The 144179-nt window shown below is 32.3% G+C and overlaps 13 protein-coding genes and 2 pseudogenes across 24 annotated transcripts; 10 read left to right on the forward strand and 5 right to left on the reverse strand.

Moving 5' to 3' along the window:
• Positions 1–1611: 1611 nt before the first annotated feature.
• Positions 1612–3990, reverse strand: LOC107622095 (basic endochitinase C-like). Its single transcript, XM_088491469.1, has 3 exons — positions 3469–3990; positions 2970–3121; positions 1612–2299 (listed from the first exon to the last, which is right to left on the reverse strand). The coding sequence occupies exons 1-3, from the start codon at positions 3775–3777 to the stop codon at positions 1906–1908; spliced, it is 855 nt and encodes a 284-aa protein (XP_088347595.1). The 5' UTR covers positions 3778–3990; the 3' UTR covers positions 1612–1905.
• Positions 3991–5494: 1504 nt separating this feature from the next.
• Positions 5495–13637, forward strand: LOC107619881 (uncharacterized). 3 transcript variants are annotated; one of them, XR_015886011.1, is made up of 9 exons: positions 5495–5861; positions 7472–8470; positions 8593–8706; positions 9449–9631; positions 9760–9977; positions 10190–10537; positions 10961–11265; positions 12358–12490; positions 13186–13637. XR_015886011.1 is itself a non-coding variant. In XM_088491468.1 (6 exons), exons 2-6 carry the CDS (start codon positions 7565–7567, stop codon positions 10539–10541), a joined length of 1773 nt encoding a protein of 590 aa, XP_088347594.1. In that variant the 5' UTR covers positions 5496–5861; positions 7472–7564. The 3 variants fall into 3 exon arrangements, 1 of the variants encoding a protein (XP_088347594.1); XR_015886012.1 differs by having other exon boundaries at positions 7524–8470; XM_088491468.1 differs by lacking the exons at positions 10961–11265; positions 12358–12490; positions 13186–13637 and having other exon boundaries at positions 5496–5861; positions 10190–10541.
• A 3800-nt stretch (positions 13638–17437) lies between these two features.
• LOC148561247 (protein STRICTOSIDINE SYNTHASE-LIKE 5-like) lies at positions 17438–23451 on the forward strand. Its single transcript, XM_088490144.1, has 4 exons — positions 17438–17946; positions 20054–20361; positions 21817–21946; positions 23062–23451. The coding sequence occupies exons 1-4, from the start codon at positions 17503–17505 to the stop codon at positions 23344–23346; spliced, it is 1167 nt and encodes a 388-aa protein (XP_088346270.1). The 5' UTR covers positions 17438–17502; the 3' UTR covers positions 23347–23451.
• Positions 23452–24214: 763 nt separating this feature from the next.
• LOC148561248 (LRR receptor-like serine/threonine-protein kinase EFR) lies at positions 24215–31605 on the forward strand. Its single transcript, XM_088490140.1, has 3 exons — positions 24215–26120; positions 27171–29395; positions 29480–31605. Exons 1-3 carry the CDS (start codon positions 25651–25653, stop codon positions 29809–29811), a joined length of 3027 nt encoding a protein of 1008 aa, XP_088346266.1. The 5' UTR covers positions 24215–25650; the 3' UTR covers positions 29812–31605.
• On the reverse strand, positions 29811–34207 carry LOC148561249 (isovalerate--CoA ligase AAE2-like). 3 transcript variants are annotated; one of them, XM_088490142.1, is made up of 2 exons: positions 33664–34207; positions 29811–31398 (listed from the first exon to the last, which is right to left on the reverse strand). In XM_088490142.1, exons 1-2 carry the CDS (start codon positions 34144–34146, stop codon positions 29947–29949), a joined length of 1935 nt encoding a protein of 644 aa, XP_088346268.1. In that variant the 5' UTR covers positions 34147–34207; the 3' UTR covers positions 29811–29946. The 3 variants fall into 3 exon arrangements, with proteins under 3 accessions (XP_088346268.1, XP_088346267.1, XP_088346269.1); XM_088490141.1 differs by lacking the exon at positions 33664–34207 and adding an exon at positions 31962–32600; XM_088490143.1 differs by lacking the exon at positions 33664–34207 and adding an exon at positions 32033–32307.
• Positions 34208–37845: 3638 nt separating this feature from the next.
• On the reverse strand, positions 37846–40901 carry LOC107622140 (isocitrate dehydrogenase [NAD] regulatory subunit 1, mitochondrial-like). Of its 2 annotated transcripts, none has more exons than XM_088490145.1 (4): positions 40398–40901; positions 39952–40179; positions 39650–39728; positions 37846–38120 (listed from the first exon to the last, which is right to left on the reverse strand). In XM_088490145.1, exons 1-4 carry the CDS (start codon positions 40899–40901, stop codon positions 37846–37848), a joined length of 1086 nt encoding a protein of 361 aa, XP_088346271.1. The 2 variants fall into 2 exon arrangements, with proteins under 2 accessions (XP_088346271.1, XP_016179528.1); XM_016324042.3 differs by having other exon boundaries at positions 39952–40191.
• A 4547-nt stretch (positions 40902–45448) lies between these two features.
• LOC110265385 (G-type lectin S-receptor-like serine/threonine-protein kinase At4g27290) lies at positions 45449–48658 on the forward strand. The gene is made up of 8 exons (XM_088490706.1): positions 45449–45666; positions 45717–46870; positions 46972–47085; positions 47185–47318; positions 47421–47631; positions 47764–48001; positions 48086–48236; positions 48316–48658. Exons 1-8 carry the CDS (start codon positions 45449–45451, stop codon positions 48616–48618), a joined length of 2523 nt encoding a protein of 840 aa, XP_088346832.1. The 3' UTR covers positions 48619–48658.
• A 997-nt stretch (positions 48659–49655) lies between these two features.
• Positions 49656–52800, reverse strand: LOC148561250 (isoflavone 7-O-methyltransferase-like). Its single transcript, XM_088491413.1, has 3 exons — positions 52281–52800; positions 50195–50508; positions 49656–50106 (listed from the first exon to the last, which is right to left on the reverse strand). Exons 1-3 carry the CDS (start codon positions 52756–52758, stop codon positions 49795–49797), a joined length of 1104 nt encoding a protein of 367 aa, XP_088347539.1. The 5' UTR covers positions 52759–52800; the 3' UTR covers positions 49656–49794.
• Positions 52801–53916: 1116 nt separating this feature from the next.
• On the forward strand, positions 53917–55010 carry LOC148561251 (uncharacterized; annotated as a pseudogene).
• A 2997-nt stretch (positions 55011–58007) lies between these two features.
• On the forward strand, positions 58008–61749 carry LOC107612299 (isoleucine N-monooxygenase 1-like). The gene is made up of 3 exons (XM_016314075.3): positions 58008–58609; positions 59565–59919; positions 61093–61749. Exons 1-3 carry the CDS (start codon positions 58008–58010, stop codon positions 61747–61749), a joined length of 1614 nt encoding a protein of 537 aa, XP_016169561.1.
• Positions 61750–71377: 9628 nt separating this feature from the next.
• Positions 71378–109133, forward strand: LOC107613098 (G-type lectin S-receptor-like serine/threonine-protein kinase At4g27290). Of its 6 annotated transcripts, none has more exons than XM_016314951.3 (8): positions 71378–71752; positions 105166–106389; positions 106491–106604; positions 106961–107103; positions 107197–107407; positions 107506–107743; positions 107843–107993; positions 108076–108540. In XM_016314951.3, the coding sequence occupies exons 2-8, from the start codon at positions 105207–105209 to the stop codon at positions 108382–108384; spliced, it is 2349 nt and encodes a 782-aa protein (XP_016170437.1). In that variant the 5' UTR covers positions 71378–71752; positions 105166–105206; the 3' UTR covers positions 108385–108540. The 6 variants fall into 6 exon arrangements, with proteins under 6 accessions (XP_016170437.1, XP_088346190.1, XP_088346191.1 ...); XM_088490064.1 differs by lacking the exon at positions 71378–71752 and adding an exon at positions 85124–85632; XM_088490065.1 differs by lacking the exon at positions 71378–71752 and adding an exon at positions 85268–85611.
• Positions 71921–75497, forward strand: LOC107613100 (G-type lectin S-receptor-like serine/threonine-protein kinase At4g27290). Its single transcript, XM_016314952.3, has 7 exons — positions 71921–73263; positions 73405–73515; positions 73872–74014; positions 74108–74318; positions 74417–74654; positions 74765–74915; positions 74998–75497. Exons 1-7 carry the CDS (start codon positions 71988–71990, stop codon positions 75304–75306), a joined length of 2439 nt encoding a protein of 812 aa, XP_016170438.1. The 5' UTR covers positions 71921–71987; the 3' UTR covers positions 75307–75497.
• On the reverse strand, positions 78363–85740 carry LOC148561252 (G-type lectin S-receptor-like serine/threonine-protein kinase At4g27290). Of its 2 annotated transcripts, XM_088490067.1 has the most exons (9): positions 85433–85740; positions 85205–85367; positions 80519–81719; positions 80304–80417; positions 79969–80114; positions 79656–79866; positions 79290–79527; positions 79057–79207; positions 78363–78980 (listed from the first exon to the last, which is right to left on the reverse strand). In XM_088490067.1, the coding sequence occupies exons 3-9, from the start codon at positions 81702–81704 to the stop codon at positions 78675–78677; spliced, it is 2352 nt and encodes a 783-aa protein (XP_088346193.1). In that variant the 5' UTR covers positions 81705–81719; positions 85205–85367; positions 85433–85740; the 3' UTR covers positions 78363–78674. The 2 variants fall into 2 exon arrangements, with proteins under 2 accessions (XP_088346193.1, XP_088346192.1); XM_088490066.1 differs by lacking the exons at positions 85205–85367; positions 85433–85740 and having other exon boundaries at positions 80519–81931.
• An 11450-nt stretch (positions 109134–120583) lies between the features above and the next one.
• Positions 120584–121024, forward strand: LOC107611705 (pathogenesis-related protein PRB1-3-like). Its single transcript, XM_016313605.1, has one exon. The coding sequence runs from the start codon at positions 120584–120586 to the stop codon at positions 121022–121024; it is 441 nt and encodes a 146-aa protein (XP_016169091.1).
• A 2616-nt stretch (positions 121025–123640) lies between these two features.
• Positions 123641–131712, forward strand: LOC107612390 (uncharacterized; annotated as a pseudogene).
• The last annotated feature ends 12467 nt before the right edge of the window (positions 131713–144179 follow it).

Below are 144179 nucleotides of genomic sequence, written 5' to 3' on the forward strand. Positions count from 1 at the left end.
TTCAATGGTTGTTTTATATTAAAAATAATTTTTATTGACCTTTAGGTATTATAGTCTAGAAATGTTCATCGACAAGATCAGATCAGGTTTAAGTAGATTTAGACACGACTCTAAAAGATTGTCGAATTTATTTTGACCCCAATTCAAAAGTGATACAAAATAAATTGGATTAGATTTGATGTAAAATTAATTTATACAAATTTATAAATTTTATATATTAAAATAATATAATTTTATTTTTAAAAATTATATTTAACAAATATTATATTATATTTATAAAAAATATTAATTAAAATATAAAAACTATAATATGATATTACTAGTTGTATTTTAAAATATATTTTTTTATTATAAAAAAATAATTTCGGACCGAATCGAATAATCTAATCCAAAAATAATACCAAATAAAAATAACAAATTTAAACCCGACAAAATTATACTTCGCATACAGATCAAATTTTAGATGTCGAATCTTAAACATTCCTATTCTATATGTATTAGTTATGTACCATTAAAAAGAATTTTCGACAAAAAGTATTTTTATGTGGCCTGATGGGTGATGAGCAATAATGAGAATGGCATAGAAAGTTAATTGACAGTATGCGTTTCAAGGTGTTAATCACTGTTGTTTATTGAATTCTAGTAAAATTTTTTAAAGAGGTGTTTATAAGTACAAGTTTTTTATTTTGTGTTTGATAAATAAAAAAGATAATGTACTTATATTTGTAATTTTTAAAAGATCGTAATACTTTTGAAAATAATTAAAGTAAAACTTTTTAAAATTGGCTTATACTTTTCAAATTTTAAAAAACTAATATAACCTCGTATATTAACTAATTTTTAAATTTAATACTATATTTTTTATAATATTTTTAAATTTTAAAAGTTATTTTACTAAACGTAATTGTTATTATTTGTATTTATTAAAAGTCATTTTTAATTTAATTTACTAAATATAAATACTACCCTTTTTAAAAAGTAAAAAGTTTACTAAACTAAATCTAATTATGGTTGAAATAAAAGGCCAAAATTAGGGTCAATTTTCATCAATTAAGAAAAACTAAGGGATCGTCGATCTAAGCCATTAGATCTTATTAACTAAATAACTAAGATTAAAAATAAATAAATCTTTCTATTATAATTTATTTTGCCATTGGCCATCACAGTTTAAACTTATAAATGATCTAAACGGAGGTCGCAATTCATAATTAAAATTAGACTGTTGTTCATCATTAAAAGTCTTGATTAAATGATTGTATTGTTTAATTTCTGTTTCATCTTGAATCATACGATTGTCACATTTTGATTTACATCTCTGCACTTCTTTAGGGTGTCAAACAAATTTTAAAATTTTCTAAAAAAAAGTAGTATTAACTAATAAAGCACCATATTATTAAAATTTAGTAGAAATATCGATAAATCAAAAGCTTTAATTTTCTCTTTATTAGTAATTTTTTTAATATTACAAATCACTTAAAAGTTTTTTTAAAAAAAAAAGGTGATTTTACGGTAATCATAACACTTGTTTACATCATGATTTCTTATAAAATAGGAGCAATTTTTTTTTAAACAATTAAATACCATAAAAATATGACTCTCAAATGGAAAAACATAAAAGATACAACCATTTATTTCATATAGAAAATCACACATCATACACGCCTTAACAAGCTAAGCAACAAACATGAAAATAAAATTACATGACAAACTCAATAACAACCCTAATTCCAATCCACAACACTCGTAATAATCTTTTCTTAATTAATAAGTCAACCACACCAGTAAAAAGTAGTAATAACTTCACTAATGCAATTATATAGGTGGTAAAATCATTATATTATAGAACATTAACAATTTTATTTCCGTGGCTAAACCGTTTATTTCTTGTAGTGGCGCTTGCAATTATCACGAGTTAGCAATTTGGATGCCTAAATTAAACGACCTTTGGTTGTTGCAATCTAAATTATCCCCAGGGCTCACTCCCAACAATTGGCAATATCTCCTAAAGAATCCGATCCGATCTTCGACCCGAGCATCCGGCCCATGCCCACATTCAAGCCCACCATTGATTATGTTTGTGATCACACCATATCCGGGGACTCGACCGGCCGCCCTGTCAGCATCGGACGGCGTCCATCTTCCGGTGATAACATCATGACTTGATGGCTTGTTTCCTTGTGGTGTCATCCAAAACCATATGGCAGTTTTAAATGAAATTACTGGATCTGTGGCCACTAAATCAGGATTGTTAAGAAGATCTACGCCAATAGCTCTACCAGCTGGTCCATAATTGTAGTTGCTGTAAGATTTTAATAAAGGTTAGTAACATCACATTATCATATTAACATGTCACACATTGACATACAATATCATATTACACATCTATATATATTAAATAAATTATTTGCATAATTTTATATAATTTAATTTAATATCTCTCTATATATAATAGATAGATAGATAGATATATATTCAATTTTATATGTGACAAAAAAATATCATAAAATTTAAAGATAAATTTTATCGTAAAATTGTTAGACCGGTTATGTTATATGAAATAGAGTGTACATTGAGCCATAAAAGGTAAGCATGAATATAAATTAAATGTGACAAAAATAATGATGCTGAGATGGATAAACGGTCAGATAAATAATGTCTATTGTTCAAAAAATGTATGATAGAATCTCATCTCAAGTGAATATAAACAAATGACAAAAAATATAAAAAGAGCCAAGAAGACTATATATAAAGTGTTAAAGAGATCTATGTATAAATAGTTTTATTGTAAACATGTAACATAATAATAAGATTCAATAACATCATTTAATCTATGTAATTAATCATACTTTACGTAATAGGATAATACTTTATTATGTGTTGTTGCCTGTTGTAAAAAAATTGTTAAACAAATTACTTGTTTTAGACAAGATTAATGGGTAAATTCATGCATGCTATAGTAGAAAACTTACTAGGAGATTTGGATTGGTCCTCTGCCATAATATTTTTTACCAGGAGCACATGGCCATTGTGCAGAGGGGCTACAGTAATCTGATTGGGTATTTTCTTGTAGAAAGCAATATCCCCCAAGCATATGGTCCATCAGGAGCACTTGCCCATCCTCCTAATTATTTAAAACATTTACATGTATAATAATAATAATAATAATAATAATAATAATAATAATAATAATTTCATATGTTCACTCAAAAAAATAAAGGCTAGCGAAAATTTGCCGTCGTCTTCTTAACCACACTTATAGTAATATATAAGATTAGGTGAAAATTCAGGTGCAGTCGACTTCACGTGAAGTTGATAGTTGAGAGCTGTTAAATGAAAATTTAGTCAAATCAGTCAAATCATCTAACGACTCTCAACTATTAACTTCACGTGAAGTCGACTGCACCTGAGTTTTTACCATAAAATTATTAAATATCAAATAAAAATTATTTTACACTGACAGTGTGTAACCTGTAGTTTCATGGGAAGTTTGAGCCAAGAAAGCCGCAACCTCCTTTTTGCGAGTGGCATCGTCGCCGGTAGTGCCAAAGCCGTTGAAAGATCGAGCGGCCGTAATGAAAGCATTATAGGTATAGAATCCATTGGCATGACACCGTGGATCGTTACGGTACTTAAGCATTTCATCAAATATAGAGGAACTAATGACGTTTGCAACATCGCCACCACCGGGTGGCGCCGGTGATGGTGGTCGTGGTGGTGAAGGTGTTGGTGGACCTCTACATTGGCTTTGACAACCTTTACTTGGTAAACAATAATCATCTGTCTCACCACACCAACCAAATTGACTACAACAATAATTGTTAGGGCACAATGCTCCACCTGCTTGTCTACCACATTGTTCTGCCTTGCCACCAAGCAACAACAATAATAAGGTTATTAGAGAAAGTAAATAAGGCAATTTGGCGTTTAACATTTTTTGAGAGTAAGGAAGAAGAAAAAGAAGAAGACGACTAATGTTTTGAGTGATGAGTCAATATGATTAAGGTAATAATGAAGGTATTTATAAGTGCGCTATACGTTAGGATACCATTAATTGATTTTTTTAATCTTTATTTTCTATTGTTGTTAGTTGTTTATTCTCAACTTGGGCTGCTTCCACCATTGTTGATATTATAATTTACTAGTATAACATGGTCATGTCGGTTATGTTGTCTTTTTTATTTTTTATTTTTTAAGGTACTAATATAATTATTAGATTAAAGTATTAAAATTGTTATTATAAATGTGTAATATTTGTTTTTATGATGATGATGATAATAATAATAATATTAATAATTACAAAAGCAACTACTATTTTTAATGTGACAATCGAAGAAAAATTATATACTCTATCATTTTTAGTAATTTACTTAATTTAAATATTATCTTTTGAAATGTCTTTTTAACGAAGTACTTCAACATTTAATAATTATAAATAAAATGTTTGAGGTATTTTTCGAAAATTTATTTCATAACATTTTTATTTTAAAAATTTGATGATATGTTAATCGGTGAAAACTCACATGCAGTCGACTTCACATGAAGTTGATAATTGAAAATCGTTAGATGAAAATTTCATCTAACGACTCTCAACTATCAACTTCATGTGAAGTCGACTGCACTTAAATTTCCACCATGTTAACCTCGTCATTAGGGGTGCACAAGACCCGGTCTGGCCCGAAGATCCGGACCGGACCCGATCACTTCGGGACTAATTTGGCCCGGTTTCGTTATGGTCTGGTCAGCCCCGAGATTTCAATAGATGGTCCTGGTTATTTATTAAATCAGGTTTGGGTCAAGCCTCGGGTCACCCGGCCCCGACCCGTTGGACCCGTATAATTATTTGCTACTTAATATTTTGTTGTTATTGGTTGGTATGACACTATAAATTATTATTATTATGTTAATCTTGTGTTGGTTGTTAACTTTGTTTTAATTGTCTTTTGAACTTTGAATGTTTAATGTGTAATTGATATAATTATTATTATGAAACTTTAAATTATTATGATTAGATTCTAAATTATTATTATGCGAATGTTGCATTGTTATGAAATAATTATTTTTAAAAATTTAGAGGTTCAAAAAATGTAGAATCTAATTTTTGGTGATGTCGTGATAAAGTTGATCAAGACCCAGGTTTCACCCGGTCTAGACCCGGCTTAAATGTGACCCGAAAGTAATACGATTTCATCGGGTCGGATAAGGGTCTCATAAATAGATCCGATCATTATTTAGGGTCGGGTTCGGGTCACGGCAAACCCGGCTTCACCCGACCCATGTGCACCCCTACTCGTCATGGATATTTGAGACCATTTACCGTTAAACATTAAATAATTTATAATTTATAATAAGAATGTCTTCATATAGAAAAAAAAAAAGGAAATGGTTCTCATTTCCGGTCAGTTTGGGCCAATTCAAGAAAATTGGGCTTTTTCGATCAGGACCAATGACAAAAAATCCTGTTAGTGTAAAGGCCTCCCCAGTTCCGCAATTCATCAACTCATCAATTCATCATCAACAGTTCAACACTCATCAGCCAGCCACCACCAGCAGCTCCTACCATCGCCGAACTCCTCTCCTCGGCCAGAGCTCACCGACGCCGTCGGAATTTGACTGACAGAGGGTGCCGTCTCCGAACGTCTCTGCCACTCACCCTCTTCTCCTCGCCGTGGAATCTCTGCTCGGAGCTCTTCTCGTTGCCGTCGCGAACTGCTCCTGCTCGGCTGTCGTCTCCTCACCGTAACGAGCTCTGTTCCCGGCGTCTCTCTCTTCAAGCTCTCTCGCTATCTCTACGAGGTCACTGTCAGCGCCGTGTTCCTCCGAGCTCACTCTGTCACCGCCGTTCCTCCCTTGGCGTCTCACCGGTAGGCCACTTCTTCTTCAGCTTCATCTTTATTTTCTAGTTAATTTTTAAGATTCTGAGCTGAGTTTGTGTTCTGAATTGGATTCTGAAGTTATTGTTGTAGTGATTCTGAAGTTATTGTTGGCATGAAGTTTTTTAGTTGTTGCAGTTGGTTCTGTTGTTGCCGAATTTGTGTTGCTGCTTCAATGTAATTACTAATTTGCAATCATATATAATTTCTGTTGTTACTGATTTTAGATCTGAAATTGTGGTTGATGATTGCTGAATTGTTGCTTGATTCTGGCAAGGTTGAACGCATATCTGGTTGTTAGCGATGATTGAACCATCTTAGAGCTTTCCCTTTCATAACTTGAATCATTTAATGATTAGCTATGCTATTCTGTACTCTATATTCTGTATTCATGGTGTTGATTGAATCATTGAATGATTAGTTCACTGCTGGTTTTTTTTTTTGTTAATTTTTGGAAAAAGATAGTTAATCTTTGTTAAAATTGTGCTGAAATTTTGCTAAAATTGTGATCAGCTGAAAATCTTATTAATCTTTATTAAAATTATGCTGAAAATTTTGTTAAAAGTTTTTCAGAGTTTCTATATGTTCATTATGATCAGTCTTTTGTTAGAGAAGAAATATTTGTCATCTTTGTTTTTAATGAAGAAATAGATGAATTGAATTAACTCAATTAACTAGATAAGTAGATGATCGAATATTTATTATTGGTTTGGTTAATTTAAAATTTTTTTTTTGTTTCATGTGACTATCTTAAATTTCATATAATATTATAAGTTTTATATGTATATAAATTTTGACCTTTGATATTTGTTTTTTTATATTTGACTCATGTGTTGTATTTAAATGTGATTATGAGATTTTAGTTGGAATTATACTTTTAATTTGTATATATTTAAGATTCATATCAGAATATATTTATATTTTTGTATATTTATTTATAATTTGATATGTTATTTTATTATATTTCGGTTATTTCGGTTGAACTATGGTTAAATTGGTTGAACCTCTAAACTGATGAACCAGTAGTTCGAGCAGTTTGATGACCGGTTCGGTTTTCAGAACCTTTAGTGTAATCAATTCCTCATCTTCTTCACTCTCCCATCTTCTTCCAAGGTATATTAAATTGGGATTTATGAATCTCAACTTCTTGCTTCGCTGCTTCTCCCCCTTATTCGCCGATTTTGAGCAGCACTTCGTGACGTCACTCTACAGCTCTGCTCTTGACCCGTCGCTGCTTCATGTACATCTCCACTCTCCTTCTCCATCACATCTTTTTCAGTTCTCACAATTGAGTTACCCTGTTAGTCTGTTTGAATTGTTTATGGTTGTTACCAAGTTTGTTGTTAGTAACTTGATATTATTGATGATTCTGGCTGTTAAGAATTTTAATTGTGGATGATTAGAGTTAAGTTAAGGATTTGAATGCATTTGTTGTAACTTGTACTACTATTTTAATTTACTATGTGCTTTGTGGTGAAATTGTTAATTTAGAATGCTTATATTCGAGTAATTTTACTTAGACTTGCGACTATGACAATATTACTAGAGAAAGTCATAGGTTCTTAAATCTTGATTTCCTCCTCCTGAATTGCAATTATCAGAGATGTCTGTGGTGTGCCTCATTTTTCTTTGGACCTGCAAGTTGCCGTGCAGACTAGAGATGCTGCTTTGATGAACTTGAAATTGATGTGAGCATGTTGTCTCAGTTGTGGCCTCCCCATATTCACACAGCCTCCTTTCTCTTGCCTGAGCTTCACCGGCCTCGTCGTTTTCTTCTGCTGTCGAGCAATGCATATAGACGTACACCTACCTTTCACTTTCGATTAGAAAGGAGAAGAAAACCAGGACCAAGACGAGGCAGCAGCATTTGTTGTTGTTGTGGTTCTGCCTCTGAGTGGGAACTTAAGGAAGCAGGTATAGCCGTGTCAACTTTCCTTCAAGGATTAGGGGTGTCAGAGGAGGAGTCCGTATCCATCGCATCCAAGTCACCCTCTTACTCCAACATGTTGGTGGAGAGTGTCAGGGATTTGGACCAACACTCCATGTGGAATTCCGATTCGGCCTCCTTGGGCTTCAGGGAAAAGCTTCTTCACATTGCCTCCGTCAAAGGTGACAATGGAAAACTCCCTTACTTTGAGAGTCTCGGCTTCACTCACTCTTCATCTATCACTCTTGCTAGGTATCTCTCCTCTCAGAACCTCCCATCCCTCATGCACAAGGTTGCATCCATCAAGGACCTCTTCTTTTCTCATCAAGCTGATCACCTCCTCATCAACAACATTCGTCGCATGATGCTCCACCTGTCCATTCCAATCGACGATGATCTACAACATATTCTCTCCTTCTTTGAGAAGCTTGAAGCCAGGCGTGGAGGCTTAAATGTCTTGCTCTCTGACAAAGACACTGCCTTTCGCCATTTGATTGATTCCTTTCCTCGTTTACTTTCACTCTCACTGGATAACCACATCGTTCCTATTATCGATTTTCTCCACAATATTGGAGTTCCCAGAGTTCACATCACAACCATAATACTCTCTTTTCCGCCTATTCTGTTCTGGAATATTCAACTCCTTAAAGCTAGACTCCTCGCCTTGAAACAGGTATCCTCCCATCCATGTTGTTTATTCCTTCTTTCTCGAGTCTACTCCTTTCTTTCCATCCTCTTTTGGCACCATAACTACTTTCGACCAAGTTTTAATTGCTATAATATATGCTTTTACAGATTCATGTGGTGGATAAAGATTATATCAAGTTGTTGATCAGATATCCTTGGGTTCTATCTACAAGCATTCAAGAGAACTATGAGGAGGTTCATGGATTTTTTCTTTCTGAGAAGGTATCATTTTGTAAGGCCAATGCTTCTCTGCCTATTGATATTATATGCATTATGACTTTATCTTTTTGTAAGTTGAGCTAATATTACTCAAATAAAATAGGATTTTAGTTTGAAGTGGTGTTTCCCTAAACATACTCTATAGCAAGACCAAAAAATTTAAATTGAGTAAGATGCCAAACTGAAATAAACCCGTTGCATTGTACTTTACAAGTTAAATATCCTTTCTTAGCATCATAAATCACAACCATGTCAATGCTGTCAAAATTCCTAGTTGGCATACACTCTAGTATGATGTGCTATTGCAGTGTTTTAGGTGAAAGTTTTAGGCATCAAGTTAACCAATATCTGACCTTTTAAGATTTTACAAGTTGCTAGTGGTATGATTAATTCAAGAAAATATGGTAAGAACTTTTTCAAAAACTAATTATAAAATTAATTAGTACTTACCAGATTTAATTTTGTGTAGTTGTTTCTTTAGGATCTTCGTAATTATATCAGATTATGTGGAGTTTTTTAGCAGGATGTCACATCCACAAGATTTTGGCTGGTTGCTTGATCCTTTTCATGCCTCCTTATGAATTGAATTTGTTGAATGCCTATGTGCTTGTATCAATTGATGCTAGTGATACTTGTTTTATGGATGAGTTAGTAGGTACTTGAGGTAGATATATTTGATTAGTATGACTAGAAAATTTATTTGTTGAAATACTAGACTAGTAACATAAGGAATGCTTCATTATAGGTTAGAAAGATATGTATTGACTCTGCAATCAGAGGCCAACCATACCTGTTGGGTTGTTCAACAAGCAAGCTGAAGTCGATGCTGGATCAGTTGGCTGATCTTGGAGTTAAGGGAAATAAGTTAGATAGAGTTATTGCTAGAAGCCCGCAGCTACTATTGCGGAAGCCCAGAGATTTTCTACAGGTATTTCTCTTTTTTCTACAGTCACACGTGCTGTATGCATGTCATTGTTCTTTAGTTTTGTATCTTACTGATTCAAAATGCTTCATTTTTTTTCCAGTTAAGAAGCTTGTGTTCCATGTTGTCTGCAGGTTGTTCTGTTCTTTGAAAATATGGGCTTGGATAGAGAAATTGTTGGGAGAATTCTTTCTCGCTGCCCAGAAATTTTCGCTGCCAGCATCAATAAAACTCTTAAGAGGAAGATTGAATTCCTTTCTGGGGTTGGCGTTTCGGAAGCATATCTTCCTGGGGTAATCAGAAAGTATCCGGAATTACTTCTAACGGACACTGATAAAACCATACTGCATCGGTATTGTCCTCATCAATTTAGTTTTTTGTCGATTGTTGTTCCAGTTTATTATTGAACAAATTGAGATTGCTTCATCTGCATATAGTTGATCCTACCTAGTTGAAAAAAAGATTAGTTGTTGCGATCATTGTTTAATGTTGTTCTATAGTATCGTAATTGTATACCTTCCACATTCTCTATATTTTTATAAGTTCATCTGTGATGTTCTGCAGGCTGATGTACCTGATGAAGTTAGGACTTTCGGAGAAAGAGATTGGGTTTATGGTGCGCACGTTTTCTCCGCTCCTCGGGTACAGTATAGAGGAGGTTTTGAGGCCAAAAATAGAATTCTTGGTGAAGTCGATGGGGAGGCCGGTACGAGAAGTTGTCGATTACCCTCGGTATTTTAGCTATTCATTAGAAAAAAAGATAAAGCCAAGATACTTTGTACTCAAGGGAAGGCACATTGAATGTAGTTTAAAGGATATGCTGGGAAAAAATGATGAGGAATTTGCTGCAGAATTTATGGGTGTGGGTCTTGGAGGGATGCTTGACCCTCCTCTCTGTTCTGAGAATGTGTTGTAAGTATCATACATCCTTTCCTAGTATTTTTTCTGGGAAATTCATCTCATCACAAGCAGATTCTTTGATATAAGGGGCATAAAATGTATATTCCACTAATTTTCAATTGCATAAAAATATAACATCACATTTGAGATTTTTAGAAGCAAAAAGTCTCAAGTTAGAATATCAAAATTTGGTCGTCTTAGGAATAATGTGACAGGTATATCGAAATTTGCAATTGTTTTCTTATATAATATCATGTTTAATTCAATGAAAGCAATATAGGTATAGAAAACACTGCTACGGTGTTTAAGCATTTGATCAAATAGTTGAGAAATAATTCAGTGTGATGACAATAATAAGCCACTTTCTAATAATTTATAAAATGTGAACACTGATCTGAACACTCAGAATTCAATTTAATTAATTTAATGATGTAGGGATTGTTGAGTATTACAAAGGATAAGAAGGTAGAGCTTCTTACCGATGAGGTTGATGGATTGAAATTCAAATTAACGGATGGTGTTGATATAGCAAAAGATGGTACCATTTATTTCACAGATGCTTCATACAAGTACTCATTAAAGGACCGCTTCTTAGACTTGTTGGAGGGTAAGCCTCATGGTAGATTCATGAGTTATGATCCAACAACAAAGAAAACAGAAGTGCTTGTCCATAATCTCTACTTCCCCAATGGTGTTGCTGTCTCACCAGATCAGCAATTTGTCATCTTTGAAAGTGTTCAGTAAGTTTTACATTCTGTTAGAACATTCTATTATTAGAATGCTTAAGTAAAAGTATATAAATATTATGATTTAATTTTGATATGATATTAGTGTAAAATAGTTTTATACGTGCATTTAATCATACATACATGTCAATAAAAATAATTACTTTTAATATTGATCACATGAATAATCATTCAAAAAAGCGGATGTGATTGGATGATCGTATAAAACGTTTTACATTGTAAGTGCATCAAAATTAAGCTCTTTAATTATTTTGTTTAAGTTTATGGTTTTTTATGAAAAAGTATACAGAAACAAAAACAAGAAAATAGCAATGGATACCATAGGTGTTTATGCCTTAATAACTTGCAATTATAATAGAATGAAAGAATTTTTTATTTTTAAGACCAATAATTTGTGTGTTTAGATAAAGAATATTCATACGAGTTTTTGTATTGCACCATGATTAGCATTTGCTTATAGACTAAGTATACCCTTAATTGATTGTTAATAAGCTTATAATGATCCTAATAATAACAATCTTAATGGGCCAATGGACTTTAGAGTGTATTATAAAGTTAGTTATTGACTCTAATACCAAAAAGAAAAAAAAATCATATATATACACATCATTTGGATCTTTTTCCTTCATATTATAATTTATAATTAAAACAATTATTAATCATATGAGTTGCTAGAAAGCCATCAGAATTTATTGTTTTTGGCCATCACTTTACCATTAACTCTATTCCTTTAATATAATTCCTTTAGTCTAGTAATCTGACAACATACTTTATCCCTTGCTCTTAAATATTAATGGCTAATTGATGGCAAAAAAATAATAAATTTTGCTAGTCCTCTAACATTTTTCTTTATTTTAATTTGAAGCTAGCATCTCATGTAATATTATCTAAATATCTCACTATTAGACCACTTCTAGTAATTTAAATAAATGCATGAAATGTACATTTTCAAAAGAAAATTGTCTAATTAATTATTAGCATTACTTATATGGGCAAATTAATAATAAGGCTTGTGCTCCATTGAAATTATATTGTATTAACCGTATATTGAGCATACATTTGAAGGTTGTTTGATTATCTATCCAGGATGAAGTGCAAGAAATATTACATAGAAGGCCCTAAGAAAGGAAGTGTTGAAAAATTTTGTGATAACCTACCTGGCTACCCTGATAACATTCATTATGATGAACAAGGTCAATATTGGATTGGACTAGGCTCGGTAAAACAATTCTCAATTTCAATAAAATTACTTTTACTTTTTACCATTAATTATATTTACCTTCAATAATTATAATTATATATGTATGGTGTTTTTATTGGTGATGGGTAAGTTGGTAAAGTAAAAAAAAAAAAAATTAAAGATCTAATAATCATATTTAAAGTAGTAGAACTCATACATAATAAAAATTATAAATTTAATAGTAATTATTATCTCATTTTATTATTTTCCTAATCTTCTCATTTTAAAAGATATTTTTCTATATAAATATATAGCATTTGTGTGGTAAATAATGGAACTTCTATATATTCATGTAAATAAGGGGACAATCTCCTTCTATGCTAATAATTTTTATTCATACCAAAAAGAGTAGTAATAACCCGTCAACCTTTTCCTTGACCTCCTCCATGTTTTATGGTTTAATTAATCTGAAAATTTCTTATAATTTTACTCATTTTTTAATTATTATTAGCTTCTAATGATTTAAAATTTTATAACTGAATTTTCGTATCATTTATATAAAATAAGTTTAATTCTGTCTATATATTTTGTATTTTGTTTTTAACTTTAAATCACTATATGCTGCAAACATTATTTTTCAATCAAATTTTTATAGTCTAAAACTTTGGTATCAATGCCTATAAGAAGAAATAACACATTATAATACTTTTTTTTTTGTACTTGAATTAATGCAGGGATCAACCCCAGAACTGGATATAATATTCAGATACCCTTTGATTCGGAAGGCTTTAGGAATGTTTGCAAAGTATGTAACAAAAATGAAGGAGTTATATCTGTAGATTTGGATGGAAAACCCATTGGTCACTATTCTGATCCCAAATTAGCACTAGCAAGTGGAATTAAAATTGGTGATCACATTTATTGTGGTTCCCTTTTTTATCCCTTTATACTACGTCTTGATGTGAAGCAATATCCTGCTATCAACTCATCATCTTCAAAAAAAATTAAGTTATATATATTATGCACATTATTCAACTTTTTAGTTCTATATGGACTATATGTTGTATGTTGTGTACATTCTAATCTTATAATATTTGTAGGTGAATTCTACTCTACCCTTTCTAAAATAGAGGGTAAATTACCCCTTGTGACATATACAATGATTATTCATAAATTATTCTTCTACCAGAGTTTTAAGATTCACGTTATCTTCTCTTTTCTTTTCAATTAACGCGATGTTTCTCTTGAAATTTGATAGTAGTGTTATTTTTATAATCTGCACCAAATACACCTCTTCTTCAATTTTAAAACCATAATTCCTCTCAAATCCAATCACCATTTCCAATCAATTAGGTTAGGATTTTAAACTTGTTCATATGCTTTCAATCTCTCGTTTCAACGAGCACATCTGTTAATTTTTCAGCTCTCTCTTTCCTAAGATTTTCTTCCTAGTATTTTTCTTAAAATTCAGTCGGATCAACAATGATACTCCTCTTCAGATAACCAACCCCCATAGTCTTGTATAACTATATAACAAAAACAAACCAAAATATTAATTAGTCATAAAAACAATGAGTCAATAATTACCATCTTAGGATTTTTATTATCTGAATAATGATTGAAAAATAATTTAAGAGCAATTAAAGATAAAAATAAAATAAAATACCTTGGTGTTTTCTTTCACGCACCAATTACCATCATTTTTAACTAATATATCCAGAAATTTCTATCAGTTTTTTAGCTCTCTCGTTTTTAGGATTTTCTAGCGATCGTATTAGAGATAGCAATTAGATTTGACGATCTCATTCGAACTTTGGAACTCTAGTTAAAAGATAATTTATCAATAATCATTGTATATGCCACAAAGGGTAATTTACCCTTTATTTTAGAGAGGGCATGGTAGAGTTCACCATATTTGTATTGTTAAACTATTCTATTGTTTGATTTTAATCTGGTTTTTTCATCAGTTATGTTACAAACTCGATTCAAATGAAGAGAAAAGTTTTTGAGGTAGCTTATACATAATTGATATTCTCCTTCAGTATTGTTAAAATATCAATTATCCAAAAGACAACCTCAAATAAATCTGTAATTACACAAAAAAATCAATAAATTCAACTACATCTAACAGCATATCTAAAATACTTATTCTACATAAACACAAATAATTTTTTATAATTCAGTTTCAACCACACATAATTATTCAAAACCCCATAAAATCCAATAATCATTTCTATTTGATGTCAACGGTTTTCATTTGTCTCTGTGTTTGAAGTTTTTGTCCACCTTATAAACAACTTCAATATTATGAAATAGATGTTCCCTGCACTTTGTCTTATTTCTTAGGAATCTTTGCTCCTAACTTGTTTCATCCTTTCTATTAATCCAGTCCACCATTCCTTTGTAGTCCAATATCCTTTTTATATTTTCCTCTTTTGCATTAAACTCCTCAATCAAGAAGTCCACTATTCCTTATTTGTAGTCCACAATCATTTTTATATTTTCCTCTCTTGCATTAAATTCCTCAATCAAGAATTAAACTGCTTCTTGAATGCCTTTGAATAAAGCTTCTCCTCTTGTGTTTTCAGCTGCAATATTGTCCATGAAGCATTTAAGTTCATTTATAGAATTGTTACATGTCTTCTCACTATGTACATATTTATCTTTGTTTTGTACATCACACATCGCCATCACACCCACTTTTTTCTTTTCCCAACATCAGCATTAACAACTATATAATCTATCATTTTTCTTTCTCACACTCATTGTAAAACTAGATTTTTAACCTGTTCCCAAGCACAATTCTAAGGTACTAACTTATTTTTAAAATTCTTTCTATTTCTATACCTCCAAACAGTCTATATAATACCAAAAAAATGAAGTATCCAATCTTTTTTACTCATCAATCCATCCTACCCTCAAACTAAGTTCTAATATTCCAAGATCCCACCTGTTCGGTAAGTCGGGTACCGGACGGTTTGGGATAATGCTACGGATGGTGAGATGGGGTATCGCCTGGTTTTCGGGTTGTTGGATTGGATGAGGAGTAGCCAACGTCCCGAGCTCTTCGTGTGGAGAGGGGGTGTCACCTATAAAGACACTCTGACGCTCTAATTAGTCAGGTGTCCAGGTGAAAAGTAGGGAGAATGGTATGTGACGTACTTTGGGAGAAGGACAGGATCCTCCCCATATATACCGTGTCAGAGGTGGGTCCCGCGAGGACAGACCCACCTTTCTCGAAACTTCTCCATACAACTGTAGTAGAGAGCTGTCAAGAACGCGTGTTCGGGTCGGTACTTGAACGTCTCGCACCCGACCCAGAGTTGGGTGACCTATGGATCGGGTCAGCCCATATGATGTTTGGGCCAGGCCGTAACACCACCCAACACACATTTTTTTAACATAGAGTCATCCACCACAGTTTAAATACATATTTATAATGTAGAAAAATGTAGTTTACTGTTTCTGGTTTGTCACCACAAAGTACATAAATATCTTTACTTTGATCTATGATTCTTCTCCTCATGAGCACATCTTTGTGTTCAACGCTCCTAAGATCACGAATCATATTAGCATTATCAAAAACATATTTTATCGTCGGTTTTTCGTATGTCTTTCTCATAGTAATGGTCATGAAAATCTTTATTGTGTATTTTTCATCCTCTCTAAATATCCACATTTATTTATTTCTGTAACTTGTACAAAAAAACACACTTTTCAATAAATATTGTAATTTTGTTAATTATGTTTTTTCTCTCTTAAAAAATTCTGTCATTAAAGATTCCAAACCCAAGATTTTAATCTGATCTAACTATAAAAAAATAGTCAGTTATTAATAAAGTGGTCTAATGGCTGCTAAACAATTAAATAATGTGTATAAGAATAAGATGTTATTAACTTATTATATTCAAATTGTTTTTATTAATGTAAAGAGAAAGAAAAACATATAAAAACATGTTGAATTTGACGGTCGAAAATTTACTGAAACCACTGTATAACTCATGATGTGCAAATAAAATTTGTGTTATGAGCCCCTTTTTTTAAGAGTGACTGCTAGATTCGAATTTTTTTTTTTTGGAAAAAGAAGTCTTTTTTATTTTTAAAAAAATTACTTATATAATTAAATAAGGATGTTTGGGTTTTTTTAGAAAAATATATTTATTGAAAAATAAAAAATATTTTATTTTAGATAAAAAAACATGTTTCCTTTTAAAAAAATAAAACGTTGACAAAATTGTGATAAATTTTCATTGCAAATATTTTTTATGCATGCTTTCTAATCCAAACAGAAAATTATTTTGATCTTTTTAAAAAATAAAATAAATAATATATTTTTTTAAAGATACTGATTAAAATTATTAAAAATAATAATTTTTATATCTATAATACATTAAAAATATTATATAAAAAATTTATTTAAAAATTTATTATTAATTTATACTACATAAATAAGATGAAATCAAACAGACTAATGAATTAATAGCGCTTTTAAGGGTTTGTTGTTGGCCAATAAATTATACAAGGTAAAATTCGAACTCCTAACACTTATTTAAATAAACTAATAAACTAATTACCGACCAACCCAACTTAATTATTAATAAATTAATAAATTAATAGCTAAATTAAATCAAATGGACTATATTTATATTTATTTTAAAATTATCTTCTGATCCAGGACTCCAGGAGGAATTACACCCACATTCTAAACCTAGAAATCTGCTACAAGTAGGACCCACGTAAAAAAAAAACTAAAGAGAAAAACAAAAGATAATGCTAGGTAATCAATAATTTTTTTGAATAATATAAACAACCACCAATCAAATTAAAATATATTACATCTCTAAATTACTTACTTAAATCTTAATATATTAAAATAATCATTCGCACACCTAATAAAATGAATATCCAATATATTCATTATTCACATTCTTTAATATTTTTATTGGCTGCCTATACTTTTTAAAAAACAAATGAATTTAAGTTATAAGAATTAAGAAGATATCAAAAAATCTTTCAGAACTGAAACTGAAGCAAACTGCAATCTATCCAATATGCAAAAAACACGAGTTGACTCAGCTTCTGCAACTCGCTCTGAGCTTCAGACAACAACAAGCTCAACGCAATGGCTTTTCATAGTATCCTTTTTCCTCCTTCTTCCGGTGGTTCTAGCTGCGCTTCTTTTCCGCCTCGAACCGTTCGATCCGGTTCATTTCCCGCCCCATGAGATAACCCGGCTCAACTTGGCCAGCACGGTTGCCCGCAACGATAACATGCGACGAGGCTCGGAGGTTGTCGGAAACGGACGCGTGGCGGGGCCGGAAGACCTGGTTTATGATGCGGAGGCGCACGTGGTTTACACGAGTTGTGAAGATGGTTGGATCAAGCGAGTGAGTTTAAGTAATGACTCGGTGGAAGATTGGGTTAACACGGGTGGAAGGCCTCTTGGTTTAGCTTTTGACCCTCATGGCTCACTCATTGTTGCTGATGCCTATAAGGTAATATTTTATTTTATTTTATTTTTATAGATAACAATATAATTAATAAGTTCTATATATATATATATATATATATATATATATATATGATTATTGATTAAATTTGTGGTTAAATCAATAAGATCAATGTTTAAGAATCCATGGGTAAGAATACTTGTTTTCTTCATATTTCATACCAGGAATATATGTTAGAAACCAAGAGTTTAGCTTCGAAGTTTTTCTCTAATTTATCAGTTATATTATATATGAAGTTACTTTAAAAAGTTGTTAAAATATTTTTTTATTTGAATATCAGATATATATTTTTTTTTTATCAAAAATAGGAGACTTGAACCCACGACCTCTTAATTAAGTATGGAAAAATTATGTTATTTGAACTATAACTCAGATATATTGTTAGATGAACAGATTTTTTTTTCATTTTATATCTATAGGGTATTTGAAAATGGATCATCTTTATTTTTTTAAAATTTTTTTATAAAGTATAATTTTTTATCATACTCTCTTTAAGTAAGACTATATATATATATATATATATATATATATATATATATATATATATATATTTTTTTAACAAAAAATTGAATGTATCTATAGAAAAAATATAGATAACCAATAACATTTTATATATGTATGGTCTGAAGAATTTGGTAATAATATACTTATAATTTTGTGAAGGACATACTTGTTGATATCGGTCATCTTTTTTTTTCTTTTATATTGAAACGATAATTTTGAAGAGAAAGAGATAATACCAAAGAAAAGTAGTGTATGTCCGATAATATAAATGGTTTATCTATCTTGTATTTTAAAAGTATATATTAAATTTATAAATTAAAAACATTTTTATTAAAAATATAAAAAAAATAAATTTTTAATATATTTATTTTATATTTATTTAATAAAAAATATTTAAAATATTTTATTAATAATAAATTTGTCATATAACTTAAGAAAGACATGTTAATTAATCCCTAATATAAAAGCTGTTGGGGATTGGATTTGCATTGAAAAAATTCATGTGATAACGATGGATAATTGGATATGGCAGCTAACATTAATGGTTTTTAAATGCTTCAACGTGGACCTGTACCTTGAGAGTTAATAAGTCTCGGACCTAAACAAATAGTAGTACGTACGTAATATAGTAGTAGATATAGTAGTACGTACGATATATATATATAGTACTACTATATCTACTACTATATATATATATACTTCTTTCTAATAAGCGTATGAAATTAATTTTTAGTTAGTTAATATTAATTAATATTTTTATTGTAAAGTTATTTTTTTAATTTTTAGAGAATTTAAAATTTAAATTTCAGAATTTTTAGTTTAAAATAAAAAATTTAAAATAAATAAATAATTTTCAAAAGGTTACTTTGATATTCACCGAGAAAATGGTTAATTTCCTAGAACTCATAATTAAATAATGTCTAATTTCAATTTTTATTTTTTTTACAAATAATTATCAGGCCTAAAATATTTAGGTAGCACTGGCCAATGAATTATAGCTCAAATAGCATAGTCTCTCCACACTCGCCTAAGAGATCGCAAGTTCGAATCTCTTTATTTTTGGTAAAAAAAAATATTTAGGTAACATTTATTTTTTTTATCATTTATACAAGCTTGTTTAATTATAACATATAATTTATTTTCTTAATCACATTCTAAGAACAACTTTTTATTCATATTTTACAAAGAGGAAAATTATTTATATTTAAATTAAAATTTATCTAATTTTCTATCGTTTAAAAAAATTGGAATACTTAAAATTAAATAAAGACAAAAAGATATACCTAAATGTTTTATGCCTTGTAGAAAATAGAGAAAATCGATATTTTCTATTAAATCAAAAGAATAAATTAAACATGTAAAATATGAAATTATAATGAATTTAAATTGTAAAATTATCCGATCTTAAAAAAAAAAGAAATTTAGAATCAACTAACTCATTTAAAATCGTAATATGAACTTTTTAAAAATTAAATAAAAAGGATATATATTACAAACTAGAAAGTGTTTATCTTCTTATTATTATATTTATGTATGTCATAAAAAACTACTTAAGAAGATATTTGTTTAAATAAAATGATGCATATAGGGATTGGTGAGGGTGAGAATGGATAAGAAGGTAGAGGTTGTAACAGATGAAGTTGATGGATTGAAATTCAAATTAACGGATGGTGTTGATGTGGCAAAAGATGGAATTATTTACTTCACAGATGCTACTTACAAATACTCTTTAGAGGACCACTTCTTAGACTTGTTGGAGGGTAAGCCTCATGGTAGATTCATGAGTTATGATCCAACAACAAACCAAACAAAAGTGATTGCTCATAATCTCTACTTTCCCAATGGTGTTGCTGTCTCACCAGATCAACAATTTGTCATCTTCTGTGAAAGTTTTCTGTGAGTTTATTTTCTGTGGATTTGCTGTTTATAACACTACTTTTTCTTTAATTTCTCTCTTTTTTTTTATTTTTTTTTGCTATATGCATATCATATCAATATTCAATATGGTTGGTTATAAATTAAGAAGATTTTCAAGTGTACCGTCATACCGGTGTATTAATAATTTTTAATCGTTGATATATATTATATATATTTTTTATAATTAAGATCAACGGTTAAAAATAACTGAAATACCAGTAAGACGGTACACTTGAAAAATTTTCTATAAATTTTAGTCAAGATAAATACAGCTGAAAAATTAATATAATATTAAAAAAATACGGTTTTAGTTCTAATATTTACGCTAAGTTTTAATTCGTCTTTAATGTTTGAAACGTAAATTCTATTTTCATCCTAATATTTTATCTTATTTTAGTTTTTAAGTCAAAAATAACTTTTTTTTAAAATATTATTTTTTTCTTTTATTTGTATCTTTTTTTTTCTTTTATTATTCTATCATTTTTGCTCTTAAATTATTACAACAATCACTATAATTATTATTTTTTCTGTTATCTAAACAAAAATACTATAATAAAAAAAGGGTATTTTTGGAAAATAAATTAATTTTAACTAGAAAATTAAAATAAAATAAATATAATATTTGAAATAAAATAAAATATTTTAAACTTTAATGACGAAATTAAGACTTAATCTAATTGTGTTAGAAATTAAAGCAGTCATTTATCCTATAATATATAGTATGCATGTATATTTCATTTAGGCTATGATGCAGGGACACTGACACAGACACGGGACATGACATGACACAGGATACGCCGACACGCAAATTTTAAAATCTTATAAGATATGGGAATACGCATACATATAAAATATAAAGTATTTTTAAATAAATCGTAATGATATTTTGATATTTTATTGATATTAAAACATAAATTAATTTTTTTATTATTTTTAATGTTTTATTTTAATTATATAAAGTAATTAAAATATTTTTTGTTTTAATAAATAATAATATATTATTTTTAAATTTATTTTAAGAATACATGTTAAGAATAAGATTGAATACGCTGAATGGTATTTTGGTGTGTCCAAGCGTGTTCGGAGAAAAAATTTTTATTTTTTATTAAGACACGGTTGAACACAGTAGACACGCGTGTCGAACGAATGTTAATGAGTGTTGCGTCCGAAATGTATCCGACACGTGCGGACACGCTAATTTAGCGAAATGTCCATACTTCGTAGCATTTAGGGCATGTATTATTTATGCTTATAATGCTTTATTATTCTTCATTGTGATCAAGTTTTTTTTTGGTGACCTCATTGTGATAAAGTAGTGTGAATTTTTATCGTATAAATTTTTTTTCCCCTTTTACCTATTTTCTTTTGTTCTGCTTAAAGAGTATGTGATGAAAATCACACTTATCTAATAAGGGTATGGTGGTTATTGTTCAGGATGAAGTGCAAGAAATATTACATACAAGGCCCTAAGAAAGGTACCATTGACAAGTTTTGTGACCTACCTGGTGCTCCTGATAATATTCATTATGATGGACAAGGAAACTATTGGATTGGAATAGCCACGGTAAAATATTACCAACCCTAAACTTCATTATTATTACTCATTCTATTCTATGTTGATATTTTGCCCATTGTAGACTAAATAATAACTTTACTAATATTTAATAGGATGATATATAATTAAAGAATAAATATTTAAATTCGTCTTTAAAAAATTTTAAATCGAACATTTTAATTTATAATAAATTTTTATTACTTTAAAATTTTTTTCAGATAAATTAATTAAAGAAGGGTTAATTTATGTTATAATAAGATTTTAGGTAAAATACTAAATTGATTCTCTACGTTTGGGCAGAATCCTGTTTTGGTCTTTAAAGTTTAGTGTCATATTTAAATCAAAAAAAGTTTCATTTAACTTTAATGTAGTACTACTGTGATGTCAAAGTTAATATAATTAACAGAATATTCTATATGACAGTATTACAAGAACAAAGTCAATAATTTGGAAAATAAGTAATCAACTATAGATGCATCAATACATTTATTATTATTTTTTTTACCATTTAAATGAAATATTTTCTATAGAACTAAGGTGAATGATGAATAAATGTATTAATGCATTTACGGTTGATTTTGTGCCTCTAGAGCTTGTATTTGTTTTCCAAATTATCGACCTTATTCTTGTACTACTGTCATGTAGGACATTCCGTTAATTATTTAACTTTGACCTCATGGTGGGACTACATTAAAGCGAAATGAAATTTTTTTGGATTCAAATATAACACTTTAAATCTTAAATACCAAAACAGAATTACGCTCAAACATTGGGTTCAATTTAATACTTTAGCCTAAGATTTTTTGAGATTTTATTATTTTATAATAATTTTTTATCTAACATGCATATTAAAAAATTTATTAAAAGCCACAGAAAAATCAATCTATATAATTAAAAGTAATTTTTGAAAACTTCAAAGTAATAAAATTTGTTGCGGACTAAAATGTCAAATAAAAAATTCGTTGGGATTAATTTAGATATATATTTACTCATAATTAAATGTTTAGGTAAAATAAATTAAAATAACTAAATTATATATAGAGAGTACTGAAATTCCATACAAATTAAATTAAACTGTTAATAAATTAATACCTAAATGTTGGTTAAATGTGAATAAATGACAGGAATATACAGCTGAAGCGGAATTAGCATACAAATACCCTTTCATTCGGAAGGCTATAATGATGTTTTCAAAGTATATAATGAATCCAAGTTTTGCCAAGAATGGAGGAGTTATAGCTGTTGACTTTGTTGACTTGGAAGGAAACCCAATTGCTCACTATTATGATCCCAAATTATCATTAACTAGTGGAATTAAAATTGGTAATCACATTTATTGTGGCTCCATTTTCTACCCTTTTATAATAAGTCTTGATGTCAACCAATATCCTGCCACCCACTCAACTTGAACAATAAAATACATCTACCTCATAAGATTATATGATGTATGTTACTTTTTTTTTTAATTAATCTATTTTCTGGCTATGTATTAATTAAAAAGTTGATTAAAATCACTTTTAAATGTGTAGTTATATGAAAAAAAAGGTTATAAATATTAGTAATATACTAATATGTGAATATGTTCATGATGTATTGTATTATTTCTTTTACTTTAGAGTCAGTTTGGATAAATAACTTAATTAAGAGCTTGTTTGGGTGAGTTTTTAAGAAAAGATATTTTTTCGAGTTATCTTTTTCTTAAAAGATCTTATGAAAAGTAAAAGTAATTTTATGTTTGGGTATCTCATGTAAAAAGATTTTTTTATCTATCAATTATGTTTGGATATAACAATATAAAAGTACTTTTTTGTTTATTTATTACGTAAAAAACATCTTTTTTTAAAGAAAAAAAGATCTTTTAAAAAAATATGTAAATTATAGCTTCTCAAAAAAGATGTTTTTTTTTTATTTTTCTAGTGTTTTTACTTTTACTACTAGAAATTTACCAAACACGCTAAAAAATAAAAAAGATCTTTATTAATTAAAAAATTTTTTTTTATCAAAATAATGGAGCTCAAACAAACACTAAGTTCTTTTGGAAAAAAGAACTTAAAATATAAGGACTTATATTAAAAGTAATTTATAAATAAATTATTTTATATTTGAAAAATTATCATAGAAATACTTATTTTAAAGTCATTTAATAAATAAGAGTGATAAAATAGATTTTGAGAATGAAAAAAATTAATTTTTTTTATTTCTTTAAAAATTCTTAAATAACTTTTTGAGAAGTTAAAAATATATTTAAAAGATTGTACTAAATATCATTAATGTAACTTTTTATAAGTTAAAAGTTAAAAAAAAAAAAAAAAAACTTTTGAAACTTCTAAACATGCCCTTAGTGCTTGAAAAAGAGGTTGGTTAAAAAGGTGAAATAATTGCTAACATAGTCATTTTAGAGTTGAAGATAGCAACAAATTAATTAAAAGCATATGACATCATATATAGTGATTTATCTGAGAATTAAAGATGGAGCCAATGATTTTTTTTTTTCTTTTTTATCAGCAGAAATTTTTAAAAAGTTTTACAAGAGTTTTTATTTGTTAAATAAAATATCTCAATGGTATCAAAAGAAACGCACTTATAAGCACTATTAGAAATTTAGAATGAATAAATACATTAAAAATTGGTAGTGCAGCTTATTGCTACTCTGCCTGAATTCCAAATTGTTGACCATGACAAGAAAAAAAAAGGAAATACTTACTATTTAAATCAATTTGAATTAGTAACTAGTTAACTTATTCGTTCATTTAAATAAGAATTAGAGTTTCGAATCTCATGATATATATGTAGCAACTCTTTAATCAATAACAAATACTTAAATAGATATAAAATAATTAGTTCTTAAAATTAGATAGAGGTGAGCACGGGTCGATTTGGTTCGAATTTATGGTAAAATTAGAATCGAACCGATCAAAATATAATTGGTTTGGTTTGGTTCGGATTTGTGTTTTTTTGTACATGTACCCGAACCAAACCAAACTGATTAAGAATAGATTGGTTCAGTTCGGGTAATTGGGTACCCGATGACTTTAAAATTCATAAAAAAAATCAAATTTTTATCTTAAAAATTCAACCAGTACAATAAACATGTAACATCAATAGAAATAATCTAAATATGTTAAATATCAAATACATTAAAAACTAAACTCATTAAAATCCAAATATATTAATAGTGATAATTTTTGTCTAATGAAAAAGTCATATATATTTTTTATTTTCTTATTTAATTAATATATGATCGGGTTTGCAGGTTGGTTCGGGTTCCGCACCCCAGAACCGATACCCGAACCAAACACTAACAAAGATTATCGGTTTGGTTCGGTTGGACCCGATTACCCATTAGTTCGATAACCAATTTAATTGGTTTGGTTCGGGTTCAAACAGGTAATCGAGTACTCACTACCCATGCTCACCCCTAAGATTAGTACTTATTAATACACTAATTTTATAATTGACATGTCTTTTAAATGTAATGTTGCCTAACCTCTAGGATGGGAAGTGCAATTCATGAAAACCAGAAAGAAAGCAAAAGAAAACATAAGATTAAACAAATTTGAAGTCAAAACAAATAAAGAAGAACCAACCTAGAAAGTCATTTAAATCAATGAACCTTTATGTCTTTAACTATATATACACACACATAGAGGCTCTCTTCTTTGAGAATTTAGAGCCAAAAACAAAAACACAAAATCTCCAAAGGTTAAAGATATATGTTTCTCAATAAAATGAAGCTTCTTCTTTTCTCCTTTACCATAAACTTTCTCTGTTTTTTTCAATCTAACATAGCTTCTTTTTCTCTAGCAATAGAAAACAACAACAATAACAATGATGAGCTTAATGCACTGCTCAAGTTCAAGGAAGCTATATCCAATGACCCTTATAAAATCTTAACCTCTTGGAATAGCTCCAACCAATTTTGCAATTGGCATGGAATCACATGTAGCAAAAGAGAGCAAAGAGTTTTGGAATTGAACTTAGAAGGATATCAATTGCAAGGGTTCATGTCACCCCATATTGGCAATCTCTCTTCTTTACAAACTCTCAACCTTCAAAACAATAATTTCTATGGCGAAATCCCGCCGGAACTTGGTCATCTGTCTAGGCTGCGACTACTCTTTCTCGCCAATAACTCGCTGGCCGGAGAAATTCCGACCAACTTAACAAGTTGTTTGGAACTTAGGTATTGTTAAAGATATTATAGTGTTAGATATTTTTAGATTAATTATTAGTTGGTTATATTCAGTGGCCGAACTTGAAACAAAATTTTGGGAGGGGTCAAATAGAAAATAATTGTCAAAATATTTTTTTATATGGACCTCATTTAAGATAAGCTTGTCTAATCTCATCTCTCTGGTTTTGGTGATACTGCCAAATTTAAAGCCCTTTTTCAAGATCTCGTTCCAAAAAGTTAAAGTTAAAGTCATCAGATATAACTTTTTGAACTTTTGAAGGTTATATCTCACTTTCTTCGTGATTCATTAAAGTAGAAGAACTATCTACATGTGTTGATATTGTAAAAGTTATATGTTCTCCTTCTTAAATATTAGCCTTCTTCTTAAAAAATGTATCAATTCTTTGATTTTTCATTATTATTTTATATAAAAATTTGAATATATATCCTGTAAAATATATAAAGAAGAAGTTAGAAGGACAAATATTAAAATTTATAATATTTATTGAATTTTTTTTTATCAATTTATACAAATACAATAATATTAATACTTATTGAATATTCTATTATTTTTTATCATATAAAAAATTAAATTAAATAAATAGTAAAATATAAAATAATATTAAATTAAATAAATAAAAGATATCTAATTTTTTATATTTGAACCTAAAATAGAGAGAGTGTTGTTTATTGAACTTATTAGATACTTTAAGTCATAGTAAAGTATTTAAGTCAATCGAACTATTTTTTATCTTTTGAAAAAGTACTACTAAGTTTTTTATAAAAAGTTTGGGGGGCATGGCCACCCCTGTCTGAACTAAACTCCACCACTGGTTATATTTTTCACCCTACATAAGCATACACTTCACTTTTATTGATTAGTAATTTTTGTTAATAGAAAATACTTTCTGTACAACACAAAAATATCTAGCAAGTATTCAAAAGTATGTGTATTTTGTTTTGAAATTGTTGTGTACTTGTGTTAAGAGTATTTGTGAATTTATAATATTTGTGTTACTTTTTTTCTAATCATCATAATATATATATATGTTTTTTCAGGCGTATATATTTACAAGGGAACAATCTTAGTGGAAAAATACCAATGGAGATTGGTTCTCTTAAAGAACTTCAATGGTTATGGTTGGCCAAGAATCATTTATCAGGGAAGATACCATATTCCATATGGAATCTTTCATCCCTTGTTGTACTTTCTCTTTCATATAACAACTTGGAGGGAAAGTTACCACAAAACATTGGCAACTTAAAACATTTGCAAATTCTTGGTATGGTTTCCAACAAATTATGTGGTATGCTTCCTTATTCTCTTTACAATGTGTCATCTCTTACTTACATCTCGGCCGCGAACAACCACTTTAACGGCTCTCTTCCGGCCGACATGTTCTTCTCCCTCCCTAGGCTCCAACTTTTTGAAATTGGAAGCAACCAAATGTCAGGTTCAATCCCTGTTTCAATCACCAATGCAACCTCTCTTAGAAGATTTGATGTCACTAATAATAGTTTTTTAGGGGAAGTTCCAAGTCTAGCAAAGTTGCATGATCTTTGGTGGTTGAATTTTGGTTCCAACTATCTAGGAAGTTATTCACTTAAGGACTCTGAGTTCTTAGAATCTTTGCAAAATTGTAGTAAGTTGGAAATATTGGACATATCCGCCAACAATTTCGCTGGCCGTTTGCCGGAAAATATAGCCAACTTTTCCGACCGGCTCAGAGAAATATACCTTAGTGATAACCTATTGTTTGGAGAAATTCCTGCCACTTTAGGAAATCACATTAATTTAGATGTCCTTACCATGGAACTCAACTTTTTTGTAGGATCAATTCCAACAACATTTGTAAAGTTTCAAACAATGAAAAGATTGGATTTGAGTTATAACAAAATCTCAGGACAAATTCCACCCTTTATAGGGAATCTTAGCCAATTGCTTGAGCTAAGAATCTCAGACAACATGCTAAGAGGAAACATTCCTCCAAGTATAGGAAATTGCAAAAGTTTAGAAATTCTAGACCTTGCAACTAACAATCTTAGTGGAGTCATACCTCCAGAAGTTATAGGTCTTTCTTCTTTGACAGTCCTACTAAACTTGTACGAAAACTCGTTGACCGGATACCTTCCGGGACAAGTAAGCCTGTTGAAATTTATTCGTCAGTTGGACGTCTCGAAAAATTATCTGTCTGGCGAAATTCCTGAGAATATTGGAGAGTTGGTAAACCTCGAGTACCTTAACTTACAAGGTAATTCATTCAATGGAACCATACCTTCATCTTTGGCTATGGTGAAGAGTCTCCAACATTTAGACCTATCAAGAAACAACTTGTCTGGATCGATTCCAACCGCGCTACAAGATCTATCTCTTCTAGAATACTTAAATGTTTCTTTCAACATGTTGGATGGTGAAGTTCCAAGAAAAGGTGTGTTTGGAAATTCAACTGCTATAACACTATTTGGTAATGTTAAGCTTTGTGGAGGAATCTCTGAGCTGAAGTTACCACCATGCCACGGTTCAAAACAACCAAGACATCATAGTTTCAAGGACACAGCAGTGATGATAGTTTCTATGGTTGCTTTTCTTGTTCTGTTGTGTTCTATGTTTGTTGCTTATATGATGAGGATAAGAAAGAATGAACCAATTTCAGATTCATCAGCATTAAATGACTTATTTGAAAAGGTGTCATATCAAAGACTTCACCAAGCAACTAATGGTTTCTCAGCTAGCAACTTGATAGGGTCTGGAAATTTCGGCTTTGTTTACAAAGGAAATCTCGCCTCGACTAACAAAGTTGTTGCTATAAAGGTCTTAAACCTTCAAAAGAAAGGAGCTCGAGCGAGTTTCATGGCCGAATGCAATGCACTGAAACACATTAGCCATCGAAATTTGGTTAAGATTCTAACCTGTTGCTCGAGTACAGATCACAACGGCCGAGAATTCAAAGCTCTGGTGTTCAAATACATGGAAAATGGAAGCTTGGATAAATGGTTGCATCCAGATATTGAAAGATTAGAAGTGCCACAAACCTTGATGAGTCTAAACCAAAGAATAAGGACTCTAACTGATGTTGCTTCAGCAATAAGCTATCTTCACTACGAATGCGCGCAGCCTATTGTTCATTGCGATTTAAAGCCGAGCAATATTCTTCTAGATGATAACATGGTTGCTCATGTTGGTGACTTTGGATCTGCAAGATTTCTGTCAAAAATCAATGACAAATCATATAAGCAAAATATCATATCCAGAATAAATGGTACTATTGGTTATACTCCTCCAGGTATAATGTCATCTTCAAAAGAGTGATTTAAATTTAACAACTTTGTTTCTTAAGATGTATTAACCAATTCACAACATATTGCAGAGTATGGAATGAGTTCAGAGGTGTCGAAACAAGGCGACACGTATAGCTTTGGGATTCTTGTTTTGGAAATGTTAACAGGAAGAAGACCTACTGAGGAAACTTTTCAACTTGGTCACAATCTCCATAGCTATGTAAGGATGGCATTTCCAGATAAACTCTTGCAGATTGTAGATCCAATTCTTCTGTCCATAGAAATAGAAGGAACAACAGCAAAGAAATGTTTGTATTCACTCTTTAGAATTGGACTTGCTTGTTCTGTGGAGTCACCAAAAGAAAGAATGAGCATGGAGTGTGTTAGCAGAGAACTAAACCTTATAAAGAATTCCTTATAAAAGGTACAAATTAATTTCTTTTATTCAAAATAAGCATATGATTATCAATAACAGTGATTAACACTATGAATTGAATATTGTGCAGAACACCTTTCATGTGAATCAATTACAATTAATTATAACTAATGGGGTGGGTCAAGAAATGCTTCCTAATGCCTTGGCTTTCTCTCTAAGAACATACTTTTGTATCTTCCCTGTTGAAGTTTTTGGTATATCTTGAAAAATCACTATTTTAGGTGCCATGTAATGTGGCAAATGATCCCTACAGAAGTTGATTATTTCTTGAGAATCCATATCATTATACCCTTCTTTCAATTCGACGAATGCGCATGGAGTTTGTCCCCAATGATTATCCGGCCGGGCAACAACTGCTGCTTCAAGCACGGCTGGATGGTTGTACAGAACAGTTTCCACCTCGACCGAGCTTATATTCTCCCCGCCGGAGATTATAATGTCCTTCAACCTGTCCTTGATTTCTATGTATCCATCTTGGTGTTTCACACCAAGATCACCACTATGGAACCAACCATCTTTGAAAACTTCTTTTGTGGCTTTCAAATCTCTAAGGTATCCACTCATCACTGTGTTCCCTCTAAACATAACTTCCCCCATTGTTTTCCCATCATTTGGAACACTCTCCATTGTTTCCGGATCCTTGATATCAATTTCATCCAAGCCAACATGTGGAATTCCTTGCCTTGCTTTCATTCTTGATCTTTCTTGCGGCGCAAGTAAGTCCCATTCAGGCTTCCAGACACAAAAAGTGCCTGGGCCATATGTTTCTGTGAGGCCATAGAGGTGAGAAACTGTGAATCCGAGCTCTTCCATCTTGGCGATGATCTGAGGCGGCGGAGGAGAGCCACCTGTCATAGCCAATACCTTGTGATCGATCGGTTTCCTATCGAATGAAGCAGAGTTCACAATCATGTTAAGAACTGTAGGAGCTCCCCCCAAGTGTGTAACCTTGTAATTTGTCACATTATCAAAAATGTCCTTAGGCTTTACCTTCCTAAGACAAATATTGGTTCCGAATTGCGCTGCCACGCCCCAAGGAAGGCACCATCCATTGCAATGGAACATAGGAACTGTCCATAGATACACTGGGAAGAGATCCATTCGAAAGAGTAGAACTGTCGCGAGTGAGTTCAAATACGCGCCTCTATGGCTATAAACTACTCCTTTAGGCCTTGATGTGGTGCCAGAGGTGTAATTAACACTTATAGGATCCATTTCACTCTTTGGCCTAACTATTTCAAACCCTTTTTCACCATTTGCTAGTAGCATCTCATACTCATAACTAATTGAAGAAGTGTCAATTGTTGAATCAGAATCACAATCAGAATCAGCAATTAGGACTAGAATTGGTAATTTTGATGATGTTCTTTTGCATAGCAGGTCTAATGCGCTGCGCGCGACTTCAAGCAGTTGGTAGTCTACAAAGAGGATCTTAGCTTGTGAATGCTCCAGCAGGACTGAAACCATGGATGCGTCGAGGCGCGAATTCAAGGTGCAGATAATGGCTCCAGCCATTGGGACTGCAAAATGCAGCTCATACATTGCTGGAACATTAGGTGATAATGTTGCAACCTGTTTCAAAACAACATTGAATATACAATAGCATCAATGATTGAATCCATTCACCTTAAAGAGTTTAAGGATGCTTCCTAATATTTTTCTTAGTACAAGATTCAACAGCAATAACAGCCACTAGGCATTGTCTCATTAGGTAGGGTCGGCTACATGAATAATATGACACAACAAAGGCTTATCATAATAAATATATGCATTAAACCAGTTTTATATAAATTTCCTAACATGAAAATCCAAAAATATCAAGATGATTATAGAAGTCTCAGGCCTCTAAATGCTATTTATTAAACTTTGACTTAATAGTTAATCAATTACCAAAACCTGAAATATTAAACTATGGATGAAACAGATACAACTTTTCAGGACTTCCACAACAAAATCAGAAGCAGAAACAGCTTCTAACTCTAATATACTGGTACTTCTGACAAACACAAGTTTAAATACTTTCAACTATTCTACACAAATCTACAAACCAAGGAAATTTGGGGGGGAAATAAAAAATAATTTTGACAAGTTATCAAAGTAAACACAGAGTGACAGAAGTAATAAACAAAACTCACAACATCACCACGGGAAATTCCCAACTGAGAGAGAGAAGAAGCAAGTTTCAAACACCTTTGATGTGTCTCACCCCATTTATACTCCAAAGAACCATAAACAAGTGAAGTTCTCTCTCTGCAAAACCTTGCTGCTCTCTCCAAGAACCCTATTGGGGTCAGAGGAACAAGATTTGCAGAACAGTGGAATAGACCCTCCATTGATTCCCATGATCCTTGATCCTTATGATCTTTGGAAAAGTTGCAAAATTTAAGTGATTTATGCGATGAAATGAAAAGGGTCGCTCTTGAATTCCTAAGAGAACTTGTCCAAAGCATGTTCTTGAAAAGTTGTTTCATGGTTGTGGATAACTAGTATAGTTGACACTTCACACTCTTAAACAGTGTTTTAACGTGTCATGTGACTATGAAAACATAGTGAAAGTGATGAGTTTATCGGTTTCTGAGTAGAATCATCAAAGTAGGACCTAGCTAGTAAATCATCACAATTATGATCACTTTTTTTCCAATGATTTGTTTGGTAGTGAGATAAGGAAATCAATGAAGCCACGTGTTGCATGTTATATATAATTTCATATTTCATAGATCAGAGAGAGAGAGAGGGCCAAATCAAAATTCAAAGTTCAAACAATGTACATATTTCCAATAAGAATAAGATAAGAATAGGTAATGCAATCTGAACATGAAAGATAAGATATAATAATGGGCACGAACTTACTCAAATTAACTATTTTAAATAAGTCATCAAGATTTATTTTTTTGTTTTTAATTAAAAATTTAAAACTTTTCTATTTAGAAAAAAAAAAGGACTAGCCCATTTAACTCACAAATTTTTTTTAAATGGGTTAGGCTTTTATTTTAGAGCAGGTATATATAATATATAATTTGAAGGGAATTAATCGGTTTAACATGTCTAATGAAAGGTTTTTCTAAAATAAAAGTAGTTATTTTCGTAATAATATTTTTATGTGAAAATGATAATTAGGATGTCGACATATATTGTGTTAAGAAATTTAGTCAAATATATTTAATTATCTAACCGTTTTTAACTATAATAATTTTTATAAAAAAATATCTTCACATATTAAAACGAAAATATTAATGCTCAATTTAATCCTTAATTAGTTTCATTTGGTTTCTGTCCTGTGACAAAATACAAATATAAAAATAGAAATGTAAAGATAAAAATATATTAGAAAGAGAAAAAAACCGGAAAAACAAAAAACTATGTCTGAAAGATAGAAATGTGTAGATGTTTTATAATCCAAAACGGTAAACAATTAGACATAACAATAGACAGAAATACAGAAATTTTTATTTCTCAAAAATAATATTAAAAGAAGCTAAAAATTATCATTTCATGTGAATAATAAAAAGATGGAATCTTTTTTTTTTTTTTGGTCTGTGTATCTTTATATTTATCAAACAGAAGCTTAAGTATCACCTTATGCTATAAGAATAATAATTATTCTTGACATTAAGAATTTACATGATACATAGTAGTAAGAGTTTAATTTTCGTATACTGACCATGTAAAACATTTTACACAATCGTACAATTATAAATCATTATTAACATAAAAAGTAGTTATTTTTATATACGTGTAAAACAATTTTATATTTACAGTGCATTAAAATTAAATTCATAATACATCAAAATTAAATTCATAATATTAAAAAGACATAAATTAAAGGAGAAGACTTACTACATCAGCAGGTGAGATCCCTAGCTGAGTGAGAGAAGAAGCAAGTTTCAAACACCTTTGATATGTGTCACTCCATTTATACTCCAAAGAACCATAAACAAGTGATGTTCTTTCTCCACAAAACCTTGCTGCTCTCTCCAAAAAACTTATTGGAGTCAAAGGAGAATAATTTGCATCACAAAAAACAACACCCTCCATTGATGATCCTTGATCATCATTATTTGGATAATGGGAATTATTATTGTTAAGGGAACTATGAGCTGAAAACATTATTTGTGTTTTTCTACTATTGGAATAATAATAATGCCTTAGAATAACATTATTACACAACTTCATCATGATGAACCTTTTATGGTTCATATGTTGGTGAAGAAAACAAGAAGATCTTGGAGAATTATTGCTTACCCAACTGGAAAAATTGAAGGCACAAATCAAGCCACCACCACCACTACCATTCATAGATCCTAATGTTGCAAAATCCATAAGATTTTTTAGTAGTACACCACACAAGCCTGGGTCTGTTTTACTTTATTGAGTTAGTGATATGTTTTTATGAATTATTTTATTTTATATATATGAGATACTGTCCAAGTAGTTGGAAAATTAAAGTGCATTTAAAATTGCTTCCTCCCTTGTCTTCTAAGGGTATAAAAATCAACCATCGATGTAATCATATCAAAATTTAATTGAAAATAAAATTATTATTTTTGTCTCTTAAATAGTTTAATTTTTTTGATAAAATAATTTTTAAAAAATAGTATATTAGTTTTCTAATTAAAATTGTAATAAATTTTTTTTGTCTCTTAAATAGTTTAATTCTTTTGATAAAATAGATTTTTAAAAAAATAGTATATTAGTTTTCTAATTAAAATTGTACTGATTTAAAAAAAATGCACTATCTTTTAATAACTGATACATAATTTATATATTCAGTCCAATTTTTCTTAAAAACATTATTTAAAGTTTGATCTCTAATTTTTTTATTATTTTTTTAATTAATTTCCATTGGCATAAGAAAATTATAAAAAAACACTTAGCATAAAATTACTAATTTAAAAAATATATATTATTTTTGAATAAATTTACAAAAAGTCGCTTCAAAATATGAGTGAATTATATTTTTTACTATGAAAACAAATTTGTTTCCATCACACTAATTTGGAAATAACGTAACACACTCCAACAAACCTATTGTGGGCAGACAGTATGACTCATCAAAAATGACATTTAACCAATTTCTTAAATGTGTTCATGGCTATAATGCATAAACAGATACAAAATACGATACAATACGAGATAAGATGATATATAAACTTTAAAATTTTTATAAAATATGAATATATATAAAATATTTTTTAAATAAATTATAATAATATTTAATATTTTATTAAATTAAAATATAAAATAAAATTAGACACATTAACACGTAATAATATTTAAATGTGTCTAGAAAAAGTGACAAACGGGATATAATATGACAACTTGTTTCAAAACATACATATCAAATTAATCATGACCATATCCACAGTCCACTAAATTGTCCAACCCAAATAATGATAACAACTATAAGGAAAGCTCTTCTGATCTTTTTTTTTCCATGTAGAAGATGAATAAATAGTCAAATTTTACACTTTGTATTATATTATTGTTGGTAGTAGTTGAATTAAGTAGGTAGATTTATTATCTTTTGTTGGTGGGTTTTGCTCTAAAGATTTTTTAACCTATGTAGCCAAATCTAACTCATCCAACCATTTAACTTTCTTAACTTATAATATAATTGTCGAGCAAAGGAAAAAAAAAACCCTTAAATATCATTATCAACTTATATAAACCTTGGGTAGGGGATTGCATATTAAGAATACTTTCTGTGCTAACATGGCGTTTTTAAAAAAGTTAGTATGAGATTGTTTAAATAATAGTAAGAAGTTGTTGGTACAGGTTCTGAAGCATAAATATCTCATGAATCAATCTGGTATAAATAAAAACAGTAAAAATTCTTTATCAGCTACCTGAAAGAACATTGTTAGTGCCTATGAGCATCTCAAGAAAGGGTTTCATTGGAATATTGGGGATGTTCATAAATTAGTTTGGTATAATGAATGGACTCTTTTTTATAAGCTTTGCAACTTTGTTCCTTAAGTGCATATTTCTGTATCAGATTTCATAGTGGCTGACTTGTGGAAAGGAGTGACTTGGGAGGTTGATAGTCTTACCACGCCTATTTCGCAAAAGATTAAGCAGTTTATTCGTGGTTTGAGATATCCTAGTTCGACTGAGTTGGAGTCACAGTGGGAGTGGTAGCATACAATAACAAAAAAGTATAGCGTAAGGGAGGGTTATAGATGGTTATTAGAGAAAACATTAAATTGGAATGCCAATAGTAACTGGAACTGGTTGTGGAATACAAACATTCCGGAGAAGTTTAAATTTACTATGTGGCTTGGCTTACATGATACTCTACCAACTGAGACTTTTCGATTCAAGCGGCATTTAGCTTCTTCAGATATGTGTAAGAGATGTAACAAGGCGTAAGAAACTATGGAGCATTGCCTTAGAGATTCTGAACAATCAAAGGCAATTTGGCATATGTTGGATCCTAGTATCCTGGACTCGATGGCTGGTACTGCTCTTGAAGAGTGGTTTCGGATGGTCTTGGCTATCAATGAGGCACATCTTTTGGTGCAAGGTTTTGGTGGGTATGGAGACATAGGTGTAATGACATATTTAATACTGACAACCCTTGGACAGACCACGAGGTTGTTGCTTTGGCCAGAATTACCGCCAAGGACTTACAAGTTTACAGGAATCGAAACAATGCCTTTAAGTCTCTCCAAAATTGCCTGGGTTGGGAACCATCGGCAGGCAACAATTTTAAAGTTAACTGTGATGCAAGCTTGTATCTTGATTCAAATTTAGTGGTATTTTAATATATTATTAGAGATTCTAAGCTTATATTTCGGGTTGCTCTGGAAGCATTCTCCCTGATCTATCATCAGATGTGAATTATTTGCTACTTGGAGGGGGCTGGTTTTAGCTTGGAATTGCGGTTTAAGGGATATTATATGTGAAATGGATTGCCTTTACATTCTGCCCATTAAATATGATCTTATAAGTGGGTATTCATCTGAAGTAGTAGATTTGGTTCACAAGATTCATAAATTTTTATCTCGTCCTTGGCTTGTTCACATTGAGTGGGTGTCCCGAGAAGCAAATAGAGTTGCGAATTGAATAGCTAGATATGGTGCCAAGAGTAACTCTAATCATGTTATTTGGTTTGAGCCTTGTGTTGATCTCCAACAAATCATCCGCTCGGATATAGGAGAATGCTTGCTTTGTTTTTTTTTTTTTTTCATAGTTAGACACACACAAAAAAAAAAAAACTTATATAAACCTTGTATTCGGTTACCAAAAAAAAATTTACTTGAAAATACGTCTTATCAAGGGATTAAATACAATTCAATCAACTAACATAAATAATAAATAATAGACACCCCAAAAAAAAAAAAAACAACTAACATAAATGGACTAGCTAGAAGGTGCCCTCTCCCCACAAGCCACCCTATGAAACATAGTAATTAGTAATTACTCATTGCACACCATGCTTAAGATTTGAGAGTTGTCCATAGCTTCCTAGAGTTGGCTAATAATTAGCTCTTAATTAGTTAATTAATTATATTAATTAGAGTTCATTTTTCACATTATATTGCACGAGAGCACGACTATATGCATGATTAAGTAGAACCATAAACACTAAATGAACCATAATAATCAACAAATAATAATGGTTAATTAATAGAAGTTAGAACTTGGAAATAAATAGTAATAATTTTTTTTCTATAAAATCTCCAAGGATCATAAAAGAGTATCCAATACATCATTTTCTGACTCTCTGTGTTGCATTTGCATAAACATTTTTATTGTAGGGATCAAAATTTGCTATCTTCAATTTTGTGGGGTGACAAAAAAAATAATGTAGATAAAAAGAATTAGTAAGAAACAAAAAACTATTATATTTTTTCACCTTAAAAATAAATGTCGTTTTTTTTACGTTGAAAAATATTCAATTACTTCAAAAATTGGATTAAATTTTCAACGTAATAAAAAAATGAAAACGACATTTATTTTAAAAAATTTGAGGCTAACACCATTTTTGGTAAAAAAAAAAAGGAAATAATTTTAGAATTAATCTAAAGCATCTATTACTGCATCAACAACCTCTTGGGTGGTACTTGATCCTCCAAGATCCTTTGTTCTGACTTTGGCTTGAAGAATGACTTTTTGAACAGCAGTTTCTAATCTGTCAGCAAATGCAGGAAACTGAAGATGCCTAAGCATCATTGCAGAAGAGAGAAGAAGTGCAACTGGGTTTGCTGTTTTTTGTGCAACAATCGAATCCTTTCCAACATTTCCAGCTGAAGCTCCTTGCTCAAACACAGCATGCTCAGCACCAACATTACCTACCACAACAAAAATGTTAATTTAATTCTGTTTGGAGAATAATAAAAATCGAGTAATGCTAGACAAACAATAACACAAACTTATCTTATTTAATGTTTGTTTGGGCGCTATTATTTTGATAAAAAAAAAATCTTTTTTCAATGAAAAAATAATTTTTTATTTATTTTTTAGTATGTTTGACAAATTTCTAGTAGTAAAAATAAAAGTACTAGAAAAATAAAAATAAAAAAATATTTTTTTGAAAAGCTGTAATTTACATCTTTTTTTAAAATATCTTTTTTCTTTAAAAAAAATATGTTTTTCATGTAATAAATAAACAAAAAAGTATTTTTATACTGTTATACCTAAACATAATTAATAAATAAAAAGATCTTTTTGCATGAGATACCCAAATATAAAATTATTTTTACTTTTCTATAAGATTTTTTTAAAAAATAACTCGAAAAAATATCTTTTTTTAAAAGCTCACCCAAACAAGCCCTTAATTTAATATTCATAGTTTGTATTTATAATTATATATTTATTATATTTAAATTTTTTAATTATTTCAACAATAAAAAAATACAAAATAAAAAAAGCATAAAGAAAACTAAAAGAAAAAAAGCAAACTAAGACATCCTTGATTCTCAAACTATGATTCCAAACATTTTAGTAAAAATCAACCTATGAATCAGAGAGACCCGCAGTAGTTAAATTAAATGTTAATTAAAATGAACACTACAACTAACTACATTGATTCATCAAGTACAATCTAGGGGGACTACTAACTACATTAATTCATCAAGTACACAATCTAGGGGGCTCACACTCTCAAATGAGTCATCCAGTATAAATTTATTTTGTTTATGGATTATAATTTTCCAGTTCCAACTATTTATGAATAATTTGATGGGGTAAATAGACTAATTCGTTTATTTTTTTATTTATTTTAGCAAAAAATAGTATTTTTAAATAAACAAATTTTAAATAAATAATATTTTTTAGTTAATAAATCTAAAATCGAATTAGGAGAAATATAGTCACAAAAAATAAATTAGGAAAAATATTATCCAAAAATATTAATTTTTTTTAAAATAAAAAAAATTATCAGCTGTCTATTTAACTTACGAACTAACTTGTTTAATCTGTTATTTTTTTTGGATATTTAACTTACGAACTAACTCATTTAATCTGTGATTTTTTTTGGATTAATCGAATTAAATTCGTTTAATCCAAAATTTAAATGAATAAATGAACTTATTCTGTGTTTGGCCCATTTTATTGACTCCAGGCTCTCGCTAACTATCATTACAAGTTAACTAAAAAAGAGAAATGCTATAGAGATGCCTAACTAAAAAATGAGATAAAGATGTTCTCTAAAATGTTTCTCTTTAAAAAAGCGTGAGCAAACCTTTTTTTTTTTGTGCTAAGTTGTGCTTTAATACAATGCCTAAATATTGAATTTCCCCTTAGGTTAAGTAATATAACAAAAAATTGCAAAAAAAAAAAAAATTAAAATTATAAAAAAATAATTGTAAACTACATATACCTCCAGGCATGACTCCTGTGCCTCCACAAATGCCTGCTGCAGTATTTGCAACTAGATTTCCATAAAGATTAGGAGTCACCTACAAATAAAGTGGAAATTAAATAGCTTACATGATGAACTCCATAAGTTACATATTAAATAAACGGAAATGTTTGGTAACTAAAGAAAATCAGTCATAACTTGCCTTATTTAGCATTTATTAATTGTTGCGACAATTAATTAATGCTGTATAAGACAAATTTTGGCTATTTTTTTTGTCTACCTAACATTACCCATAAATAAAAGTTTATTATTTAATGTACCATGACATCAAACTGCTCAGGCTTTGAAACAAGCTGCATGCAACAATTATCAACAATGATTTCATTGTATTGGATTGCAGGATACTTTTGTGCAACCTCTCTGCATGCTTCCAAGAACAGACCATCTGCTAGCTTCATTATGTTTGCTTTGTGCACCGCTGTCACCTTCTTTCTGTTGTTCAGATACGCATACTCGAATGCATATGATGCTATTCTCTCCGAACAGAACTTCGTTATCACCTTCATCATACCATTCGTAAACACACACACACACATTCATCCACTTAAAAAAAATAGAGATTCACGTACAGTTATCTTTCATATATGCTCAATAAGTAAGAATCGCTAGATAATTTAATATGTTTCACTGAATTACTATCTAATTTAATTACCAGCATGTAATTTCTCAACTACAAAGAATCAAATTAGGGTTAAGAGAATTTTACCTTAAGACTTTCAACAACACCAGGCACAACCTCATGCTCAAGGCCAGCGTATTCACCTTCAGTGTTCTCTCTAATCACAACAATGTCCACATTTTCATGCCTCGTCGGCAATCCTCTCATATTGAAGCAATTCACCAACGAAGCGTACAGATCAAGCTCCTTCCTTAGATACACGTTCAGGGAGTTCACGCCACCGCCCATCGGCGTGGCCAGACCTCCCTTGATGCACACCTTGTTCTTTCGAATCGAATCCAGAACCTCTTCTGGAAACTTCTTCATGGTTCCGTGCACTTCGAATTTCTCGAAGTACACCGGAGCGTGCATGGCCTCCATGACCTGTTCCACGGCGTTGGTGACCAGAGGCCCGACGCCGTCGCCAGGTATGAGGGTTACCGGGCGAGGGGCGCCATCGCCGGGACGGTGCATGTAGGTTACGGATCTGGACGGTTGAGATCTGGAGATGAGGCGGTTGAGGAGTGGGATGATGGATCTTGCGGTTGTCATTTTCAGTTGGTTGGGTTGACGGTTATGAAAAGTGCGTTTGTATCGAGGAATAAAGTTAGTTACGGTTAGTGTGGGAGGGAGAAGGAAGCCATGCGAAAAGAGAGAAAGGAGAAAAGAATGAAAAGTCTCTAACGATAACAAGGGGAGATCAATGGAAGGAGCGAAATCCTAGTGATGGTGGTAACCAATTTCTGTTTCGGAAATGTTGGATAAAATCAGTAAAAAACAGCCATAATTTACCTTATTTAGTATTCATTAATTATTGCGATAATTAATTAACGAGGGGTGCTAGGAGAACAACAACTTTTGTGTTTTATAGTCATCAAATAGCCATCAATAGTGATTTTAATGGTGTGAGATTGATGTGAGATTTCATCCAATGGCTCACTTTTCTTTGCTGGTTACATGCTGGCCAGAATTTAATAAAGTTACTGCCCCCTAGACTTTTCCTTAATTAATTAATGCTAGATAAGGTAAGTTTTGGCTGTATTTTTTATCTCTCTAGCATTATTCTATAGGGAGCCAATGGAATATCTGTACAATGTGTACAATAGAGGTTTAGAGATGTCTGATTCAGTATTAGAGATATAACCATTAGTAATACTTTTTCCTATCAGCTTAAACTTTTGGGATGAGTAGATAATATTTAAGTTAGCAAAAATTTTAAATAGATTTTTATATAAATTAAAGTTGAAAATTACTTAAATTTAGTAAGATATTTATATAGTAAGAAACTCCGCCTATGTTACACTTGCGGTACATAGCCGGTCCCAAGCCCGGATAAAGGAGGAGGGTTGTGTTAGGTCTTCGGCAACCAACATAAAAATATAGCCGAACCCCCATGACATGAATCAAAGACATTATTGCGCTAAAGCTAGGTCGTTGCCCGGAAGCAACGCGCCGTATGGCTCGAGTACGGTGTCGAAGCAAGAGCCGCTGCATCGGTGCCCGGATGTAGTGTTAAATGAGCAAGGGTTCTCGCGTTTTCGTGAACGGACGAGGGTAAATAAGCTAGTTCACAAAGGAAAAGGTAAAGGTCGAAGCGACAGAAGGTTGAGATTTGGGACATGGAACATAGGCACTCTAACAGGAAAGTCCATGGAGGTGGTGGACACCATGACAAGGAGGAAGATTAACATTATGTGCCTACAAGAAACGAAATGGGTTGGTGCAAAGGCTAGGGAGTTGGATACTTCTGGTTTCAAACTTTGGTATACAGGGAAGGTGAAGAATAGGAATGGGGTTGGAATAATTGTGGATAAGCAGTGGAAGAAAGACGTAGTGGATGTCAAGAGGGTGGGAGATCGGATCATCTCTATCAAACTTGTGTTGGAGGGAGGTGCTTTCCATGTGATTAGCGCCTATGCACCGCAAGTGGGTTCGGACGAACAACACAAGATAAGGTTTTGGGAGGATCTAGAGAGTTTGGTTCAAGGCATACCTTTGGGAGATAAGATTTTCTTAGGAGGAGATTTAAATGGCCATGTTGGGAGAGAAGTGACTGGATATGGGAGTATTCACGGAGGCCATGGTTTCGGAGTGATCAATGCCGAGGGTAAAACTATTTTGGACTTTTCCTCAACTTTTGATCTTCTCATCGCAAATACATGTTTTAAAAAGAGAGACGAACATCTTATAACCTATAAGAGTGGCATGACAAGCTCTCAAATCGACTTCTTCTTGTTGAGGAGAGTCGACCGGAAATTTTGCATTAACTGTAAAATTATCCCGGGAGAGAGTTTGACAACACAACATAGGGTGCTCGTCATGGATTTTCGCGTTGAGCAAAAGTTGAGGAAAAGACATCATACGAAGAACCCAAGGACGAAGTGGTGGCGGATGAAAGGGGAGGAACAAAGAAGCTTCCTAAGACGGGTAGAAGAAGAGGCAAAGTGGGATGGGAATGGAAGCGCGGAAGAAATGTGGAGGGAGATGGCAGAAGTTATTAGAAGAACAGCAAAAGAAAGTTTTGGTGAATCTAAAGGAATAGGACCAAGAGACAAGGAGTCCTGGTGGTGGAATGCGAGTATACAAGAAAAGATAAAGATAAAAAGGGAATGCTTTAAAGAGTGGTCTTTATGCCGCAATGCAGATAACTGGGAAAAATATAAGGCGGCTAAGAAAGAGACAAAAGTGGCTGTAAGTGAAGCAAGAACAAGAGCATATGAGGGTCTCTACCAGTCTTTGGGCACGAAAGAAGGAGAAAAAGGTATATATAGAATCGCAAAGAGTCGGGAAAGAAGAACGAGAGATTTGGATCAGGTTAAGTGCATAAAGGATAAGGATGGAGAGGTGTTGGCTCAAGAGGAGAAGATTAATGAAAGGTGGAAGAGCTACTTCTACGAGTTATTTAATGAGGGACAGAAGACTCTTCCGAGCCTTGGTCGATTATGCACAAGGGAAGAAGATCAAAACTTTAACTACTATCGAAGGATTCGAGACTTCGAGGTAAAAGAGGCTCTAAAGCAGATGAAAAATGGCAGGGCAGTAGGACCTGATAATATCCCGATTGAGGTTTGGAAGGGTCTTGGAGGAAAAGGCATCAACTGGTTAACCAAGCTTTTTAATGAAATTTTAAGGTCAAAGAAGATGCCTGATGAGTGGAGAAAGAGCACCTTGGTACCTATCTACAAGAATAAGGGAGATATACAAAGTTGCGGAAACTATAGAGGGATTAAGCTTATGAGTCATACTATGAAGCTATGGGAAAGGGTGATAGAACGGAGGTTGAGAAAAGAGACACAAGTAACAGAGAACCAATTTGGATTTATGCCAGGCAGATCTACCACTGAAGCGATATACCTATTAAGAAGGATGATGGAGAGGTATCGTAGTAATAAAAGGGATCTACACATGGTGTTTATTGATTTGGAAAAAGCGTATGATAGGGTACCAAGGGAGGTCTTATGGAAGGTTTTAGAAAAGAGGAGAGTAAGGATCGCATATATTCGGGCAATTAAAGACATGTATGATGGGGCCACAACTAGTGTGAAGACTCAAGGTGGTGTGACAGAGGAATTCCCTATTGGTATAGGATTACACCAGGGATCATCCTTAAGTCCATACCTTTTCACATTAGTCTTGGAAGTACTCACAGAGCACATCCAAGAGCCTGTGCCATGGTGCATGCTTTTTGCCGATGATATCGTCCTTATGGGAGACTCAATGGAAGACCTAAATAAGAAGTTGGAGTTATGGAGAGAAGCTCTAGAAGTGTATGGTCTGCGCATAAGCCGTAGCAAGACGGAATATATGGAATGTAAGTTTAGTCTGAGAAGGGAAAACTCCAATATAGAGGTGAAGATTGGAGAAAACATCCTGCGAAAAGTTAAAAGTTTTAAGTATCTTGGGTGCATCATACAGGATAATGGAGAGATTGAACAAGATGTAAATCATAGGATCCAAGCAGGTTGGTCAAAATGGCGGAGTGCATCGGGTTTTATATGCGACAAAAAAGTGCCTTTAAAACTTAAAGGTAAATTCTATCGCACCGCTATAAGACCGGCTATGCTGTATGGTACGGAGTGTTGGGCGGCTAAAGGGGAGCACGAACATAAGTTGAGTGTGGCAGAGATGAAGATGTTGAGATGGATGAGTGGTCATACGCGATTGGATAAAATAAGGAATGAAGATATAAGGGAGAGAGTTGGAGTAGCACCCATTGTGGAAAAGATGGTTGAATCGCGTCTCAGGTGGTTTGGACATGTGGGAAGAAGACCGATAGAACATCCAGTCAGGAGGGTGGATGAGATGGAAGATGGACAAAGGGCGAAAGGCAGAGGAAGACCTAAGAAGACCATCCATGAGGTGGTCAAACGAGATCTACATGTAAACGGTCTCTCTGTAGACATGATACATGACAGAGCACAATGGCGTCGTTTGATTCATGTAGCCGACCCCACTTAGTGGGACAAGGCTTTGTTGTTGTTGTATTTATATAGTAAGAAAGATAAATTATCTTTGTAACTTATTTACTTATCTTAATTAGTGGATGTTTATACTTATGTTTTTATTATTTAAAAAATTAATAATATTTTATTATTTATTCAATTTTGTATTTTTTAAAATTAGTTGCTAATAAATTGTTTATCCAAGCGATTAATAAATTTTAATTTCAATCCACTTTCAGTATAACATAATTTGTTACGTTAATAAAAAATATTGTATATTAACGAAAACTTATGTATTAACTTGGTTTAGATCTAAATGCTTCTTTCTACTTATTGCACCGTTAAATAATGTATATAAAGAAAGAGAAACTTTGGCTGCATTGGAACTTAATTTGGAACCTAATAAAAATCACCACCTCATTGCTGACATTGTTGCTCATATATAGCTATGGATTATAATCTGATTTCTTTTCTAGCTTAGTTAGAGTTGCCTTCAAATTTGGAACCTAAATTAGTTATTTTTACTTGTTATAACAATTTAAGTACTTATATATAGAACTTCTTCTAACAGATAAAACCACACTAGATATATATATAAGTACTTCAAACTCCTTAACTCTATTTCTCTTGTAACAAGTTAAATGAACCAACACAAAAATGAGGCCTCAGCATGTTGAAGATGGTGATCATGAACACCATAGTAATGATAATAAGAACAACAACTCTTCATTTTCAACAAGTGCTTATCACATGGAGAGGGTTTTCCCTGTTTATGCCATGGGAATTCCAAACCCATTACACTCTTCTGCCTTTCATAATAACCATTTGGATATTTCTCTTCACACCATTTGGGATCATATAAGAGAAGAAGCCAGGTTTGAGGTACCCCCATCAAACTTCATCATTTCTTCTTGTGTCTTTTTTTTTTCTTCTTCAGCCCTGGTAACTCTTCACACAAGCGTTACTTGGGAATTTGGTACAAGAAAATTCCAATTCAGACAGTTGTTTGGGTTGCCAATAGGGTCAACCCCATCAATGGTTCCTTAGGAACTTTAACAATTAACAGCACAGGCAATCTTTTACTCACAGAAAATGGCACTGAGACTACTGTTTGGAGCACAAGCACAATCTCTCAAAAACAAGCAAAGAATCCGGTATTGAAGCTCTTGGACAGTGGCAATCTTGTGTTAAGAAATGAAGGGGAATCAAATCCAAAGGCCTATTTGTGGCAAAGCTTTGATTATCCTACAGATACATTCTTGCCAACCATGAAGTTGGGAAGGGACCTCCGAAAAGGTTTGGATTGGCGCATAACTTGTTGGAAGAGTCCAAATGATCCATCCCCTGGAGACTTTTCTCTTGGTTTAGTTGTAAGGGATTATCCAGTCTATTACATGATGAATGGCACACAAAAAGTATATCGGTCTGGACCTTGGAATGGCCTTTACTTCAGTGGATTCCCAGATCTGTCCTTTACATATGTTTTTGAAGACAGTTTTGTCACAAACAAGGATGAGATATCCTATAGTTATAACACCAAGGTTGATTCTATCATTGGAAGAGGTGTAATAAGCCAAACAAGTCAATCTCTTACAAGTTATTTATGGGATGACAATCTTCAGAATTGGAAAGTTTCTGCATCAACGCCAGGTGATGTGTGTGATAAATATGACCTTTGTGGAGCCTATGCTTATTGCAGTGTAGCAGAATCACAGCATCTCTGCCAATGCTTTAAAGGGTTTAGTCCAAAGTCACCAGAAGAATGGAACTCAAACAACTCCTCACAAGGATGCATTCGCGACGATCCATTAAGCTGCAATGTCACAAGCACTGATGTGTTTGTGAAATATACAGGCTTGAAAGTGCCAGATACTCAGCATACTAAGCTGCATGAGAATATTAATTTAGATGAATGCAGAAATCTGTGTTTGAAGAACTGCTCTTGTATGGCTTATGCCAATTCAGACATAAGAGGAGGAGGCAGTGGCTGCGCCATGTGGTTCGGCGATCTAATTGACATCAAACTGTTTCAAAATGGTGGACAAGATCTATACATCCGAATGCCTGCTTTTGAGTCAGGTAAGGGACAAAACTTCATTTTGCCTTATAGCTTCTTCCATGCTTCTTATTGTTATATTTTTTGTTTTTGTTTACATCTTTGATGAATTTCAACCATGAAGGACTTCAACATCGGCACAAGCAAAAAGTGATCATTGCTAGCACCATTGTTGCATTTTGTGCAACACTTCTACTTTGTGTTTATGTTATATACAGAGTCCGAAGGAACAATATTGGTAACTACTTTCTTTTAGAACTAGAGTATTCCTAAATTCCTTTTATTTAGAAATATAATAACAGTATCTAATGAATTTTACATTTCTTTGCATTCCTAGAAAAATCAAATATAGAAGAATATGTAAATGATACAGATCTACCATTATTTGATCTACTAACAATTACTACTGCCACGCACAAGTTCTCGTTGAATAACAAGATTGGACAAGGCGGTTTTGGACCTGTTTATAAGGTAATTCAATCTTTGAATACTCACTAGCTTGAGCCTTGAACAAGTAGGGAACATTTAACATTGTAAAGATCATGATCTACTTATAAAATTGTAATTGGGCAGGGAAAATTAGAAGATGGACTTGAAGTTGCTGTGAAGAGACTCTCACATAGCTCTACACAAGGAATGACTGAATTCATAACTGAAGTAAAGCTAATAGCGAAACTTCAGCACCGTAATCTAGTAAAACTTCTTGGTTGTTGCATTCAAGGAGAAGAAATTTTGTTAGTTTATGAATATGTGGTTAATGGGAGCCTAGACACCTTCATCTTTGGTATGTAATATCTAGAAAAACTGTATCAGATATATTGTGTTTTCTTATTTTCATTACTGTATAGAAAACACAGCTTATGAAACTTGAATATGTGATAATTTGATAACAGATTTGTTTTCTTTGAAAAAATAGATAAAACAAAAAGCAAGATGTTGGATTGGTCTCAGCGCTTGGGCATAATATTTGGAATTACTAGGGGACTCTTGTATCTTCATCAAGATTCAAGATTGAGAATTATTCATAGAGATCTTAAAGCAAGTAATGTTTTACTTGATGACAAATTAAACCCAAAAATATCAGATTTTGGAATGGCCAGGACTTTTGGAGGAGATCAAACCGAAGGAAACACAAATAGAGTCGTGGGGACTTAGTGAGTATCTCTTTCTAATTTCATAGCATTGTTTATTTATTTATTCTTTCTCATATTAACCATTGGTTTAATGCTTTCATACAGTGGATACATGGCTCCAGAATATGCTATCGACGGTTTGTATTCTATAAAATCCGATGTCTTCAGCTTTGGCATACTTATGATGGAAATTATATGTGGGACTAAAAACAGAGCTCTTTGTCATGCAAATGAAACTCTCAACCTCATTGGCTATGTAAGCTCTTTGATCATTATTTTCTTTCTCAAAGTTGCAGCAAATGTTTTTTTAATGAATTTTCATGCTTATGATGTAGGCTTGGAGGCTATGGAAAGAGGACAAAGCTTTAGAGTTGATAGATTCAAGCATAAAGGAGTCATGTGTAATCTCAGAAGTAATGCGTTGCATCCATGTGAGTCTGTTGTGTGTGCAACAATACCCTGAGGATAGGCCTACAATGGCTTCTGTGCTTCTCATGTTAGCAAGTGAGATGGATTTAGATGAGCCTAAAGAGCCTGGCTTCTTTCCCAAGTGGGTCTCTATGGAAGCGAATTCGCAGCCACATCAATGTGAACTATCTTATGATGAATTAACCGTTACTTCATTAGATGGCCGGTGAAATCAATGAGTCTGTCTGCTACACATATCACAGCCTGGAATCTTGGATCATATGGCTAAGATTTAAGACCACTCCATGATAGAGTATATCACTATGCCGTATATTATGAATTGATCTAATGGCAAATGTGACAAAAACTATATTGCATTCTTGTCTAAGACTTTGCTCATTATTTTTTATAGAATTATTAGAGAATGTATCAACAGTTAGTTAGAATAAAAATTTAGGGATGAATATTTATCGTACATCTACAATCACAAATAAATAAGAAATAAGTAAGAAAACGTATGAAGCACGGACACTTCATTGAGTTGTTGTGTCCGCATGTTGAATACATTTTGGATACGACACTCGTCCGACACGCATGTCTGTTATGTCTAACCGTGTCTTAATAAAAAATAAAAAATTCTTCTCCGGACACACTTAGACACACTTAAAAACCATCACGTGTCAGCGTGTCGGTTGTGTTTACTCTTATTCTTAACATATATTCTTGAAATAAATTTAGATATAGTATATATTATTATTTTAAATACTTGATATAATTGAAATAAGACATTAAAAATAATTAAAAAAATTAATTTATATTTTTTTTTACCAAAGATAGGAGACTCGCTCGAACCCGCAACCTCTTAATTGAGTATGGAGAATCTATGCCATTTGAGCTATTACTCATTGGCAAATTAATTTATATTTTAATATCAATAAAATATCAAAATATCATTACGATTTATCTAAAAGAATACTTTATATTTTATATGTATGCGTGTCCTCGTGTCCGTGCATCATAGAAGAAAACATAGGATGAGAAAACACCACATCCAACTCAAAATCTAAAAATTTTAAGTTAATGGATCTATCTATCATTTTATAAACTCATCACTCTTCTTTATTTTTTTTAATGTAAGACTAATTTCATATACTCCTCATACTTGTAATATTAACAAAAAAGTAGTCATGGAGCTCAAAGCGATCTCAATTCAAAATTAAATGACATTGTTGCATAACATACACCTTAACTTTATTCGGTATATAGCATCTAAAATCATTCTTTTTTGGCTAATTTTTTTTTTGTTACCAAATATCTATATGTAAAACTTATTCATCAAGACATTACAACTTTATTTATTTCATTTAACCATGATTATATGTATGATGTATCACAACATTTAGTGGTTAAATATATATCTCAATAAGAGACATATGTCCAGTTAAAGGTGAAATTTTGTAGTCTTGATGACAATCTGCTTCCATGAAGAGTTTCTTCCATTCTTCTTTGGTTCTTTCTTTTCCATTATAATATGCTGTCACCACTAAATCCAATTGAAGCTTTGCTTGGGTAATTTCAGGCTCATCTTTTTTTTCATCATCTATCACAATATCTATGATAATTATTTTTCCTCTTTTATTATTACTTGAAGAAACAGCGTCTTTGCATTTTTTCAATATCTTTATGCAATTATCATCATCCCAATCATGTAAAATCCACTGAAAACAAAAAGAAAACAATTTAAAAAATATATATATAATCTTTATCACCATTTATTCTTAGATTTGATGAAACATAATTATATACCTTAAGTAGAACTGCATCAGCTTTAGGGATAGATTGAAACATGTCCCCACCAACATAAGTCAAATTGTTGGTCCCTTTAAGATTTTTCACAACCTGTGGAAGATCAAAAACTATGCATTTCAAATGTGGAAAAGTTTCAGAGATATACTTGGCTACCATTCCAGTTCCTCCAGCAACATCTACAATTGATTCCAACCCTTCAAAGACAACACCATGATCTCTCAATGCCAAGTTTATGATTTGAGAGTCACTAGCAGTTGCATCATTGAAGTATTTCATATGTGTAGGGTTTTTGTTGAGGAAGTCCCAAATACCTGTTAGGAAAATATAGAAAACAAGAAAACAAGTATTTAAATATTCGGTAATGTTTAGTAATAAAAAATTAGTCAAAAATGGCTAGAATAAACTTAATTTTTAAAAAATATTAAAAACATGTTGGTTTTATAGAAATTAACTTGACTGTATAAAATTATATTTATTTAAAAGTTTAATTTTTAATATATAAACTAAAATTTTTGGATAAATAATTATTTTTTATTGTCGTGTAGTTACGTAATTATATATATATATATATATATATATATGAAAATTGTTTTGCAATAATAGTATAGTAAAACTAAATATTTTATTTAAAGTCAAAGAAAATTTTATAAATAAGCGTTTTTTAAATAAAGTTAACAAATACTTTATAAATGAATGAAACAGAAAACATAGGTTAAAAATACACTACATCCTAATTTAATGTTACTAATTAAATTTAAGATTAATTTACTCTTTTAATCCTATTAATTCACATTGTTCACAGATTGTCCAAAAATATTGTTAGTACCTGTATTTTTCCAAAAAAGAATTATAAACAACAAATCACAAAATAAAAAACAAACAATAGAAAAGACATAATTAACCCCTGCATACACTTTAACAAAATAAAGCTGGTCTTATATACAATTAGTGAAAATTATCAAAATTTAATATCTATAATATGTATATTATGTTTAATATTAGTATCAAGGGTTTAACTTAGTTAATTTACCTAGAGTGGTTAATAAGAGTTAATTAAAATTAGTAATATGTTATAACTAACTAATTAGGTGGTTAGATATTAATTAGTTCTCTTACTATATATAATTGTACTTTAGCAGAGTGTATGTATGATTAGGGTTGGAAGTGAGTCAAGCAAGTTCATGAGCCAGCTCGAGCTCGACTCGTTAACAGCTCGATAAGCTAAGGTCATGAGCTGGTAAGCCAAGTTTGAGCTTGGAATTGAGCTCATAAATTAAATGAGTCGAGCTTGAGCTTAGATAAGCTCAGCTCATTAGCTCGTGAGTTGGCTTGATTATATATATAACAATTTTAATTATTTAATATTTATATTTATTTTTTACATATAATTTTAATATAAGACATAAATAAAAAATTTATAATTTATTGATAGATAAATAATATATAAAATTGATCTTTTTAAATATTTTTTAAAATATATAAGTTATAATTTATTGATATAGAATTATAGATTATGTATTTATGTTTCTCTTATTTGAGCCAGCTCGTGAGCTCGAGCCAGCTCGTGAGTTTTTGGTGAGCCGAGCTTGAGCTTAAGAAATAAGCTCGATTGTTAATGAGTCAAGCCGTGAGCCAAGCTCAATTTTCATGAGCCGAGCCTGAGCTTGGTCTAGCTCGGCTCAGCTCGACTCACTTCCAACCCTATGTATGATGGTAGAAATTAAACTAATTAATATCTAACCACCTAACTAGTTAATTATAAAAATTTTTAACCCTAGTTAGCTCCTATTAATTAACCACTTTAGTTAGATTAACTAAGTTACATTATTGATAATTCAATTATATCAGTAGTAATTAAGAATGTAAAATAAAATAAATAATAATTAAAAATATTAAATAATATAATTTTAAATTATTTTAAACTGATTTTTTATTATTTTTCACATATTTTTGTATTAAAAAAACTTTCTGATCTTTAGTAAAACTCAATTACTAAAAGAAAAAGAGTATACTACTACATTAAAAATAAACACTAATTTAAATCCGAACGTACAAAACATTGTTGTAATACATATATACATACCTGTACCCAATGCCATGGCAAATGGTGTTTGATTCCCCTCATCATGAACCCACTTCCCAAGTTGTTGGTATGAACTTGAGATAGTTGGGTCAAGAATAAGGTCAACCATTGGAGCTAAACAATGATCACTACCTCTAACAAGGAGCTTTGATACATACGTAAGAGCATATGCTTCCTTTTCTTCTTGATATTCTTGGGTAATTCTTACTATGTCAAAGAATCCAATGTGTGCAAGATAACGCATTAAACGGTGCACACCACTAACCTTAGTTAATGGAACTTGTAACTTGGAAACCAACTCATGAAGAGTCATAGGTTGACCATGGTTGTGGATTATGTTTGGTATGCTTAGATCCACACACCACTTAAGGCAAAGAGAGTCTAAGAATGCAAACATGTGTTTGTACAACTGAACTTGACCTTCAAAGATCTCATTTGATGCTTTGAGATCATTGTTAATTATGTGTGATGAAGCCATGATCTTTAATTTTTTATGATTGCAAGTGAAACGAATTGTATGTTTGTGTGTTTGTGATGATTAATTATTAGCATTTGAATCACCTTATATAGAGTTTGGCTTCTTACTAATTAATCAAATTATTTTCCTCTCTACAGTAAATGATTAAGAGAATCACGTAAAATGAAAAACTCATTTTTAACGGTTGAAATTAAAGCACGTGGGAGTCTAATTAAGAATAAATTAATAATTAGTGTATAATCTATGGTAGATTTGATATGTAATATAATACTTCCAAAACATCAACTTGTAGTAGAAACGAATGAATTATTTAATCGTAGTCATTAGATAAAATTAACTAAATAAGATAATCTAAAAGTGATTTGGAAACGTTAAAAGATAAAACGTTTAATGTCACTTAAAACGTTCCAAATATGGAATTAACTACAGTATAAAGGTGAACACGCTTAGCTAGCTAGTAAACCACTTTAAATCAATCACGTAACAATTATAATATAATAACAATTAACTTCGAAATATTTTATTCTAGGAATGGATTAGTCATCAAACCACTTACAATTAATCAATAGTAAATCAATAATCGAGCGAGGTGGGGCAAATTAACCTTTTTCCCAATTTCTCACATGATGAGAATCAAATTTAAATGAAAATTGGAAAATGAAAAACTATTGAGAACATGCTTGCTTTATTTATTATTGAGTTAATAGTCAAAATCGTCCTTGAAAAATACTTCGATCTTTATTTTTGTTTTCGAAAGATAAAATTAATCAAATTTGTCTCCAAAAAAAATTAATCTCGTCACGTTAGTCCTTCCGTCATCTCCTGCGCTGAGATGGCTAACGCTCGCTGACATGACTCACTAACTGCCAGCGTGGCATTCACTTAGTATACCCTATAAGTTTATTAGATCTATTCAAATCAGTCCCTAACTCCATAAACCCTAATCCCAAATCCAAAAGAACCGATCCTCATCTCTATAGCAGATTCCATGTTTCCAAATTGTCCCTGTTACTGCCCATGTCACTACCTACGCCCTTTAACACCGCCATCGTCTACGACGTCATCTGCATCGTAGCCGTCGCCTAAAGTAGAACAAAGTCTATCATCAACACCGCTACTTGTTTCTCCAGCACTCATGGATTGGAAGGGAACATTGGAATGAGGCGTGGCTCCATGTATTAGAGTTCAGAGGACAGAAAAGCCGTAAGGAAAATAGGCATGGAAGGAAGGAAGAAAATTGAAATTTCCTAGAGGAGTGACATCTCTTTCTCAAGTAGCATTCTTGATTTTTTATGTTGAACTTAACCCTCTTAAGAAAAGGATGAATCAATTCACAAAGTCAAAATCTTTGAGAAGTCCAACAAGCCATAAGGTGGAAACTATGAAGCCAGATCAAATAAGACTGCAAACATTACAAGGAGTAGAACATAAAAAATCGTTGTTAAGTGATTTATCTAACACAGGGAAACAATGCTTTCAATTGGGTATATACTTTCCACTCCATTGATAATAGAAAGAAGAGTAGTGCAAGTGCAACTGGGTGAGAATCCCATAAATTTGACAAAGATTGCTCCATAGTAGCACACATGGTAGTTTCTAGCAATTTAGGTTTCGAACAAGAAAACCAAGTATCTAATTATTCTATGGTGACAGAATTTGTGTTGTATGATTTTACACACTCAATACCAAGTGTTTCACATGAAACAAAGTCTTTTTGTGAGTAAGATGCTTTTGAGAGACGAAAAGCTTCCAAGAAAGAGACTTTGAGGCTGGATGAAGAGAATTTTGCAAGTAAAAACAAACGACAATACAAACCTCTATCAATTGCTGTCAAATTGGATTACTCAGATTCTTATCATTCATTGTCTACTAGGTCATATTCAAACGTTGAAAGTGCTGCTATTGTTTTAGAAATTGTATTTTCTAGGAGAGAAAGCTTGAAGTACAGAAGAGGAGATAGAATAAGTATTAAAGAGTACTCTAGCATTAGGGATCAGAGTAGAAATAGTCTTCATGAAAGTAAATTCCAGGAACAGTTGAAGGTGGTGATACCAATAGGTAATCATGGTTTACCAGACATTGAAAGTCAAGGTCCGTCGTCATTACTTGATCGATTGAGACATGGTGGAAGTTGTGACTGTGGTGGCTGGGACATGGGTTGTCCCTTTATTCTTTTAGGCAATCTTAATATTCAATTTTTCGAAGACTGCTCTCTTATGAAGGAATATCAAGCACTGGCACTATTCATTTAGGTACATCTTGGCGGCGTTGAAGGCGTAGGTAGTGACGGGTGGCAGCAGAGACAACCTGGGAACATAAAATCTGCTATGGAGGTGAGATTCGATTGCTTTGGATTTGGGATTAGGATTCATAGGCTTAGGGCCTGATTTGAATAGATCTAATAAACTTATCTTATCAGCAACAAGAGGGTACACTAAGCAAGTGCCACGCTGGCAGTTAACGGGCCATGTCAGCGAGCGTTAGCCACCTCAGCGCAGGAGATGACGGAAGGACTAACGGGACCAAGTTTGTTATCTTTCGGGGACGAATTTGATTAATTTTATCTTTTGGGGACAAAAATGGAGATCGATGTATCTTTTAAGAATGATTTTGACTATTAACTCATTTTTTATTATTATTATTTCATTCAACTGTTTACATGTGATAATAAAGAGGGGTGAATAGTCCAAAAATTAAGAGCATAGTTATCAAATTTGGTTTAATTTGGACGGTCGAATTAAAAATTTGAATATCTGATCATCAATCTAAGTTGGATCATCATTTGAATCGGTTAAACTATAGTCAAATCTAATAAAATCTAATTAAATTTAGTTAAATTGATTAAAAAATATCAAAATAGCAGGTTCTTCTACTACTAATTAGTTAAAGATAATTTATAAGAATGCTTATTCCTTAGTTGCTGAAGATCATATCCTAACTTTAGATTAATATTTTGAGGATATTACTAATATAGATGGAGTGAGGAATATGTAATGTACAATTTTTGATGTCCAAATCTGACAATACAAGCAAAAGCATAGTTTCTTTCTCATGAAATCATGCATGCTTGAGTAAAAATATTAAAAACTTGATCTTGCTCCCATCTAATCAAATTTTACACAAAGTAACTTTCAATATAACAATAGAGGTGCAAGAAAAAGGTCGTGACAGATGTTTTAGGTAGTGTTTGTTTTGAGGTATTGAGACAGAGACTGAGAGATTGAGATTTAGTATTATGTTTGTTGGTTCAGAGATTGGTACTAAAATTTCTATTTCTATCTTTAAAATTTCAGTATTTTAGTACTTCCAAAAAGTGGAGATACAGGAGATTAAAATTTTTAGAGATAGAGACTGAAACTTTAATAATATTTTATACCTAAAATATCTTCATTTCAATTAATTAATTTCAATTTTATCCTTTGTGCAAATTAAATTAGAGTTTCATTCTTATTTCAATTTCTGTCTCCCATTTTTTACCAAATAAAATACTGAGATTTATTTCAATCTCTGTCTCTTAGTCTCTGTTCCTCAGTCTCGGTCTTTCCGTCTCTGTCTCTCCACCAAACGCTACCTTAGAGAAGGTAGATCAAATTGAAGATATATAAAGGCCACATCAAATTTAGATTATTTTTTGTGTTTAAAACAATTCTTTCAAATGATATATAAAGTAGATACTAAAATTAGTTTCCAATAAATTTTAGATTGAATGTTTTTATTTCTAACATTTTTTTCTAAAAAATTTTGATAACTACTCTAATATGCTAATATAAATTAAATTTTCTATCGTTTTTAATAAAATTTTCAATATTTATATTAAACAAATAAATTTTTAACAAACTTTATCATAAGATAATTAAATTTTAAAAAATATTATTATAAAATAAAATTGTTCATATCCAAAATAACAGAAAGACTAATTCACCTAACAAAAATAATTCTAAAAAATTTGAAGAATAATAAAAATTTATTAAAGATAAAAAGTATTAAATTTAAAATTCTTTAAATGGACACTTGTCACTATTCCTCAATCCTCAATCACAAAATTGAAACTTGTCACTAATAATTAGATCCATATTATGACATAAACATGGGGAACCAATCTCATGTGTTGTATGGTTTAATTTGTATGTTAATCTGTCTCCATTCCTCCTTCACATGCATTGCAGAAACATTAATGATATTTGTTATGATACCTAAAATTTGGTGTTTAATTATTAAAAAATTAAATAATTAATAAAATTTAAATATTTAAAACTAATTATAAAAAATAAATTAGACACCGAATAAAAGATATCTTAATATTCTCCAAAGACAAACGGAGACAAATAACAGTCTTAGGGCAAAACCACAAGGGTAAAGCACTATCCTAACACATGATCCAGATTATATCAACCCCCAACAAGGCAGAACATAATCCTATTCAAACATTATCAACTACTAATTAAGTCACATACATCTATCTAAGAGTCAGAGCCTCTATTTTCCTTTTTAAGAAAATAGTTTGGTAGATATATATTAAACTGTATGAAATTTTAAGAGATAAGAACTAATTAAATTTGTTTATTTGTTTTATTAAAGACAATTACATCTAACATTTAAAAAAATTAAAGATTAATTAGTCCAAAGTTGTCAGCCCGTTTCGCGTGTATGTTTACCGTTTAGTCAATTATTTTCATGTGTGTACTTGATACGTGTAAATCATAATAAGGAAAAAAAACGTTGATAGGTGTGGAAATTAAATATATATATATATATTGAAAGGTAGAAACTCAGGTGCAATTAACTTCATGTGAAATTGATAACTGAAAATTATTAAATGATTTGACTGATTTGAATAAATTTTCATCGACTCTCAGCTATCAACTATCAATTTCACGTGAAGTTGACTGCAACTGAATTTTCACCTTAAAAAGTAGAAAAAGTTTAAAGTTATTATTTATTAGTGAAGAGTCATAATGTATTCTTGTAGATAATCTCACGTGTTATTAATCACTCACGTGTTAATTGCATGCAAACTTGTTCATGATATAATTTACTCCATCGCTTTCAAGCATACATGAAACATTCTAGTTATTAAATAGGTTGAACTCCATCCACATGATATCATATCTTGCATCTATAAATGAAGAAAGACATGCACTACACCAAACAACACATCAACCCTAATAATCACATACACATACATATCTTAGCTTAAACCTAAAATTGTACTTCATCATCAATTTATTTCACTTGATCACTTCCAAGCCATGGAATCTTCTCTTATTAACTCTCTACCATTTTGGTATCTCCTTCTCTTACTTGTTGGATTCATCACACCATTTCTCAAATTCCTCAAACACCAAATAACTTCAAAATGCAAACAAACTACATCACTCCCTCCGGGACCAAAACCATGGCCTATAATTGGTAACCTACCTGAAATGCTAGCAAACAAACCAACATTTAGATGGATACATAGGATCATGAGAGACCTAAACACCGAAATCGCATGCATTCGACTAGGTAACATTCATGTTATTCCGATTACTAGCCCTGAAATTGCTCGCGAATTATTGACAAAACAAGATTCAATTTTCGCGTCGAGGCCTACGAATTGGTCTAGTGAACATGTCTCGTTTGGGTACTTGAGTACAATAGTAGTGCCCTATGGAGAACAATGGAAGAAAATGAAGAGAGTCATGGCCAATGAATTGGTCTCTCCAAGAAGACTTCAATGGCTACAAGACAAGAGGGTGGAGGAAGCCGACAATATCGTTCGCTATGTTTACAATCAATGTAATAAGAATGGCGGCGGCCTTGTTGATGTGAGGATTGTTGCACGACATTATTCAGGGAACATCATTAGAAGGTGGGATATCAATTGAACAAAACTTTTTTGGTAAAAATTAACCTCTCAAAGTGCAGTTAATTTTATGTGAAGTTGATAATTGAGAGCGTTAGATAATAATTTAGTCAAACTTGTGAAATTATTTAATGAACTTTCAACTATCAACTTCACACATGAGTTTTTACCAATTTTTTTTTAAGTTCAATTAGAGAATTGATTAATTTTTTAATTAATAACAGTAGATTTTAAATTCTAAATCTACTAATTTTAAATTCTAAAATTTTCAAAATGTGAGAATTAAAATAATATTTACTAATTAAAAGTTAGATATCAATGCTTATTCTTAAGGCAATCTTTAGCATTATTTGATTCCGCTTAAACCACATGTGTATTAAAATGTACATTGCATGTCGATTATCTGAAATGATTATATTTGATGAAGGAAATACAGAAATAATATATTAGAAGATAAAAAATTATTTAAAAGTGAGACAAATATAGAAACAGAAAAAATATTATCTATTCTAGAAAAAAAGTTGTTCATTTTTTGTTAACCAAAATATTATAAAAAAATGCAGATACATATAGAAATATAACTTTTTTATTTGTAATACTTTATCTTTAGTGTTTCTACATTTTTAATTTATCCAAAAGAAAAAAAAAAACTAGGAAATTGAAACATGAGGTTTTAAAAATAAGAATTTAATTTTCATACAGTAAGGTAATTTTACACGTGCATCTAATTATGTAATAATGCCACATTAACAAAAATAATTATCTTTTATATTGACCGCGTTTTATATTAACTGTATAAATAATTATCTAAAAAAACGGATGTGATTGTATGACTGTGTAAAATGTTACACAGTGAGTGCATCAAAATTACACTTTAATAACAAAGAGCTTATAATATTTTGAGAACTTTTTTTAACTTATTCTTCACACTCATTGAATTGTATTATTAATATTCCAACAGGTTGGTTTTCAATGCGAGGCACTTTGGTAAAGGAAGGGAAGATGGAGGACCCGGATTTGAGGAGGTGGAACATATTGATGCAATTTTCACTGTTTTGAGATACCTCTTTGCATTCTCTATCTCTGATTACGTTGCATGCTTGAGAGGGCTTGACTTGGATGGTCATAAGAAGAACTTGAAGAAGGCCACTAAGTTGATAATGAAGTATCATGATCCCTTAATTGAAGATAGGGTTCAGCAATGGAAGAATGGTAAAAGGACATGTGAAGAGGACTTGCTTGATGTTCTAATCTCATTGAAAGATGCAAATGACAATCCACTTTTGACTCTTGATGAAATTAAGTCTCAAATTATGGTAACACTTTATACTCTATCTTTATATATTGTATGTATTATATCTTTAACTTTTCAGGTTATACATTTTTTAAATGAACATTATTAACGGTGGATATAAGTTAAGAGAAAATATTTTTTAAAAGGAAAAGTATAGGTAGACAATGAAAATACTAAACAATGTGAACAATATATATTCAAGTTAAGAGAAAATATATCAGATGTTTATTTTACTAAGTGTACGGATAGTTATTCTAATATTAAGATTTAGGTGGATAATTTAGAAGTATAGTGTATTTTTATTTGATTGGTGGTTGTTCATATTATTTAAAAAATTCATTAATTACCTAGTATAACCCTTTTAAAAATTACATTTTGAATGCAAGGATGAGTATATGACGGTGATTTTTAATTCATAAATAAAACAAGAGTTCTGCTTTTTACTAAAAAAAAATAACTTTCATATACTTGTTAAAGAATTTTACATAAATAGTTAAATTAATTTTTAAATTAATTTTTTAAAAATTTATTTAAATATATAAATATATTTAAATTATTATATAAAATTCTTTACATTGTGTCATTTTGGATCAAAATTAAGAGAAAAAAGTTTTAAGTTTCCAAACAATATACAATTAGTGAGAAAAATTCATTAATTATTTAATTAGAAATAAATTCTCTTAATTATTTTTTTAATTATTTAATAAAATATAATTTTTTATCATTTAATATTTTTTATATATTTTTTTTCATTCCACTTAAAGATTGTAAGATGAAAGATCATATTTTATCAAATAATTTTAAAAAAATTGAGAGAATTTGTTTCTAGTTTAATCATATATCTTTTATAGAGCATTTAATAAACAGTTTTATTAGGTATACCATGACTTTTGTACGCAATGTGAACAATGAGCTCTAGAATTGATCCAATAAAATAAAAAAATACTCCACTCCAAATTATCTCCTAAATATTAATATTAGGATAATCATCTGCACACCTAATAAATTGAACATCCAGCCATTGTTAACTGTGTATGAGTAAATCGAATCAAAAGAAATAACCATCTAATTAAAAATAATGAACATAGTCATCTGTATACCTATTGAATTGAACATCCGACATATCTATTATTCACATTGTTTAGTATTCTTGTTCTCTACCTATATTTTTCTTTTAATAAATGAAAATTTGCAGGATATGATGATTGCAACCGTGGACAATCCATCAAATGCATTTGAATGGGGACTCGCCGAGATGCTAAATCAGCCGGAGATGCTTGAAAAGGCGACGGAGGAATTAGATAGCGTGGTTGGCAAGGAAAGACAAGTACAAGAATCAGACATTCCAAAACTCAATTATGTGAAAGCATGTGCAAGAGAAGCATTTCGCCTCCACCCTATTGATGACATCAACGTCACCCATGTTTCCATGGAAGACACATTTGTTGCCAACAACACCTATTTCATTCCAAAGGGTAGCCACATCGTTCTAAGACGGCAAGGGATCGGACAAAATCCAAGAATATGGGAAGATCCGTTGAAGTTTAAACCCGAACGCCATTTAGAAAAAGATAACAATAATATTGATGGGTTTAAGAATATGAGTTTAAATGAACCGAGTTTGAAGTTGATTACGTTTAGCACTGGAAGACGTGCATGTCCCGGGATCAATCTTGGTTCTACCATGACGGTTATGTTATTTGCTAGGATGTTGCATGGTTTCAATTGGAGTGTGCCACCCAATGAGACAACCATTGACCTCTCCGAAATAAAAGGAGGTACCATAAAAGCAAAGCCACTCGTGGCACTTGCAACGCTGCGGTTGCCAGCCGAGGCTTATGGAATTTTTTAAGATATTATTTAATTTGAATATTTAATTGTTAATTAGTAGAAATTTAGGTGCAGTTAATTTTATATGAAGTTGATAAATGAAAGTAATAATGTAATCAAATCTATTAAATTATTTAACGAATTTTCAACTTAAAATTAACTGTATTTGAATTTTAATTAATCAAAGACAGTAATCATGTAAAACATATGTTAAACTAGCTTTGGGGAGTGAAATGATGTGTTGCCAAGACAGCGACAAATTGCAGTTTCTAATTTTTAACTTCCAATAAAGGGATCCAATTTTTTCTCCAAGGTTTTGAACCTTAAAACCTAATGGCTACCCCCAAATTGAAAACATAGCTGCCTCCATTGTTCCAGAACTAATCAGCCGATCAGCGACAGCCAGGAACCTCCCAATCAAACTGCAAGAACATTTTTCAACCCCTGATTGAATGTCCTCATCTCCAAAAGCAATTACCTCCTCCTCTTCCTCAAGGTTGCAACGCTGTTGTTGCCGAGTAGAATCAACATGGCTTCCCATACGAGAGCTAAATCACAGATGTCTATATTTTTTTATGAAAGTCAACGACGCACACAATTTTGAGAAAATAAGGATGACTTTGCAACCCTAGCAAAATTAGGTTGAACTTCACAATATGTTGATAAATAATATTTTTAAATATTTTTTTATATATATAGAGTATATTTGATTTTAAAATTATTCTACCATCTAATTTTATTAAAATATCTATTTATATATTTATTTTTATTCCTTTGTAAAATCTCTAATTTCTAACCCTAATTTTCAAATTGAAAATCGAAAATCCTAATTTTTTAAAACAAAATCCTAATCCCCTTTATTATACTCAGCTGCGCTCCTTACCCCTCTGCCTCACCCTCACCGCGGCACACACACTCTGAAGTAGTGTCTAAGCCAAAGAACTGTCTTCTATCAACATGATTTGTGACTTGACATTGGAGTATTATTCATCTAGATCTAAAGAACTTTGTAACTCTATCTTCTTTCCTTTGCATTCTGATCAATTCCAGCAGTCTACAATCATACTTCATCTCACATGCACACATTGGAACTGGTCTAAAGTTATCAATCTCCTCCCATATAGTTTTGAGCTTGGCAAAATATGTAGTAACATTGAGGTCACCTTGTTTAAGGACATACAATTTCTCATTTAGTTCAGCAACTCTAAAACAATCACCTTGGTAATATCTATGGTTTAAATTATTCCATAACTCATGTTATGTTGGCCCAAAGAACACTTTGATAAATGTCCGGACTGAGTGAGAGATTTATCCAAGCCACTACATATATATTACATCTCTCCCATGCCTCAAAAATTGAATATGTGCTCTCAGGTCTCTTGATGCACCATAAATAAACTTGATTTTGTTCTTAGACTTTAGAGCCATTTTCATAGCCCTACTCCATGTACCATAATTTGCATCCTAGAGAGTGACATTAGTGATAGGTATACCTGAATTTTCAGAAAGAAGAATGAAATAAAGGCTAGCAGGATCATGACTTGGATTTGCCTGCTTGTTGATGTGGCCTTGAGTTTGTGCAACTTGATTGAAGAATGCTGTGAACTGCTGCATGTCCATGATAGGGTTGAAGCCTCCTGATCTAGGACTTGAATTTGAATTTGCATCTGTAACAGACAAACCTGATAATTAGATTTGGAGCCTTCCTTTGTCGACCTCATGTCGGAAACTCGTCACTTAACTCTAGAGAAACGATTAAGGTCGCAAAGTGATCGACCTTTCATCAAATTCTGTTGTGTGAGTTCAAGAGAGGAGAAGAAGAATCAAAGATGAGAAAGAAATGAATTCTGAGAAGAATGAAGAAAGGATCAAGAAATATCGACAAAGAAAATAAATTAGAGAAACCGAGAATATTGAATTTGCTTCAACTTCGAAGCTGGACTCGTCATTACTTCTCCGATCACAACGATTGCTTGTGAATCAAAGAACAAGCTACTCTCTCCTCAGTCAGAATTCTTGTGCTCCTCGCTTCACGCTCATCGCATCATGCGAGAAGTTGCGTATGATCACGGTTAGGGACATACTAAACAAGAGAAAACTGAGAGGAGAATGAGAAATGAAACTTGCAATAATGATAAATCACACCTATTACAATGCTAACTGCGTGATATATATAGCTAGATAATTCTAACTAATTGCTATACAATTTGACATAACTAATTATAGCTAACTAAGGAAGGCAAGTGAAAACGTAACAGACTTAGGCTTGGTTTGGTAAAACTTTTTGAAAAGGTGCTTGTGCTTTTTAAAAGTTCAAGCTCCTCATTTTGTGTTTAGTAAATAAAAAAGATCATGTGCTTGTACTTGCAGCTTTCAAAAGATCAGTGTGCATTTGAAAGCACCTAAAATAGAGCTTTTTAAAGTTTTTTTTTTTTGAACCAAAGGAAGCTCAACACAGTAAAGTGGAGCAAATGAACCAAACAACAAATACTACATAGAAATACATAAAATCCCTGTCATTTCCGGCATTGCCATCAACAACCAAAAGGATCACTATCGGCCCATTCTTTGTAGCTTAGAAACATCCTCCTTATTACGAACTCAACACATGCTTCCTTATTATTGAAAATTCTAGCATTACGTTCCACCCAAATGTTCCAAATCACTGCAAAGAACCCAGTCAGCCACTTCTTCTGCTCTTGTTTTCACTTATGCCTACCAGTCTAAGTCTCAAATAGTGCCCTTTTGGTTCCAGGAATAGCCCAAACTTCACTAAAAGACCTCAACCAACTGCACCACACCTGCCATGTTAGTTCACATAGAAGAAACAAATGTTGCACCGATTCTATCTCCTTCTTACATAATACACAGATATTATCACTGGGTATAATAACGCCTAGCCTACTCAACCTTTTCTTGGTATTAACTCTACCAACAAGCACAAACCATCCAAAAAGCTCAATTCTCGGAGGTACCACTCCTCTCCAAACTGAACTTGTGAAACTGTAGCTTGTTATCTCATCTGACAAAATCTCCGATTGTATGACCTGCATAACAGATTTGGTAGAAAATACCCCTTTACTATCAAACTTCCACACTATATTATCCTCTTTATCATCTGACAACTTCACCGGCCTTAGCCTCTCATGAAACTGGTGGACAAGTTCCAGCTCCCATTGGAACAACTCTCTTCTCCACTAAAAATTCCATATCCACTGGAGCCCATTCCAAAATCCACAATCCCCTATTATAGATCCTTGTTGGTTTGAAATAGAAAATAGTATTGGAAAAGTCACTTTTAGGGATCTACCTTGCAGCCAGTTATCTTCCCAAAACAGGGTGCTCCTTCCATTCCCTACCTCCATCACCAGGCTAGTAAGCATTTTTTTCTTTTATCCTCTGTTCTTCTATATTTAATTGACAGATGTCTTTCCGGGGCCCTCCTTTAACCGGTAGCTGCTGATTTACTAGCATTACATCAGGGTTCAGGTTGTTACATGAGCATACAATCTTCTTCCACAAGGGACAATCCTCTTTTGAAAATCGCCACCACCACTTAAACAAGAGCGCTGTGTTTCGAAGCATTGCATTCCCAATCCCCAAGCCCGCAGCCTTTTTCGGTACCTGAACCAACTCCCACTTAACTAACGGGATACCATCATTACCATCCCCCTTACACCACATAAATCTCCTTTGCAACGCAATCAACTTATCTGCAACCGCCTTTGGCATCTTGTACAGACTTAGGTAGTATATCAGTAGGCTATTCAGCACTGATTTAATGAGAACAAGCTTGCCCGCTTTGTTTAGGACCTTCGCTTTTCACAGGCTGAGTTTCTCTTCCACCTTATCTATTATCGGTTTCCATGTCTTCACCATACGCGGATTCGCACCTAAGGAAATCCCGAGGTACCTAACTGGTAATACCGCTTGCTTGCACCCCAGCAGACCACATGCATGATCTATCCATTCCTGCTCACAATTCACTGATATCATATTTGACTTATCAAAATTGATGCTCAGCCCTGACATCAACTCAAAACACAGCAACAGTCTATTATAATTCACGACTGTCTCTGTTACCGGGGGACAAAACAAAATCGTATCATCTGCAAATTGTAAGTGTGACAATTCGATATGCTCTCCTCCGACTAGTAGCGGATCAATTCGCCCGTTCCTGACAGCTTCTCCCAACATCCGATGCAACACATCGACCACTAGCACAAATAGAAATGGAGAAAGAGGATCCCCTTGTCTGAGGCCTCTCTCCATGTTAAACGGATTGGATGATGACCCATTTACCAGGACAGACATGGTGGCTGTACTGACACACTCCTTCACCCAATTCCTCCAACGCTGTCCAAATCCCATTTTCTGTAACACTATATCCACAAAACTCCATCTGACTCTATCATAAGCTTTATGAAAATCCAGCTTAATGATTGCCGCTTTTTTCTCCATGCCTTGAGAGCATCATCATGAATTTTTATGCCTTTCATAAATGCAATCTGAGTCTCTCCTACCAATCCCGGCATAACCGATCTCATTCTTCTCACCAGCACCTTCGAAATCACCTTATACACACATCCCACCAAACTAATTGGCCGAAAATCCTTGATCTCCTTAGAACCCACAAATTTTGGGGCCAGCGTCACCCATGTTTATATGTTGACTTTGCTTTAAAGTTAACTTTGCTTTTTAAAATTTAAAAGTCTAATATAACCTTATATGTTAACTAATTTTCAAATTTAATACTTACATTTATGTATATTATAGTATTTTTAAATTTTGAAAGCCATTTTACCAAATGCAATTGATATTACTTGTGTTTATTGAAAGCTATTTTTAATTTAATTTACCAAACATAAATGTTACAATTTTTAAAAAGTCATTTTTTAAAAAATTTTTATAAACTACTTTTAAAAAGTAAAAACTTTACGAAACTAACCGTTAACAAGCTAACATAAATAACAATTACTATAAATCACTTCTATCATGTAACAAATATTTTTTACTTGCATTTTTCAATTTCTAAAAGGAGAAAAACACAAATTTGTTTGTTATAGATACAAATACAATTCAACACGTAAGTATTTCACACTTACAAAAAGTTGATAAAACCAAGAATGTGCTCCATAAAATTTAGGAAATAATCATATTATTGTTGTATTCACTTAACATGTAAATGATATAAAGGATAATTTTTTATGAATAGTTTTTTTAATAAATACTTAAATTGGCCTCCACAAAATTTCAGATCATATATTTTAATTTTAACAAATTTTTATTATTTTAAAATTTTTTAAGACAAATTGATCACTCAATAAAAAGATTAATTGGTTTTATAATAATATTTTTTAAGGTGAATGCTATTCAACCCCCTCTAAAATAACATGTAAGTTACCCTTCATTATGTGTCACATTGTGGTCCTTATCTTAACCATAGTTGGGGCGCCAATGTCATCGCCATCTACTGCGCTCCCACACAACCTCTCTTCCCAGTATAGCCAGAGTCTCTTTTTGCCATGAATCACTTATTACCCACATAATTAATGGTTAATTTGGTTATTAAATTTTTTATTAAAAAAACATATCTTTATTTAATTACGTGATGGAACATATATTTATATGTAAAATATAATATAATAAAATAAATCTATTCAAAGTATTTAAAAGTATAATTAAAATCATGAACATATAAATATAATAATAAAATTTGTACTCCAAACAAATAAACATATTTTTTTATCATACATATATTATTTAAAAAATAAATATATTATTAAAATTAATAACAGAAATTTAAAATGATAAAATTCAACTTTTTTACCGTATTTTTATAGTATTTTTATTTTTTTAATTTTTAATTTATTAGTACTTTATTATTTAATTAATAATTAAACAAATTATTTTTATGAAAATTTATTTTTTGTATTATATTAGAGAAGAGACCAATATAACATTTTAAAAAATAAATTATATAAATATTTAAGAGATAAATATGAAATACATACCTAAGTAATGTTTAGTTTGGTTATTAAATTTTTTTATTAAAACAAATCTTTATTTAATTATACGATAGAACATATATTCATATGTAAAATATAATATAATAACTCTATTTAGAGTACTTAAAAGTTAATTAAAATCAGAAAAAACATATTTTTTATCGTACATAAATTATTTAAAAAAAAATAAATTGTTAAAATTAATAACACAAGTTTAAACTGATAAAATCTAACTTTCTTACAAGTATTTTTTATAGTATTTTTATTCTTTTAATTTTTAATTTATTCGTACTTTATTATTTAATTATATTTTACATATAAATACATATTTCATCACGTAATTAAATAAAGATATGTTTTTTTAATAAAAAAATTATTAACCATTAATTATGTGGGTAAGAAGTGATCCATGGCAAAAAGAGACGCTGACTATACTGGGAAGAGAGGTTGTGTGGGAGGGCAGTAGATGGCGATGACGTTGGCGCCCCAACTATGGTTAAAATAAGGACCAATTACAATGTGACACATAATGAAGGGTAACTTACATGTTATTTTAGAAGGGGTTGGGTAGCATTCACCATTTTTTAATTATTTAATAATAAAAGTTGTTAAAAAATTATTTTATCTAACAATTATATTAAAAGTTTTATTAAAAAACCATCCATATTTATTTTTTTGGACCAAATTTAAGTGCTTATTCTAACTTTTTTTAATACAAAATTTAACAAACTATACAAAGATAATGTACTTTACAAGTTGATTCCACAACATATTTAATATAAAAATAATTATATTATACATAATTAATCACTAATATAAAATATATTAAAATATAAATATAAATTAAATTTTATATATTAATAATTGATTTAAATAGCTAATTTTACCGTAAGAATAGTATTTTTTATACAAAAATTTTCTACTTTTTAGTAGATAAGTGGATAATCTATTAGAAATGGGGCTTCACTTGTACAGTTGTACTCACTTGTTCCCGCGACGGAGACGAACGGTAACAATGGTTCTCTGTTTGCGAGGTTTTGGTGCACCCACGGCCCCTTCTATCGAATTTCAAAGAGTCAAGTCTGCAGTAACTTTCTTTTATATAAGATGAAAACTCAGCTGAAGTGAAATTGATAATTGATTAAGAATTATTAGATGATAATTTAGTTAACATATTAATAATTTTCAATTATTAACTTCATATAAAATAGCTGATTTTCTACCCTTATGTAAAGTTCTCTATTGCATCACTTAGGAGAAATTAGTTATAATTCAAGGGACCATGCCAAAATGTGAGTGTATAGAGTAGAATGAATAATTGAAGCACTAATTGTTATATTTTGCTTTCTTCTTTCCTGAAATTTTATGGATTTGTTAACATTCTCGGTAGGTTTATGTCATGTATTTCTTTGATTTCATTGATTTGTAGGGATTAAATTTTCTCTAAGAGTATGTTTGGCTGGAGGTAAAATAGGGATGGTATTTTTTATGGTCAAGTTTGATATGTAAATTTAGGCATCTGAGTTCATGCAATATTGATTTTCAGCAAAAATGCCGAAGAATGAAAGGCATCTATTGTTACACAATATCAAATTAACCATGCAACCAAACATATCTCCATCATATTAGCCTTATCTACTGAAGGTATTGGCTTTCTGTTGCTTCCTCCGTCACCAATAGTGGCAGCAGATGGACCACGTTGTGCGCAGTGGCGGAACTTGAAACAAAATTTTGGGGGGCAGATAGAGGATAATTGTCAATATACTTTTGATATGGACCCATTCTCGTTTAATCTCATCTCTCTGGTTTGGGTGATATTGCCAATTTAAAGTCGTTTTTCAGGATCTCGATCCAAAAAATTAAGGTCAAACTCATCAGATGTAATTTTTTGAACTTTTAAAGGTTGTATTTCACTTTTTTCGTGATTCACTAAAGTAGAAGAACTATCTACGGGTGTTGATATTGTAAAAGTTATATGTTCTCCTTCTTAAATATTAGCCATTCTTTAATTTTTCATTATTATTTTATATAAAATTTGAATATATATCCTGTAAAATATGTAAAGAAGAAGTTAGAAGGACAAATATTAAAATTTATAATATTTATTGAATTTTTTTTATCAATTTATACAAATATAATAATATTAATACTTATTGAATATTCTATTATTTTTTATCATATAAAAAATTAAATTAAATAAACAGTAAAATATAAAATAATATTAAATTAAATAAATAAAAAATATCTAATTTTTTATATTTGAATTTAAAGATAGAGGGAGTGTTGCTTATTGAACTTATTAGGTACTTTAAGTCATAATAATGTATTTAAGTCAATTGAACTATTTTTTATTTTTTGAAAAAATACTAGTAATTTTTTTTATAAAAAGTTTGGAAGGGTCATGACCCCCCTTGTCTGAACTAAGCTCCGCCCTGGTTGTACGAGACTACGAGCTCTGTTGGTACATCCATCCAAGAGGTGAGCTTGAAACTCTCTTGGTTGCATTTTCTGGGATATGTTTTTTACTTTTTTTCAAGATTTCATTAACCATTTATCAGAAGTCACACATTGTTTTGGATATTGTCATAAACGTTTGACAATCCTCACCTTTTGAGCTAGTCTTTTAGGTTAAATCTTGGCTCAATCAATTCCAGTACCACTTATTTCAGGTGTATTTTCAGAATAGGAATGACAAAACTTTTCGAGACACGGAAATTTCTGTGGGACGGTCTTAAATGAAAATCTAACTGTGGGGAATTTTTTTTCGCAGGATGGGGACGGGGCAAAATTCTACCGAGGCAGGCATGGGACCCGAGCGGGAATCTCTGCCACATTCTCGCTAATCTCCAAAATTCATAAATTTACTTAATTGTTTTTAATAGTTTATTTTTCATATATGTTTTTAGTCCTTTTACATGCCATATATATATATATATATATATAGTGAGAGACCCAAAATTCTTAATCCTCATTTGCATAAACCTTCTTTAATTCATAGATCCCTAGCATCGTCCATACTGCAACCACCTCCTCGGCACTCTCCCATCTCACCGCATTGCCACCTCTCACCGTTCTATCACCCTCACTACGTTGTTCTCTATATTTGTGGCGTTTCTTTCCACAATTCTGTCATTGTGTCGATTCTCCTTTCTACTGCGTCCCCCACCTCATCCATTGTGCTCTGACTCGCTGTGGCGTCTTCCACTGCGTCATTTTAAAAGAATTCACCATCTTGTCGTTTAGACTTTTTGTATAAAATTTTGTTGTTTTTATATAGGATAAATACTTTTAACTCTATTTCTATGAAAATTAATAATTAGTCAAAAAGATGGAGAATGAGATCCCATGAAAAATGGGACCTATGAGAAATAGGAATGGGGAGCAATATTACCCCACAGTGGAAAACGGGAACGGGGACGGGGAGCAAATCTGGGGGCGGGGATGGGAGTAGAGAGTCATCCCCGCCCGGGTCCCTGACATCCCTACTCCAGAACCTATATTTTCGATTGGCTTCTGAAGGGAATATCTGCTGTATGTTTCAACCATGTGGTTATAATTGTGGAGGTATCATCACCTAGACCAAGGATTAAACTTTGATCAAATTGTACGCTCGGTCAAATTGTACTCGAATTGAACTCGTAGTTTATCTTGTTGTTGAAATTCATGTTAATTCTGTTTTTAATGGAACTTTTGCATTTTGGAAGTTGCTTGGACACTAACAGTAGTAGCTCATTTGGTTTCATATTTATTCTTCTATTTTATCATGGATACATTTTTGGTATTGCTGTCTAGCGTCTACCATAGTTGATTTATATGTTTGTGCAATCTTGATTAGTGTCTTTCATGTTGAATGATGAATATAATCTTCTTGGGCCCTAAATGCATTAAAATATAGAACTGTGGTGTATTTGTTTCGTCTCATACCTTGAGTCACACATATGTTCCACAATTAGGTGGTGTGTGGAATTTATCACTTGTGATCTCACATTGCATCCAATGGTGGAAGATGTATATCAGGTTGGTTCCCTAGTTATCTACCCTTTAATCAGTGCATTAGAAAAGTCATGAGCAACAAAAGTCAAGCTAGCAATAGGGACGTGCCATATGTGTTTACTTTTAAGTTGAAAGTTGCACTGAGAATTTAAAATAAATAAATAAATAAAATTTTTATTTAAGATTGAGACATTTAGCTTTGTTTCATATCATCAATATCCAAATTCAATCAATGAAGTACCTCTGAAGCTGTTATGCAATGGCCATTCTTTCTTTCATAGTGATTCTTGCTTACCTACTTTCTTCTTCCCTTGCCATAGAACTTGATTATATTCATGTTTCCAAGTCCCTCAGTGATGGCATGACCTTAGTGTCTCAAGGTGGAACCTTTGAACTCGGTTTCTTCAGCCCTGGTAAATCACAGAACCGTTACTTGGGGATTTGGTACAAGAAAATCCCAGTTCAGACAGTTGTTTGGGTTGCCAATCGGGCTAACCCCATTAATGGTTCCTCGGGAATATTAACATTGAACAGCACAGGCAATCTTGTGCTCAAAGAAAATGAAACTATTATTTGGAACACAGCCTCTCAAAAACAAGCAAAGAATCCAGTGTTAGAGCTCTTGGACGGTGGAAATCTTGTGCTAAGAAATGATGGAGATTCAAATCCAAAGGCCTATCTGTGGCAAAGCTTCGACTATCCATGCGATACACAATTGCCGGGGATGAAGACAGGAAGGGACCTGCAAAATGATTTTGATTGGCGAGTAACTTCTTGGAAGAGTCCAGATGATCCATCCCCTGGAGACCTTTCTTATGGTCTAGTACTAAGTGATTATGCTGAGTTTTCCATTATGAATGGAACGAAAAAGTTCTGTCGGATTGGACCTTGGAATGGCCTATACTTTGGGGGAGTCCCAAATATGAAGTATGAGTATATTTATGAACTCAGTTATGTCACCAACAAGGACGAGATATTCTACAGCTTTAGCACCAAGATTGATTCTCTCATCACAAGAGTTGTAATAAACCAAACAAGCGAACATGTTCTTACTCAATACGTCTGGGATGACAAAGTTCAGCATTGGAAACTTTTTGGATCACTTCCAGCTGATGTCTGTGATTATTATGGCTGCTGTGGAGCCTTTGGTTATTGCAGTGCAGCAGACACACATGTGTGCCAATGTTTGAAAGGGTTCAGTCCAAAGTCACCAAAAGCATGGAACTTATCCATCTGGACTCAAGGATGTATCCGCAATGAACCACTAAGTTGCAATGTCACAAGCAGTGATGGTTTTCTCAAATATACCGGCTTCAAAGAACCTGATACTCAACACACCAGGTTGTTTGAGAATATCACTTTAGAGGACTGTGAAGTTTTGTGCTTGAAGAATTGCTCTTGTATGGCTTATGCTAATTCTGACATAAGAGAAGGGGGCAGAGGATGTGTCATGTGGTTTGGTGATTTGATCGACCTAAAACTGCTTCAAGGCGGGAAACAAAGTCTATATATCAGAATGCCTGCTTCTGAGCTAGGTATGGAATGAAGTTGCATTTCTTGTTAATGCTTCCATCATTCATCTCATTTCAGGTTGCTTCACATTCTACAAAGCTCAAAATTACACTTTCATTTGGGATTTAACTGTGTTTTATGTGCCATGAATTTCAACCATGAAGAAATTTCAAGATCACATAAGAAAAAAGTGATAATTTCTGCTACCATTGCTGCAACTTGTGGGATGCTTCTACTTTGTTATGTCATATACAAAGTCCGACGGAACATTGCTGGTAACTACTGTCTTTTCTCTCACATTATCTCCAAAAGCCAACACTTTCTATATATGTATTCTATTGCTGAATTGAAATTTTGTTTGAATATAGCTAGTTCTCAGAAAACAATCTTGGTGTAATGATGGCAATGAATTTGAGGCTAGAGCTTTAGCAGCTTGAGATTGAAGAAAGTGAAATCACTATATAGATTTTCCAACTCCCTCTCTTGCATGTAATCCTCCATGTCCTCCCCACAAACCCAGAAAACCAAAAAAAGCAGAAAAAAAAAGAAAATGTTGCTGATTATCTTAAAACTTATAATTTTTAAGTTAATATAATATTGCTGTATATCTTTTCTTTCTCTTGCTTCCCAGAAAAGTCAAAAGCAGAATACTTTGAAGGATATGTAAACGACACAGATCTACCAATGTTTGATCTACTAATGATTAGTAATACCACTGATAACTTCTCGCTGAATAGCAAGATTGGACAAGGTGGTTTTGGAACTGTATATAAGGTAATTCGGTCTATGAATAGTTGGTTGCAAAGAAACAAGTAGAGGAATTTGACATTATTAAGAACATCTACTTACATAAATGTGATAAATCAGGGGAAATTAGCAGATGGGCAAGAAATTGCTGTCAAGAGACTTTCACAGAGTTCTGGCCAAGGAATGACGGAATTTCTAACTGAAGTGAAGCTTATTGCAAAGCTTCAGCATCGAAATTTAGTAAAACTTCTTGGTTGCTGCATTCGAGGACAAGAAAAGTTGTTAGTTTATGAATACATGGTTAATGGCAGCCTAGACAACTTCATTTTTGGTGTGTGATTCAAGAAAGCTTAGATCAGACCTAAATTTGGCTAAGATTACCACTTGAATATTCATTATTAATTAACAAATTTGTTTTTCTAAACATAGATCGAATGAAAAGCAAGTTGCTGGAGTGGCCTCAACGCTTCCTCATAATATTTGGAGTTGCTAGGGGACTTCTATATTTACACCATGATTCAAGATTGAGAATTATCCACAGAGATCTCAAATTAAGTAACGTTTTACTTGATGATAAGTTAAATCCTAAAATATCAGACTTTGGAATTGCTAGAGCTTTTGGAGTTGATCAGACTCATGGAAACACAAATAGAGTTATTGGGACTTAGTGAGTATCTATGTAACTTTATAGTATCCCCCCCCCCCCCCTCTCTCTCTCTCTCTTATTTTCGTTATAATATGCGATATGAATACACTTGTTTTCATGGTTTCATGCAGTGGATACATGGCACCAGAGTATGCTATCAATGGGCTATTTTCAGTAAAATCCGACGTCTTCAGCTTTGGCGTAATATTGATGGAGATTATAAGTGGGAACAGAAATAGAGCGCTTTGTCATGCAAATGAGACTCTTAATCTTGTTGGCTATGTAAGCAAGCAATCAAATAGTTGTTTTATTCAACAAAGATGTTGCAAATATTCTGAAGTTTTTTTCATCTTATATGATATAGGCTTGGATGCTTTGGAAAGAGGACAGACCTTTGGAGCTGATTGATCCAAACATTAAGGAGTCGTGTGTCGTGGCAGAAGTATTGCGGTGCATCCATGTAAGTCTCTTATGTGTGCAACAACACCCGGAAGATCGGCCAACAATGGCCTCAGTACTTGTCATGTTAGGAAGTAAGATGGATTTAGTTGAGCCTAAAGAGCCTGGCTTCTTTTCCTGCAAGCTCCCCACTGAAGTGAATTCACACTCAGATCAACATAACATCATCACTTTAAATGATGAATTAACTATTACCTCATTAGATGGTCGGTGAAATCACTTTGTTAGCTACACTAATTGCATGAGTGTGTCGTTTTCTTACAATTTGGCTTTCATAGATTAGTTTATTTTTCTAGGTTCTGCTTTGGTGTTGTGTACTTTATTTGCAAATAACTTTTCAACTGAAGAGCACATTGCGCAGATGCCAATCTTGCTCTGCAATATGATGACCACTTGGGCTACTTAGATATCAGGATTTCTATAATTCATCATGTTAGAATTTATGACACTCATTCAAGAATAAATATCAAAGAGTAAATGGTTAAAATTGTCTTTAAAAGATCTTTTGTTCTCCAAAGTAGTCCCAAAATTTTTTTTAATAGAATTCATCTTTCAAAGATTAAGTTAGTCACATTAGTCATTTCATTATTTTCTTTACTGATGGTATTAAAATTTACTATATGACATGTTAAGTGATATTACACTGACTATATCGCATACTTCATACTTCTTAGTCCTAATTAGTAAATTAGCTACTAACATGATAAATTTATGCAATTAGATCAAATCAACTTTAAATTAAGGAAGATCGTGTGGCATGAAAATCTCTCAATTTGGAGTTGATTTGATCTAATTTTATAAAGTTATTATGTTAATAGACAATTAGGACGATATCACTTAACGTATCATATCAACAAATTTTAACACCATGAACAATGAAAGAGACAGAAGAACTAACGTGACTAATTTCAAATTTTTGGTGGACGAATTTAATTAAAAAAAGAGAGCCAATTTGAAGATCTTTCATAAAAATACGAAATGTATAATGAGGGGTGCTTATTTATCGACAAAAAATATAATTTAATCATATAATATCAAACTAAAATAAATATAAAATTAATACGAGATATATCTAGATATTATATTAATCAATTATTCTAGATATACATTAAAATTAATCATTAATATAAAATACATGTTAGAATATAAAATAAACATTAAAAATAAGTTAAACAACATATATATTTATATACAAATACATAATGATTGAATTTGGTTACACATAATATTTTTGTATATTAACATATAATATTTTAAATATATTCTAATATCTTTCTTCAAATTCATATGACAACTTGAATTTGTAACTTATTAAAAAAAAGCGGAATAAGAAAATTAAAATAGTGTAAAACAAAATTATAAAAAATTTTGAACTATTGCGAGCTCATGATGCAGACAGAACTCCAGGAATTTAGAGTGCGGACAAAACTACAAGGACTTGGGTGTAGAGAAAACTGCAGAAACTCGGAATGCATTTGGAGCCGCAAAACCTTAAGAAACGTGATGCAGACGGAACTGCCAAAACTCGGAGTGCAAAGTGCAAACAAAACCGTAGGAGCTTAGAATGTAAGGTTTATTGTTGTAATTGAAAACTAAGAAAGAAAAGTAAAAATATTTTTATAAAAGAATTTGGAGCGAAAATTCAAAGAAGATATTATAGTTTTAATACCATGTTAGAATTTACGAAAATAATTAAAGAATAAATATCAAATGCTATTTACATGAAATGTACAATGGTTTATTTATAGGCCAAGAAAATTTTGTAGTTTACTTTTGATACTTCATAAAAAATTCTTAGCTCATTAACACATTTGAACATATGTTAGTTGGTATATTATTGAAACTATTAAATTATACAAAAATATTATGTATATATCAAAAAATTATCAAATTAGTCATTATATGTTTGTATATAAATACATGTATTATTTAGTTTATTTTTAATGTTATTTTATATTTTAATATGTATTCTATACACATGACTAATTTGTTGATTGATATATAACATAGTTATAAATCATCAAAATACTTTTTGAGATATCATGATAACATGGTTTCCACATATTTCATTTGTAAATGAGTATGTAAAAAAATTGTTACTTTTTTTCAGTGGCGGAGCTTAACTAGGGCAATGGGGTCATGCTCCCCAAATATTTTATAAAAAAGTTAGCAGTAGTTTTTCAAAAATTAAAGAGTAGTTCAGTTGGTTGAAATACTTTATTATAATTTAAAGTATCTATATTCAATTTCTATCTCATGTTTTTATTGCATAATAATTTTTAGAGTGGGCTTTTATTGGCTTCACAACACATCTAACAAAAAAAAAAGTTATCTAAAAAAAATCTGCTTTGTTTTTATTTAAAATTAGGTATTTCTTATTTATTTAATTTAATATTATTTTATATATTACTGTTTATTTAATTTAATTTTTTATATGATAAAAAATATTAGAATATTCAACAAGTATTGATATTATTGTATTTGTATAAATTGATAAAAAAATCAATAAATATTATAAATTTTAATATTTATCTTTCTAATTTTTTTTACATATTTTACAGGATATATATTTAAATTTTTATACAAAATAATGATGAAAAATCAAAGAATTGATGATTTTTTAAGAGGAAGACTAATATTCAAAAAAGAGAACATATAACTTCTAAAATATCAACACCTATAAATAATTATTTTACTTTAATAAATCACGAAGAAAGTGAGATACAACTTTCAAAAATTCAAAGAGTTGCATCAGATGAGTTTGACCTTAAATTTTTGGCCCCCAAAATTTTGTTTCAAGCTCTGCCACTGTTTATTTCGTTTTTAGTATAAATGGGACATGCTATACCTTTTTTGTTTACTTTACACTATAAACAAATTATGTAATACAATATAAAAATGTAATTTGTTCCCAAAATACATATATTAGTTAAATAGTTAATATTTGATTTAAGCACATTATTTATTTATTTATTTATTTTTCTTTCCATACTGACTACTGAGTCCAACATCCAATTTCAAAGTAAACACATTTGGCGCATGTTACTGTTGCTATCTTGACTCTTTGTTCCTCATTACTTTTCTATGCTTTCTGATTACATCATAAGGAAAAAAAGAAATGCAAATATTGGTGGTGTTGTACGTTGCTAATATAAGTGAGAAAATTTAGAATTTAAGCAAGAGATGATCTAAGCCTTTTTATGAGAGAAGGAAAAATCAATATCTAGAACACTACCTAGTGTATAATCTAGCAGTACAATTCCTATCTTAGTTAACTAAGGGAGTTAATATCAATTATATACAAATATTATGAAAGGGAATCATTATTTCTTATTCTAAAATTCATGATAAAATATTAGATGTTTTGTGAAACTACATATAGAGAAGGGAAAATACTCTAAACAACAATAATAGAGTCTTATCTCACTAGGGAATAAAAAACACATGTTTGTAGCTTTAACGATTATCATATTGTGCAACAGGATAAACAGTTGCTTCAAATATTCAGTTACTAAAACTAATCCAGCAATGGAAAATGTCTAACCATGAGTTCATGTGATATGTGCAGCAGACTCATTGATTTCACCGGCCATCTAATGAGGTAACGGTTAATTCATCATTTGTAGATACTTCACATTGATGTGGCTGCGAATTCGCTTCGATAGAGACCCACTTGGGAAAGAAGCCAGGCTCTTTAGGCTCATCTAAATCCATCTCACTTGCTAACATGAGAAGCACAGAAGCCATTGTAGGCCTATCTTCAGGGTATTGTTGTACACACAACAGACTCACATGGATGCAACGCATTACTTCTGAGATTATACATGACTCCTTTATAGTTGAATCTATCAACTCTAAAGCCTTCTCCTCTTTCCATAGTCTCCAAGCCTACATCACAAACATGAAAACCTTCAGAAAAATTTATTGCACATTTGAGTAATATAACAATTATCTTAGTGCTTACATAACCAATGAGATTGAGAGTCTGATTTGCATGGCAAAGAGCTCTATTTTTGGTCCCACATATAATCTCCATCATAAGTATGCCAAAGCTAAAGACATCCGATTTTATAGAATACAATCCATCTATAGCATACTCTGGTGCCATGTATCCACTGTATGAAAGCATTAAAACAATGATTAAGTTGAGAAAAGATAAATAAATAAAATGTTATGAAATTAGAAAGAGACACTCACTAAGTCCCAACGACTCTATTTGTGTTTCCTTCAGTTTGATCTCCTCCAAAAGTTCTGGCCGTTCCAAAATCTGATATTTTTGGATTTAATTTGTCATCGAGTAAAACGTTACTTGCTTTGAGATCTCTATGGATAATCCTCAATCTTGAATCTTGATGAAGATATAAGAGTCCCCTAGTAAGTCCAAATATTATGCCCAAGCGTTGAGGCCAATCCAACAACTTACTTTTTGTTTGATCTATATTTCGAAAAAACAATTCTGTTAATAAAATATCAAATATTGAAGTTTCATAAGCTGCTTACTATACTGTAATGAAAACTAGAAAACAGAATTTATCTAATTTAACTTTTTTTGATATTACATACCAAAGATGAAGGTGTCCAGGCTACCATTAACCACATATTCATAAACTAACAAAATTTCTTCTCCTTGAATGCAGCAACCAAGAAGTTTTACTAGATTACGGTGCTGAAGTTTCGCAATTAGCTTTACTTCAGTTATGAATTCAGTCATTCCTTGTGTAGAGCTATGTGAGAGTCTTTTCACAGCAATTTCAAGTCCATCTGCTAATCTTCCCTGCCCAATTACATTTTTATAAGTAGATCATGATCTTTACAATGTTAAATGTTCTCTACTTGTTCAAGGCTCAACCTAGTAAGTATTCAAAGATTGAATTACCTTATAAACAGGTCCAAAACCACCTTGTCCAATCTTGTTATTCAACGAGAACTTTTGGGTGGCAGTAGTAATTGTTAGTAGATCAAACAGTGGTAGATCCGCATCATTTACGTACCCTTCCATATATCCTTCTATCTTTGATTTTTCTAGGAACGCAAAGAAATGTAAAATCCATTCAGATATTGTTATTATATTTCTAAACAAAAGGAATTTCAGAATACTGTAGTTCTTGATAATTAGCAGTATTTCAACAAATTTCCAATTTAAAAACTTATATAGAAATTTGCTGCCATTTAGAGATAATAGGAATATAGGATTGAAAAGAAAGTAGTTACCAATATTGTTCCTTCGGAGTCTGTATATAACGTAAACACAAAGTAGAAGTGTTGCAGAAGATGCAGCAATGGTGCTAGCAATTATCACTTTTTGCTTGTGCCGATGTTGAAGTCCTTCATGGTTGAAATTCATCAAACATGTAAACAAAAATGAAAGATACAATAATAAGAAGAATGGAAGAATCTATAAAGCAAGATGCACTTTTGTCCCTTACCTGATTCCAAAGCAGGCATTCGAATGTACAGATCCTGTCCACCAGATTGAAACAGTTTGATGTCAATTAGATCACCGAACCACATGGCGCAGCCACTGCCTCCTCCTCTTATGTCTGAATTGGCATAAGCCATACAAGAGCAGTTCTTCAAACACAGATTTCTGCATTCATCTAAATTAATATTCTCATGCAGCTTAGTATGCTGAGTATCCGGCACTTTCAAGCCTGTGTATTTGACAAAACCATCAGTGCTTGTGACATTATTGCAGCTTAATGGTTTGTCGCGAATGCATCCTTGTGAGGAGTTGTTTGAGTTCCATGCTTCTGGTGACTTAGGACTGAACCCTTTAAAGCATTGGCAGACATGCTTTGATTCTGCTACACTGCAATAACTAAAGGCTCCACAAAGGTCATATTTATCACACACATCAACTGGCTTTGATCCAAAACTTTTCCAATTCTGAAGATCGTCATCCCATATATACTGCGTAAGAGATTGACTTGTTTGGCTTATTAAAGCTCTTGTAATGATAGAATCAACCTTGGTGTTATAACTATAGGATATCTCATCCTTGTTTGTGACAAAAGTGACTTCAAAAACATATGTAAAGGACAGATCTGGGAATCCACTGAAGTAAAGGCCATTCCAAGGTCCAGCCCGATATACTTTTTGCGTGCCATTCATCATGTAATAGACTGGATAATCACTGAGAGCTAAACCAAGAGAGAAGTCTCCAGGGGATGGATCATTTGGACTCTTCCAACAAGTTATGCGCCAATCCAAACCATTTCGGAGGTCCCTTCCTAACTTCATCGTTGGCAAGTATGTATCTGAAGGATAATCAAAGCTTTGCCACAAATAGGCCTTTGGATTTGATTCCCCTTCATTTCTTAACACAAGATTGCCACTGTCCAAGAGCTTCAATACCGGATTCTTTGCTTGTTTTTGAGAGATTGTGCTCCAAAAAGTAATCTCAGTGCCATTTTCTGTGAGTAAAAGATTGCCTGTGCTGTTAACTGTTAAAATTCCTGAGAAATCAATGATGGGGTTGGCCCTATTGGCAACCCAAACAACTGTCTGAATTGGAATATTCTTGTACCAAATTCCCAAGTAACGCTTGTGTGAAGAATTACCAGGGCTGAAGAAACCAAGTTCAAATTTTCCACCTTGTGACACTAAGGTCATGCCATCACTGAGGGACTGAGAAACATGAAGAGAATCAAGTTCTATGGCAAGAGAAGAAGAATAAAGCATGTATGCAAGCATCACTGTGAAAGAAGGAATGCCCATTGAATATCAGCTTTTGACTTACTTCATTGTTTGGATACTGATGATATGCAAGGAAGCTAATTTTGTCTCAAAGCATAAACACATAGTAAGTCAAGATGATTTGAGACATGGAAATGGACACATTGGCCACATAGGAAGGAGAAAAAGTGTTAATTAGGAACATATCTATTATAACTGTCATTTCAACAAGATTAAAAAACAACAACAAAGCCTAATGTGAGGGTGGCTACATGGATCAAACGAAACAATTGCCTCCTGTTATATATTATGTTTATCACAAGATTATTTGCACATAAATCTCACTTGACCACTTTATGTAGATCTTTTCAGGTCTTACTTTTGTTAGTGTTGCAAGTGTGAGGAGTGTCGAAGTTAGTCCCACATCAAAGAAAACAGGGAAGAGTGAGGAGTTTATAAGATGAGAGACCCATTAACGTAACATTTTAAGATTTTGAGTTGGATGTGGTGTATTCTCATCTTATATTTTCTTTTTATGTGTCCAATCTTTCTAAACCGTCCAGCCGCCATGTATGACAGAAAAATATAGTGAATTTACATGAAACATCAATGACCAGAGAATTGCCACTCAATTTTGATATTGTTACTTTAAATAATGCACAATTATTCATATTAAACTATTCTTTCACATTAGCCCATGAGAATAATAAAGAAATTTCGCGACTCACAAATTCAGCTCAAAAATAAATAAATTCAGTTATAATTTTAGTCTTTATTATTTTATCTTTTCTTTATTTGTTCTTATCTTATATTTATTTACTTTTATCTTTTATAGGCTAATATTCTATATATATTTAATTTTAGTTCATAGTTTACAATTCAATTCAATCAATCAACATATAATAAAAGTTCTTCATCTTTTTTTTTTATTCTTTCACAATTTTATCAATTCATCAATGAGATAAATATAAACATTAAAGCACATTTAAGTGAACAAACTCTAGTTATAGTGTGTTATTTTAATAAAACAATTAAAAGGATTGTGGATTTTTTTAAATAAAAAAAATTAGATCTTGTGCAGTTGATGTCTATAGTCTATACTCTTTACAAAAAGATAATATCGAAATTAGAAGCAACAATACAGCATGAGAAACTAGATGCAGATCCATACTGTTAGAAAAATAAAATAAAATAAATCAGCATGAAATTCGACAGAAGCAGAAAAGCAGAATTTTCCAACTTGAAAAGTCAAAACACGTCCTTTTTTTTGGTGTCTTAAGGTCAAAACACATTTAAACCAATTTGTTCCATATTTAAGTCTTCAATTTATGTATTAGGGTAAGTTTGGATTAACTTAAAAAAAAATATTTTTTTTATTTTTATTTATTTTTAATTCTCTTATTAATACTTAAGTGACAACTTGAGTTAAATTAGGATATTATATTCTCTTTTTAATACTTATGACTAAGACCTGCACAATGAATAAAGAGTCAAATTAATTATATTATATATATAATATAGATTTAGAATATTATATTGTTTAGGAATAGATTAAATAATATGTAAGTCAACATTAAACTTGAAAGCTAATTTGTAAAAAATATTTAAATAATTCTAATAAAAACTAAATGATCCTAATATATTCTGACATTAGCAAGTCATTCTAACATGCATTGATGATATTGTGCAGAACTACTCGATCTGATGCTGTCAAGGAAAGCATTACTTTTTTACTTGTGATTCTGTCTGCAATATGTTTGGTATTATTGTTGTAATGGTGTGAGTTCATGTATAATATATGTATATATAATTATTATTCTAGTGGAGTAAAACCAAGCTAACAATAAGTGGTGGTTCTTTCTGAATGACACTTCTTTTCTTTCTTGGTAGGTACTCTAATTTGTTACACTCTGCTACTTAATTATGTGAGTGGTAACTTCCAATATTGTAGGGTGTTGATGATGAACATAATGTTCTGCTTGAGATGAAGGGATGGAATAGCATGCAATTATCCTTTCATGTTATAATTATATAAATGTGAGCATCTCATATTGTTAGTGTATTTAAATATAACGAGTTATTTGAGCCTTGATATAATAGTAAGATTATTGTCCTGTGACGAGTACTATTTGAGCCTTGATATTGAATTTTTCTTTGCTCTTAAAAGTTTGTTTGAGATCATACAAGTGTTATTAATTTCGTCCCTAACTCATGTCTTGCTTAAATTCTGAATTTTGTCACTTATATTAGCAACTTACAAGAATAAAACCAAATTTGCATTGTTCTTCTTTTTTTTTTTTGTTTTTTTTTGCACTTCCTTTTTTTTTATTTCTTTCCTAGTTATCTATAATGAAATCACAGAGCATCAAAGTAATCATGAACAAAGAGTCAAGCTACCAACAGGAACGTAAGGCCAAATGTGTTTACTTTTAAATTGGATGTTGGATTGAGTATGGAAATAAAAAAAAAGGAAGTTGGATTGAGAATTAAAACAAACAAATAAATAAACAATATGTGTTTAAATTCATGGCAAATTAAACAAAAAAACATAATATTTTGGAATGGTCAGAATTCTTGGAGGAAATCAAACCAAAGAAATACAAACAGAGTCATTGATACTCGTTGATAATAAATAATTGATTTTTATTCCAACAAAAATTGCATAAAAAATTTTTGTTTGCTTCTTTCAATTTCTAAAGGGACAAAAATACAAATGTGTTTGTTATAGATGCAATTCAACACTTAGGTATTTCACACACTTACAAAAAGTTGATAAAGTACTTGTTAGTTATTATTAAATTGTTAAAAAAATATTTTTTTAATAATTTTTTAGTATATATAAAAAATTTAAAAACTAAAGTTCATATATTTTTTTAAAATATCTTTTCACTTAAAAAAAACGTTTTTAACATGATAAATAAACAAAAAATATTTTTATACTATTATACTCAAATGTAATTGTTAAACAAAAAATTTTTTTACATAAAATATTTAAATATAAAATTATTTTTATTTTTTTAAAAAATCTTATTAAAAAACTATTTAAAAAAAAGATTCTTTCCAAAAAATTCAAACAAATCAAAACCAAGAATTGCACTCCGTAAAACTTAGGAAAATAATATTTATATTATTATTTTATTCATCTCACATGTACATTTTTTCTTTAATGATATAAAAGATAATTTTTTTTTAATTTTTTACGAATGGTTTTTATAGTAAACATTTAAATTAATTTTAAAAAATTTTAGATCTAATTATTTTATAAAATATTCATATTAAAAATTTTATTAAAATTATAATCTATGTCTGATAAAAATAATTCTTATAACAGAGAAAGGTCATCAACCTGCCTCATAGAGAGGTGTAAGGTGAAATTTAAAGGAGTCTCTAGAGCCTGAAAATTTTACATAAAATAAAAAATTTGATTTGGAGAGCACTTGGTGAGAAATTGTCAGTACTGAATCTCCTTCACAAAAGATTTCCAGCCACCTCACCTCTCTGTTCTAGTTGCAAATTGTCTCCAACGATGTCAACGAGCCAGAGAAGTTTGGAGCTCTTCAACTCCTTCGTTTGGAACTCTTTGCAATCATAAGCTGAAACCTGTGGAAAGCTAGGAATGAAGAAATATTTGAAGGGATAAAGAGGAGTGTGCAAGAGATTCTTACCAACAACTCGAAGGAGAGCGTCACCGAAGCAGCGTATAAAGCCCTAATTCCTCTTTTGAGGTTTCACTTGTTCCCGCGACGAAGACGAACGGTAACAAGGGTTCTCTGTTTAACACAATGACGGTTAGGATTCGGTTTGCGAGGTTTGAGTGCACCCACCGCCCCTTCTATCGATGGAGGCTCTCTCGAATTCCAAAGAGGCAAGTCAGTAGTAACTTTCCCTTATGTAAAGTTCTCTATTGCATCAATTAGGGGAAATTAGTTATAATTCAAGGGACCATGTATAAAATGTGTGTATCTGGAATAGTGAATGAATTATTGAAGCACTAAGTTTTATTTATCTTTTGCTTTCTTCTTTCCTGAAATTTTATGTGTTGGTTAACATTCTCGGTATTATTATTATTATTATTATTTGTAACGATTAAATTTTTCTAAGAGTATGTTGGGTTGGAGGTAGAATAGGGGGTGATATTTTTTATGGTTAAGTTTGATGTGTAAATTTGGGCATCTGAGTTCATGCAATATTGATTCTCTTGGTGACTGAATCTGGGTAGTACTGGTATAAGGAGCTAAGATCTCAAGAATCAAGGTTTATCGCTTGGAGCAAAGATCCAATGACGAATAGCATAGGCACAACTACAGTTGTCTACACTCTCATTGAAAGCCAGTCAAACAATCGGCCACTTTTCTTCAACGGGAAGAACTATGTCTACTGAAAAGAAAGGATAAGGATCTTCATCCAATCTATTGACTACAACATATGAAAAATTGTTGTGAGCAGTCTCAAGATCCCAACAAAAATAAGTGTTGAATGGAGTGGTGACTCCAAAAGAAAAAGCTGAATGGAATGAAGACGATAAGAAGAAGATGGAGCTAAATACTAAAGCCATCAACCTTTTTCACTGTGCTATCAGCTTTGAAGAGTACCGAAAAATGTCTAGATACAAGAGAGCTAAAGAAATCTGGAAAAAACTCCAGGTTACACATGAAGGCACTAAACAAGTCAAAGAGACGAGGATTGATATGCTACGAAAAGAGTACGAGATGTTTAACATGAAGGATGGAGAAAGCATTGATGAAGCGTTTGAGAGATTCTGAATCATAATCAACAACTTTGATGTTATGGGTACAAACTACTCAGAACAAATCTTGGTGAGAAAACTCTTTAGAAGCCTCACAAAAGAATGGAAAACCACTGCCACTGTCCTAACCGAGAGCAACAACCTAAGTCCCATAACCTATAATGAGTTGAGAGGAAAACTCCTTGCCTATGAAACCACACACGCAAACCCGGACTCAAAGAAAAAGGGAATAACCCTCAAGTCAAAAGTAGAACCCAAAGAGAGTGAGTCTAGTGATGGTATTTCAGATGATGAGCTCATGTTTTTTGTTAAAAGATTTAGAAGAATGATGAATAATAAGAGCAAGTACAAGGGTTCAAGTTCAACGGAACACAAGATGGATTTGAACAAAGTGACGTGTCATCATTGTAAGGAGGCTGGACACTTCAAGCTAAACTATCCAAAACTCAAGAAGGAGGACAAAGGAAAGAAAGAAAGGAAAAGAGTGCTCATGGCAGATTGGGAGGATCTTGAGAACGACTCAAATGAAGAAGAAGAATCTGAAGGTGAAGATAAAGATTGCTTCATGGCTGAAAACAACAATCTTGATGGGGTAAATTATTATGATTTGACTATTGATGATTTATATGCTATTATTGATGATCTCACTCTGAACACATCAAAATTGTTAGATAAATACAATAAGTGCAGATTTGAAAAAGATGTCTTGAAAGCTGAAAATGATTTTTTTAAAAGAAAAGGTGAAAGAAACTGAATGTGCTTTGGACATTATTGAAGAAAACAGATTTCTAAAATATGAACTTGATAAATTAAAAAGAAAGCACATTATGGATCCTTCTCAAGAGTTAATTGCTGAAAATGAAAGATTAAATGACATGATTAAAAGGGTGAATGGTAATTTAGCAAAATTTGCTCAAAGTTCTAGTAACTTAGACAAATTATTTGCAAGTCAAAGACCATTATTTGAAAAATCTGGTTTAGATTATGTAACCAGGAAAAGTGCAATTTTTAATGTTTTCTCTATAAAATTTGTGGCCTCTTCATCAAATACTAAAACCACATCTAACAATTCTGGTATTGGGTATGTTCCCATACTTGAGGAGAAGTTTGATGAAGCTGACACAAATGAAATTGAGCATTGCTCAAAATCTGAAACCACTTCAAATAGGCCAGGTCTGGGATATGCTTCGAATAAGGAGGTTGTTTTCGAAAATCTACCTTTTTTACAACAAAATCTCATATTCGAAGAGTCCAAATGTTTCAAAAAATTCTGGTTGGAACAACGTTGCAAAGAGGAACAATTTCAACAAAAATCAGTTTGTCAAAAGAAAAGCACATCTCCCAAAAATCAGAAAATTTCAATCATTTAATCATTTCCAGCATGGTAGCTCATCTCAATTTCAGCAACATGCAGCAGAAAATCATTGTTTCAATTGCAAAAAATTTGGTCATTCATATTCACAATGCTTCATTAAAAAAAGAATTGTTGAAAATAAAATTTACAATGTTGTGTGTGATTTCAATGCACTTGGGCAACCAAGATGGATTAACTTCAAAGGATCCAAATTAATTTGGATACCTAAGGCTACTTGAAACTCTTCATGCAGATTTGCCTAGCATCCAAGAACAAAAAGGATATGTGGTACATGGATAGTGGATGCTCAAGGCACATGACTGGAAGGTCAACTTACTTCATCAAACTAAACAAGTATGATGGAGGTTTTGTGACCTTTAGAGATGATGGTAAAGGTAAAATTATTGCTGTTGGAAAAAAGTAGGTAATAAGCAATCTACTTTCATTGATGATGTATTTTTGGTATATGGTTTGAAGTACAATCTTTTGAGTATAAGTCAGCTGTGTGATTTAAGATATTTATTGACTTTCAAAAGACTTGAATGCTGTGTTGTAAATGAAAAGACTAATGAAGTGATTTTTGTTGCCAAGAATTTTAATAATGTGTATGGACTTACCCTTGATGAACTAAAGGATCAAAATGTAGCTTGTTTTTATTCTAAAGATTCTGAAAAGTGGCTATGGCACAAGAGATTAGGTTATGCAAGTATGTTTCAAATAAACAAACTTGTAAAGAAAGGGTTAGTAAGAGGTCTTCCTTTGATAAGGTTTGACAAAGACATCACTTGTGATACTTGTAAAATTGGAAAACAAAAAAAAAGTTCATTTAAACCAAAGGAAGACATCTCTACTAAAAGGTCACTTGAATTACTACATATTGATTTGTTTGGTCTAACAAGAACTCAAAGCCTAGGTGGTAAACATTATGGTTTAGTGATTGTGGATGACTATTCTAGATTTGGTTGGGTTTTATTTCTTGCACACAAAAATGAAGCTTTTTCGGCCTTTGAAATTTTTTTCAAGAAAATTCAAAATAAAAAGGATTTAAAGATCTCTTCTATAAAAAGTGATCATGGAACTGAATTTGAAAATAATCTATTTGAATCCTTTTGTGAAGAATTTGGAATATCTTACAACTTCTCTTGTCCAAGGACACCACAACAAAATTGTGTTGTGGAAAGAAGAAATAGAAGCATACAAGAGATGACAAGAGCTATGCTTTGTGAGAGTAATGTTCCAAAATTTCTTTGGGCTGAAGTGGTTAGCACGGCTTGCCACAATTTGAATAGAACAATCATAAGAAAATTTTTGAAGAAACCCCCTTATGAAATTTGAAAAGGTTACCTACCAAACTTAGACTACTTGCACATCTTTGGATGCAAATGTTTTGTTTTAAATAACAAGGATAATTTGGGTAAATTTGATCCAAAGGCGTATGAATGTTTGTTTGTAGGATATTCCACAACTAGTAAAGCATATAGAGTTTATCATCAAGATGCTAGGATTATTGAAGAATCCATACATGTTACATTTTGTGATTCTAACCTAGTGCAAAGTATGTTGGAAGATTGTGATGTAGGAAATCAAGTTCAAAAGGACAATGAAACTGCTCAAAATCATGAAAATGAAAATTCTGGACAAGGTGAACCAGAAACTGCAACTGCTGAAAATTTAAGAGACAATTCCATTTTGTCTCATGAATCTGAAGGAGATTCTGAAACCAGTAGTACCCAGATTCCCTTGGTGATTGAATCTGCCACAAAATCCACCAGACCTCGTGAATGGAGATTTTTGAAGAATTATCCTGAGAAATTTGTTATTGGAGACGTCTCTCATGGGGTTAGAACTCGGTCCTCAACTAAAAAGGTAAATGAAGAGACAAACATTGTCCTTCTCTCTCAAATGGAGCCTCAGAATATCAAAGATGCCCTTAGTGACCCCTCTTGGGTAAAAGCGATGGAGGATGAGCTTCTTGAGTTTGAGAAGAACCAAGTGTGGACTTTGGTTCCAAGGCCAAATGGAAAGAAAGTGACCGGCACCAAGTGGATTTTTCCGAATAAGTTAGGAGAAGATGGCAGCATTGCAAGAAACAAAGCAAGGCTAGCGGTACAAGAATATGATCAAGAAGAAGGAATAGACTTTGATGAATCCTTTGCCCCTATTGCCTGAATAGAAGCCATAAGACTTCTCTTAGCTTATTCTGCATTTTGTGGTTTTAAATTATATCAAATGGATGTGAAATGTGCATTTTTGAATGGTGTGATAGATAGAGAAGTGTATGTGGAGCAGCCACCTGGTTTTGAAAATAAAGAGCATCCTAACTATGTTTTCAAATTATCAAAGGCGCTCTATGTTTTAAGACAAGCTCCTAGAGTTTGGTATGAGAGACTTAGCTATTTTCTTTTGAAAAATGGCTTTCAAAGAGGTACCACTGACACAACTCTATTTATCAAGAATTTTAATGATTCTTTCATTCTAGTCCAAATATATGTTGATCACATTATTTTTAGATCAGCCAATGAATCCCTTTGTTCTGAATTTGGAAAACTCATGACAAGTGAATTTGACATGAGTATGATGGGTGAACTTAATTTTTTCCTTGGGCTGCAAATTAAACAAACTGAAAATGGTATTTTCATTCATCAAGAGAAGTATGCCAAGGAACTAGTTAGGAAATTTGGTATGGAAAATGCCAAACCCATGGAAACTCCCATGCACCCTAGTTCAAAATTAGATAAGGGAGAAACTGAGAAAGATGTAGATGAGATTAGGTATAGAGGAATGATTGGTTCTCTTATGTACTTAACTTCCTCTAGACCCGACATTGTGCAAAGTGTTGGATTGTGTTCAAGGTTCCAATCCAAACCAAAAGATTCACATCTTTCTGCAGTTAAGAGGATCATTAGATATGTTTATGGCACATCCAATTTTGGTCGTTGGTATCTTAAGATTGATGATTTTTCTGTAGTTGGTTATTGTGATGCAGATTTTGCCGGTGATAGAGTTGATAGAAGGAGCACTTCAAGCTTATGTTGCTTCCTTGGAAAGTCCTTAAATGTTTGGTCAACTAAGAAGCAGCCAACAGTGGCTTTATCCACTGCAGAGGCTGAGTATATAGCTGCTTCTTCATGTTGTTCTCATCTTATGTGGTTAAAAACACAACTTGCTGATTACAAGTTAAATGCTGAAAATATTTCCTTGCTGTGTGATAATATGAGTGCCATTAATATTTCTAAAAATATAGTTTTGCACTCTAGGACTAAACATATTGAAGTGAAGTTTCATTCAATAAGAGGACATGTTCAAAAAGGGAATATTAGCATTCAATTTATTAAATCAGAAGAGCAATTGGCATATATTTTCACTAAACCACTGCTTGAGGACAGATTTTGCATGCTTAGGACTAGTCTGAAAATTTTAAGTTATGATTCTTTGTTTGAAAGTTGCTGATGTGTTTGTTGGAGTTTTTGTCTCATAAACAGGTATGAGACCATTCAGGGCATGTGAAGAAAGTTCCCTTCAATCAGCGTGTTCTGGGATTGCTGCAAATGAAAAATTGATCTGGGCCAACCTCAAAAATTTCAGATCTGCAGTGGTCCAGTATGTTTCTTTAAATCCAACCATTTCTAGGCCCAATATGAATGTTACATGTTAATTTTTTTTAGCTTGTGTTTATAAGTTTTTTTTGAAAGGGTTTTCATTCTGATTATTTTTTTGTCCAAAAAGGTTTTCAAATTTTGAAATTAATTTCCTATTTTATTTTAAAATAAAATAAAATCTTTCTTTTATGAGGTCATGTCTTTTCAAGTCATATCAAAAGGTGATGCAGTTGCATGGTTTGTAAAAAAAAAAAAAAAAAAACTTCTTTTAGGTACAGTTACCAACACTCCCTCTCTTCCCTCCATTAACATCTTCTCAACTCCTCGGTTTCCTCCACTATCTTTACTGCTTCTCTTCCCTCAAAAACCTGAAACCAACCAAATGAGGAAGAAAGTTCTTGCTAAAAAGCCTTCTCATGAGAAAGTTTACAAGCTTCCTACGAAACCTTCAACTCGCTCCCAAGACCGAACCTTCACTCCATCTCCTTCTCCTCCAACCTCACCTCCTCGGTGTGATCCAATGGCGAGAACTAAAAATCCCTCTAGGGTTCCATCTTCAGCCAAGCCAACGCCTCCACCAAAGGCTCCTCCTTCAAAACCAAGCTCATCCAAAGGCAAACGTCTGGCGGTTGAGGAACCAGTTTTCGAGCCAAGTCAGCCTAAATCTAGGTCGGTTCATGTGCGTTCTCAGCGAGGTAAAGCTCGAGTTCCTCTTAAATCTGTTAGAGAATCAGATATTGACCCATTTGCTCATAAATCCCACTTCATGACATCACACTCAAATTATAATCCATATAGATTTAGGTCTGCCATGAACAATGATTTCTTTGAAGGAGTTGTTAAGTACCGTACCCTGTGTACATCTTTTCTTGCTGACTTACCAACTTTGAAAAAGAAAGACTTTCCTTTTGTTGAAAATCTGGAATTTTTGGATTGGAATCATCTCTTTAAAATCAAAAAGCCTGTTTATCCTCTGTTGGCTCAAGAGTTTTATGTAAATCTGACATATCATGAAGGGACTGTTCACTCTTATGTTAAAAGCCGAGACGTTGTCTTGAACAATGAAACAATCAGTGATGCATTGAAGTATATTGATGTTGGGCCTTGTGCTGACACTTCAGTTAAGTGGGATGAAGGTGTTGGTATTTCTTACAATGATGCATTGGCTCACATTTGTGAACATATTTCTTTAATTGATGGCATCACACCCACTCACAAAGCCCTAGGATATGAACGTGCTCAGTTGCACCGAATTGTCAACCACATCATACTTCCACAAAGCGGTTCATATCAAAGGGTTTCTTACACAGACACACTTGTTTTATATGCCCTTCTCACCAAAACGAAAATTTCATTTGCATATTTGATGGTTAGATACATGTTTGACTCTGTTAGTAGTGAAAAAGACAAAGCACTTCCATATGGCATGTTTCTAACTTGCATATTTGAGTATTTTGGTGTTGACTTGAACAATGAGGATTATCAAAATAGACATTCCTATCTAAAGGGAGGTCCTGCAGTGAAACAGCAAAAATGACTTACTCGGTCTGAAAGAGTGGTTCTAGATGATGATGATGACGAGTTTGTTCCCGACGAATCTCTTCCTCCTTCCACCGAGGGTACTTCCATCTCTACAGGCTAAAAATATGCTCTGTTGTAAAGGATGTTGTTCAGGAGTTTGTCTCCCAATCTAATCACATGGTTGCAATGAGCAAGGAGCAAAGAAAGCTAGCCAGCAAATATGAAAATTTCCTCCGGAAATCAAGGGATAGAGTGGCTGTGTTTATGACATTCATTGACAACCTACAGAAGGATGAAGACCCTGCCACTGACGCTGATGAAAAAGTTAACTCCGAGGGAAACGGTTCTGATGCCTAGGATTGCTACATGAAGTTGCTGCTATCTGCTTTTTGTCTCATGAATTCTGTTTATTTTGCTACATTTGAACTACTTTTGTTGTCTTGGATGATTGTAACTTTTAAACTACTGCAGCACTTAGATTAAATTTACTTCATACTTTGCACTGTGCTCTAACACATTCTTGCAGGATTTATGGTGGTGTTTTTGTTGATCTTGCTTATTATCCGCCCTTGATGACAAAAAGGGGGAGTAATAGGTGCTTAAGGAGTAATAGGTGCTGAATAGCTGCTAAATGCTACTTTTGCTACTATTATTGTTTTCTAGCATAAAAAGTTTGTTTTGCAACTGTGCTGCTGTAGGGAATATATTGACATTGGAAATTGCTTTCATATGTTGATAGATTGCCCTCGATTAATCTTGATGCTTAACTTTTGCTGCTGATATAATATGTTCGGCTGATTTTGTGGTTGTTTGTTTATACTCCCTTAGTCAAGATAAATGTAAAACAGGAACAAAGAGGAGACCATAAATCTAGGGAGAGCTACTCCTGAAAATGAAAGGGGGAGCAACACAAAAGCAAGTAACATCATTCAAAGGGAAGTTTCTCAACTTTACTAAAATTCAATTCCTTTGGTTAATGTTCAATCATGTTTGTCATCAAGGGGGAGATTGTTGAGTTAAGAAATTAATTAATATAATTGATGATGACAAACATTTGATTTTTGGGCTAATCACCCAATTAGTTTTTGATTATTTTGGTTAAGTGATGTAGGCCAAAAATAAGTGTTGCAGCAGCCCAACATTAAACAAAAGAAATATGTTGATGGGCCGAATGGTAAGTGAAAATAAACCAAGCCCAAGTCATCCATCTCAAGCTCAATTCTTCAAGAAGCAAAGGCAAGGAACCAACGGGATGAACTTGAGCAGAACTCAATCCAAGCCCGAGTTGATTTCAAAACCCTCCATCTTGCTTCCAAAGCAACGTTCTTTTCTCTTTGTCCCAGCCAAATCACAGAAGCAAGAGAAAGTGCTTAGTTCCTAAGCTATTCAAAGAAGACGAAAGAAAGAAAAGGTTAGGAAAGAAAGGCTAAGGTCAAATCAGCTAGATCAAACCAAATCAAGCTTAGGTAAAGGTTAAAGGTAACCCATTTCCTTATACATGCATCATATTTTCTTCTCTTCATCTTCAACTCTCTTTGAAGAACCAAATCAGAGGCTTGCAAATCTAGTTTATCACATAGCAAAGAGAGTTGAAGATGAAGAGAAGAAAATATGATGCATGTATAAAGAAATGGGTTACCTTTAACCTTTACCTAAGCTTGATTTGGTTTGATCTAGCTGATTTGACCTCAGCGTTTCTTGCCTAACCTTCTCTTTCTTTCCTCTTCTTTGAATAGCTTAGGAACTAAGCACTTTCTCTTGCTTCTAAGATTTGATTGGGACAGAGAGAAAAAAACGTTGCTTTGGAAGCAAGATGGAGGGATTTGAAATCAACTCGGGCTTGGATCGAGTTCTGCTCAAGTTCAGCCCATTGGTTCCTTGCCTTTGCTTCTTGAAGAATTGAGCTTGAGATGGATGACTTGGGTTTGGTTTATTTTCACTTACCATTCAGCCCATCAGCAGATTTCTTTTCTTTAATGTTGGGCTGCTGCAACACTTATTTTTGGCCTACATCACTTAACCAAAATAATCAAAAACTAATTGGGTGATTAGCCCAATAATCAAATGTTTGTCATCATCAATTATATTAATTAATTTCTTAACTCAACAATCTCCCCGTTGATGACAAACATGATTGAACATTAACCAAAGGAATTGAATTTTAGTAAAGTTGAGAAACTTCCCTTTGAATGATGTTACTTGCTTTTGTGTTGCTCCCCCTTTCCTTTTCAGGAGTAGCTCCCCCTAGATTTATGGTCTCCTCTTTGTTCCTGTTTTACATTTGTGCTTATAGAGAACAGAGTAAAGTGCTACACACATTTATCTTGACTAAGGGAGTATAAACAAACAACCACAAAATCAGCCGAACATATTATATCAGCAGCAAAAGTTAAGCATCAAGATTAATCGAAGGCAATCTATCAACATATGAAAGCAATTTCCAATGTCAATATATTCCCTACAGCAGCATAGTTGCAAAACAAACTTTTTATGCTAAAAAACATTAATAATAGCAAAAGTAGTATTTAGCAGCTATTCAGCACCTATTACTCCTTAAGCACCTATTACACCCCCTTTTGTCATCAAGGGCAAATAATAAGCAAGATCAACAAAAACAGCATCATAAATCTTGCAAGAATGTGTTAGAGCACAGTGCAAAGTATGAAGTAAATTTAATCTAAGTGCAACAGTAGTTTAAAAGTTACAGTCATCCAAGACAACAAAAGTAGTTCAAATGTAGCAAAATAAACAGAATTCATGAGACAAAAAACAGATAGCAGCAGCTTCATGTAGCAATCCTAGGCATCATAACTGTTTCCCTCGGAGTCAACTTCTTCATCAGCGTCAGTGGCAGGGTCTTCATCCTTCTGTAGGTTGCCAATGAATGTCATAAACACAGCCACTCTATCCCTTGATTTTCGGAGAAAATTTTCATGTTTGCTGGCTAGCTTTCTTTGCTCCTTGCTCATTACAACCATGTGATTAGATTGGGAGACAAACTCCTGAACAACATCCTTTACAACATTCAGCAGAGCAGATTTTTGGCCTGTAGAGATGGAAGTACCCTCGGTGGAAGGAGGAAGAGATTCGTTGGGAACAAACTCGTCATCATCATCATCTAGAACCACTCTTTCAGATCGAGTAGGTCCTTTTTGCTGTTTCACTGTACCACCTCCCTTTAGATAGGAATGTCTATTTTGATAATCCTCATTGTTCAAGTCAACACCAAAATACTCAAATATGCAAGTTAGAAACATGCCATATGGAAGTGCTTTGTCTTTTTCACTACTAACAGAGTCAAACATGTATCTAACCATCAAATATGAAAATGAAATTTTCATTTTGGTGAGAAGGGCATATAAAACAAGTGTGTCTGTGTAAGAAACCCTTTGATATTAACCGCTTTGTGGAAGTATGATGTGGTTGACAATTCGGTGCAACTGAGCACGTTCATATCCTAGGGCTTTGTGAGTGGGTGTGATGCCATCAATTAAAGAAATATGTTCACAAATGTGAGCCAATGCATCATTGTAAGAAATACCAACACCTTCATCCCACTTAACTGAAGTGTCAGCACAAGGCCCAACATCAATATACTTCAATGCATCACTGATTATTTCATTGTTCAAGACAATGTCTCGGCCTTTAACATAAGAGTGAACAGTCCCTTCATGATATGTCAGATTTGCATAAAACTCTTGAACCAACAGAGGATAAATAGGCTTTTTGATTTTAAAGAGATGATTCCAATCCAAAAATTCCAGATTTTCAACAAAAGGAAAGCCTTTCTTTTTCAAAGTTGGTAAGTCGGCAAGAAAAGATGGACACAGGGTACGGTACTTAACAACTCCTTCAAAGAAATCATTGTTCATGGCAGACCTAAATCTATATGGATTATAATTTGAGTGTGATTTCATGAAGTGGGATTTATGAGCAAATGGGTCAATATCTGGTTCTCTAACAGATTTAAGAGGAACTCGAGCTTTACCTCGCTGAGAACGCACAGGAACCGACCTAGATTTAGGCTGAGTTGGCTCGGAAACTGGTTCCACAACCGTCGGACGTTTGCCTTTGGATGAGCTTGGTTTTGAAGGAGGAGCCTTTGGTGGAGGCGTTGGCTTGGCTGAAGATGGAACCCTAGAGGGATTTTTAGTTCTCGCCATTGGATCACACCGAGGAGGTGAGGTTGGGGGAGAAGGAGATGGAGTGAAGGTTCGGTCTTGGGAGCGAGTTGAAGGTTTCGTAGGAAGCTTGTAAACTTTCTCACGAGAAGGATTTTTAGCAAGAACTTTCTTCCTCATTTGGTTGGTTTCAGGCTTTTGAGGGAAGAGAAGCAGTAAAGATAGTGGAGGAAACCGAGGAGTTGAGGAGATGTTAATGGAGGGTAAAGAGGGAGTGTTGGTAACCGTACCCAAAAGAAGGTTTTTTTTTTTTTACATACCATGAAACTGCATCATTTTTTTATATGACTTGAAAAGACATGACCTCATAAAAGAAAGATTTTATTTTATTTTAAAACAAAACAGAAAATTAATTTCAAATTTTGAAAACCTTTTTGGACCAAAAAATAATCAGAATGAAAACCCTTTCAAAAAAAACTTAAAAACACAAGCTAAAAAAAATTAACATGTAACATTCATATTGGGCCCAGAGATGGTTGGATTTAAGGAAATACATTGGACCACTCCAGATCTGAAATTTTTGAGGTTGGCTCAGATCAATTTTTCATTTGCAGTAATCCCAGAACATGCTGATTGAAGGGAACTTTCTTCACATGCCCAGAATTGTCTCATACCTGTTTATGAGACAAAAACTCCAACAAACACATCAGCAACTTTCAAACAAAGAATCATAACTTAAAATTTCCAGACTAGTCCTAAGCATGCGAAATCTGTCCTCAGGCAGTGGTTTAGTGAAAATATCTGCCAATTGCTCTTTTGATTTAACAAATTGAATGCTAATATCCCCTTTTTGAACATGTTCTCTTATTGAGTGAAACTTCACTTCAATATGTTTAGTCCTAGAGTGCAAAACTGAATTTTTAGAAATATTAATGGCACTCATATTATCACACAGCAACGGAATATTTTCAGCATTTAACTTGTAATCAGCAAGCTGTGTTTTTATCCACATAAGCTGAGAACAACATGAAGAAGTAGCTATATACTTAGCCTCTGCAGTGGATAAAGCCACTGTTGGCTGCTTCTTACTTGACCAAACATTTAAGGACTTTTCAAGGAAGCAACATAAGCCTGAAGTGCTCCTTCTATCAACTCTATCTCCGGCAAAATCTGCATCACAATAACCAACTGCAGAAAAATAATCAATCTTAGGATACCAAAGACCAAAATAGGATGTGCCATGAACATATCTAATGATCCTCTTAAATGCAGAAAGATGTGACTCTTTTGGTTTGGATTGGAACTTTGAACACAATCCAACACTTTGCACAATGTCGGGTCTAGAGGAAGTTAAGTACATAAGAGAACCAATCATTCCTCTATACCTAGTCTCATCTATATCTTTCTCAGTTTCTCCCTTATCTAATTTTGAACTAGGGTGCATGGGAGTTCCCATCGGTTTGTCATTTTCCATACCAAATTTCTTAACTAGTTCCTTGGCATACTTCTCCTGATGAATGAAAATACCATTTTCAGTTTGTTTAATTTGCAGCCCAAGGAAAAAATTAAGTTCACCCATCATACTCATGTCAAATTCACTTGTCATGAGTTTTCCAAATTCAGAACAAAGGGATTCATTGGCTGATCCAAAAATAATGTCATCAACATATATTTGGACTAGAATGAAAGAATCATTAGAATTCTTGATAAATAGAGTTGTATCAGTGGTGCCTCTTTGAAAACCATTTTTCAAAAGAAAAGAGCTAAGTCTCTCATACCAAGCTCAAGGAGCTTGTCTTAAACCATAGAGCGCCTTTGATAATTTGAAAACATAGTTAGGATGCTCTTTATTTTCAAAACCAGGTGGCTGCTCCATATACACTTCTCTATCTATCACACCATTCAAAAATGCACATGTCACATCCATTTGATATAATTTAAAACCACAAAATGCAGCATAAGCTAAGAGAAGTCTTATGGCTTCCATTCGGGCAACAAGGGGCAAAGGATTCATCAAAGTCTATTTCTTTTTCTTGATCATATCCTTGTGCCACTAGCCTTGCTTTGTTTCTTGCAATGCTGCCATCTTCTCCTAACTTATTCCGAAAAATCCACTTGGTGCCGGTCAGTTTCTTTCCATTCGGCCTTGGAACCAAAGTCCACACTTGGTTCTTCTCAAACTCAAGAAGTTCATCCTCCATCGCTTTTACCCAAGAGGGGTCACTAAGGGCTTCTTTGACATTTTGAGGCTCCATTTGAGAGAGAAGGACAATGTCTGTCTCTTCATTTGCCTTTCTAGTTGAGGACCGAGTTCTAACCCCATGAGAGACGTTTCCAATAACAAATTCCTCAAGATAATTCTTCAAGAATCTCCATTCACGAGGTCTGGTGGACTTGGAGGCAGATTCAGTCACCAAGGGAATCTGGGTACTACTGGTTTCAAGATCTCCTTCAGATTCATGAGACAAAATGGAATTGTCTCTTGAATTTTCAGCAGTTGCAGTTTCTGGTTCAGCTTGTCCAGAATTTTCATTTTCATTATTTTGAGCAGTTTCATTGTCCTTTTGAACTTGATTTCTTACATCACAATCTTCCAACATACTTTGCACCAGGTTAGTATCACAAAATGTAATATGTATGGACTCTTCAATAATCCTAGCATCTTGATGATAAACTCTATATGCTTTACTAGTTGTGGAATATCCTACAAACAAACACTCATACGCCTTTGGATCAAATTTACCCAAATTATCCTTGTTATTTAAAACAAAATATTTGCATCCAAAGATGTGCAAGTAGTCTAAGTTTGGTGGGTAACCTTTCCAAAGTTCAAAAGGGGTTTTCTTCAAAAATTTCCTTATGATTGTTCTATTCAAAATGTGGCAAGCCGTGTTAACCGCTTCAGCCCAAAGGAATTTTGGAACATTACTCTCACAAAGCACAGCTCTTGTCATCTCTTGTATGTTTCTATTTCTTCTTTCCACAACACCATTTTGTTGTGGTGTCCTTGGACAAGAGAAGTTGTAAGATATTCCAAATTCCTCACAAAAGAATTCAAATAGATTATTTTCAAATTCAGTTCCATGATCACTCTTTATAGAAGAGATCTTTAAATCCTTTTTATTTTAAATTATCTTGCAAAAGATTTCAAAGGCCGAAAAAGCTTCATTTTTGTGTGCAAGAAATAAAACCCAACCAAACCTAGAATAGTCATCCGTAATCACTAAACCATAATGTTTACTACCTAGGCTTTGAGTTCTTGTTGGACCAAACAAATCAATATGTAGTAATTCAAGTGGCATTTTAGTAGAGATGTCTTTCTTTGGTTTAAATGAACTTTTTGTTTGTTTTCCCATTTGGCAAGCATCACAAGTGATGTCTTTGTGAAACCTTATCAAAGGAAGACCTCTTACTAACCCTTTCTTTACAAGTTTGTTTATTTGAAACATACTTGCATGGCCTAATCTCTTGTGCCATAGCCACTTTTCAGAATTTTTAGAATGAAAACAAGCTACATTTTGATCCTTTAGTTCATCAAGGGTAAGTCCATACACATTATTAAAATGCTTGGCAACAAAAAGCACTTCATTGGTCTTTTCATTTACAACACAGTATTCAAGTCTTTTGAAAGTCACTAAATATCCTAAATCACACAGTTGACTTATACTCAAAAGATTGTGCTTCAAACCATATACCAAAAATACATCATCAATGAAAGTAGATTGTTCATTACCTACTTTTCCAACAGCAATAATTTTACCTTTATCATCATCTCCAAAGGTCATAAAACCTCCATCATACTTGTTTAGTTTGATGAAGTAAGTTGACCTTCCAGTCATGTGCCTTGAGCATCCACTATCCATGTACCAGATATCCTTTTTGTTCTTGGATGCTAGGCAAATCTGCATGAAGAGTTTCAAGTAGCCTTAGGTATCCAAATTAATTTGGATCCTTTGAAGTTAATCCATCTTGGTTGCCCAAGTGCATTGAAATCACACACAACATTGTAAATTTTATTTCCAACAATTCTTTTTTCAATGAAGCATTGTGAATATGAATGACCAAATTTTTTGCAATTGAAACAATGATTTTCTGCTGCATGTTGCTGAAATTGAGATGAGCTACCATGCAGAAAATGATTAAATGATTGAAATTTTCTGGTTTTTGGGAGAGGTGCTTTTCTTTTGACAAACTGATTTTTGTTGAAATTGTTCCTCTTTGCAACGCTGTTCCAACCAGAATTTTTTGAAACATTTGGACTCTTCGAATATGAGGTTTTGTTGTAGAAAGGTGGATTTTTGAAAGCAACCTCCTTATTCGAAGCATATCCCAGACCTGGCCTATTTGAAGTGGTTTCGGTTTTTGAGCAATGCTAAATTTCATTTGTGTCAGCTTTATCAAACTTCTCCTCAAGTATGGGAACATACCCAATACCAGAATTGTTAGATGTGGTTTTAGTATTTGATGAAGAGGCCACAAATTTTATAGAGGAATCATTAAAATTGCACTTTCCCTTGTTACATAACCTAAACCAGATTTTTCAAATAATGGTCTTTGACTTGCAAGTAATTTGTCTAAGTTACTAGAACTTTGAGCAAATTTTGCTAAGTCACCGCCATTCAGCCTTTTAATCATGTCATTTAATCTTTCATTTTCAACAATTAACTCTTGAGAAGGATCCATAATGTGCTTTCCTTTTAATTTATCAAGTTCAGATTTTAGAAATCTGTTTTCTTCAATAATGTCTAAAGCACATTCAGTTTCCTTCACCTTTTCTTTTAAAAAATTATTTTCAGCTTTCAAGACATCTTTTTCAGATCTGGACTTATTGTATTTATCTAACAATTTTGATGTGTTCAGAGTGAGATCATCAATAATAACATGTAAATCATCAATGTCAAATCATAATAATTTACCTCATCAAGATTGTTGTTTCCAGCCATGAAGCAGTCTTTATCTTCACCTTCAAATTCTTCTTCTTCATTTGAGTCGTTTTCAAGATCCTCCCAAGCTACCATGAGCACTCTTTTCCTTTCTTTCTTTCCTTTGTCCTCCTTCTTGAGCTTTGGACAGTTTAGCTTGAAGTGTCCAACCTCTTTACAATGATGACACGTCACTTTGCTCAAGTCCATCTTGTGTTCCTTTGAGCTTGAACCCTTGTACTTGCCCTTATTCTTCATCATTCTTCTAAATCTCCTAACAAAAAACATGAGCTCATCATTTGAAATACCATCACTAGACTCACTCTCTTTGGGTTCTACTTTTGACTTGAGGGTTATTCCCTTTTTCTTTGAGTCTGGGTTTGCGTGTGTGGATTCATAGGCAAGGAATTTTCCTCTCATATCATCATAGGTTATGGGGATTAGGTTGTTGCTCTCGGTTAGGACAGTGGCAGTGGTTTCCCATTCTTTTGTGAGGCTTCTAAGGAGTTTTCTCACCAAGGTTTGTTCTGAGTAGTTTGTACCCATAGTATCAAGATTGTTGATTATGATTGAGAATCTCTCAAACGCTTTATTAATGCTTTCTCCATCCTTCATGTTAAATATCTCGTACTCTTTTCGCAGCATATCAATCCTTGTCTCTTTGACTTGTTTAGTGCCTTCGTGTGTAACCTGGAGTTTTTCCTAGATTTCTTTGACTGTCTTGCATCTAGACACCTTTCGGTACTCTTCATAGCTGATAGCACAGTGAAGAAGGTTGTTAGCTTTAGCATTCAGCTCCATCTTCTTCTTATAGTGTTCATTCCGTTCAGCTTCTTCTTTTGGAATCACCACTCCATGAGCACTTGTTTTTGTTGGGATCTTGGGACCGTTCACAACAATCTTCCATATGTTGTAGTCAATGGATTGGATGAAGATCCTTATCCTTTCTTTCCAGTAGGCATAATTCTTCCCGTTGAAGAAAGATGGCCGGTTGTTTAACTGGACTTCAGTGAGGGTGTAGGCAACTGTGGTTGTGCCCATGTTGTTCGCCATTGGATCTTTGCTCCAAGCGATGAAGCTTGATTCTTGAGACCTTAGCTCCTGATACCAATTGAAGGTTGTGGTAGGCTTAGAGAAGGGGGTTGAATCCATGCCTTCCTTTTCAGTTACTGATATGACTCTTTAAAACAAACTTTCAATTTTGATTCTGTTTGTACTCAGCAGCAAAAATTTATGAGACAATTTATTTTTGTCTCATGAATATCAGAAAACAGAACACAACAGAGAAGAGAAAAACTAACACCAGCATGTATCCTGGTTCGGTTGCCTTGTGCTATGCAACCTACATCCAGTCTCCTCCACAACAATGGAGGAATTTCCACTATAGTTAAAAGTATTACATACACCAATTCCACAGGATTGACATAATCCTTTCACACTCAAGTTCTAACCCAACTTGACATTGGCTATGCTAATACCTAACTCTTCACTCTTAGGGCTAACCCAACTAAGAAAGGGATACCTCACAGGTATAAGATACAAGACACTTAATCAACCTAAAGAAATCTGAAATAACTCTAGGCTTTTCTCTCAAGTGTATCACTCGGCCTTTTTCCACTCATGGCTTTTAATTGAGCTCTCTCACTATGCCTTTTCACTCAAGAAATTACAGAAAGATAAACATTGAAAAGTACATTACAATCTGTAAAACATGAAGGAGATTGACTTCATCAACAGCCTCTTTGCTATGTGATAAACCAGATTCGCAAGCCTCTGATTTGGTTCTTCAATATTGGTAGAATGCTTCTTTGAAAGAAAACATTGTCCAAGTAGAAAAACTTCTTCAGGGAACTCTTCACGGAACACAACTCACCAAACTCTGGTTTTCTCTCCTTGCGTTCTGAATGAGCAGCAAGCTTCTTTTATCTCTTTGCATGTTGCTTGGTTGCTCTTCCTAGGTTAACTTCTTGAGTCTTGAGCTTCACCAACCCAGCCGTTCACTTTTTTTCAGTAATCCTCAAAATAGGAACTTTGCTTCTGACTTCTCTATCTTGACCGAAAGTCACATCATCAGTAGAAAGTGATTTCTTCAATGGTAAACACAGATCTTGACCATTGAAACACAACTTGGTCCCCAAGACATATTCTCAACTGTTGATGCACAGCAGCGAGGAACATAAATCCTCTTTTTCATATAACCCAAAATGGAGTGGCAGAGAGTTGAAGATGAAGAGAAGAAAATATGATGCATGTATAAGGAAATAGGTTACCTTTAACCTTTATCTAAGCTTGATTTAGTTTGATCTAGCTGATTTGACCTCAGCCTTTCTTGCCTAACCTTCTCTTTCTTTCCTCTTCTTTGAATAGTTTAGGAACTAAGCACTTTCTCTTGCTTCTGTGATTTGATTGGGACAAAGAGAAAAGAACGTTGCTTTGAAAGCAAGATGGAGGGATTTGAAATCAACTCGGGCTTGGATCGGGTTTTGCTCAAGTTCAGCCCGTTGGTTCCTTGCCTTTGCTTCTTGAAGAATTGAGCTTGAGATGGATGACTTGGGCTTAGTTTATTTTTACTTATCATTCAGCCCATCAGCAGATTTCTTTTGTTTAATGTTGGGCTGCTGCAACACTTATTTTTAGTCTGCATCACTTAATCAAAATAATCAAAAACTAATCGGATGATTAACCTTATAATCAAATGTTTATCATTATCAATTATATTAATTAATTTTTTAACTCAACAGTGGTATATTTGCTTTGTCTCTTACTTTGAGTGACAGATATGTTCCACAGTTAGGTGAGGTCTGGAATTTATCACTTGTGATCTCACATTGGTTCCCTTGTTATCTACCATTTAGTCACATTCCATTAGAAAAGTCAAGAGCAACAAAAGTCAAGCTAGCAATAGTGACGTGTGGCCATATCCCATATGTGTTTACTTTTAATTTGGAAGTTGAACTGAAAATTTAAAATAAATAAATAAAATTTTTATTTAAGATTGACTCATTTAGTTTTGTTACATATCATCAATATCCAAAGTCAAACAATTAAGTACCTCAGAAGCTGTTATGCAATGGTCATTCTTTCTTTCATAGTGATTCTTGCTTACATACTTTCTCCTTCTTCCCTTGCCACAGAACTTGATTATATTCATGTTTCCCAGTCCCTCAGTGATGGCATGACCTTAGTGTCACAAGGTGGAAAATTTGAACTTGGTTTCTTCAGCCCTGGTAATTCACACAAGCGTTACTTGGGAATTTGGTACAAGAAAATTCCAGTTCAGACAGTTGTTTGGGTTGCCAATAGGGCCAACCCCATCAATGATTTCTCAGGAACTTTAACAGTGAAGAGCACGGGCAATCTTTCACTCACAGAAAATGGTACTGAAACTACTTTTTGGAGCACAATCTCTCGAAAACAAGCAAAGAATCCGGTATTGGAGCTCTTGGACAGTGGCAATCTTGTGTTAAGAAATGAAGGGGAATCAAATCCAAAGGCCTATTTGTGGCAAAGCTTTGATTATCCTTCAGATACATACTTGCCATCGATGAAGTTAGGAAGGGACCTCCAAAACGGTTTTGATTGGTGCGTAACTTCTTGGAAGAGTCGAAATGATCCATCCCCTGTAGGCTTTTCTCTTGGTTTAGTTCTCAATGATTATCCTGAGTTTTCCATTATGAATGGCACAAAAAAATTATATCGGGCTGGACCTTGGAATGGCCTTTACTTAAGTGGCTACCCGGATCAATCCTATACATATATCTTTGAAACCACTTATGTCAAAAACAAGGATGAGATATCCTACAGCTCTAACACCAAGATTGATTCTATCCTTGCAAGAGCTGTAATAAACCAAACAAGTCAATCTATTACACAGTATATATGGGATGACAATCTTCAGAATTGGAAAAGTTTTGGATCAAAGCCAGTTGATGTGTGTGATAAATATGACCTTTGTGGAGCCTTTAGTTATTGCAGTGTAACAGAACCACAGCATGTCTGCCAATGCTTCAAAGGGTTCAGTCCAAAGTCACCAGAAGCATGGAACTCAAACAACTCCTCACAAGGATGCATTCGCGACAAACCATTAAGCTGCAATAATGTCACAAGCACTGATGGTTTTGTCAAATACACAGGCTTGAAAGTGCCGGATACTCAGCATACTAAGCTGCTTGAGAATATTAATTTAGATGAATGCAGAAATCTATGTTTGAAGAACTGCTCTTGTATGGCTTATGCCAATTCAGACATAAGAGGAGGAGGCAGTGGCTGCGTCATGTGGTTTGGTGATCTAATTGACATCAAAATATTTCAATCTGGTGGACAGGATCTGTACATCCGAATGCCTGCTTTGGAATCAGGTAAGGGACAAAAGTGCATCTTGCTTTATAGATTCTTCCATTCTTCTTATTATTGTATCTTTCATTTTTGTTTACATGTTTGATGAATTTCAACCATGAAGGACTTCAACATCGGAACATGAAAAAAGTGATAATTGCTAGCACCATTGCTGCAATTTGTGCAACACTTCTACTTTGTGTTTATGTTATATACAGAGTCCGAAGGAACAATATTGGTAACTACTTTCTTTTCGCTCACATTATCTCTAAAAGGCAATTCTTTCTATATATGTATTCTATTACTTAATTGAAATTTTGTTTAAATATAGCTAGTTCTTTGGAAACAATCTTGGTGTAATGATAGCATTGAATTTGAGGTCAATCTAGAGATTTAGTAGCTTGAGATCCATCTAGATTTTCTTGTGCATTTATCTTCTTAACAGCTCCAATGCTCCATGTCCTCCCCTCAATCCCAGAAAACCAAAAAGGCAGAGAAAAGAAAAAGCAAATGTTGCTGATTATCATTATCTTTAAATTTATAATTTTAAGTTAATAATACTGCTGAATATCTTTCCTATTTCTTGCTTCTCAGAATGGTCAAAAGCAGAATTGTTTGAAGGATATGTAAATGACACGGATCTACCCATGTTTGATCTACTAATGGTTACTACTGCCACTGACAACTTCTCCTTGAATAACAAGATTGGACAAGGTGGTTTTGGAACTGTATATAAGGTAATTCGGTCTATGAATAGTTGGTTGCAAAGAAACAAGTAGAGGAATTTGACATTATTAAGAACATCTACTTACATAAATGCGATAAATCAGGGGAAATTAGCAGATGGGCAAGAAATTGCTGTCAAGAGACTTTCACAGAGTTCTGGCCAAGGAATGACGGAATTTCTAACTGAAGTGAAGCTTATTGCAAAGCTTCAGCATCGAAATTTAGTAAAACTTCTTGGTTGCTGCATTCGAGGACAAGAAAAGTTGTTAGTTTATGAATACATGGTTAATGGCAGCCTAGACAACTTCATTTTTGGTGTGTGATTCAAGAAAGCTTAGATCAGACCTAAATTTGGCTAAGATTACCACTTGAATATTCATTATTAATTAACAAATTTGTTTTTCTAAACATAGATCGAATGAAAAGCAAGTTGCTGGAGTGGCCTCAACGCTTCCTCATAATATTTGGAGTTGCTAGGGGACTTCTATATTTACACCATGATTCAAGATTGAGAATTATCCACAGAGATCTCAAATTAAGTAACGTTTTACTTGATGATAAGTTAAATCCTAAAATATCAGACTTTGGAATTGCTAGAGCTTTTGGAGTTGATCAGACTCATGGAAACACAAATAGAGTTATTGGGACTTAGTGAGTATCTATGTAACTTTATAGTATCCACCCACCCCCCTCTCTTATTTTCGTTATAATATGCGATATGAATACACTTGTTTTCATGGTTTCATGCAGTGGATACATGGCACCAGAGTATGCTATCAATGGGCTGTTTTCAGTAAAATCCGACGTCTTCAGCTTTGGTGTAATATTGATGGAGATTATAAGTGGGAACAGAAACAGAGCGCTTTGTCATGCAAATGAGACTCTTAATCTTGTTGGCTATGTAAGCAAGCAATCAAATAGTTGTTTTATTTAACAAAGATGTTCCAAATATTCTGAAGCTTTTTTCATCTTATATGATATAGGCTTGGATGCTTTGGAAAGAGGACAGGCCTTTGGAGCTGATCGATCCAAACATAAAGGAGTCATGTGTCATCCCAGAAGTATTGCGGTGCATCCATGTTAGTCTCTTATGTGTGCAACAACACCCTGAAGATCGGCCTACAATGGCCTCAGTACTTGTCATGTTAGGAAGTAAGATGGACTTAGTTGATCCTAAAGAGCCTGGCTTCTTTTCCTGCAAGCTCCCCACTGAAGTGAGTTCACACTCAGATCAACATAACATCATGTCTTTAAATGATGAATTAACTATTACCTCATTAGATGGTCGGTGAAATCACTTTGTTAGCTACACTGATTGCATGATTAGCTTATTTTTCAAGTCCTGTTACTAAATATGCAAATGAAATTTAATTGCATATAACTTTTCACTGAAGAGCACATTTTGCAGATGTCAATCTTGCTCTGCAATATGATGACTATTTGGGCTACTTAGATATCAGGGTTTCTATAACTTATCGTCTTATAAGAATTCAAGAATGAATATCAAGTGCTGATATCATAAAATATACAATGAAGGGGGCTTATTTATAGGCAAAAAACATAACCAAATTATAATTACAAAATCAATATAATATCAAACTAAATAAATATAACATCAATATTAATATATTTATTTAGATATTATATTAATATATAATATTTTAAATATATTCTAATATCTATTCTCAAATTTATGTGACAACTTCAATTTGTAACTTATTTAAAAAAACGGAATAAAAAAATTAAAATAATACCTAAATAAAATTATTAAAAATTTAGAACTATTACGAGTTGTGTAAACTTAGGATCAGAGTACTGACGAAATTACAAGAATTTCGGTGCAGACGAAACTGCAGGAACTCAGGTGCATTCGGAGCGGTAAAAACTTGAGGTGCAGAAACTGCAGGAACTCGGGGTGTATTGGGAGCTGTAGACACTTGAGGTGCAGATGAAATTACAAAAACTTGGATGCATTTATTATAACCGCGAAAATTTGGAGTGCAAAAAAAAATTGCAAAAACTTGGAGTGCAGACAAAATGTGTATTGTTAGAATTAAAAATTAAGAAAAAAACGTAAAAATATTCTCATAAAAGAATTTGGAGCAGCGAAAAAAATTATTAAATTACTGAGTGTTTATTTATTGGCGAGAAAAATTTCTTAGCTTGCTTTTAATACTTAAAGATTTCTTATTTTATTAACGCATTTAAGCAAATGTTAGTTGGTACATTATTGAAATTATTAAATTATATAAAAATATTATGTACATGTTAAAAATTAGCAGTATTTCAACAAATTTCCAATTTAAAAACTCAGAGAAATATGCTGCCATTTAGAGATAATGGGAATATAAGATTGAAGAAAAGCAGTTACCAATACTGTTCCTTCGGACTCTATATATAACATAAACACAAAGTAGAAGTGTTGCACAAATTGCAGCAATGGTGCTAGCAATTATCACGTTTTTCTTTGGCATGTGCTATTCATTGTTAAAATTCCTGAGAAATCATTGATGGGGTTGGCCCTATTGGCAACCCAAACAACTGTCTGAATTGGAATTTTCTTGTACCAAATTCCCAAGTAACGCTTGTGTGAAGAATTACCAGGGTTGAAGAAACCAAGTTCAAATTTTGCACCTTGTGACACTAAGGTCATGCCATCACTGAGGGACTGGGAAACATGAATAGAATCAAGTTCTATGGCAAGAGAAGAAGAAAGTATGTAAGCAAGCATCACTGAGAAAGAAGGAATGTCCATTGAATATCAGCTTTTGAGTTACTTCATTGTTTCGATTTTGGTTCTGATGGTATGAATGAAAGCTAAATGTGTCATAAAGCATAGCCATATAAAATTCAGCATTAGAAATTCGACAGAAAAAGAAAAGCAGAATTTTCCAACTTTGAAAAGTGAAAACACGTTGTGTTTTTTTTTTATTATTCTTATATCAAGTCTATTACTTTTTATTTTTCATTATAAAATTGATGATTAATCTTAATTTTTTATATTCTCTAATATTTTATTTTTATGTAGGTATTATACTATTGTTTTTAATATTAATTTAATATTTATTTTTTAATAGATATAAATTTATCTAAAATCTAATTCCTTCTTTTTTTTTATATTTACTATATAAATTAACATTCACTTTACATATTTTTTTTTATCTTCGAGATTAATCTCATATCTCTTTTTCTTTTTCTCTCTCTACAAGTCTTGTTATTTTTTTTCACAACTAGAATTTGGTTAATGACTATATTTTTTTATTTTTATTAATTTGTTAAACGAATTTACTAGATATTTTGTGATTGTATTTATTAGTTTTTTTATTTTTTTAATTATATTTATTAGTTATATAATTTTTTTGTCGTTTATATATCACTTTTTTTTACAATTTATATTTAATTTTTTTAATATCATTTAATTGTAATAATATTATTAAAAATACATGATGTCATGATTCATAAAAAATAAAATTATGTCATGATTCATAAAAAATAAAATTAGAAAATTGAATATTATTTTTTAATTATCAAAATATTCATAATTGTATTTCATCTAATAAATTTATCATTGTATTACAGAAGATGACGAAGACGGCACTGCGACAAAAAAGACGACAATGGTGTGGGTAACTCAGAAAATGGTACTGTGCTTCCGGTGGATAACTCAGTAATTATTTGGAAAAGACGAGAATGGTGTAGGTGAGTTGAGTTAGAGTTATTGAGGTAACTCAGTAACTATTTTATTTTATTTAAATTAGTGACCAATTTAGTAACTGATTAGTTTATAACAATATTTTTTAGTTGGTCGCTAAAATTCGTCACTATCTTAATAATTAGTAACCGATTTAGAGACCATAGTCTTAGCGGCCGACCAAACAATTTTTCATTTCTCTATCAGTTGCAAAGCGATCGCTAAATTAAAAAATTGTGCCCGATTTTATGACCAAGAGTCTTAAAGACGTTGCTTCTTTGTTTTCGTTGCTAATTCAGTCGCTAAATTAAAAAATAGCGACCGATTTTAGCGACCAACCTTATTCTGGTTGTATAAAAATTTATCGGTCGCTAATTCGGTTGCTATTAGTGGCCAATTTTGTTAGTCGCTAAAATCGGTTGCTATCTTAACCATTGACAACTAATTTAGCGACTATTGCCTTAGCGATCAAATTAGCGACCAAATAATTTTCACCCTATTTCTCTATCGGTTGCAAAATTGGTCGCTAAATTAAAAAATAGCGACCGATTTTGTGACTGAAAATCCCAAAGACGTTACTTCTCTTGTTTTGGTTGCTAATTCGGTCGCTAAATTACAAGATAGCGACCGATTTAGTGACCAACTTTATTCTGGTTGTATAATAAACTTATCAATCACTAATTTGGTTGCTATGAGTGACCAATTTTCTTGGTCGCTAAAATCGGTCACTAAATATAATTTAGCGACCAATTTTTTCTGGTCCTAGAAATCTTATATCTGTCGCTAAATCAATCGCTATTAACAATTAATTTTTTTAGTCGCTATTCTGATAATTTATTGTAGTGTATAGTATAGATTTAAAGTGTTATATTCTTCAGGGATAGACTGTTGGAATTTATGGATTATTTAACCCTAGATAATTCATCTATAACAATATATAATGGAAAAACCTGTTTTGATGTCCAATTTTTTTTTCAATTTTTCCCTTTCTAATAATCTACCCCACTATATATCAGTTATTCTACGTTAAAAAACTTCCACTACTTCATATTCTCTCTTATCACATACATTCACATTCTCTCTTATCTTATTAATTCACATTCACGGAACCTCTTTCATTATCTCTTACCTCCCTTACTATCTATCCTCTCATATTATTGTTACTGCATAATCAAAAAAAAAATTGTATCTATCTTCTCTTGCATCCTTCTCATTTCACTTAAATATACCGTAAAACCTAATATAATTTGCTTGAAAAAAGTTAAGTAATTTTTTTTATCTTATAATCATTTTATATTTTGAGATTCAAAGTTTTGTATTTTTAATTTTATTCAAAGTTTATTTTTATGTTTTATTTTAATTTTATTAATAAAAAAGTATTAATATTAGTTTTAATATTTAACCTTTAGGATAAATAAAAAGATGAGGCTTTTTTAATAAACTAGATGATTGAAAAACTATTTATTTTAAAAAAAGTTAAATCTATTTTTTGACTATAGAAATATATATAATTCACTCTTGGATTTAATCAAAATAAATATATGTTTATTTAATTTTTTAAATTTTACATCAATTATTAAAATCATGATGATATAATAGATGTACTCCAATAAAAAAAGTGAAAATGATTTTATAATTATTTTTTTTGTTGAAACGAAACATGACTCGATAGCTATAAAGTCTAATCTAAACAACTATATATAAGTAAAATAAATAATAAAAAATGGACATAAAATTTAACTTTTTTGTTATTTAATATAAAAATAAATATAATAAAATAAATCGTTGTTCTCATACTTAATGACATAAAATTTAACATTATCCTTTTCTAGAGCCATCTATTTTTTTTAGTTTTTATCCTTATTTTTGTACTTTATTTTAACTTTATTAAACCAAAAAGTACTAATGTCATTTAATTTTAATTTTTAACTTTTATCATAAATGAAAATATGTGACTTTGTATGCATTAGATAATAAAAAAATATTCATAATAAAAAAACGTTAAATTTACTCATTCGTTATATTTATAGGAGTGTAGATGATTCACATAAGAGTTATGAGATTTTTTTTTTTTGAATTTTATTTTAAATTAGTATTCACTTTTGAGTGTAATAATTATGAACTAATATATGATGGTAACTAACTGTGATTGAAGAGAAGATAGAAAGAGAATAAAAAACGGAAGAAGAAAGAGAGAACAAGCTAATATAAGAATGGTGATGAGGCATATATAGATAGATAATGGTAAGAAAAAAGAATAATGAAACTAAAAATTAAAAATTCTAAAAGAATAATAAAACTAAAGATAATTTAAAATATTGAATATAAAATTATAAGAAATAAAATTTTTTTAGCTATTAAAATTATGCGAAAGAAAGATTGATTTAAATATAAATTTTTATAAATTTATAATTGAGAAATGAATAAATTTACAAATATTTATAAATTTATATCTTCATTGTTATACATAGTAACAACGTAATGGTTTTAGTATTATATCTAAATTAATTTAAATCCAATTATTCTATATATTAAAAAAATTAAATAACTTATAAATTTTTTATTTTTTATTTTATACAAAATTTTTAAATGCTCGATATCTTAAATTTTTTTTAAAATGATAAAATATGACTTAACAAGTAAGTATGAAAAATAAGTATTTAACTATTTATATAATAGTTATAGATCTAGATATCTAAATCAAACAAGAAAATAATTCTTTTAATAAATCTTTAACAACTCAAAAGTTAACACAATAGATATGTATGAATCAAAGTGATAAACAAAAATGAGAGCTGTGATAATGGTATGGTGATAATTGATTGCGATTGGGGTTAATAGAAGAAGAAAATAAGGAAGAACAATAAAACAAGGCAACATAATAGTGACGGTGAGACAATAATAATTATACATGTAAAAAAATAATAAGAGAAAATAATAGTGCATAGTATAATGAGATGATATAATCAAAATAAAAATTAATAATTTTGAAATAATAATAAAATTTAAAATAATTAAAGATGTTCAATATAAGATTAAAAAAAAATTTATCTATTAGAATTGTGTATCTTCTAAAAGACTGTTTTGAATATGAATATAAATTTGTAAATTTATTCTAAATTAAATAGGATTGAGAAAATAAGTAAATTCAATATATAAATAACTAATTTGTAAATAATATTAGTAAATTTTTATCTTAATTTTGTTACACATAATAACAACATAATTCTTTTTTTATTTTTTAATTTAAATTTATTTATTTTATACTTTCTACATATATTAAATAATTTAAAATATTTTATTTTTTTATAATTTATTTTTTCATTATTGATATTAAATTTATAATTTTAAAAATAAAAATATAAAAATATTTTTTTAACTCAATAGAAAAGCAGCTAAACAGGCACGTGCTTGTTGAGCCGCTAGTGTTAAATTATTAAAAAAAGATATGTGAGAGCAAAAATAATACCTAAAAATTCGTGAGCATAATTGAGAGAGTTTGACTTTTGTAGTTCTTTAATTTTCCTCAACTAAAATCTATGAATTCTTATTGGATAAGAGTTGTAAGATGATTTTAGTGTATTGAAACCAAAATCCTGAAACTTTGTTTATGTTTATATTTGACTATTATTTTTCATTAAACCATAATAAAATAAAATATTTAATTTTATTCTCATTTAAATCAAAATAAAAAATAATAATAATTTATTTTATTTAATATTTATAACAATAAATAAAATTACCTATATATATATATATATATATAACTAACGTGATTATAATCAATTATATATATTATCGATAAATATATTAAAAAATTATAATTTCCTAACATAGATTAGATAATACGTAAGTTAATGTTAAACTTAGAAGCTAACTTATAAAAAATATTATATAATATATTTATTTAGCAATCTATATATGATTCAATATTATTATTCAACAAAAAAAAGGTATACCAAGAAAAAGTATACAGTTTTAATATAGATAATAATGATATTTATCCATTACTTTATAATTCAACAGTGTAATGATATGTATTAAATTTAATTAATTAAAAAGTTTAAAATTTTATTTAGTGATGTATTAAAATTGATTTAATTTTTATAACGGTTGATGATAAATGACAATTTAATTATAAAAATTAATTCAAAATTTAATAATTATAAAATCAATAATTTATACATAAATTAGACTATAAATAATAAAAATATTCAATTAAAATTTAGGGTAAAAAACCATTATAAGCCAATGCCATCTCAAATTGACGTATATAAGCCAAACTGAAAATCGTTTCAATAATGCGCAGGATCTTGTATATATATAATTCGAACCGATATGGTTCGAACTGCATATGAGAGTAATTCGAACCAGGACAGTTCGAACTACAACCTGAATTTTCTTCATAAATCGAACCAGGTAGGTTCGAACCTTGAGTGCACATAGTTCGAACCAAGGAGGTTCGAATTATAGAGAGAGTCCGGCCTTAGTAATTCGAACCGGTCTGGTTCGAATTACACAAACCATAATTCGAACCAGGCCGGTTCGAATTAGTGGGAGAGAGACCTCTATATAACCGTTCTAAGCGTGAGTTGGTCTCATTAGATGGAGTAAGATGGCTAGTGAGGAGAGTTTTGTTGTTCTAGTTCACCACAGAGGATCCATTAAGAGGAAAACTCGTTCCGGAGTGAAGTTCACAGATAAGGATCCTCTCTGTATTGTCGTGAATCCAACGACAAGCTATGATGACCTTGTTAGATCTGTGTTGATGAAACTTGGCCTGGAAGGTGCGAAGCGGGTTAAGAAGTTTTTCTATCGCATTCCAGTCACGATCCTGCACGATACGGTGAAGTATGATTGTCTCACGATTGGTAGTGATGAGGACCTGCAAGTCATGTTTCTTTGTCGGAGGTAATTTCCGGAGGTGAGGACACCAGAATTGCTGGCAAAGCTGATTGATGTGGTATCCAGCTCAGGGGGTTCGAACCGGAATGCCACCAATGTAGGCACGGCAGCTGGTTCCAGTTTCAGGGCTGCCGTGGCTTCTTCCTCCGTCCCAGTGTACGAGCCAGCGGTCCAACTTGTCGCCTCCCCGTCTTTTGCTGTTGATCTGAATGACGGCGTAGGCGACGAGGTAGGATCCTTTGATATTCTGCCGAACGCTTTACAGGGCGTTCCATCGGTTGGCGTCGGAGACGGAGTCTTGGGTGATGCAGATGAGGACGACGTCGAGCCGGATACGATTGAGGATGACAGCGGCGACGAGGTTGGAGCGACTGGTCCTGCATTGGCGGGCGGTGGTTCTAGCTCTGGCACACAGCAGTATCCACCACATTTTTCCTCGTTGGACCTGGACGCCATGAGGCATGAGGGGGGTTTTAGGGCACGCTGTTGGATTCGGAGCTAGAGATGCGGAAGGGACTGCTGGTCTGACAGAGTTCCAGGTTGGTCAGCAATTCCAGGATAAAGACGAGGCCCTGTTAAGTGTGAAGACTTACAGCATCCGGTGAGGGGTACAGTACAAGGTGGTGGAGTCCGATCACCGCCGGTATGTGGGCAAGTGTTCCGAGTTTGGGAATGGGTGCACATGGTTGATTCGACTGAGTCTCCGGAAGCATCGGTCTAGCCGGAACCATCGGTCGTTCAACCTTGCAAGATGGTATAGACCTGCCATCTGCAAGTACGGAACGTATCTGTCATCAAGTCGCATGCCCTGCTGCCGCCGCATGCTCCTAATGCATCGCTGGGGCTGCGCATGAAATGAACCGCATAGTTAGAACCAGCTTAAAAACTAACCACAACCGTAAGCAACACGATAAATCATCAACAAACCATTCTGCTAAATAAAACCGCATAACATTACATGAAAGATAAGCAACTGGAAAACAAACCCATAGACCGCACAACTAAACCGCTAACATAAACCAGCTTAACGAGATCCACTAACAAGAAACAGCTTAACTAAACCGGTTTACATAAAATAGCTTGCGTAAAACAACTACCATCAAACAAGTCAAACAAATCACCAACATAAAACCACTAACGAAAACCACCTACCCTAAACCACTCACATAAACCGCTTGCATAAACCACTCACAAAAACCGGTAACATCAACCACCAACATAAACCACTAACAGAAACCACTAACTTAAACTACTAACATAAACCACTACCCTAAACCACCAACCTAAACCACTAACATAAACCACTAACTTAAACCGCTAACTTAAACCACTAACATAAACCACCAACAAAATCCCCTCACATAAACCACCTACATAAACCACTAACATAAACCACCATCTAACCCACATGCAAAACCACTAAGTCACAAATACCGCTAGAATCAAAAATATTTCCGTACTAACCTCGTCGTTGATGACCCCGGCTATATGAGCGACTCTGTCCAAGCGATATAACCGTGCCGGATCGTCCCCCATCAGCAGAGTATTCCGTTCAGGTCTTCCTCGGAGAGAATCTGGGTCGTTTTCTCTGAGATTTGGTGGGGTAGGGGGAAGGAATAATAGTTCGAATGAGGGTGATTCGAACTCCTTATATAGCCGAATCACCCCTAATTCGAACCAGCTTGGTTCGATTTATGAAGGAGCACGCCAAGGGTAATTCGAACCAGCTTAGTTCGAATTACATTCAAAGTTCCTCTCCACCTAATTCGAACCATCCTGGTTCGATTTACTAAGGTTTGTAGTTCGAACCACCCTAGTTCGAATTACATAAAGATAGCGTTTGGCTTATTGCTGAAACGATTTTCAGTTTGGCGTATTTACGTTACACACTTCTTGCCTTGACTTATTAGGGTTTTTTACCCTAAAATTTATTCACTTGACTTCATATAATTATTTTTTATTTTTTAAATAGATCTTTTTGTTTATTATTTTTTTATTCTTTTAAGTTATACTTAAATACTATTGTACAATGATAAAACTATTACTTAAAATATAAGTATGACTATTATATATTAATATTTTAATAATTAAAAATAACATTCAATTTTTTAATTTTATCTTTCAAAAATGATGGCAACATATATTTTCAATAATATTATTACAACTTAAATAATATTAAAAAAATATAAATTATTGAAAAAAAAGTGATATATAAACGACAAAATCTCTAGATAATTATTAAATACAACTACACAAAAAAATAGAAAAATTAATGAATATAATGATACAATCACCTAGTATACATGTTTAGCAAATTAAAAAAAATAAAATAAAAACTATGGTCATCAATCAAATTTTAATTATACAAAAAATTAGCAACATTGAAGATCAGAGGTAGAAAGAGAAAGAGGTATAAGATTATGTAAGAGGAGATAAAAAAATGTGTGAAGTAAATGTTGATTTATATAATAAATATAAGAATGAGTGATGATTATGAAAAGAGAGAAGGGATTAGATTTTAATTAAATTTATACCTATTAAAAAAAATTAACATTAACATTAAAAATAATAGTATAACCTACATAAAAATAAAGAGTAAGAGAATATAAAAAATTGAGGTTAAACACTGATTTATAATGAAGAATGGGAAGCAATAAATTTGATATGAGAGAATAAAATAAAATTTGTAATTCAATTATAACTATTAAAAATAAATAATATTAAAAAATTTGTTATGATATTATACAAAGATAAATTATTATAAAAAGATAAAAATACAATAAAAATAATTTTATGATATAATGTAAAGATAGAAGACTATATTATTTAGAAAAAAAAAGTCTTATATGCATGATAACATAGAGTAAAATCAAATATTTAAGGATGATTATGAAACTATCTTGAGTTTTCTTTATAATAGATTATAAATAAATATTTATTAAATAAGGAATTTTTTATCTAAATAAAAATTCTCCTAACTAATGTAGTAGTCTTTAAAAAGGGAAGGGGAGCTGGGGAGGGGAGTAAAACTTAACAAGCATGCATTTTTACGATTCCAGTGTTTGAGACTTTAATTTGATGACATGATATCATAAGGTGCATTTAATTAGTTTTCTTTCGATTTCAAGGGGAAAAAAGTTCAGCATTTACAAATTTTAATTGATTTTTCGCAATTTCTTCTTATAAAATAATATTGCAAACAAAGAACTTTTAAATGGCACTGCAAAAACATCGATCAATATTTTGTTTAATTTTGGCCGTTCAGAAAACTTTTTGACCCCATGTTTTAGAAGAACCAAAGGACGTTTTTATAGAGAAAAATTCTCGAATAAAATGAATTAAAATACTATTAGATAAAAGTTTGGTTTAATAAAATTTGTTGAAGAGATGATTGTGCTCTTCACAAAACACAAACAGCTCTTTTCATGTTTAGTAAATAAAAATAATTTATTCAGAATTCTTAAAAATAAAAAAATACTTTTAAAATTAGTTAATACTATTACAATAATATCTTAATTTGACACAATAAAAATAACAATCCATAACATTAGTAAATTTCAATATTAATATCATAACAGATAACTTTAATCACAACTCTAACATTGAAATAGATAAAGTAAATTAATAAAATTTTAGTAAAGTTTATATTTTTATTAATAATATGGTAAATAATTAAAATATAATTAATTCAAAAAATAGAGAATACAAAATTTAAATTAAATTAGATATTTGTAAAATTATTTGATTCAAGGTTTTACTATATAATTAGTCTTTGTCATATATGATATTAGAAAACACAGCGATAATTAATGAATGTTAAATAAGGCAAGTTCTAGCTATTTTTTGTTTTTCTAACATTACCGAAAAATAAATAAATAAGTACCACTAGTTCACTATATATATAAAGAAATAATATTGAAAATCTTACCTCATATTTGTAACTATTTTTAATTTTTAAATAAAAAGGTTAAGTTTTTATTTTTGATATTTTGAAAATAATATATTTTAAAAAATTATTTATTTAAATATTAAAAAAATTAAAAAATGAATAAAAAATCTCCACCATGGTTCTACTTCTACACTTGTACTATATATATATACAGGGACGGGCATAAGGGGGCGAGTGGCGGCCTCGGCCTCTCCAACTTTTTTTAATAGTAATAAGTTATTATGTATAATTTAATTTTTTTTTAAAAAATATTTAGTATTTAGTCTAATATAAATAAAAGTTCAGTCTAATTTAAATATTAATAATTTTTAATATCTAAAAAATAAGTAACAATATTAAAAAAATCTGAAAAAGATATTATTACTAATATTTTTTAATTAAATAAAAATTTTTAAATCTCAAAGTGAATTCTTTTTCTTCTTGTGGCCATTTTGTTTATTCGTTTGGTATTAATTCTCTCTGTTTCAACTGCTACAATTAAGAGATATTTTTCAACTATGAATATTGTGAAAAATAACTTAAAAACAAAATAAAAGATGAATTTCTTGCTAATTGTCTTTTAATTATATTGAAAAGAAAATTGTTCAAAATTTTGACACATTCTATTATTGGTGAATTTTATGATACGAAGAATCGACCACTTCGTTAGTAAAAAGTATACACATTTTTTTATTTTAAAATATATTCTCTATCCGTATATTTTTATAATACATCTTATATTATATAATTTTTTACATAATTTTTAATATTATATGTGTTATTAGCCCCCATAATATCATTTCTGGATCCGTCCTATATATATATATATATATATATATATATCCACGACAATAATCCAACACTTAACCCTCACCTTTACCCTTTGGAATCATCATAAAACAAAACAAAGATGAAAAGAATATTAAAAATGTTGGTGATGCTAATAAAGTTTTTTAGCATAACTCCAATGGGTTTATTGGCACAAAATCTTCCAGAAGATTATCTTGAAATTCATAACGATGCACGTGCAAGTGTTGGAGTTGGTGAGTTAAAGTGGGAGATAAACCTAGAAGTAGATGCTCGCAATTTCGTGTATAAACACAGAGGAGATTGCTTGAAGGAAGGACCCGGGGCGCATTTTAGCGTGGGTCAGAACAATGCACGCAAATTGGGATCCCTAAACTTCAGTGGAGTCGACGCTGTGAGAACGTGGGTGGCACAGAAGAAACATTACGCCTACAGATCCAACTGTTGTGTTAGTGGTGAATGTCGTGCCTATAAACAGGTTGTTTGGAAGACCACTACTCATGTAGGTTGTGCTAGAATCATTTGTCACAATGATGTGGGCGTTCTTATTACTTGTGTTTATGAGCCTCCGGGGAACATTCCAGCCATTCGTCCCTATTAATTAATTTCTTTATTTGTTAATTATTAATTATCAGATTAAACTCTACTGACTACTATGATATTTATTGTTACGAAATAAAAATGAGTTACAAGTCTTCTACTAGCTAATTCAATTTGCCTGTAGTATGAGTTCGCGCTTCAACTATGGTTTTTTGGTTTTGCCTTAAAGTTACGTACAAGTTGAAAATTGTTTCGCAAGTAATATTATAAAGATTTTCGCCGGAAATTATTTTTTAAATGGTAAGGATCATGGTGTAATATCAGGTTACTAAGAGTGTTAGGGAATTAGCAAATTTTATAATTTATAACCATTAATTAGTTATTATTAATATTTTTAATAGTATAAAATTATATCTATATGTAAAATTACTCATTTTTCTTTTAATGCACAGCTAGATGCCTGCAAGCTGCCACTTGTTCCACCACAAGTAAAGAAAAAAAAATCAAGTATGAGAGTGATGACTTTCAATCTTTCACAAAGAGTCATTTAAAGATGACAAAAGTAACTTTTGTTTCCTAGGTCATAAGTCTTTCATTTTGCATAAAATGTCCATGGTTCGGATTCATAAATAATGTAATCGACTTCTTTAAAGATAGTGTAATTTCGAATTTTTGTGATGACTGATTTTTTAAAATTGTATTTCATTTTAATTTTGAACTCTCCATCCTCAAGATTAGCAACACCTATAAAAAAAATTGTCACTCTTTGATCCGTCAAAACAAAATTAAGGAAACATTATCCACTCCTCACGTACCTATATTCGCATATTCAAAAAACTCCAATGTATGCATGGCATCAAAATCCAAGTTACGCAAAAAATGTGGAACGTCCATTGATTGACTGACTGCTGCGGGTAGAACCACTAAAGTTTTCACGACTACCTCACCTCTCCCATTGTCGTCCTCATCCTCGGCATCGGCTTCGTATGTAGTTTCGAACTCCTCATCGTTATCATTGTTCATTTATTGGTACGCTTCAACTTTGTCATCTTGCACATTTGGGTCATGTTGAATCTCATCCGCAACTATATTTTCAAACTCAACATATAACTCAATCCTTGGGTGTTGCACCTGCGTTTGCTGGTGAATATGAAACATTGAATACTTGTTTCGTCAACAATTGACATAGTCTCAAACTGTATCAGGCCACCAAATACGACAACCAGACTCCTGTAGAGAATGTTGTTCACCTTCTTTAAAATATCAATCTCTATGTTCTGACAGAGCCCGTACTGTAGTTTCGCGAAACGTTATAGTGCACGAAACTACAAACGAAAATGTATTCTCACACGCAAAACTCATCTCCTCATATGTATTTCATATAATCTCATTATTGTGGTAAACCACTATATTTGTAGTGCCTTCCATCACACCAACAGTGCAATAAAACACCTTTCTTGCAATAAAGTAAAATGGTAACGAGTTTCGAATTTTATAGACAAATGACTCATCTCGCAGGTTATGTGTTGCAATGTCATCCAACCAACATTTGACACATATACAACAGGCAGAGTGCGTGTTGCTTGCATGCCTAACATGTGTCCGACACACAGGGTGCGTGTTGCTTGGATAGCCGCCACGTGAACAACACGCATGATGTGTGTTGCTTCTAATTTGGACACGTGTCCATTACGCTCCATGCGTGCTAAGTCAGCATGTGACCTGCGTGTTGCACCTGCTATATCTGCAACGTCCACCCACTTGTATACACACCAAAAAACTTTATTTCCAGCAAAAATTTACATATTTTGTCCATATTAACATTTACAAAAATGATATTTGTACACCAAAATCAGCTACTAATATATTTGTGTATAAATATATGTGTGGTTTAATTTATTTTCAATGTGTATTTATACTTCAACATATATTTTATATTAGTGACTGACTTTAGTGGCTGATTTTAATGTACACATAACATAATTCTAAAATTTTTTAACCCTTTGTCTATTAATAAATAATTAAATTTATTCTTATCTCTATACATGATATTTTTAAATTTTAAGATTATTGCGTATTATTCTGGACTTCCTCATTAGACAATCCAGGCCACCTTTTATGAATATATAAAAGAAAAAGGGACATTGATTTTCACTTAATCATTTGACTGTTGCAATAATTAACAGAATTGTTATTGCATTCCTCGTATATTCAAGTGCATCAAATGACAACTTTCATATAAATAATTAAAAAAATAAGTGCCACTGGTTCACTATATAAAGAAACAATATTGAACATCTTACCTCATATTTGCAATTATTTTTAATTGTTAAATAAAAAATTTAAGTGTTTATTTTTTATATTTTGAAAATAATATATTTAAAAAAATTATTTATTTAAATATTAAAAAATAATTAAAAAATAATAAAAAATATCCACCATTGTTCTACTATATATATATATCCACGATGCACTAGCCCTCATAAAACAATAATCCAACACTTAACCCTTCATCAATATATAAAACAAAACAAAGATGAAAAGAATAACAAAAATTTTGGTGATGCTAATAAAGTTTTTGAGTATAACTCCGTTGGGTTTACTGGCACAAAATCATCCAAACGACTATCTTGAAATTCATAATAAAGCACGTGCAAGTGTTGGAGTTGATGTGAAGATGGAGTGGGACAAGGTCCTAGAAATAGAAGCTCAAGATTTCTTGTTTGAACACAAGGGAGATTGCTTGAAGGCAGGACCCGGGGCGCATTTTAGCGTGGGTCAGAACAATGCACGCAAATTGGGATCCCTAAACTTCAGTGGAGTCGACGCTGTGAGAACGTGGGTGGAACAGAAGAAACATTACAACTACAAAACCAACTCTTGTGTTGGTGGTGACTGTCGTGCCTATAAACAGGTTGTTTGGAAGACCACTACTCATGTAGGTTGTGGTAGAGTCATATGTCACAATGATGCAGGCATTCTTATTACTTGTGTTTATGATCCTCCCGGGAACATTCCAGCCATTCATCCCTATTAATTTCTTTATTTATTAATTATTAATTATCAGATTAAACTCTACTATGATATTTATTGTTACTAAATAAAAATGAGTAATTACAAGTCTTCTACTAAATTAAGAGTTTGTTGAATCTCGTTACTTTGCCAACAATATTTTTGCCAATTTCTTCTCATTCTTGTTTATGATTGTGTTTAATGAAAGTGTCTTTGTGGATATGTCTAATTAAAATGTCTTTTTTATGGCTGTGTCTAATAGAAGTGTCTTTATAGATGTATTTTTTGAATGTGTCTCTTTATACATGTGTTTAAAATATAATAATTAATTATTATTGACAATAAGTTGGCAGATAATATATTGATACCCTATACTTTTTCTTATTAATTAATTCAATTGATTTTGCGCAATCGTCCCATCTTATAAAATAATATTGCAAAGAAACCCTTAAAAATTATTGCAAAAACATCACTATTATATTTTGTGATGGTCGTTCGTCACACATCTTTTTGACCCCAAGTTTTGGAAAAACCAAAGGACATCTTTTATGGAGAAAAATTCTCAAATAAAGTGGGGGTAAAATACTATTAGATGAATTATAATGGTCAAACAATGAACGTATAATATCTGGCACAATTTTATCATTTACTTAATTTCTTTTTGTTTAAAAGAAAATGATTGAACCAAAAACAATTTAACCAATTAAACCAACAATTCTTTTATAAGAAAAATAATTAATAAAAATTATCCTTAATCAATATTAATTATTTGATTTAATTTAATTTTTAAAATACTAATGGCTTTAGTAGCTGGTCTAATTATTTTCATTTTAATAATTTCAGTTAAACAAAAATAAAAATCAACCTTCACTAATATAATGAAATAAATGGTGCCACCTATCATGTTCTGAACTTTATCATCATCAGAGCATCCACCACCATTTTGAATATTAAAAAAATAATATTTAAGAGATAATTAAAAATTAATCTAAAATACTTTGTCTTATTTTATATTTTTTATTGTTGTTTATAATATTTTAAATTTATTAATTACGGTTGGAATAATTAAATAATATCAAACATTATCAATAAATAATTATAAATGTCACTTGTACATAAAATTATAAATATTAAATTAAATAAGATTTTTTTTATTATTGTCATCATTGTTCTTACGTAATTATTCGGCCGCTCCAATAATTAATAGACTTATTATACTGCATTCTTGTTCAAGTGCATCAAAGGACAACTTTCTTGTAAATAAAAATAAATAAATAAATACCACTAGTTACTATATAGAAAAAAATTGAGAATCTCATATTTTTAATTCTTAAAAGGTTTTAATTTTTTATTTTTTGATATTTTCAGAAAAAATATATTTAAAATTATACTTATTTAAATATTAAAAAAATTAGGAGAATTAATTAAAATTCTCTATTACTATTCTATTTTATATATTCTTTGGACATCATGTGTCCCAGAAAAGCAAAATCCATGTGTCACGTAATATTTTAGTTGGGATGAAAATTCTAAAATATGTTTGCTAAAGTTTATCTATTAATGTTTGTCTAATTTTGATTCTATTTAATGTTATCTAGAAAAACTTGTAAATTAAAAAGCATTTAAACTATGTTCAAAATATGAGCTTTGGTATTCGTGTTTTTCAAGTGATTGGATTCTTATCTTGTATAAGAGAATTTATGCAATCTGTTACTATTAATGGACCATTAAGAACCAAATATCTTATATTTGTTTAGCATTTAGATATATAAATTATGTTATAGATGTAATACTTGTATTGTGTATGGTAGTATTTACTTTTTATAAATACATAAATTATGAATCAAATGAATAATGAGTTAGATCTATAATTGTATAGATATTTTGATGTAGAAAGTTTTATTGAGAAGAAAATTTTTGATGTTGTAGTGTTTATATACATAAAAATTTTGATGTTGGAAAAAATTATAATGGCTTAAAACAGTTACTAAATATAAGAAAAAGTAACAAAAATTAATAATTTGGTCACGGTTTTAAACCATTATTAAATATATTAAGACGGTTTAAAATAGTTACTAAATATAAAAAAATAGTCATAGAAACTAGTAATTTAGTGATAGTTTCATATTATCGCTAAAAATATTGTAACAGTTTAAAATAATCAAAAATTCTAGAAAAGACCGTCACAAGATTTAATAATTTAACGACGATTTTAAACCGTTGCAAAATATAGCACAAAAAAACTAGACAAGTGTTACAAATTAGTAATAATTTTATAATTTAAAATTGTCATTATATCAGTTGACGATGCTCAAATTCGTGATGCTTCTTTTGACTGTTGCTAAAAATATTTAATGACGGTAAAAATTGTCGCCAAACATTAAAAAAACCATTGCAAAAATATTGTTTTGTTGTAGTGTATATTGCTCGTTTTTATTATGATAACATTATATAATCTATTTATTGTCATGATGATATTATATTATTTGTAAGCATATCGATTAAATAATATAAACACTAATAGCAAACAAAAAGTGTACACAAGGGATTAGTAACACGGATGATGTAAATTGTCAAAAGAAATATTTTCACATAATCTAAATAAAGAATACTAATTGGGACTTAAAGTTGGTAGAAAAGAGAAGGCAGTTCTCCTCCAATTCTGATCTAAAGTATGTTCCTATCCACTGATTAAATAAATGATTATCGAGAACGAATAATCCGTTAATTTTTTTTAATTATCCCCTTTTAATTTGCACAAAAAAGACAAATAGAAAAAAATGACTCCGTCGTTCTCTCTTTTTTTCTGAAGAGAGAATTTTTCTAATAAATTAAAAAAAATAAAAGTATTTTTTATAACCTAAAACAATAGACGAAGGGTTATAAAGATAATTCCAATATATATATATATATATATATATATATATATATATATAGCATTCAATATGAAAAAGAAAACAAGTAACAGAATGGTTAAGTGTATCTCATTATTTGCAGAAGAAGCGGATTATGAATCTCCCTTTACATTTTTTACCGGATTTTTAACTTTGATATATACATTAAAAACAAATCTCATTAGTAAAACAAAATATTTGATAGAGGATGTTACTCTCTTTGAATGTCCAGGGTTCAAACTCTAGAAGATGCCAACTTTTATTAAAATCCTAAATTCCAATCGGATTTTGGGGCGACACAGGATAGAATAGGTACGGACAAGTATATAATATAGGAAGAGTTTTAAGTATACCAGAAGTACCGGTGTTTCAGTTGTTTTAACTATTGATCTGAATTATAAAAAATATATATAATATATATTAATTAAAATTAATGGTTAAAACAACTAAAACACCAGTGTTCCTGGTATATTTAAAATTTTTCCTATAGTATATACTTATGGATAATAATTGGGTAATACATGGGTTCGACCCTGTTTTATTGTCATCCCTACGTGTTAATGAAAAATTAACCCAATAAATATATGAATACGGTACTAATTGAATTTTGAATAATAAATTTTTTTTATCTATCTGTCATTGTTTTAAGAATTATTTATTAAATTGTCATTGTTTTAAAACAGTTACCATTCTTTTATTTTTTTCATATTAAATTATCATTTTTATTTTTAAAGTGGCTGTAAGTGAAGCAAAAAAAGAGCATATGAAGGTCTCTACCAGTCTTTGGACACGAAAGAAGGAGAAAAATGTATACATAGAATCGCAAAGAGCCGTGAAAGAAGAACGAGAGATTTGGATCAGGTTAAGTGCATAAAGAATAAAGATGGAGAGGTGTTGGCTCAAGAGGAGAAGATTAATGAAAGGTGGAAGAGCTACTTCTACGAGTTATTTAATGAGGGACAGAAGACTCTTCCGTGCCTTGGTCGGTTATGCACAAGGGAAGAAGATCAAAACTTTGACTACTATTGAAGGATTCGAGACTTCGAGGTAAAAGAGGCTCTAAAGCAGATGAAGAATGGCAGGGCAGTAGGACCTGATAATATCCCGATTGAGGTTTGGAAGGGTCTTGGAGAAAAATGCATCAACTGGTTAACCAAGCTTTTTAATGAGATTTTAAGGTCAAAGAAGATGCCTGATGAGTGGAGAAAGAGCACCTTGGTACCTATCTACAAGAATAAGGGGGATATACAAAGTTGCAAAAACTATAGAGGGATCAAGTTTATGAGTCATACCATGAAGTTATGGGAAAGGGTGATGGAACGGAGGTTGAGAAAAGAGATACAAGTAACAGAGAATCAATTTGGATTTATGCCAGGGAGATCTACCACTAAAGCGATATACCTATTAAGAAGGATGATGGAGAGGTATCGTAGTAATAAAAGGGATCTACATATGGTGTTTATTGATTTGGAAAAAGCGTATGATAGGGTACCAAAGGAGGTCTTATGGAAGGTTTTAGAAAAGAAGAGAGTAAGGATCGCATATATTCGTGCAATTAAAGACATGTATGATGAGGCCACAACTAGTGTGAAGACTCAAGGTGATGTGACAGAGAAATTTTTTATTGGTATAGGATTACACCAGGAATCATCTTTAAGTCCATACATTTTCACATTAGTCTTGGAAGTACTCACAGAGCACATCCAAGAGCCTGTGCCATGGTGCATGCTTTTTGCCAATGATATCGTCCTTATGGGAGAGTCAATGGAAGATCTAAATAAGAAGTTGGAGTTATGGAGAGAAGCTCTAGAAGGGTATGGTCTGCACATTAGCCGTAGCAAGACGGAATATATGGAATATAAATTCAGTCTGAGAAGGGAAAACCAAATATAGAGGTGAAGATTGGAGAAAACATCTTACGAAAAGTTAAAAGTTTTAAATATCTTGGGTGCATCATACAAGATAATGGAGAGATTGAACATGATGTAAATCATAGGATCCAAGCAGGTTGATCAAAATGGCGGAGTGCATCTGGTTTTATATGCGACAAAAAAATGCCTTTAAAACTCAAAGGTAAATTCTATCGCACCGCTATAAGACCGTCTATGCTTTATGGTACGGAGTGTTGGGCGGCTAAAGGGGAGCATGAACATAAGCTGAGTGTGGCAGAGATGAAGATGTTGAGATGGATGAGTGATCATACGCGATTGGATAAAATAAAGAATGAATATATAAGGGAGAGAGTTGGAGTAGCACCCATTATGGAAAAGATGGTTGAATTGCGTCTCAGGTGGTTTGGACATGTGAGAAGAAGACCGATAGAACATCCAGTCAGGAGAGTGGATGAGATGGAAGATAGACAAGGGGCGAAAGGCAGAGGAAGACCTAAGAAGAACATTCATGAGGTGGTCAAACGAGATCTACATGTAAACGGTCTCTCTGTAGACATGATACATGACAGAGCACAATAGCGTTGTTTGATTCATGTAACCGACCCCACTTAGTGGGACAAGACTTTGTTGTTGTTGTTGTATTTGTAAAAATTTAAAATGTTAATAAATTTATTTTTTATGTTTATTTTCATATTTTGTAACTACATTATATTGTATGTAGACTTTTTATGGTGTATTGTTGTTGTTTTTAATGTATTTAGTGTTTATCAATATTATTAGTAAAGGAGTTGTTTAGGGGAATGTTTTAGTTGTTTTTAATTTTTGAATATTTAATGTTTATTTAAAAGATAAATTCAACAAATTCAACACCAAACTCAAAAATATCAAAGAATTTGTCAAAAAAAAAAGTAAGTTTTTACCTTTTTTAGTGTTTGCGGCTTTGATGACACGGTATCATAAGATGTGTTAATAAGTTTTTTTTTAATTTTAATTTTTAAAGAAGAAAAAAAAAAGACATCATATATTAATATTAATTGATTTTGCGCAATTCCTTATGATAAAATAATATTGCAAAAAGAACTTTTCAAAAGTATTGCAAAAACATTAATATTTTGTTTTGGCCGTTCACAAACCTTTTTTACTCCAAGTTTTGGAAGAACCAAAAGGACATTTTTGATGGAGGAAAAATTCTAAATAAAATGGAGGCCAAATGCTGTTAGATAAAGTATTATGGTCAAACAATGAGAATATAGCATATGCAACAATTTTATCGGTTTTTATGTTAAAAAGAAAATGATTGAACCAAAAATAATTAAACCAACAAATTTTTTAAAAGAAAACAAAATAAAATAATTGATCACAAAAATATCCTTAATCAGTATTAACTATTTGATTAGATTTTATTTTATTTTTCAAAAGATCAATTGATTAATTGGTCCAATTATTTCTATTCTAACTATTTTCGGCTCAACAAAAAAGTTTAAAAAAATAATAATATCACTCCCAAATTGATAACACACTTTTTTTAATTATATCTTTTTTTTTTATCTTCTTCCAAAATTATCCCTAATTCTTATTTGTCATATATATAAGAGTAAATTACCAATTATGTCTCCGAAATTGTAAAACGCTGACAATAATAACCTTCATATTTGTTAAAGACAATTATATCCTTAAAAATTCTAAAAACGCAACAAATCTGCCCAACCGTGAAGTGAGCCCTTCTCCGTTAAACGGAGCTTGGTGATGTGGCAGACGGGATTCCAACGTGGCATCCTCATAAGGCCTTCCGTCCCGTTTCAGGTTTATCCCTAATTCATGAAACCCTAATTGTCCAATTCCTAGTAAATGACCAGGCTAACCTTAAATGAAACACTCCATTTAACTATGACCATTTTGGACGCGGGAAACTGAAGAGTTTCTTAGTGTTGGTCTATGTTTCTCTTCGTCTCGTGTGTCTTTGCATTCGCGTCTTGAAATTGTTAACATCACATGCAATCTCACGTTTGGCATTGATAGTAGGTGAAGAAATCTCCATTGAACAACGAAGGTTTCGGTAAGCATTCATTGTTTTCGTTCTTCTTGTTATCAGTTCGTTGGGGTTTGCATATTGTTGGTGATGAAGTGAAAATTTTTTTTGATAGTTGTCTTGATGTGTTGATTTATCTGATTGTTACTTATTTGATATTTTTTGTTAGATGGCAACTCATATCACGTTTGTATATCACCATCGGGGTTGGTTAGAGAAGGATGCGGATGGTGTGGTGAGGTATAACGATGATTTAGTGAGTGTCATCGACAGGGTACATGTTGATACATGTAATCTGTTCTTTGTTGAGGGTTTGTTTCTGGATTTAGGTTATACTAGGTATAATGAAGTGTATTGGTTGGAGTCGGGGATGGATTTAGCTAACGAGCTATGGGTGATGCTACACTGAAGAATAAAAACAGGGTCCACTTGTATTTTGAGCATCCTGTTGACGCCGATCCAGAGTTAGTTGATGAAGTTGAGGGACCTCCTTCAGAAGACCAGCAAAATCATGACCAGGATCTCCCACAGCATGATGAACATGGAGGACCAGATGATATAGTAGTTGATAGAGCTATTTCAAAAATTCAGGAGAACTCATCAAGATGATCCCCCACAGTACGAGGAGCAACAACAACAGGAGAGTGAATCAGTGTTGAGTAAAAGGGGGAATGATCAATCGGAGAAAGGTGACGTAGGTACTAATAACGTACCCATTGAAACTGAGGCTGCAACTGTTGAAAATGAGGAACCTAATTTAGGAAATAACCATGAGACACACGTTGAAGGCGAAGAGGGGCAATCTCAGCGTCAGGAAGCTAAAGGCTGGGGAAGAAAGCGCAGGAAGAAACATGGAAGGCCCCAACAGTCTGGTAGAGCGCAACCTGATGCACAGAACAATGGTGACGAACAACCAGGTTAGTATATGTGTTGTATATTTTTGTAGCTTAAAACATGCAATTATTCACAATTGTATTGTTAATGAATTGTAGAGCCTAGGATGAAAATACTAGACAAGTGGAACTTAGAGTTATTTTTTTTGTAGGCCAATCTCAACATATCCGGTTCAACAAGTCAGTCTGCTGGAAGGAGAGCTCTTAGGACCAACCTTGGGAGGAGAGCAACCAGATCTAGCAAAGGTCCTACATCAACTCCTAAAACTCCCTCCAATACTGCTGCTGCCGCTGCTGCTTCTTCTAGCAGGGAAGGAATCAGGGTAAAGATGCCTATTATGAGGCCCTCATCAGCTCCAAGTCCAGCAGCCACTCCAAGGCCCACAGCTCCAAGTTCAGCAGCCACTACAAGGCCCACAGCTCCAAGTCCAACAGCCACTCCAAGGCCCAACCCACCATTTAGGCCCCCACAAATACGGTCCGTTGGACCTACTTCAACTGTTGTCCCTGGTTTAAGAGTTGCAAACACCACAAGGACTTCCGTGGTGTCAAATGAAACCATGAATGGAGCTAGTAAAGCAACAACTTCTAGGTTCTCTAAGTTCATGCCAAATCAGTCTGGTTGAAGGAGACTTGGATCTGTGATTAGTTCTTCTTTTGGGTTATAAGTTGAAGTTTAGTTGCAATACTTTTCTACTTTTTGAGTTATATGTTGATATTAGCATTGATGGTTGTTGGCCTTTCCTGCACAATTTAAGTCTTTTGGTGTCTGATATTAAGACTAATTAGCGAGTATTCAGTATTTTGGTTGGAATAATATGTGTTAAGGCTAAATGTTATGCAGACCAAATATTTTGGTTGGAACAATATGTGTTAATGCTAAATGTTATGCAGATCAAATATTTTGGTATTATTCGTGTTCCTTTGGTAGTGTTTCATTTCTTAAACCCATCTCAAATTAGTTAGCATATCTGAGTTGCCCTTTTTTACTTATTTGTATTCACTCCATTCATGTTATTGTCAGTATTCAATTGAGTGTAACACACAGATCTAATTCATTAACAAGCAACAAAAATAGCTACAACAATGTCAACATAAATTCCACAAAACAATAACACATAACATCCATTATTATACATTGTCCTGCATGCATCCCTTCTCCTATCTAACCAAACAAATCACACTCAAAATCAAACTCAATACAATTCCACACATAATGATGCATAGAAACAATTCAACTATCTTCATGTGCTCCCTCATCATCTTTTCATCTCTGTGTATGGTCTCTGTCTCAAGACTGGTAAATCTCCCTTTCAAGACTCCACATTCATTGCATACTAGTGTTCCATTCTTCAAGATTTCCTCCAGCTCAACAGATTCCTCATTGGTTTCGTCCATTCACTGAAAATAACGACACCCAGTGTTCTTCGTCTGCCCAGCACAAAATCCATTCATCAAGCTCAACTCTCAATAGGGAATGGGGACAGATTCAACAGAAAATTCATACATACCTTCCACAGAGGACACCTGAAAAACCATCTCCCTTGATTTCTCCTCGTCTTCGACTTCAACACCACCACCTAAAGACGGCAGAAGCATGTCCCGTCATATGGCTTGCTCCCGTGTTCGTCGAGCCCTTCAGAGTTACTATTTTTCACTGACTGTGTCCTTCGATTGTTATTGGACATGCCTCTGCTTCCACCATGCATGATAGTAATTAGGGTTTATGTTTGTCATGAATTGGGAAAAACATTCTCTCACATTCCATATAAAGGAAAAACGGGACAGAACGCCTTATGAGGATGCCACGTTAGAATTCCGTCTGCCACATCACCAAGCTCCGTTTAACGGAGAAGGACTCACTTCACGGTTGGGCAGATTTGTTGCATTTTTAAAATTTTCAAGGGTATAATTATCTTTAACAAATATTAGGGTTATTATTGTTAGTGTTTTACAATTTCGAGAACATAATTGGTAATTAACTCTATATATAAACATACATTTTCATATTTTTTGTTATATCCATGAAGATTGTAGATAGTTTTGGAAGACAAAAAAAAAAGTATAATTAAGAGAGAGCACCATTATCAATTTGGGAATGTATTATTATTTTTCTAAAATCAACCATTATTAATAATAAAAAATATTATGTACATACAAAAAATCAGTATATCTCAATCATTATATATTTATATATGAATTCATATAATATTTAAATTATTTTTATTGTGTATTTTAAATTTTAATATATATTTTATATATAATTAATTTTGTGTATAGTTAACGTTAACATGATTGAAAAATAATTAGACCGCATATCATGTTATGGACTTCATGTTCATCTTCAGAGCATCCACCTTTTATGAATATATATAAAAAAAAAGGAACATTGATTTTACTTAATCATTCGGCTGCTCCAATAATTAACAGACTTTGTTACTTCATTCTTGATGTAATCAAGTGCATCAAATGACAAATACCATATATATATATATATATATATATATATATATATGGTAATCTTAACTCATATTTTTTATTATTTTTAATTCTTAAATATTTTTGAATTTAAACTTTTTATATTTTCAAAACAATATGCATTTAAAATAACAAATTCATCTTAATTTTTTGATCCGCAAACATTTAAATCTCTGAAGATTTAAAAATATAGTTAAGTTCCTGATCTATTTAAAATTTGGACACATCGATTCTTGAGTTTAATTTGTCCAATTTTAAAATTTTTTTCACGTGTGCATTTGTATCAACCAAGTCAGTACAACAGAAGTCACGTTTGATTTTTCTATTAAGTTTGACAGACTCAATGAATATGAAGGATCGATATGTCCAATTTTTTTAAAAATGTCAAGAATTTAAATATATTTTTAAATCTTCGATGATTTAAATGTCTACGAATCAAAAAATCAAAAATCTATTTATCTTTTTCTCTTAAATATTAAAAAAATAATTAAAACTCACCATCATTATTCTACTCTATACGAAGATTTAAATGTCTACGAATCAAAAAATCAAAAATCTATTTATCTTTTTCTCTTAAATATTAAAAAAATAATTAAAACTCACCATCATTATTCTACTCTATATATATATATATATATATATATATATATATATATATATATATATATATATATATATCCAAAACTACGAGCCTTGTTAAAACAATAATCCAACACAACACTTACCTCTACCTTTTGCAAATAAACAACAGAAAACAAAACAAAGATGAAAAGACTACTAAAAATTTTGGTGGTGTTATTAAAGCTTTTAAGTGTAGCTCCGTTGAGTTTATTAGCACAAAATCTTCCACGAGACTATCTTGAAATTCACAACAATGCACGTGCAAGTGTTGGGGTTGGGCCATTGAAGTGGGAGCCAATGCTAGAAATGGAAGCTTACGAGTTCTTGCATCAACACATAGTAGTTTTTTGCTCGAAGGAAGTGCCCGTGGCGCGTTATGTTAGCATGGGTCACAACATTGCACGCGAATTGGGATCCAAAAACTTCAGTGGAATCGATGCTGTGAGGACGTGGGTGGCACAGAAGAAAAATTATAACCACACATCCAACTCTTGTGTTGGTGGTGAATGTCGTGGTTATACTCAGGTTGTTTGGAAGACCACTACTCATGTTGGCTGTGCTAGAGTCATGTGCGACAACAAAAATGCAGGAATAGTTGTTAGTTGTGTGTATTTTCCTCCGGGCAACATTCCAGCTTTACGACCCTATTAATTAGTTCACGGTGAAAATTTAAGTGCAGTTATCATAAAGTTATTAATTAAAGAGGAGTGTTAGATAAATAATGACTATCTTAAACAACATGAATAACCGTCAATCAATAATACAAATACATTACACCCTAATTTAATACTACTCATTAAATTTAAGATTAATTTACTCTTTTAATCCTATTAATTCACATTGTTTAAAAATGTTGTTGGTTACCTATATTTTTCTTTAATTAAAAATTGTTAGATGATTTAATACGTTTGAATAAATTGTTATTTAATGGTCTAAACTAACAACTTCACGTAAAAATAACTTTACATGAGTTTACACCTTAGTTTATTTATTAAATAAAGTAAACTATCAATGGCGCTGATAATCAAGTATTAAACCTACTTTGCAGCAAGAAAAAGTATAGGTAGACAATAAAAATACTAAACAATATGAATAATAGATATATTGGATGTTCATTTTACTAGCTACATGTGTGAATTGTTATTCTAATATTAAGATTTGTTCAAAAAAATTATTGATTATCTAACATTACTCAACAACAATAACAATCAAGTATTCCAATTATGATCAAATTTCAATTAGTATCAATTTATCTAGCTATTCTAGACCTACATTAGAACAACAACGATTTATATACAAGTTTTAATTAGCATCGAATCCCAATTACTTTAAAGTGTTATTCTATACAAATTCGAATAAGCATCGGTTTGTCTATTCTAAAGTTACATTAAAATAACAACAATCAAGTATAAAAAAATTAATATAGAATAACTAAGGAGCATTGACTGCATTTAATTGTTATTCTTATTTTTTAGGAGTAGTATTATTCGCGTTAGATTTGAATAAATATATATTACAATCTTATTTAATTGAACGAATCTAAAAAGTAAATTGCATATTAAAAAATCAAAAGATAGTATCGAAATTATATAAATGAACATATTTATATTATATTATACTCTTATTTAATTAATTGAATAAATATAGATTTATATTTGTTGAGTCTAGTTTGATTTTGGGTTACATTATGATGACAAACATTTATTTGGGTTGAAAGCCCAATAATGTTTAATGTGTGCTTCATTGTGGCAGGCCCAAGTATACTAGCTTATGTTGCAGCAGCCCATCAAAACTAATTGAAAAGCAGCTCACATTGTTCCTTGGTATAGCAACCAAGTCCAACAATTCCTCATGGCACCATTCAGAAATAAAATGGCTATGTGTTGGCAAAAGAAGAAAAGAAAGAAAAGGACATCTGTCAACATCAAGGACAGCTGGGGCTCTAGCAAAGCAACAAGACACAAGGACTCTCACCTCTCCAAGGACAAACAGTAAAGCAAATTTCAGCAAAGGAAAAGCAAAACACAAAATTGCCAAGCAACAGAGGAAGTGGGTGAAGCTCCTCGTATGGCAGAGATCATGGAGCAGGATGCAAAAGAAGAGCATGCCAAGGAAGAAAGAAACACCAAGGACAGCAGAGGTAGTGGTCGAGCTACTCCAGCTGCAGAGGTGGTGAAGCAAGATGAAGAAAGGACTGCATGCCATCAAGGACAGCTCCAACGAGCAGCTGGCACAAGGAAATGGAAGAGGCAGAAATTCTAGGCAAGCTGAAGATATATAAGAAGACTCATTCCATCATTTCAAGTTAAGAGAGAGAGCACACACATTCAGAGCACCTTCTCTAACACAGAGCTGAAATCTCTTTCTTCTACTCAAGCTTAATTCTGATTTATTGTTATGGCTGTCTTGCGTTATTTTCTGTTTTGAGAAAAAGGCAATTATGTGAGGTTCAAAAGCCAAGAGAGAAAAGGCAAGAGTGATGCAAAAATAGCCACTGTTTGTTTTTCTGATGTAATTTGGGTTTATGAACTAGGATTAGTTCCCCTTGCCAAGTTGGGTTAGCACTTGGTGAGAATTGAATCTGTGTAGATTCTCCTTCCAAGTTGGGATAGCACTTTGGAGTTGCTAAGCTTTGGTGAAGAAAGCTTAGGGGTAGATACTAGTTGAATTAGGGAGTAATTCAATAGTATTGGTGTATATAACCTGAGAATTATAGTGAAAATTCCACCATGATTTGTGGTGGAGACTGGATGTAGGATTCATGGCACAAAGAATCCGAACCAGGATACATGCTGGCTTCTTTCTCCTCTTCTCTGCACTTATAATTTTCTGCATATGAGACTATTTTAAATAATCTCCTGCAACTCGAGCAACAGCAAAAACAGAATTTGAAACTTTAAGTTTTAAGCCAACTTGATTCAACCCCCCCTTCTCAAGTTCAACTAGAACCATCAATTGGTATCCAGAGCAAGGTCTCAAGAAGGCAAGCTTCACAGCTTGGAGTAAAGATCCATGGCCAACAACATGAATCCCAACATCGTGGCTTTCACTCTCACTGAAGGGCAGTCCAACAACAGACCTCCCTACTTCAATGGCAGCAACTACTCTTACTGGAAAGAGAGAATGAGAATCTTCGTGCAATCGATCGACTACAACATCTGGAAGATCATTCTCAATGGTCCAGACGTTCCTACCAAACAGAATGCTGATGGAGAAGTTGTGGCAAAGGAGGACAGCGAATGGACAGATGAAGAAAAGAAGAAGGTTGAACTCAATGCCAAGGCAATCAACCTAATGCACTGTGCAATCAGCTTTGAAGAGTTCAGAAAAGTGTCAAGGTGCAAAACGGCTAAAGAAATCTGGGATAAGCTCAGACTCACTCATGAAGGCACTAAGCAAGTAAGGGAGACCAGAATTGACATGCTGATGAAGGAGTATGAAATGTTCAGTATGAAGGAAGATGAGAGCATCGATCAAATGTTTGAAAGGTTCTCAATAATCATCAACAATCTGGACGCTATGGGAAGAAACTACTCTGAAGAAACCTTGGTAAGGAAGATTCTGAGGAGTCTTACCAAGAAATGGGAAGTGAAAAGCACAGCCATCTCTGAAAGGAATGATTTGATCAAAATCACCTATGATGAGCTGAGAGGCAAGCTGCTGGCTTATGAAACCACTCACATGTCTCAAGACAAAGATGACAAAAAGAAAAGTATAGTACTAAAATCAAGAATGACAGCCCAAGGAGAAGAATCTGATGACAGTTTCTCAGATGAAGAAATGGTGCTCTTTGCAAGAAAAATGAGAAGACTACTGAGATACAAAAACAAAGGCAAAGGAAGTTCCTCATCCAAAGATGTCAAGAAAGATCAAGTCAAGTTCACATGCCATCACTGCAAGGAGCCTGGTCACTTCAAGTCAGATTGCCCTCAACTTAAGAAAGGCGAAAAATCCAAGAAAGACAAAAGGAAGGTGATGATGGCAATATGGGAGGACTTGGAGAACGACACCAGCTCAGAGAGCTCAGATCAAGAAGCTCAACTATGTCTGATGGCAGATCATAATGATGAAGATGAGGTAGATCTCTCTGACTTATCTATTGATGAACTGCACTACATTATCAAAGATATTTCTGTGAACTCTAAGAAACTCTTGGATAAGTATGCTAAATGTAAGAAAGAAAATGAGGCTTTGAGGACAGAAAATGATCTTCTTTTGAAAAAGGTTAAGGCAAATGAAACTAGCAATGAAAAGTTTTTAAAAGAAGAAAACATTGCCTTGCGAGCTGAATTAGAAAAATACAAGCTCAAGCATGAAGTTACTGCTTCCACTGATTTGATTTCTGAAAACAAAAAGCTGAATGAACAAATAAAAAATTTGAATGAAGACTTAGCAAAGTTTGTTCAAGGTTCTCAAAATCTTAACAAACTACTTGCTAGTCAAAGGTTTGGATCTGAAAAATCTGGACTTGGATTCATAGAGGAAAACAAGGCTGTTTTCAAACAAAACTTTAAAAAATCTGAAGCCTCCTCTTCCAAGCTTTTCAAACCAAAAGGATTCAGCAAACCTAAAAAATCAGTAAGCAAGAATCATTGCTACAAGTGCAACAGAAATGGTCATGATCCTCCTCAATGTTTCATCTTTCTTAAGTCTTTTGGTAATGATAGTAAATTATATAAAGTTGTTCATGATTATAATGCTCTTGGGCAACCAAGAAGATTTCACATCAAAGGATCCAAATGGATTTGGATACCTAAGGTTAGTTGAAGAACATGCAGGTTTGCCTTGCATCCAAGAAGAAAATGGACATGTGGTATCTTGATAGTGGATGTTCAAGGCATATGACCGGAAGGGATACTTTCTTCATTAAACTCAACAAGTATAATGGAGGATTTGTCACTTTTGGAGATAATGGTAAAGGTAAAATAATTGCCATTGGTAAGGTTGGCAAAGATTTTTCAACTTGTATTGATAGTGTCTTCTTAGTTGATGGGTTAAAGCATAATCTATTGAGCATAAGTCAATTGTGTGACCTTGGGTATGCTGTAACCTTTAGGAAATCTGATTGTAGAGTCATAAATGAGAAAACAGGGGCTGTTTTATTTGTTGCCAAAAGAAGTGACAATGTTTATGGTATCACTCTAGATGATCTAAAAGTTCAAAATGTAACTTGTTTCTCTTCAATGGAATCTGAAAAATGGATGTGGCATAAGAGGTTAGGACATGCTAGCATGTTCCAAATCTCTAAGCTTGTAAAGAGAAGCTTAGTTAGAGGTCTTCCTAATATAAAATTTGACAAGGATATCACTTGTGATGCTTGTCAAATGGGCAAACAAATTAAAACCTCTTTCAAACCCAAGGAAGATGTCTCTACTAAGAAACCATTGGAGTTGTTACATCTTGATCTGTTTGGACCAACTAGGACTCAAAGTCTTGGAGGAAAGAGTTATGGCATGGTAATTGTGGATGACTATACTAGATCTGGCTGGGTGTTCTTTCTTGCTAATAAACATGAGTCCTTTTCTGTTTTTGAAAAATTCAGCAAAAAGATTCAAAATGAAAAAGGTTCAAAAATTATTTCAATAAGAAGTGATCATGGTAAAGAATTTGAAAATCAATACTTTGAATCTTTTTGTGATGAACAAGGCATATCACATAACTTCTCTTGTCCAAGAACACCTCAACAAAATGGTGTTGTGGAAAGAAGAAATAGAAGTTTACAAGAAATGGCTAGAGCTATGTTATGTGAATATGAAATTCCCAAGTTCTTGTGGGCTGAAGCTGTGAATACAGCTTGCTATGTTCTAAATAGAACCATCATTAGGAAGTTTTTGAAGAAAACCCCATATGAACTTTGGAAAGGGCATCCTCCCAATCTTAGTTATTTTCATGTGTTTGGCTGTAAGTGTTTCATTCTGAATGTCAAAGAAAATTTAGAAAAATTTGATCCTAAAACACATGAAGGGATTTTTATTGGTTACTCCACAAATAGCAAGGCCTATAGAGTTTATAACAAGAACTCCAAAACTGTTGAGGAAATCATGCATGTCACTTTCTGTGAGACTAACATTATTCCTAGTGTTTGCTTAGATGACAGTCCAGGTTTCGAAGCTGAACTACCCAAGAATGATGAGCCAGTTCAACAAAATTCAAGGTCTCAGGAAGCTGCACCTACTAGCAACGAAAATTCCAATTCTGCAGGAGACAATTTGGAATTATCTCCTGTTGTTGCAGAAAATAATGATGCAGAGGCCATTGTTGATCAAGAGGAACGTGTATTCTCACACCAGTCAAAAAGACCAAGAGAATGGAGTTTCTGAAAAACTATCCTGAAGAGTTCATAATAGGAAATCCATCCACTGGCAGGACTACCCGTTCATCTTTGAAAAGAGCCGAATCCACCAACCTTGCTCTCTTATCAAAGATTGAACCACAAAACATCCAAGAAGCTCTTGCTGATCCTTCATGCGTGCTAGCTATGAAGGAAGAATTGCTGCAATTTGAGAAGAACTAGGTCTGGTCATTAGTGCCTTATCCAAATGGAAAGAAAGTCACTGGCACTAAGTGGATTTTCAGAAACAAACTGGGTGAAGATGGATCTATAGTCCGAAACAAAGCTAGATTGGTTGCTCAAGGATATGATCAAGAGGAAGGGATTGATTTCGATGAATCCTTTGCACCTGTAGCTCGAATGAAAGCCATCAGATTGCTCCTTGCATATGCTGCTCATTGTGGCTTCAAGTTGTTCCAAATGGACGTAAAGTGTGCTTTTCTCAATGGCATAATAGATAGAGAGGTTTATGTGGCTCAACCACCTGGGTTTGAAAACAAATCTTTTCCTAATCATGTTTTCAAACTAGCTAAGGCCTTATATGGTTTGAGACAAGCTCCTAGAGCTTGGTATGAGAGGCTTAGCTCATTTTTGTTGAAAAATAATTTTCAAAGAGGAGCCACTGACACCACTTTATTTATTAGGAACTATCATGATCATTTTATTCTTGTGCAAGTTTATGTTGATGATATTATATTTGGTTCGGCTAATGAGGATTTGTGTGCAGATTTTGCTAAGCTTATGACCAATGAATTTGATATGAGCATGATGGGAGAACTCAATTTCTTCCTAGGCTTGCAAATCAAGCAAACTGCAGAAGGCATATTCATCCATCAAGAAAAATATGCAAAAGAACTTGTCAAGAAGTTTGGGCTGGACTGTGCTAAACCTATGGGAACCCCCATGCATCCTAACATCAAGCTTGATAAGGATGAACATGGTAGAGATGTTGATGAGACACGTTACAGAGGGATGATTGGATCCCTAATGTATCTAACCTCCTTAAGGCCTGATATCATCCAAAGTGTTGGAGTCTGCTCAAGGTTTCAATCAAAGCCTAAGGAGTCACATCTCTCTGCTGTCAAGAGGATTATCCGATATGTACTTGGTACCACTAATTATGGGTTATGGTTTCCTAAGACTGATTCTTTTCAATTAGTGGGTTTCTGTGATGCAGATTTTGCTGGGGATAGGACTGATAGAAGAAGCACAAGTGGCATGTGCTGCTTTCTTGGGAAATCTCTCATTGTTTGGTCTAGCAAAAAGCAAGCTACGGTAGCACTGTCAACAGCAGAAGCTGAGTATATTGCAACCTCCTCTTGTTGTTCTCAATTATTATGGCTGAAAACTCAACTAGCTGACTATAAATTGAATGTCTCAAATATTCCATTATTTTGTGACAACATGAGTGATATCAATATTTCCAAAAACCCTGTTTTGCACTCTAGAACAAAGCACATTGAAGTTCGTTTTCATTCTATAAGAGAACATGTGCAAAATGGAAATTTAGATATTCAGTTTGTTAATTCTGAGGGTCAGCTAGCTGATATATTCACCAAACCATTGATAGAGGAGAGGTTCTGCAAGTTAAGAACTAAACTGGGCATTCTAACTTCATCTCTGTTTTCTTAATGTTTCTGATAATGAGATCTTTTGTGTTTTGTCTCTTGAATCGCGGTGAGATTTTTTGGCAGATGATGAGTAACCTTCATTGAGTCACTATGAAGCCTACTGGATTCAAGCCTGAATGATGAACATCTCGTGCTGGAGCAGTCTCGACATATGGGCTTTCTTTACTGAATCCAATTGAGCCCATTTCATAGTTGCTTTTTCATTTTTTGAAAATAAGTTTTTGGGCCTCATTTAGAATTTGTTTTCAAATCCAAATTTTATTTTGTTTTTGTTCCCATCTGCAACGTACAACAATTACAGCTGTCACTTCCTATACGTTTTCAAAGTTGGGATTTTTATTTTTTCAAGGTGCAACCTTTACACTTCTCTAAGTTTATAATAACTTCCCACTGCATACATCCATTCACACCACTCTCCACTCTTTCATCTTCTCCGAACCAGTGCTTCTATAAATATGGCTCGAAAGAAGAGAGTTGCTCACAGAGGCTCACACAGTGGCACCCACCGTTCTGATCACACACACTCTTCTCCCTCTCATTCCCCCACTCATTCCTCACCATCTCCACCACCAAACCCTTCTCCTGACATGGCGCGCACGAAGACCACTGCTCGCCGCCCTGGCGTTGCCCCTCGCCCTACACCTCCTCCTCATCCACCAAACATGTCTCAGCCTAGCTCTTCCAAACCTAGCTCTTCCAGAGGAAAGAGGCCTCTTCACGAAGACGAAGAGACTTGCCCCACTCAGAATCGCCATACTCGCGGTACAGTCATTGGCTTTGACCTCCGTCCTGTTGCTGAACCTAGACTCTCAAATCCTATTGCTTACAAGTCATTTTATGCTGATTTTCCTGATGAGTCCTTTGATCGTCGTCGTTTTCAATCTCTCATGAACTATCTATTTTTCTGCAAAGATATTTACAAGCGTAAACTCTGTCCCTCGAAGCTTGTCAATCTTGACAAACTCCGTAGAAAAGGTCTGAACTTTACCCCATTGTTTGCATATCAAGGTTGGACATCCATACTGTCCATCAAAGAGAAAATTTACCCTGATTTGGTAAAACAGTTCTATAGCAACATGTCATACAAAGAAGGGAGAATCGCCTCTTTCGTTAAAGGCAAAGTGATCATTCTTGACAAATATCACCTAGGCAAAGCCCTAGATTACCAGGACCGAGGCCCTGATGTCTACACCTCTGGTAAGTGGGACGAAACACTCAATGTTTCATACTTTGATGCCCTAAGTACTGTCTGCATCAATATCCCTCTCTTAGAAGGTAACACTCCAACTCATAAGTCTCTTGGTCCAGTCCGTGCCCAGCTGCATAGGATTGTGAACCATGTCATCTTGCCTCAGAGCGGCTCTTTTCAACGCGTCTCATTCTGTGACACACTGGTTTTGTATGCACTGCTTTCAAAAATTCCCATCTCTTTTGC

This window comes from Arachis ipaensis, chromosome B6 (assembly GCF_059453495.1).
Source record: "Arachis ipaensis isolate K30076 ecotype BB chromosome B6, ASM5945349v1, whole genome shotgun sequence".
Taxonomy (NCBI): domain Eukaryota; kingdom Viridiplantae; phylum Streptophyta; class Magnoliopsida; order Fabales; family Fabaceae; genus Arachis; species Arachis ipaensis.

Excerpts from the sequence above, each read along its gene's own strand:
- LOC107611705 (XM_016313605.1), top strand. The coding sequence starts at position 120,584 with ATGGGTTTATTGGCACAAAATCTTCCAGAAGATTATCTTGAAATTCAT.
- LOC148561248 (XM_088490140.1), top strand. The coding sequence starts at position 25,651 with ATGTTTCTCAATAAAATGAAGCTTCTTCTTTTCTCCTTTACCATAAAC. Across the intron at positions 26,121-27,170 it reads ACAAGTTGTTTGGAACTTAG|GCGTATATATTTACAAGGGA; the intron begins GTATTGTTAAAG and ends ATGTTTTTTCAG. Across the intron at positions 29,396-29,479 it reads TATTGGTTATACTCCTCCAG|AGTATGGAATGAGTTCAGAG; the intron begins GTATAATGTCAT and ends AACATATTGCAG.
- LOC148561247 (XM_088490144.1), top strand. The coding sequence starts at position 17,503 with ATGCAAAAAACACGAGTTGACTCAGCTTCTGCAACTCGCTCTGAGCTT. Across the intron at positions 20,362-21,816 it reads ATCTTCTGTGAAAGTTTTCT|GATGAAGTGCAAGAAATATT; the intron begins GTGAGTTTATTT and ends GTTATTGTTCAG. Across the intron at positions 21,947-23,061 it reads ATTGGATTGGAATAGCCACG|GAATATACAGCTGAAGCGGA; the intron begins GTAAAATATTAC and ends AATAAATGACAG.
- LOC110265385 (XM_088490706.1), top strand. The coding sequence starts at position 45,449 with ATGAGGCCTCAGCATGTTGAAGATGGTGATCATGAACACCATAGTAAT. Across the intron at positions 47,632-47,763 it reads CCTAGACACCTTCATCTTTG|ATAAAACAAAAAGCAAGATG; the intron begins GTATGTAATATC and ends TTGAAAAAATAG. Across the intron at positions 48,237-48,315 it reads CTCTCAACCTCATTGGCTAT|GCTTGGAGGCTATGGAAAGA; the intron begins GTAAGCTCTTTG and ends CTTATGATGTAG.
- LOC107613100 (XM_016314952.3), top strand. The coding sequence starts at position 71,988 with ATGGCCATTCTTTCTTTCATAGTGATTCTTGCTTACCTACTTTCTTCT. Across the intron at positions 73,264-73,404 it reads AATGCCTGCTTCTGAGCTAG|AAATTTCAAGATCACATAAG; the intron begins GTATGGAATGAA and ends TCAACCATGAAG. Across the intron at positions 74,015-74,107 it reads GTTTTGGAACTGTATATAAG|GGGAAATTAGCAGATGGGCA; the intron begins GTAATTCGGTCT and ends GTGATAAATCAG.
- LOC107612299 (XM_016314075.3), top strand. The coding sequence starts at position 58,008 with ATGGAATCTTCTCTTATTAACTCTCTACCATTTTGGTATCTCCTTCTC. Across the intron at positions 58,610-59,564 it reads TCAGGGAACATCATTAGAAG|GTTGGTTTTCAATGCGAGGC; the intron begins GTGGGATATCAA and ends ATATTCCAACAG. Across the intron at positions 59,920-61,092 it reads AAATTAAGTCTCAAATTATG|GATATGATGATTGCAACCGT; the intron begins GTAACACTTTAT and ends GAAAATTTGCAG.
- LOC107622095 (XM_088491469.1), bottom strand. The coding sequence starts at position 3,777 with ATGATTATTGTTTACCAAGTAAAGGTTGTCAAAGCCAATGTAGAGGTC. Across the intron at positions 3,122-3,468 it reads AACTTCCCATGAAACTACAG|GAGGATGGGCAAGTGCTCCT; the intron begins GTTACACACTGT and ends TTAAATAATTAG. Across the intron at positions 2,300-2,969 it reads GGACCAATCCAAATCTCCTA|CAACTACAATTATGGACCAG; the intron begins GTAAGTTTTCTA and ends AAAATCTTACAG.
- LOC148561252 (XM_088490066.1), bottom strand. The coding sequence starts at position 81,809 with ATGGGCATTCCTTCTTTCACAGTGATGCTTGCATACATGCTTTATTCT. Across the intron at positions 80,418-80,518 it reads AATGCCTGCTTTGGAATCAG|GACTTCAACATCGGCACAAG; the intron begins GTAAGGGACAAA and ends TCAACCATGAAG. Across the intron at positions 80,115-80,303 it reads ACTCCGAAGGAACAATATTG|AAAAATCAAAGATAGAAGGA; the intron begins GTAACTACTTTC and ends TTGCGTTCCTAG.
- LOC107613098 (XM_088490062.1), top strand. The coding sequence starts at position 105,102 with ATGGTCATTCTTTCTTTCATAGTGATTCTTGCTTACATACTTTCTCCT. Across the intron at positions 106,390-106,490 it reads AATGCCTGCTTTGGAATCAG|GACTTCAACATCGGAACATG; the intron begins GTAAGGGACAAA and ends TCAACCATGAAG. Across the intron at positions 107,408-107,505 it reads CCTAGACAACTTCATTTTTG|ATCGAATGAAAAGCAAGTTG; the intron begins GTGTGTGATTCA and ends TTCTAAACATAG.
- LOC148561249 (XM_088490142.1), bottom strand. The coding sequence starts at position 34,146 with ATGGATTTTGCAACATTAGGATCTATGAATGGTAGTGGTGGTGGTGGC. Across the intron at positions 31,399-33,663 it reads GGATCTCACCTGCTGATGTA|GTTGCAACATTATCACCTAA; the intron begins GTAAGTCTTCTC and ends GTTTTGAAACAG.
- LOC107619881 (XM_088491468.1), top strand. The coding sequence starts at position 7,565 with ATGTTGTCTCAGTTGTGGCCTCCCCATATTCACACAGCCTCCTTTCTC. Across the intron at positions 8,471-8,592 it reads GACTCCTCGCCTTGAAACAG|ATTCATGTGGTGGATAAAGA; the intron begins GTATCCTCCCAT and ends ATGCTTTTACAG. Across the intron at positions 9,978-10,189 it reads GATAAAACCATACTGCATCG|GCTGATGTACCTGATGAAGT; the intron begins GTATTGTCCTCA and ends GATGTTCTGCAG.
- LOC107622140 (XM_016324042.3), bottom strand. The coding sequence starts at position 40,901 with ATGACAACCGCAAGATCCATCATCCCACTCCTCAACCGCCTCATCTCC. Across the intron at positions 39,729-39,951 it reads CTGAGCAGTTTGATGTCATG|GTGACTCCTAATCTTTATGG; the intron begins GTACATTAAATA and ends CTTTATTTGTAG. Across the intron at positions 38,121-39,649 it reads CACAGGAGTCATGCCTGGAG|GTAATGTTGGTGCTGAGCAT; the intron begins GTATATGTAGTT and ends TTGTTGTGGTAG.
- LOC148561250 (XM_088491413.1), bottom strand. The coding sequence starts at position 52,758 with ATGGCTTCATCACACATAATTAACAATGATCTCAAAGCATCAAATGAG. Across the intron at positions 50,509-52,280 it reads TGCCATGGCATTGGGTACAG|GTATTTGGGACTTCCTCAAC; the intron begins GTATGTATATAT and ends TTTTCCTAACAG. Across the intron at positions 50,107-50,194 it reads CTGATGCAGTTCTACTTAAG|TGGATTTTACATGATTGGGA; the intron begins GTATATAATTAT and ends TTTTGTTTTCAG.